This window comes from Maylandia zebra, linkage group LG4, assembly GCF_041146795.1.
Source record: "Maylandia zebra isolate NMK-2024a linkage group LG4, Mzebra_GT3a, whole genome shotgun sequence".
NCBI classification, from domain to species: domain Eukaryota; kingdom Metazoa; phylum Chordata; class Actinopteri; order Cichliformes; family Cichlidae; genus Maylandia; species Maylandia zebra.
This window is the reverse complement of record NC_135170.1, coordinates 34,786,074-34,929,641: the sequence shown is the minus strand read 5'-3', so window position 1 is coordinate 34,929,641 and position 143,568 is coordinate 34,786,074. Positions and strand designations below refer to the sequence as shown.

The 143,568-nt window shown below is 43.0% G+C and overlaps 4 protein-coding genes and 2 long non-coding RNA genes across 11 annotated transcripts; 3 read left to right on the top strand and 3 right to left on the bottom strand.

Moving 5' to 3' along the window:
• Positions 1-2,246: 2,246 nt before the first annotated feature.
• LOC143418531 (uncharacterized) lies at positions 2,247-5,415 on the bottom strand. Its single transcript, XR_013098517.1, has 3 exons — positions 5,260-5,415; positions 4,791-4,926; positions 2,247-2,481 (listed from the first exon to the last, which is right to left on the bottom strand). It is a non-coding gene; the product is annotated as an uncharacterized LOC143418531 (long non-coding RNA).
• Positions 5,416-37,876: 32,461 nt separating this feature from the next.
• gsg1l (gsg1-like) lies at positions 37,877-76,628 on the top strand. Of its 2 annotated transcripts, XM_024802097.2 has the most exons (5): positions 37,879-38,471; positions 56,035-56,082; positions 69,029-69,181; positions 72,156-72,267; positions 75,097-76,628. In XM_024802097.2, exons 1-5 carry the CDS (start codon positions 38,135-38,137, stop codon positions 75,455-75,457), a joined length of 1,011 nt encoding a protein of 336 aa, XP_024657865.1. In that variant the 5' UTR covers positions 37,879-38,134; the 3' UTR covers positions 75,458-76,628. The 2 variants fall into 2 exon arrangements, with proteins under 2 accessions (XP_004556463.3, XP_024657865.1); XM_004556406.5 differs by lacking the exon at positions 56,035-56,082 and having other exon boundaries at positions 37,877-38,471.
• Positions 76,629-92,177: 15,549 nt separating this feature from the next.
• On the top strand, positions 92,178-95,525 carry LOC106674775 (uncharacterized). Its single transcript, XR_001341631.3, has 4 exons — positions 92,178-93,236; positions 93,940-94,057; positions 94,168-94,336; positions 94,848-95,525. It is a non-coding gene; the product is annotated as an uncharacterized LOC106674775 (long non-coding RNA).
• A 302-nt stretch (positions 95,526-95,827) lies between these two features.
• On the bottom strand, positions 95,828-97,265 carry hoatz (HOATZ cilia and flagella associated protein). Its single transcript, XM_004556405.5, has 2 exons — positions 96,698-97,265; positions 95,828-96,266 (listed from the first exon to the last, which is right to left on the bottom strand). The coding sequence occupies exon 1, from the start codon at positions 97,189-97,191 to the stop codon at positions 96,727-96,729; it is 465 nt and encodes a 154-aa protein (XP_004556462.2). The 5' UTR covers positions 97,192-97,265; the 3' UTR covers positions 95,828-96,266; positions 96,698-96,726.
• Positions 97,266-99,022: 1,757 nt separating this feature from the next.
• Positions 99,023-129,590, top strand: LOC101483695 (uncharacterized). Of its 4 annotated transcripts, XM_076883455.1 has the most exons (43): positions 99,023-99,228; positions 101,507-101,807; positions 102,448-102,618; positions 104,100-104,256; positions 106,727-106,754; positions 107,878-107,977; positions 108,504-108,530; positions 108,668-108,760; positions 108,849-108,912; positions 108,992-109,090; positions 110,100-110,243; positions 110,567-110,662; positions 110,749-110,867; positions 110,954-111,106; positions 112,191-112,364; positions 113,200-113,373; positions 114,011-114,125; positions 114,212-114,405; positions 115,521-115,642; positions 116,530-116,599; positions 116,707-116,867; positions 117,335-117,443; positions 117,564-117,695; positions 117,779-117,985; positions 118,240-118,377; positions 118,470-118,593; positions 118,985-119,156; positions 119,586-119,798; positions 120,253-120,397; positions 120,556-120,762; positions 121,650-121,754; positions 121,839-121,991; positions 122,108-122,356; positions 122,552-122,764; positions 122,854-123,066; positions 123,507-123,668; positions 123,867-123,995; positions 124,338-124,426; positions 124,777-124,900; positions 125,010-125,218; positions 125,310-125,418; positions 125,503-125,675; positions 127,311-129,590. In XM_076883455.1, the coding sequence occupies exons 2-43, from the start codon at positions 101,652-101,654 to the stop codon at positions 127,543-127,545; spliced, it is 6,027 nt and encodes a 2,008-aa protein (XP_076739570.1). In that variant the 5' UTR covers positions 99,023-99,228; positions 101,507-101,651; the 3' UTR covers positions 127,546-129,590. The 4 variants fall into 4 exon arrangements, with proteins under 4 accessions (XP_076739570.1, XP_076739572.1, XP_076739571.1 ...); XM_076883457.1 differs by lacking the exons at positions 99,023-99,228; positions 101,507-101,807; positions 102,448-102,618 and adding an exon at positions 103,805-103,961; XM_076883456.1 differs by lacking the exons at positions 99,023-99,228; positions 101,507-101,807; positions 102,448-102,618 and adding an exon at positions 103,805-103,965.
• Positions 129,591-129,599: 9 nt separating this feature from the next.
• LOC101467800 (nuclear distribution protein nudE homolog 1-B) lies at positions 129,600-143,035 on the bottom strand. 2 transcript variants are annotated; one of them, XM_004556404.3, is made up of 9 exons: positions 142,938-143,035; positions 142,026-142,149; positions 140,188-140,341; positions 137,405-137,553; positions 135,343-135,479; positions 134,994-135,260; positions 133,866-133,951; positions 133,363-133,508; positions 129,600-133,013 (listed from the first exon to the last, which is right to left on the bottom strand). In XM_004556404.3, the coding sequence occupies exons 2-9, from the start codon at positions 142,109-142,111 to the stop codon at positions 132,965-132,967; spliced, it is 1,074 nt and encodes a 357-aa protein (XP_004556461.1). In that variant the 5' UTR covers positions 142,112-142,149; positions 142,938-143,035; the 3' UTR covers positions 129,600-132,964. The 2 variants fall into 2 exon arrangements, with proteins under 2 accessions (XP_004556461.1, XP_004556460.1); XM_004556403.3 differs by having other exon boundaries at positions 142,796-143,010.
• Positions 143,036-143,568: the final 533 nt, after the last annotated feature.

The window sequence follows — 143,568 nt, the reverse complement described above, 5'->3', positions numbered from 1 at the left end:
ATTTCGATGAGTCCCCTATAAAAGGTTAATATGGTTATATGGTATGTGCTGGTGTGTCATGTGCAATTTAGAAAATCGACATCAAATCTTATGACGTAACCGGAAACTCCTCCGTGGACCTCCTGAGAGACACAACTACACGTCGGGTCGGTGCAGCCCGCAGTGGAAGGTTGTGGTGTGGGATTAAGAGGGATTTCCGGTTACATCGTAAATCAGGACGTAGATTTCCCTCACAGGTCTTACATCAAGCTTTATTCTCTCTCCAGAGGCTCTTTTCCCTCTGAGTGGCAGATTTACTGCCATCATGTCCTCCTACCACTTCCTGCTGGATCACCTGTGTTGAAGTGCCAGCTCAGTCATCACACTGATGCAGACCCAGTGGCAGTGACCAGTCAGGCGTCTCATCCTTCATCTCAGCTCCTCTGCATCTTCTTTAAATGCAAAAATCTTTGCAAATCATTTCTGGAAAAAAGGAGGAGGACTCGCCAGCGTGCACACTCACTGTCACCCCTCTCACCACCAAAACTCGCCTCTGGGAAGCACTCACCTGCTTCTCTTCACCTCATCGTGAATTCTCCCCCAGCTGTGGGTCCGGTCACTCTCCGGCTTCTTTCCAGTCTTTATAAAAAATACCTGAAAGCATGTTTCCAGTGTCTGTGTGGGTCCACAGGCTCAGACGCCACAACTCCAGCAGCTACAGGATGATTTGTTAATAAGAAAATGCTGTAGTTGATATAGAGAGGCCGCCATGAGGATGATTGACTGTGACTCGTGTGCCATTGTGACTGATTCTGCAGCCCTCCACTCAGAGCCGTCTGACTCTGCCAGTGAAGTCTGAGTGTGGGAGAGTTTAAAGAGCGCGGCATCTCCAGGGACATGTGTCTGCCTGTGATCCTGTTAGCTTTGTTTGGAGCTTTTCTGCAGAGTCGGGTTTATCCCAGTCCAATCAGTCCAAACGGAAGCAGCTGAGCCCTTCCAGCGTCAAATTGGGTGGACTGGGAACAGTCGAAATCCCAGTCTGAGGTCCATAAAGCTCCTTTCAGTAAATCAAGGACACAAATTTGAATAAAGTCTCAGTGGGTGATGGCTGTTTCATTTTAAAAGATTCTTACAAACTGTGTTTTCTTTGAGCTGGAAGGAGGAGGCACTAATTTCCAGTAAAAAGTGATTTTGGTGCAAAAATGGATCCAATTGAAAATATTTCACGCTAACCTGAGTGATGGAAACATGCTAACACCGCGGTAAGGACTTACGCCCGTCACGGTCTTTGTTCTAAATACCGACTCTTGCATTTTCTTAATCTTTGGTGACCCCATGTGACGTTCCATTTGTCCATTTTCACCCTTCGTCCCGTTGGCTCAGTTTTGTCTCTTTGTCATCGTCTTAAGGTGTCATGTTGTTTTCGGGTTCTTTGCTTTATAGGATTTTCTGCTGGTCTGATTTCTTTGCTAATCTAGTAGATTTTATTTTATTTGTGGTCATAATTCCTGTTTTTATTTTATCAATTTTTCTTCAACTCTTGATTTTATTATTTTATTATAAAAAGCTATAGATAAGTTCCCTCAGTGTTTCTCTCTCATCTTTCTATAGTATCCCTCTTCTATTTTATTATTTGTCTTTCAGGCACTTCCTGTTTTACTTTGAAGGTTCAGTTTCCGTCTATAGCCTGTGCTAGCTAAATGATTACCTGATTGCTCTCACCTCTGGTAATTTCTTCCACCTGTGCCTCCTTTGCTTCCTGCAGTCCTTAGATAGTCTGGCCTTCCTCTTTATCACGTTGCGATGCTCCTGTGGACGTTCCCTTGTGTCCTGCCCTGAGTTACTCTTGGTTGTTTTCTCCTGATTTGGGACTTTATCAGCTAATAAAGATGGCTCCCCCCCCAATTATCTTGGTAATATCCCGACACTGTAAAATTTAAACAATGATTCAAGGCCACTCGCGTCAGGTTTAGTTCAGTGCATGCTGATTTGTCTTTTTGTTCTATTTGAATTGTTCAAGTAACTCCTCTCAGTTAAAAAGAGGTTTCTTCTGGTACAAAGGTTTAATAAGGAAAAAAGCCGGGTTCATTAAATAATTATCACCTCAGTGCTGACCAAAGTATTTGTAGCTGAGCATCCTCACCACTGTGCAGGAACGGCTTCAGAAAATCAGAAACTAAATCGATTCATTTCAAACGAATGTGTCCAAAGATTTTGTTAAAGTTAGATTTTCCTCAGACATCAATGTGTTTGGTTTTATTTGAGACTTCAGAGATGAACTCTTCCCTCCCCACGAGACACAGAGGAGCCTCCACTGTCAATGATGCCAACCACACACACACACACACACACACACATTCATAAGCTGGTCACGGACACGTAGCAGACGGTGGAGGTTGGCAGTGTTGTTGAGTTTTGTGTTTGGCCCTGGCCTGAAGGCCATGTGGGACCCACAGACGGTGGGACTGCAGCCCATCCACAGGCCTGTCTTCATGTCTGGATCTGTAAGATTTTGTAAATGTGTTTCACCAACATCACACAATGAACCGAAATCAGTGAAACAACACACACACACACACACACACACACACACACACACACACACACACACACACACACACACACCTCAGCCTAAATGACTGTACTGGTTTACAGCAGCTCAGGATCCTCTGTTTCATGGTCCTGAACACTTTTTTCCATCAGACCGGTCTCACATGTGCCGATTGGTGTCTTTGTGCACAAAATGAACATTTGGATGTTGGAGGGTTAGCATTAGTTACATTTTTATATTAATTATCATTAAGAAATGCTCAAGTTTAGAAAAGTTTTGTGGTTTGGGTAAAAGACAAATTTTCCATCGTTCCCATGGAGACACATCCTTACTAAAGACTCTTGACTCCTATTGAAACATATTTTATCAATAAAAGTAACCATTTGTATGGCCAGCCTGTGTTCAATGAAAAAAAAAAACGACCTCATAACACATTTTGCTTCCTATGTGTGCAACTTCCTGCTAAACTGATAAATATTTACCTTTTAACTGGGAGTTCATTAAATCTGATTGGCCGTGTTGGGCTGTTTACTCGTGCAGGTGTTCGTCTTTGGTCCACAGCCCTCATCATCATCACAACCAAAACTTTGTGGCTTCTCTCCACATTTCTGAGCTCCATCTGGACCCTCCAGCTCTCCAAAAAAACAACCCATTTATCCTGTTGACGAGCAGCACCCCTGGGTGCCCCGTGAGCCACAGCACGCTGACACAGAGCCCCACCAGAGCCGAGACATATGGTTTAAAAATGCACACGATGCATGAGTGACAGTCGTGGCAGCAGTCCAGCAGTTTGCAACTGTCTCCATCAGTGCTTCAGCAGACACTCACAGAGGGAAGTGTTAGCAGTAATAGCTCCTGTTCAGCTTCGACTCTTCTCCTCACACTGATTTCTACTCTTAGCTCTGTGTGATGTCACAGATAAATGTTATCGCTAAAACGGTCGGCCATGCTGATCCTGCTATTCAAATCTGTGTGAAGCAGCCAATCTGAGCATCTGTGAGAGGTGTTCAGCATCTTGGTGCTGATACCACAGTGCAGCTTTGGGTGGAGTCCACACCGCGACGGGTCAGGGCTGTTTTATCATCAACGTGGGACCAACACAACATCACACAGCTGGTCATACTTTTAAAAATGGACAGGCCAGCAAAGCCAAGGCTTAGCTAACTGACTTTCATTTGAACATTAGCTTATGGAAATAATAAAAAATATGTTGGTTTAACTGGGAATAAACACCAGCAGCAGCTTTGTTTGTCTTTTTCTTGGCCGGTACAGCCAAAGAGGACGCTCCAGCATTCATTATGTATCAGCTTCTTATTGTTCATATACTCTATGCAGTATATTTTCAGTTCCTGTTGCTATATTGCTGTCATGTTGCTAGCTCACATATTTATTTGACCTTTTCCTTTCTTGGTCGTGTGTAAAACAGCGACCCACAATGACCAGGGTGAAAAATGCCTCAGTGAACACAGCATGATGTTTATTTGGGAATGTATTAAAGTTTAAATCAGGTATGCTTCAGGCCAGGGCTTCCTGATGACTAATGCTAAATCACAAAGTTTAGAATAATGCACTGTCCCTCAGTGTCTTCATCTGATCCAATTTGCAAAATCTGGACATGCTCTCTGCCTCCGGGCCGATTTCCAGTTTTTAAATAAAACAACATCATAGTGTAACTAGAGTAACTAGAGTAACTAGAGTAACTTTTGATGTTTTTCAATTGTGTTCTGTTGTTTTTGTCCATTTTATGCATAAATTTCAAACCACAAAGAGATTTACTGAACAAACTGAGGAAATGATGGGTTCCATAAGGTGGTGATCACTAAATGCACATATACTGCTTATCGCTCAATACATAGTGCTCATAAAAAGTAACATAAATGCAGTTTTAGTACACACGCGCACGCACACCAGATCCATGAGGAATCCACAGTTGCAGCCGGGCAGCTTTGATCAGTGTCTTCACTGATGGACAAGCGTGATCCTCCTTACAAAACCACACAGGTGTTTTAATAAAGAAGCTCCACAGGATGAGACTTTGATGAAATCACACCAACACACCAACACATACACACGGAGACATATTGTCATTCATTTCACCTGTAAAAGGATACTTAAAGAGAGACAGGTGGCCAGTGACACACTCCACCACCTGTATCATCACTGAGACCAGATGCTTCCCTGCTGCAAGTGCGTGTGTGTGTGTGTGTGTGTGTGTGTGTGTGTGTGTGTGTGTGTGTGGGACAGCCTGAGCTCTACTCACCTAGAAATCATCTCCTTTTATTACCCGCCCCGTGAGGTCTGGAAGTATGTGTGTGCCCGTCATCTCCAGACAGTAGGAGGTGTTTCATTACAGAGGATCAGCTGAAACGCCGCGCCGAGCCACAGAAACCCGACAACTGTAACGAGAATGTCGCCGGTCTCCTTTCAGTGTCTGAATTTCTTACCGAACAGCTCAAGGACGTGCAGGTCAGCAGAAATTCAAACAAGAAGTAAAATTAATGGTGTGTTCAGGAAGTCCCTGTTGTGTCATAAAACATTTAAAACGGCGCTGCATTATCGGTGATGGCAGATCACAGCAATCCTCCTGCTGGTAAAATAAAGCATGCAGCACAAATAAGTCCTTAAAAACAGAAGTTAGTTTTACGCCTTTTCTCTCATCTCAAAGTCACCCCCCAAAAAAGTTGTTAGACGAATGATTCTGTGAGGAGTGACGGTGGGGAATCACCAACACTTTGTGGCAGAGGTCAACAAGGTCCTGGGTGAGAGGTCAGATGAAGAGCCATGACTGTAAAACCAAAGGACCAGTTTATCCTGTGTAGGAGATCGATGCCGTGTTCTGGAGTGTAACAGGTAGGACACAAATGCAGGCGAGCTTCACTGAGCAGTTTATTTTGCTGTAGGTCCCAAAAAAAAAGTACCAAAATTTCAAAAAGGCGTTGCATAGCAACATAACACAACAATGAAAACATGGCTGTTTATACACGGACACACTGAGGGCTGATGAGGGGAGTGGAAACAGCTGGGTAACAAATAACAGGTGAAATAATCCAGGATAATGGGAGTAAAACTAAAATCAAACACAGCAGATAAGGACCACCAAATTAAAGTAGGAAATGCAGGAAACACAGAGCCAAAGGTCAAGATACAAAATAAGAAAATGAAAATGAAACTAAACAAACCATAAATCAAAGAAAACATGTAATAAGAAACGAGAAGTGCAAAAAAGTTAAGACTCTGGATCCCAGATCAGCACTGAAAGCAGATCACATGCTGGGCACTTCTGATAAAACGGGCTACTGCAGCCACTTTTATGCCATCTGATTATAATTCTGTGGTTGTTGATTTTTATTTCTATTTATTTATTTTGTTATTTCTTTGGTACGACAAAGTGTCTGTCTGCTCTGTTGGAGCTGTGCCTCCAGTCAAAGGTCACTCATGTCAAACACCAAATCCAACATGCGGAGCCACCCACTGATTTCTTTAAATGAACCAACGTCTTCTGTTTTTTGAACCATTGTTTTTTCTACTTTATTTATAACTTGTTGGATGGATGTTGTGTAGTTGTGGTGAATTGTGCAGACGATCTAGCAGAAGAAAGCAAATAAACTTTTATTTGTCCAGTTGGGTTTTTGTTGAGGTAAACAGGGTGATGCCACACACACACACACACACACACACACACACACACACACACACACACACACACACACACACACACACACACACACACAAATCAAATCATCCATGCGGCACTCTTTAGGTGAGCTGTTCCAGGGTCTTTGGGCTGTGCACACTGGCTTGCTGTGGCACAACATGGAGCTGAGCCATGGTGAACGTGGTGCAGCTGGGATGTGAAGAATACATTTTCTGGTTGCCTCTAAAAAGCAGAACAAGAGCATAAACTGTACACAGAACACTTCCAATGCAAAAGCCAGGTTCTTTGAATCTTTATAGGCAGACCCGCTTAATCTGCCCTTCTCTTTACTTTGCGGTGAAGAATTCACCTTAAAGCTTCCACTATCACATGTATTCAGAGGACAACAATGAAAAAATGTTGATTTCATGCTATAGCTCTCAGGTTCTTGAAGTGAAGGCCAAGTAGAAACCTCCATGGGTAAAAAATGAAGCCAAGGTGAATGAACCTGCAGTTCCTCTAAAATCCACTTGAGGCTCCAGCTGTGTCTTGTTATTTGTCATCAATCATCTGATGTGATATTATATATCTGTGTAGGCGTGGCCTCTTTGACTGACAGGTGGATGGTGACCAGAGATGGGCAGTAACGCGTTACTGTAATCCGATTACTTTTTTCAAGTAACGAGTAAAGTAAGGGATTACTATTGCAAAAACGGTAATTGGATTACCGTTACTTTCCCGTAGGAACGCTGCGTTACTGCGTTACTAAATCCGTGATTTTTTGCGAGAATGTCTCATGACAGTGACGTAAGCGAGTGCGCCGTTCGTGACAACAGCTGTGTGCAGATCAACAATGGATCACATATCGAGTGCAGGAGAAAGTATGAGCATGCAGCGTTTAAAGCGTGGAAGTACTGACCTTACTTTGAGTTTGATTCCATAAAAAGTGACAAAAACATTAGTGTCCGCTGTGCGTGGGAAGAAAACTTCTTTTTACAGCGAAAAAAACCCCTAAACTTCCAACAAGCACCGAGTAGCTACGACGTAATGGGAAACTCACAGAGAAACTCATGGATTCTTCCACTGACCGCGGCACACCTGCACCAGGGTAAACCTCCGCCTACCCCACTCCTGCTTTACAGGTGAAAATAGAGCAAAAGGACCGCTGAGTCTTTGACTTTATTTATTTTCTGCTGTGTTTTACTTGCATCTATTTGAAAGAGTGAGTGTAAACACAAAAAATATTTTATTTTATGAGCTGGAATGTGCAGAAAATAGGTTTAAATGTTAAACTAATTTCTTCCAGTCAGAGAATGTTGCATATAATTACATTTTTGCTTGATGCATAAAGTTAAAAGATTAAAACTAATAAAACAAGTTTTTTAAAAAAAGAGACTTTTCCATTTGATTACATTTTGTATGATGGATTATGCAGAAAAAGTAGAATTGGGCTGAAAGATCTATCGCTTTATCACCTCTTCAGGTTGTAAATCGTGTTTTTAAAAAGTAAGTAAGTAACTAAGTAATTAATTACTTTTGAAAATAAGTAATCAGTAAAGTAACGGGATTACTTTTTTGGGGAAGTAATCAGTAATTAGTTACTGATTACTTTTTTCAAGTAACTTGACCAACACTGATGGTGACACAGGCGGCTAAAGCTGCTAGCTGTCTGCTCGGCTTCACCTCAGCTAGTTGGAGTCCCTGACTCTGTACAGGTCCATTTCAAAAGCAAAATCCTTTTTTCAAGGATTCACATATGCAGGCACGTAAGCAGGCCTTCAAGGATTCACTACAGAAGTCTAAATCACTCATGAGTCTGAGCTGTCACAACAATATATTATCTCTCGTTAGAGGTTGATACTATTTTAGCTACTTAATTAATGACAGCAGCTTGTAAAGTCGGATATTATGAGGGTTGCAGCATGAAAACACAGATACCGAAGATCGTTCCTCCTCGTCATGGTGCATAAAGAAGTCAACTGTAAAACGTGACTGCTGCAGCATCACATATTTCACATCCTTGTTACACACTGTAAGATAAACTTCTTAAAAATGAGAATATTTGTCATGGTTACACACACTTCTTTAATCTCCTCAGGTGTCACAGGAGCAGCGTGTGGACTGTCACCTTATGGAAATCAGACACCCAGCAGGTGGTTACGGTGTCTGTTTGAGTCACACCGTGGTGAGGGGTTCCCACGTGGACGTCAGAGATGCTGGGATTCGTGTCAGTCATGAAGGCTTTGATGGAGGTTGTCGACCTTTCCCTGCTGTGACCCCTCGCTGGGTCACGACACCCTCCTGTTCTGCTCCAGTGAAATCTCATCTCCTGCTGCTTCATTCCCCACAGATCACTTTTACTGTTCTGTGAATCTGAATCAGGTCAGGAAAGTACATTTATGTACATGAACATATGTTCAGCATTTCTGATTCCCTAAAATATGCCGATGATACACAAATTTATATTAGTACGTCTCATACAAGCTCCAGGATAATGCATTTATCAAATCAACACTTAGATGTGCCAGAAAAATAAAACAGGAGTAACTGTTCATCTTCAATCTGTGAAGTTAACCAAAAAATAAGCTGGAAATGTTGGTAGAGAGTTAGATTATAACAGTCAAATGCCGTTCGGGGCGATCGTGGCTCAAGAGTTGGAAGTTCGCCTTGTAATCGGAAGGTTGCTGGTTCGAGCCCTGGCTTGGACAGTCTCGGTCGTTGTGTCCTTGGGCAAAGACACTTCACCCGTTGCCTGGTGGTGGTCAGAGGGCCCGGTGGCGCCAGTGTCCGGCAGCCTCGCCTCTGTCAGTGCGCCCCAGGGTGGCTGTGGCTACAATGTAGCTGCCATCACCAGTGTGTGAATGACTGGATGTGTAAAGCGCTTTGGGGTCCTTAGGGACTAGAAAAGCGTTATATAAATACAGGCCATTTACCATTTTTGAGGGTTGATGGGCTTATTTTTTAGCTGGATTTGAAAAAACATGAACATTATCTATATTAAACTAGACTAAAGTGATCGTACAGTAATGGGAGACACCTCACCTAGGAGCCATTCACGAGGCATTTTGGTCAGATGCTGAACCAGCTCATTTGAATCCGTTTGATGTGGACGGTCAGCTGCTTTCCTCTGAGATCCCCCCAGATGACTGAGTCCCCCCCCCCCCATCTCTAAAACTCTAAATTCACACAGGGTCATGTAGGTTTGGATTTTTCCCTCTTAATAATAAACACCTTCATTTAGAAATGGTATTTACTTGTCTTATTTTTTGTCTAATATTTAAATTTGTTTGATGATTTGAAATGTTTAAGTGTGACAAACATAGAAAATTACATAAAATAAGGAAGAGGGAAGCACTTTTTCACACCACTGTACACTGACACCTGAGGTTGAGGACTCTAAACAACAGGTGTCATAGCTAACTAGAAAAAATGACTTCATCAGTTTTGGAATGTGAAGTCTGTTGTAGGGAGTGCTGGTGTTCATGTGTGTTTGGGGGTGTTATGTGGAAAACAGGCTCCTGTACATGTTGTGGTTAACTGTTGACGTCTCATGAAGTAGTCATTAAACGTCCTGATTAAGGCTCTTAGTTTCTGAGCATCGTTATCCTGAGGTTATAACAAAGTCAAATCAGGAAGCAAAGAAACAGAAAGTTTTCTTTTTATTTGTTCAAAGTTTTCTACTCTTGTATGTCTGTATCTTTGTATGATATATCATTGAAATGACAGCAAAGCCCTGAGTCAGGTTATGAAAACAGAAAAGTGCATGATGAGCTGAAAAACTCTGAAGTGCAGAGAAAGGTGAGCGTAAATAATGCTGAGCCCGGAAACCCTGCAGAGGAAGATCATTTCCACAACCTGCATTAATGGTTTTATTCCTTTGGTCTCTGTCCACAGCTTGTGGCCTTAGTGCAGGGCAGGAACATAGATTGATCACCTTCATCTTTTTTTGCTGTAGGCATTTGTCAATCTTCCCTTGGTAGGGTCTCCAAAGGCATGTTAGTGAGGACCAATCAAAAGACCTATACCCAGGTTAATGTGGCCCCACCCGGGGACAGTCCTGGGAGTGGGCACCTGATGGCCAGATCATAAGGGTTTCTGTGGGGATACTAACAGGAGGCGGGGCTGTAGATGTTCAGTGAGAGGTTGACTGGATGGCAGTCGGACTGTCTGATCTCACATTACCATTTTAATATTTTCTGTTATAAACGGTCTGGTAGATATTTAATGTAGTTACAGACTTTAATGATATATAATGACATGATTGTTTTAATTTCCTTTGTAAAATAGTGTGCATGTGTTAGAAATTCAGTTTAATTCTCTCGTTTCTTCTTCTACCAGCTTTTAAGGGACAGGTGAATCTCCTGATCACCTTCCTGCTCCTGAGAGGATGAACCTGTGATGATGCTCTCACATTTACAGCCTTCGCCCGTCTTCTTCTGTTTCTTTTAAAGCGCTAAGAAGTGTTAAACTGTCAGCATTTATGCTCTTTTGTGTGTTTATTTAATTGTAGTGACTGGTGTAAAAGCAGCATCTCTGGGACACTTTCACTGCTGTCAGCTGTAATCTTTTGTTTTTCAGATACTCCAGTAATGTGTGTTGGAGGTTGTAAAGCTTACAGCTCAACAGCTTACGGTGCACAAATGTTTGGATGTAAGAAAAGGCACAAACACACAATCACTACCTCAGATCCTTTTGAATGACTTTCCTTCTTTACTCTCTGAATCCTGTCGGCCTCTCCTTGGTTCCTCTATGTGCAAATCTGTCTTTGTTCATCACTTGTTGACTTGCTGAAATCAGCTTGGTTCTCCTGTTAGCAGCCCTGCTCGTAATTCAGTCGTGATTTCCAGGAAAGTTTCTGATTCTGATCGTTTCCAGCTCCATAATTTTATTCTTGGACTCCATTAAAGTAGCTTTACATGCTTTACAGCTCAACATAATCCATCTTTGTCTTGTACAGGGCATTGGTAGAACCCCTCAGTTCATATTGTCTGCCTTTTAGCTCCTCCCACTTTAGCCAACTAAGCATAAGGTGGGAGGGGCTTCTGTGCCTAAAATAACCATTATAGGGAAATTCTATTCTAATCATAAGCAACCCATAGTAGAAATAACTTAGTGAAACTGAGTCTTCAGAGCAGTCTGAAGTGTGAGCTTTACACTGACCTCAATATTTGAATCGATGGTCATGTTTATTACGACCATCCACCGCAGAAACAGGAGAAACATGACAGGAAGTAAGGAAGCATTAGAATAATGTGTGAGCTTTAAATCACTAGATATGATTCCTTAACGTGCTAACTTACACTAAATGTTCCTCTGTTGTTACATCAGTTACTTTACACCAAAAGTCTTTTATCCATATAGAGCCCAAGGTTATCAAATTCAGCCCAACAGCCACGGAGGTGTTTCTGACCAGAGTTAAGGATGTTTTTCAGGTGGAAACTCAAAAGAAAAGAAAAGAAAAGAAAAGAAAAGGCCTTATGGGGTTAATTTAAAAGTCTCACTCTGGCAGCAGGCAGCTGTTTTCAAAGAAAAGCTTCTAAAGGGCTGCTGTTCACTCCCTGCTTAGCAGCAAACTGAAGACAGAGAAATGAGCAGGTGAACATGGGAGATCATTTAACAGCTAAAGAGCTGAATATTTCCCTCAGGAGTTTGGGCAGAATCCAAAAACAGAGAAAGGGTGAAAATGACACTAATTCTTTACGTGGAACCAAACAAGCCTGCAAATTAATGATGTTTCTGCAGGACGAGGAAATGAGCTGCGTTTATTGCATTGGACCCAAATCAACACAGAAGTTATTGCAGAGTTATTTACAGAGTTTGGATGGTGATATATATATTTTTCTAACTTTGTCTCTGTACACCACCACAGGAGACTTTAGATCAAAGACTCAAGATGTGACTGAAGTGCAGATTTTCAGCTTCAATTTAAGAGATTTAACAAAAGCATTAGACTGTCTGTTTAGGATGTACAGCCATTTTCATGCACGGTGGTTCTGTTCACAGACAGCAGACTGTCTAATGGTCGGGTGAGGCCTGTTCCCTCATTATTCTCTGACAGATTAAGCACATTAAAGATGAGGAGTTGAGGCTTATTTGCATCTTTCCTGGAGCTCTGAGTCCAAGGTCCAAATAGATTTCGATGTAAGTGAAGCAGGACGTCATTAGACTGAAACACCAAAATATCGACACAAATTGTTATTGTATCTTTATTTTTATGTGCTTTTACAAATGTTTAACTTTTCTGTTATGCTTCTTGAGCCGTTTAGAGGCCTAAACTTTAAATTCATCACGCACTCCTCTCGATGTAGGACGCCGGTTATTGCAGCATCCTTTTTCATGTTCCACGACTTTTGATCAAAAGTCACGGCGTGATGGAAAGATTGTTCCCCCCCCGTCTCATTTTCCTGCCAGCAGCAGCAGACCTCACACAGCTCAGAGTAAATACAGCTGATGGCTAACAAGCAGCTAGCGAGTTCGACAGTTCGTGAAAGACAGCCTGTTGCTATTCCCTTCACTCCGGTTTCAGCTGGTTAGGCTAATGATCAGAGTGGAGCTTGATTTAATTTCCAGAGAGGGTGTGTATGTTTGTAATGAATGTGAGGAGTGTATATATATTTATGTGTGCACAAAGACAAAGTGGAGGTCGCTGATCCATCAGGACATCTCAGGCTTAATTGAATTAATTTTGCCTTTGTGGTGTTGCAGGATCAAATGGAAACAAGGTGAAGTGGCACGTGGAGGACGCCTGAAGTGTGAATGCGCTTCCACCCTGAAAGCAATCACTTGTCTCTGGTTCTAATTTCTGGGTCATGTGATGCAAGTCAAATGATGACAGCCTCCATTGATTTGTCTTTGTTCACCCACCCACTGAGGTTGATGAAGCCTCAGGAGCTCAGAGATGACATGCAAACAAGCTTCCAGGTGATCCTGCATGTTTAAAAGACACTGCAGGACGGAGGCAGGACTGTGTTCAGATCATTTCTGTGCTTCATTAGCTTCACACCGCAGTGTCGCTCTGCCTCCTCTGTGTCTGCCTGTTGTTGAAGAAGTCCATCTCTCTGTGGCCGGCTGTGTAATCGATAGGCAGCCCGATATTACCGTGGGCCGGCGGGCAGTCAGTTATTCCTCGGAGCTGAAGCTGGAGGCTGATGGAGGAGGGAGAGGATGAGTCTGAGCACTGAAGCGTTGGCTCGGAATCGAATCTGAGGCGAGATAGCCTCGTAGATATTATAAAAGCAAGAGCGAGGGATACATGTGTGGGAGAATTTATGAGTGCCTCTGCGTGGACTCGTGTGCAGAACTGCGCCGAAGTTTTAGGCACTTGTTTGGATTGTTATTCACCGTACGAAGCCAATAATAATCACGGCTTCTGTCTGAGAACGCAAATGTCAGGCGCAGTCAGATCGAAGCTTAGAGACTCTTTCACCTGCCAGCTGTCCAGTACAAGTCAGTTTGATGTTGGATCTCACCAGTGTGGGGAAAAGAGCAGCTAATTTTACTAATCAGCATTCTCAGAACATCATCTTACAAACTCCTGCACACAAATGTTTGAGCCTTTTTTCCTTCAGTAGCATCCAATGTGCCGCTGTGCCTCGCTGAAGTTAAATAGTTGGTATTAAATGGAAAACTTTCACAAATATAAATCCACTGCGATTGGCATGCATGCCATCTTGCAGAACATTTTAGTGGAGAACAAATTTTTTCCCCTTAATTTTATTCGACAACAACTGTCAGCTGAAGATTTCATAATAGTGAAGGGTCCGGGTTGCTTCCCGTACCTTCTTCTCATTTTCTGCTTCATCTTGGAAATTACTGCAGCTTCAAACCCGGCTGGTGGTGATACTCACCTCAGCTGTGGTGAGGTGTGGGTGTAATTTTACTATATTCTTGCATCGTCCAAACACAACACGCCTCCACTCCTCCCAGCTGGTGTAGCTCTTGAATGTTGCTCTGTCAGCTCCTGCATTGACTTCACATGCACATCAGACGATCGGTGAAAAATAACAGGGGAGACGGGACTAAGTTCATCTGGGAGGGAATTCAAGACAATCAGACAGACAGAAACCGCCAGAGAAAAGATGCATCAAAGTAAAGCAACAAACTCAGAAGACACAAACAGTAAAATGAAACAGAAATCTAAAGTTAATAATAAACATGAAGCTGAGGGTCTAAAACAGGGACTGACACCTGTCAGTCAAAGAGGCCATTTTTATCTAAATGTCAGTGGATTGCAGACAACTGACTGTAATCCTATTTTTCTTACCCCTCCCAATCCAAGTGCATAATCCAAGCTACAGTACGGCTTCTCTTCTCCTGCAAACCTGCTTCTATGCATTTTCAATAGTCTGTGGAATGCAGTCTGTTGGAAGATGTAATTACATATTATTATTCTATGTATATTAATGACTACAGTATCCTTTTTTTTATTAAATAAACTCAAAAAATGACAGGCTGCAACTTTAAGCAGGTGACTAATAACAAAATACTTAAAAGTTGTTATGAAAGGAGAAATTATCCATAGAGACCAAATCAGCATCAGGCTGTAAACATCTTTATTTCTGCTGGACACATGTGAGTCTATGGGGACTCACTGCTGGAGCCTCTGGTGGACATCAGGGGAACTGCAGCGTTTGGCACCAGGTTGTGAGCAGGCTGACGGGGAAGCTTTCTTACAGAGTGACTGTATGTGGGAAACTTTTAAAACCTGTGTCTGTATCTCTCTCTCCCTCTGTTGTTCATTTTTTAAGGCTGAGATAAGCCGTCCCTCTGTCTTCCTCTCGGTGTGCAGACACTGCTCCGGTGGAGGCATTAGCTCCTAAATCACTGCAGCTTTTTGTCAGACACAAACGATCTTGTTTTCCTCATAAGGAAGCAGCTGGCAGCAGAGAGGCAGGACAGATACCCCGTAAACCAAAGGCACCAGATTAAGCTGAGGATTAGCTATTGATCCTTCATGCAAACACTCTTCTCTTCTCTTCTCTTCTCTTCTCAAACTCATATTATTCATTGATGCCAGCCTGGTTTTACATCGGCATGATGCAACGACACAAACAATTAAAAGTGAACACTGATTGTTGCCCATCAGGTAATGAAGCTGTCCAATCTGCAGGAGAAAGATAGGGGCAGAGGGGCCTGTAATTAAAATTGACCAATCGCCTGCCTGCCTGGTTGAAACACTCCTGACAGCTCAGGTGTCATTTAGAGTTTGTTTGTTAAAAGTTCACAGTCGACCGGTATAGAGCCATACACAATGGAAGGACACAGTTGTACATATAGCACAATCATTTACAGCAGGGTTGTGAAACATAAGGCCCTGGGCCAAAATCGGCCCGGTAAAGACTCCAATCGGGCCCACTGGACAACTTGCGAGACAAAATGTGAGAGGGGGCTTTTAATGCATTTTAATAAGTTTTACAGATGATAAAGACTTCACCAAAGTAATTCATTTTTATTTACTAAAAAAATCAGTTTTTTACAATGAGCCCACAGTATTATTATTATTGTTATTATTAATGATAACAATAATAATCTTTCTATTTCTATTTCACCTTTTTCTGTAATGTTGCACATTTATTTATTACAATTTTAAACTTCTTGAACTTCTTGTAGAAAAACGTAGCTATAGTTTTAAAATTGCACTTTATTTACACAAGGATCCAATGTGTAAATAAACGGTGTAAGTAAATACATGTTTGCTATACAGTTAGCTATAAACTAGTGTTTCATTGCTTCGTTAAAAACTGTAAAGATGTTTTTTGTTTTGTTTTTTCTGCCCAGTAATCAACAAACTAAATATGCTGAGTGCACAGCTGGAGAAGCTGCTATCAAATTAATTGAAAAATAACTCATCAGCTGCCGTTTCATGTTCTGTCAGTTGATGAATTAATGAATTAGCAGCCGGCTTCTTCAGCTCTGGTCTGTAGGTTGTTACTGGGGTGAGAGAGGAGCCCAGGGACGAATCGGTGCCCCAGGGCCTCTCTGGGCCTCTCTCGGGGTTTCTCTGGTTTCACTTTTTTGTCCATTACATGTTCTTGAGTTGTTTTTGTTTTTTTAAATGAGATATGGGGATAAAGTTTGTTTGTGTGCACATATATAAACACAAACTCCACAGATCAGGTTCTGCAATCACGAATTTCATGAAGAACCCACTTTTTTTATTCTTAATGCCCAATAAAACTGCTCCTCGACTCTCTTCTTTCTGAAAGCAATGGATGTAATAAAGTACAGTTTGAAGGAGTAAAAAACTCCCACATACAGTCTGAACGTCCTTCTTTACCTGCCAGCTGAAGGCCCGTCCTCATCGACGTCAAAACCCAGAGAAGTGAACATGAACTGTGAATAAAACATGGACTCACCGAGCAGCCGGACCAGCACAGACATGGTTACACTCCACCCTGTTCTCCAAAGGTGGGGATTTATGGTGAATCTCCTCCTTCTCACATCCCCTCTGACACTTTCATTACAAAGTAAAATATCACAGAAATTGGACATTTCCTTCTCCTGGAGATCAGGTAGTCGGGCGGAGGCAGAGCAAGCGAGACAGGCGTGCTTTTCAATAACAAGGTCCACCTCTCCGGCTGACTAATCCTGACACATGACAGACGGGCCCTCAGAAAAGAAGGATGGCGCTGACTCAGGGCGGGGTCTCCGGTGGTGGTGGTGGGGGGAGCTCTCATTCTGAATTGGAAGAGACCCTCAGGCGGTAATGGTCCCTGTGAATTTCAATCAAGGCTCAAAGGATTTAAGGAATGAGACTTTCTCGAGTGAGTTTTCTCACAGGAACTGGCAGTTTAGCTGACGCACAGCTTTCAGCACCAATGTCCAAATCTGCATTTATACAAATACAGCTTTCTGTGGTGGAGCAAGAAAAGAGACTGAAGGAAGGAACGTTTAAATAGTTAAACTGAGAATAAAGCTACATGATTAAAAGGAAAGCATTACTCACACAGTCATGCATCACATGTGACTTTGTACTTGGACGGAGGTTTTGTTGAACTTTGGGGGCAGTCTGAGGTCTTCCACATTTAGAGCATCAGAAGCTTCATTTCCTGCATTTTGTCTGTTTTTCATGCAGGAAGTTGTACCTTTTTCTGCAGTTTAAGGTGGAAATGTGTTCCTGTATGTAACAGAAAGAATTGCAACAATTCAGCAGTGACTGAATCTCTCAGGCGTTCTGTCAAATAATATTAAAACACATACAGGCACGAGATGACAGCACAGTTTATCCAACTCATTTCACAGAAAAGCTTCACTGCATTCGCTCAGAGCCCGAGAGGCCAGGTCAATATGTTGTGTTTAGGATGGATGTTATAACACGGAGAAACGCCAGTTTCATCAGTTACCTGGAATATTATGATGTGCTGGTTTCATCACTTTATGGAAATCTCCACATCTGCACTCCAGAGGAACACAGAGGATGAGCTGCGTTTCACTGAGTCACCGCACGTTCACCAGCATACAAAACTAAACATACCCCCATTTAACCCTTTCACTCAGTGGTCACTGCGGTGCAGCTATTCAAAGGCTGTTTTCTTGTGTTTGTGTCAGTGTTGATGGGATCCTTGCACATAAACCACTACATTGGGCACTGATGTCACTCCATACCTGCCACCCACTGGTTGTTTAATGACACGTTTCATTGTAATTATTGTTATTTAACCCTGACATGCATGAATTGTGACAACTTCAATCAGGATTTTCTTCTTAAGTACTTTATTCATCTTTTCGTGCCTAAAAATCCTGATTGAGGTTGTCACAATTCATGCATGAAAAGCTTAATATTCTCTTAGAGAACATTTAAATTCACTTTGCAGCACAGAAAGGTCAAATCCAAGGTCGGAGTAGAGGTCAAAAGGTCAGATAATATTGTAGGATTTGAAACTTTTAACCGACCTGTATTTTAGTCGTTTCTGTTTTTAGTTAAGAACTCTTCTTCTTCTTCGACCTGACCTCTGAGCGTGTCGCAAAAACTGCTGTAAGCTTCAGTTGGAGGTTCAGTTTCAGCTTTGATTGCTGGTGTCAGTGTCACTGGGTCTTAAACCCAGGGGCTTTTCATTTCTCTGTGTCTGTTGTGAGGATAATTTGATAATTTAATATTTCTATTTTCTTTGATCTGTTCTGCTTTCTTGTGGTCTCAGCTGTTTTTCACCTGTTTCCTCTCCCGTCGTTACCTGATGTGTATTTATTGTCTGAGTACAGCGACTAGTTCGTTTCCTCTCACAGACAGTACAACAGACGGCGTTTTACAGCTCTGATCAGCCTTCTTACCATCGCTGTCATGGTTACAAAAAGCTGGACGTGCAGAAGACTGTTAGCAGTGACTGACAGCTTGTGATTGACATGTTGGTAGACGATGAGAGGCTTTCATACACGGATCATCCTCCACTTTGAAACATGGTTTCAAACTGACCTAAATTTTTACTCATTGTGACCCAAAGTGACGGAGCTTCTACGAAGGCAACAGTAAAGTCGTTGAGAACCAGCCTGGTGTCGAGAACCGAAATGCAGGACATGAATGAACAAGAAGCTCAAAGTTTTATTAAGAGGGCTGAAGACGAGCCAGGGAGTACGTTAGGAATCCACTCATGATTAACAAAGAGTGAAGTGCACACACAGGAGGGTAACGAGACTCAGCTGAACTTAATCTAGACAAAAGGAAGTAAAACCCTAAATGAAAGAAGGAAACACAAAAACATGAGTGGGCTCAACTAAAGAGCTCACACAGACAGAAACAGTAGCAATTTATAACAGTATTATTCCTGAATGACGATGTAATCATAGTGACTTACCAGTGGATACAGCAGGATACGAGGATAACGATCCAAGTTTTCCCAGTGAAGAAGAAATATTCATACTGGAAGTAATTTTAAGCAGTGAACAACCAGAATAAGAGTAATTACTCAACTTACACCACACAGCAATTTAGGGCCAATGGCCATATTATACAGTAGCCCTACATTTTAAAAAGGTGTTTTGGTGATAAGCTGTATTCTGATAATAAAAAAGTTAAATCAAAATGTGGTAAAGACTGTTGTTGGTTTCCTGGTCAACATATTGATCGAGTCTATATAAGAGTATGAGAGAAGCGGTAAAGTACCTCAGATGGGGTTTTTATAGTCCATGAACTGGACAGAGGATCAAAATTCGAGCCTTTAATAGCTGCTAAATAAATAAATAAAACCCAGAGAAACCCAGTCCACAAAAACAAAACAGGAATCCAAAAGTGAAGAGGACAAGCACGAAGGACAGCAGGCAGACACGTGCAACATCAAACGGACGAGCTCACAATCCACAGTCTGATCTGTGTGACTGGCTGTAATGTTAGTGACTGAAAATATGCACTCATGTTTTTCAGTCCAGTAACAAATGATAAAACGTTAGCCTGCAGAGAAGAAACATAATCCCGTTTAAGGCTAGAGAAACACTGCAGTGCGCCAATAAGAAGAAAACCTCCAACCAGGAGGCATAAATAAGTGAAGAGTCTCAGGTTTCAAAGAGCTCAAGGATGTGTTTATTTGTAAGAAGTACTGTCTTTAGATTTAACTTCTGTTTTCAGGCTGCCAGCTGCTCCTGTTTGACTTCAGCAGCATTCAGACACTCAAAGAAAAGCGCTTTTGATGCTGAAGGTGAAGACGTCTTTTGTCTTATCCGCCCGCAGAGCTCTGCAGAGACTGAAAGTGAGAACAGAAGGACGATCTATCTGCCTCCTCGCTCCTGCCGTCTGTCCCTCGTCTGTCACTTTCCCTCGCTCGCTCTCCTCCAGACCTGCGACCATCAATTACGTCTGCCTCCACTATAATGGCCGACTTTCCGTGCGCACCAAGAGGCGTCTGCAGATTTACGGCTTTAGCCTTCATGCTCGGGTGTCACACTCTGTCTCCTTTTATCTCGCACGCTCATGTAAGTTTTGCCAATCGATGATACAAAACAAAAGCTGCGTGAAGAAAAGCTTCTTAAAATCTCCATTGATTGCGTGGAAGGCCGCCGCGCCGTGGGGACATTATGACCTCGCTCTGATGATGGATGAAAAGCTCACTGCCGTCTGTTCAAAGTTCTGCTGGTTTAAAATCTTTTGGACGGCTGTCGAGCTGAGAGATGCTCTGAGCTTATCAGTCACACATCTGGACAACTCTGGGCAAAGATGGGCTCGATGGAATCGAAGTTATTGGATAATGCAGCTTTGAGATTACACCCAGGGTCATTTTACTAGGTACACCGCTTCATCTTCTCATCAATCTAATCAGCCAATCGCATGGCAGCAATGCATAGTCAGGATGCGCTGATGAACTTCAAAGTGCATCAGAGTGGGGAAGTAAGGTCACTCAGCGTCTGGGTGTCTCAGCCATCTCCAGGGCTTGTGGAAGACCACACTTAGTGGCAAGAACAGGAAACTGAGGCTATAGTTCACACGGACTCAGCAAAAGTGGACAACAGAAGATGGACAAATGCTTCCTGGTCTGATGAGTCTCAGGTGGTGGGGTCAGAGTGTAGTGTAAAAATCACCACAGCATCCACCCTGCCTGTATCAGCAGCTCAGGCTGCTGCTGGAGGTGCTGGTATCAGATGAGCTTTGTTTAAGCACCACAGCCCACCTGAGTACTGTTGCTGACAACGTCCATCTGTCACAGTGCCTCTGTCCCTCTGTCCTCGCCGGCTGAATCACCACTTTCTATCTGTCCTGTGTGTGTGTGTGGGTGTGGTTTGGTTATGGCACAGAAACAGGACTCTGCCTGAGTTCCCACCTGCTGCCTCCACACACCTGAAGCAATCACGTCGCTCGTGATGTGTCTCACAATCTCAGAGTATCGTTTTCAGCAGCTTGTCGGGCCAACTAGCAAGGTGTACCTAATAAAGTGACCATGAGCATTCATACTGTAGTGTTACATGCAAGTTAATGACTGCAGTGTATCTGAAACAAAGAGCCCCATCACAGCAACATTACAACATAAACATAAAATCATATTTCCTGACTTTAATATATCATTAAACTTCTGTTAGTCTTACAAAATATAGATAGACAGTTATAAACGAGTTATCCTCGTCCTTTATGCTGCAGAAGCTTCACCCTCCTTCAGATTAAAAGAACACAGTAAGCTGTACAGTGTGAAAGAGCAGCCGAGCTCTACTTCAGGTCCTTTTACAGGAAAAATAAGAAGGTTTCAAACAGATGATGGTCAGGTCATCGTGCTCCAAACGGCTCCACTGAGCGTGACCCTTTTAAGCACCCCCCAAAAATACAGAGAAATCCTCAAAGAGACAGTGAACGGATTAATTCCCTTGTGTCCCTTGCAGTGTTTGATACTAAGACAGGGACTGATCTGTCAGTAAAAAAGAAGTTTAATTACACATTGAATCCCTCAGATATCTTAATATAAGGAAAAGAAGTGCAATTTCAACAGCAGATCTCATGCTGATTTATTTAATTAAAGAAATCTGTAAGCACGACTCTCTGGGTTTAAATTGTAAGAAAGCAATGTGTAAAAATACAGAAAAAGTTCTGGTAGCTCATTGGCCAGACTGCTTTACTTTATTGTAGAAAACAGAATTTCTATAGTAGATAAAAATGAAAAATAGAAACTTTTTTGTCTTTTAATTATTGTGATATAGGATGAAAGAACCCTCGTAGGTGAAACTATGCATTTCATAGGTCCTCCTTCACATTATTCAAAGCTGTCCAAGGGGCTTGGTTGGAGGATTTCTCTGGCCGATTCTGGCCCCCGAGCCTTTCACACCTGTGCATTAAGGTTAATGTTGTTTGTCTTTTGACTCACATCATATCAGGAGATTGCAGAAACAGCAGGCAGTTTAAGATAGATTTCTCTTCTCTATGTATTTTAAACTCAAAGCCATGAAATTTGACTCCAACTCAGCGTCTCCTCTATGCAGATATGAATTTATGGCCATCTTTAGATATGCGTTATAATATAAATAGAAAGACTTTCCAAACAAATATGTTGTTGCAGGTTCTAGAGCATAAATGAAAAACACCCAGAGGCCAAAACAAAAGAGAAAGAAGAAGATATCTGATAGTTCTGATTAAGTGCTTTAAGGCTCTCAATATCTCTCCTCCACAGGCTGCACTCACTGAGTTCTCAGCCCTGCTCCGGTCTTTCAGGGATGCTCGCCACTCCAGCACCATTTTTCAGATGATTCGGTCGGAGCGAGCTGAGCCGAGACGTCGTGGCAGGTGCTGACACCATTCGCGTCTCATTCCAGCTGAGAGACAGCTCGCCAGGGTCCCACGAAGGCAGGAGCAGGTGTGAAATTAAATTATGACTTGAGTGGTTTGAAATACAAGCGCAGGCCTGCTGAGCTCTCTGAAGTCGGGCTACGTGGACGGACTGATTGCCGGAGTTACACTGACACCACGGTGTTTGCGTCACTATACGAGCACGTTAACCTTTCTTTTGTCTACATGGACCCTGAAGCAGGAACAATTGAGGGACACCGTCTGTTTTCTAACCCACTCCTCCTGCTGAGCCGCCCACAGAGCCAGCAGAGACATTTAAAAAATGTCTTTAGTTTTTCGTATTTCTCCACATACCTGACACAATATGAACCATAATATTACAAGTATTTTCCTCACACGAAAGAGGTAAGCTTCTCCATCCTCCCTGTGATTTCTGTGGGATGTGAGCGATTGCTTTCCAGCAGCTCCCATAGCAATCCCAGGATGTGAGGAGTTTTGATGGTAAGGCAGGATTTAGTAGAATAATCAGTATTAAAATAATCTAAATGCCATGTTCTTTGTAGTCTGTATGTAGTTTTTGTCATGAACCCTGGGCTGCCTGAGGTTTATATATTAGTACATATTTTAGTCTATTTTAACTTTTTGTGTTTCTTGTGTCCTGTAGTCAAATGTTAGACTCTTTCTTCTCTCTTTCTTCATCTCTGGTGCTTTGCATTTAGCTTTACTTCAGCTGTGTCTCCTCTGCCCAGTCATCCCTTAGTGTATTTATAGCAGCCTCAGTAGTCTTCCTCTTCGTTTCATGTTTTCCCGGCCATGGACAGCATCAACAGCTCCTTTTGTTGAGTCCTTCCTGCCTAAATGATGCCTTTCTAGGTCCTCACACATCACTGTAAACACAGTCGGTATAATCCACGTACGGTTTTAAGTTATTGCAAGTGCTGTTTTATTTTGAAGTGTTACTTACTTTGTGTGTTCTCACGTTACTTCCTGTCTTTGTCTCCTTCATCCTAATCACACCAGCCATTAGGCTGGTGCTCTGTGTTGATGCGAGGAGCAGAAGACAACAGAAATGTAGCAGAGATCCTCTGTTGGAGCTCCTCACACATAAATCAGACAGACGTTGCCAATGGCGATTTTAAGCTCACATGATATTCATTCTGGTTTGAGTCTTCCTCCTGCTCGTATAGCTGACACGGACGTGTCTGGGCGTGCCCACATGGGGGCGCACAACTTCATCAGACGTTGTAACAAATTAACAACTGTAATAAACTCCCTGTGTGAGTCCTTCTCTCTCTCACACAGTCGAGTGAGTTGTTGCCTTTGGGCCGCACGTTGTTCTGCCATCACAGGTGCACGTTAACCTCCTCTGCTGCCCAATCCAATCAGTTACTGGCGATCCCACGGGGGGACAAGAGGGCGATTAGACTACACAGCAGGTCACACAGGCCTATCCTGCTCAGACATTGGCTGATTTAACACATGACAAAAAGGTTACATAAGACACATTTAGTCAATAAAACTGACGTGGAACCAACTCAAAGCATCCACGTCATCTGTTGTTCAGGCAGTTTTAAATCGACCACAGCAGCTCACATTTAGCTTGTCCTTGCGCAGCCCCTTAGTTATACTGATACGTGCATTAATATATTATGTTTTCTTTTCAGATTTAGAGGCTTTTTCCCCTCTGGCAAGAATAAAAACTTCTGCTAGAAACAGATTTGTAATTTTTAGAAAACTTTTGGCTTAGAATCTGTCCGAGATAATGTCTTAAGATAATGAAAATGCTGGCAGTGGACTTCAGGAAGTCATTTAGGTGGAACCCTGATGCGGACGGCTGCCAGAGACTGATAGACAGAGAGTCCCATTAGATTAGGAAGGAGAGAAGCATGGAGAGCAGGTTCAGCTGAGGATATAATGAGCTGCAGGTCAGCCACAACTCTTTACCAAGGGGAAATCAGGAAAAACTGGGAATGAGCAGTCGACTGCAAACTCACACAGAGTGAATATAGCTGCATTCACACAACTGCTCTGCAGTTTAAGAAGTTAGCATCTGGTCACACTGATTTCCTAACCTCAAAATGTGAAACCAGTCTTCAACAGGTCAGACTAAGCCTCACATCATGTGTCTGCCAGGTTTCTGCTCCAAATGAAAAGAGCACAAACGTGACCGTGTACTCATCGAGCATAGCATTAGTTCGGGAAGGACATGGAGTCAAACTTGCAAAAGCAATGAGGTGACCTGAAGCTTTACACGGGTACAAGATTTATGCTATACGTTAGTTTACTGCAGCTGCTCAGGGTCCAGTCCATCAAGGCTGCAGATGTCCAGACCGTCCTCTCCACGGTCCCCTCCTTCAGACAGGCAGCAGAGAGACGAAATCTCTCAAGCATATCCTCGGTCTGAAGCTCTACTTTGACCCCCACCCAGATGACTGAGTTTCTCACCCTCTCTCAAAGGCTGAGCTTGAACATCCTCCCAGACGCTCATTTCCACCACTTAGTGAAGGTAGTTCTGTTCTGCTGATGCCGGGCCCCGCGTCGGCCTTTGACACTGTTCACCATCACATTCTGCTTGGAAGGCAGAAAATACCAGGTCGGTGATAAAATACATATCAATCACCTGGATCACCTGTTGAGAAAAAAGAAAAAACAAGCAAAAAAAGAGAGCAATATAATAAACAACATAATCACAATAATCTATGTGTATATGACAGTAAATACTAAATATTGAATATTATGAAGCAGATATGGAGGAGATCCAGGCTCCAGACATCCAGAGGCCCCCAGAGCGCAAGAGTCCAAGGAAAACCAATCACATCCGGTTTTTAAATATCAAGATGATAAAGGTGGAAATGCTCATCGTGAGGCTTCATAATGAGACTTTAGGCATCACAGTGGTTACCTCCACCTTTTATTCTGTCTTTGTACACTTTGAAAGAATATCGTACTACTACTACTCTTTGGAGACACTCATAAAATTGACATGTGATTCTTCACTCTGTATTACACGGAGGAAAGCTCCGGCCTGCAGCTGATTAGTGGTAGGAAAGCGGCTCCAGTGTCATGCAGAATTCAGACTCTGCTGCTCTGTCACTTAATCCCACCACAACACCGAGAGGCAGCATGATTGGTAATGCACCTGTATTCACACACACACACACACACACACACACCTGCGTCAGCAATCCGTCCTGAGGCCATTTGCATAAATGTCATTTACTGGTCAGAATAAACATCTCCTCACACTCTCCCATCCAGACACATAATTGGAAAAACAGAACCAGGTGAAATCTGCTGAGCGTGGAATTGATTCGCAGGTTATTTTCACTGCAAACTGCTGCTCTGTCTCCTTCCCTCCTTTCTTTTTTTTTTCCTTGGACAAGCGTGTCCCACAAGATGATTGACTGAGGTAAATACAGGTGTGAGGAGGAGCTGCAGCGGGGAGTAAACCCACCGCCAGCCCCGTATCGCTTTATGGCCAGTCTGTTCACATTAACTCGCTGCAATGCAGTCTCACAGCAGTCTGTGAAATATTCATGACTTTCAGTCTATAGATTCGTGTTCAGGTACATGAAAAACAACATGGCAGTCCACCTTAAGAGACTATAGTGGGGGAGAAAGTGTCCCAGTTTTAACCCAAGAAACCAGAGCTGTGTTCATACATTACGCTCAGATAATTTTGGGGTAATTAGGCAAAGATACTCTGCTCAGCCCACTCCAGATGTGTTCACACTGTCTTTTAAAAAATCAATAAATTTCATTTTCACTACCTTCAGTGGGTTTTATTGATTTTTATTTATTACAGTTACTCGGGGCTGAAACATGGGAACAACCAACTTAAACGATTATGGAAGGAGGATCGCCGTAAGTGGCAGCAGCCACATAAGTTTATTACGGTTCAGTAGTTGTGAAAAGTGAAACCTGTTCAGATTGACTATGTTTCTGGTCAGAACATCGTCCCAGCTGTCCAAATTGGCCTCTAGAGATCGTGCACGAGCCAGACCATAGCAGCACAAAGCGTGAAACTCGATCTTTGGCCTCCAGTTTAAGCCTCGAATGAAGAATTCGGGCCTCTACCAACTCAACATTCCCACATATCTACATGGATAGGACACCGGTCAGAGAAAAAGTCAAGAAAAAGATCAATTTGGAGCTCAAAAAGGCCAATGGCATCAGGTTTAGCAAACGCTTTGGTTCAGAACTCTAAACACGGTTCATTTCTGCTCCGACGCAAACTGAATATAAAACAAACGTCTAATGAGAAGTAAATCCGTACTCGAGTCCCAAAGATCTCAGCTCTAAATCTCGGCTCTCCGCTGATCTCAGCGCTGCACCTGCATTTAGATGATCTTACCAGCTTGTCAGTCACTTGTAAAGTTGACACAAAAATAAAGTTTTATTGATCCGAGTCTCTGACCTGAACCACCAACTGTGATTAACTACAACATCCACTTTACTTCACAGAGCCGAGTTTCATCCAAGGTCACTTTGAGCTGGCGACGGCACTCAGCCACGAGCCGAACGTCCGACCGGGTGTTTACCGCATCGCATCTCTGAGCGGCAGATAGATATGAGCAGAGGTGCTGAGTGCATTTTTCCACCTCTGACATCTCCTACAGGGATCCAGATGTTGACCAGAATATTTCCCATGAGGTCTATTTACCTGCAGTCAGACCTCAGATGAGTTCTGTGGATAAGAATACATCACTTTTGTCTGTTAACTTGTGGCGTATATTTTAATCAGTCATTACTTTTCTCTTCACTTCCTCTTTTTTTTTGTTTGTTTTTTAAGTTCCTCTGGTGCCTTTGTGGGTTTTCACCTCCCCAAATGTTAGACAACGTGCTCATGCGTATAAAAAAGCTCTTGTACGAATGTGTGTGTGATTGTGTGAACGAGATTAAAGACATGCTCTATGTTGATGCCTTTACGTTCATGTTTTGGTGATGTTCTAAACGTCTTCTAGAGATTCCAAAATAGGAATTCGGGATGCAGTCTGTGATGTCTTGGTACCTTTATTACCATTTTATCACTGCTGCTCGCATCTCATTATCCACAAGGTGTCTTTGGACACTGGTGCTTTGACGTAAGAGCATCCTTGGCCCTGCTTAATAGACCCAAGAAGAAAAGTTGGAGATGTACGGAGGCACAAGGTGAAAGTTTCAAGCAGAGAGACTCTCTCATTGGTGCTGATGTCAGCCCTAACCCTAACCTGAACACTCACCCTCGGCAATAAGAATATGTCATGTTTTATTAAGTTGTCCTCCAGAGTCTTTTCAGCCAAGGCGTAAAGACGTATCATTTTAAATGTCTACTTTCTTTTCAGTCTTTTCTGCAAACATCTGTTTGGACTCCAGTTAATAAACTCAGAGCGAGGGCAGGGTTCGTGTTAGCACCTGTGATGACTTGGCCCTCACAGGGTTGAGTGCCCTTCATCCCCGAGACCACAGAAAGTCAATAACATTCAGCAACATTCAGAAAACATGTCTGATGACTCGGATTTGTCCGGTCCTGAATCAAACTTCTACTCAGCTGTGAGGGAAGTGATTGATCCGACAAACCAATGAGAGCAAAGAGGAGCTGATTGACACGCGGGAGAATTACCTGCACAGCTGGAGCCTGTAATGCCCACAAGTGACGCACAACGAGTGGATTGCTTTACACGTGCTTTAGTTTTTTGTTTTCCATCTCGTTCTTCTTCTCTGCGCAGTTTCTGCCGGATCAGGGTTGAGATTAAAATCAGGACTCCTTGTGTGTAACTAAGACACTGAGCACTGACGTTTCAGAAATGACCAGTCCAATTGTTTAAGCAGAAACTTGCACTTGTTTGCCCTTCATGTTGCTAAATTACAAATGATTTGTTGTGTTAGGGTTAGCTACTTCAGAGTTTCCACTATACCTGCTTTCCAAAAATCAGTAGCCTTGCTGACTGCATCAGGCCTCGTTATCAGCAGTCAGGTAAACGGCAAAAGTTGATCCAAGAAAACTGGAACGAGGCATAAAAGATTCCTGAATTTGAATTTCCTCACATTTAAGATTCTGGGTGCACACTTGAAGATAACTTTGGGTGGTGTGTGGATATCAGGGGTGTATCGTTGTTGTTGTTGTTGTTGTTGTTGTTGTTGTTGCCACCTGGGGTATATCGTGTTACACGCCGCCGCTGGAGGGAGTTGTGTTAACTCGGCCATCGTGATCAACTCGCTGGTGCCAGGATTCATTTCAGACGGCAAACAAAGCCTGGGCGAACCCACAGATGGTCCCATACATCCAATGGGAAATCTAGTCAGAGACATCAATCCAGCAGCACTGCATTTATATGTGACTGTGTGTGTGTGTGTGTGTGTGTGTGTGTGTGTGTGTGTGTGTGTGTGTGTGTGTGTGTGTGTGTGTGTGTGTGTGTGTGTGTGTAAGAGAGTGCAGGTGTGTGTTTTCAGGCCAGGGAGGGGATTTGGTCCTTGCACAGATGAAATGATTCAAAGATTGATTCAAACCGAATCATGTGCTGACGTAAAAGCAGAAACTAAAATATATTTCATCCTCTCAGTGTGTGTTTAAAGCACTGAGGTCACAGTCACCATGTTTTCTACTCTTACTGTGATGTAAACATTTAACAGGACTTGCAGGCATGATGTTAGATTACCCGGTTTGTGTCCAGTGGTCTCCTGTGGGGCTTTCCTGCTTTCTACCAACTCTTCAGTCTCATTCTCGGCTCTTCGGCTCGCACTGCTCATGTGAAGCTCATCTTTGAGTAAAGTAACTGCTGCCCAAGGGTTCACAGTGTCCCAGACACTAAATATTTAAACACTTTAGAAAAGCATTCAAATATTTGGTGCCAGGCTGACTGATTGTTCGGTGTGGACATGAAGCTGAGGATCAGCAGAGTGATGCAAACCATTAATGACTAACCTCATGTTGTGACCTCAGACTCTCTGCTGGCTGAAGTTTGAACGTTTCTCAGGATCTTATTTCTGCCACGTGATGGCGTTTGTGCGTTTAAACCAGAAACATGAACTTAATTATAATAATAACTCTGCAGCTTGGCTAAGGCGGCTCTCTCTCTGGGGAGTGTTTGCTTTAACTTTCAGTATATTCATTTTGTTTTCTTTTGTCCTTTTGTACTTTAAAAAGTTGACAGTGCAGTAAAAACCAGATAACGGCAGCATGACTGACTTTGATTACATAAACATGACGCAGGAGCAGAGAACAGTTATTAACTGTACCTGAACAACTTGAGCTTATTATATGACTTTTTATAACTTTTTAAATGTCGAGTTTACAGACATAATGACACACAGACACCAAACACCATTATGAGTGTTTAGTTGTGTAATTAGCCCAACTTCACTAACCCTCCAAACATTGCTGATGTTTAGTGTTTGTCTTTTTGTCTTAGTTTTAGCAGGTGTATCATCAGATACAGATAAAGCTGAATTCCTGCTTCTAACCTCTAACTCAACCCCCAAATGCAAAATGACTCGAGACTGGAAGCATCTGAAAAATAAAACAGGGGATTATGGGAGACTAAAGACAAATAAAAACACAAACAAACACAAACAAAAGGCACAATGACACCATGAAAGCCCGTTTCTTGGTTTCCTCTGCTCTGATATCAGGACTTCTCCAGTTTGGACTTTTTCCAGTTTGTACTGGAGTTAAAAGTGAGCTGGTTGGTCTCGATGAACCAAGCGTTAATATTTTAAGTGTTCAGATCTGACTGCGGATAAATCCAACAGCATTATAACACATTTATCAGTGCACCCTGTTCTGCTCTGTTTATTGACTCTCCTGAGGTTCTCTGTCAGTCTGAATCGGCCTCAGCTTCCACACATCACATATATAACACACACACATACTCACACACTTGCCGGCTGTATTGATCCGGAGGTGGGAGCCATAAAATGAGCGGTGATGGATCGGAGCGGTGGGCGGCTCGGCCTTGTCGCTGGTGATTTTCGCAGCCGGAGACGTGAGCGCTCTGCTCGGCTGATCGATAAGGAGGGACGCTCGGTTTCTACATATTCATCGAGCAGGTCACACCTGCACAAACAAACAGCAGAGAGGCAATTTCCCTTCTTTCACGTACAGTGGGGCAAAAAAGTATTTAGTCAGCCACCGATTGTGCAAGTTCCCCCACTTAAAATGATGACAGAGGTCAGTAATTTGCACCAGAGGTACACTTCAACTGTGAGAGACAGAATGTGAAAAATAAATCCATGAATTCACATGGTAGGATTTGTAAAGAATTTATTCGTAAATTAGGGTGGAAAATAAGTATTTGGTCACCTCAAACAAGGAAAATCTCTGGCTCTCACAGACCTGTAACGTCTCCTGTAAGAAGCTTTTCTGTCCCCCACTCGTTACCTGTATGAATGGCACCTGTTTGAACTCATCATCTGTATAAAAGACACCTGTCCACAGCCTCAAACAGTCAGACTCCAAACTCCGCCATGGCCAAGACCAAAGAGCTTTCGAAGGACACCAGGAAAAGTATTGTAGACCTGCACCAGACTGGGAAGAGTGAATCTACAATAGGCAAGCAGCTTGGTGTGAAAAAATCAACTGTGGGAGCAATCATCAGAAAATGGAAGACATACAAGACCACTGATAATCTCCCTCGATCTGGGGCTCCACGCAAGATCTCATCCCGTGGGGTCAAAATGATCATGAGAACGGTGAGCAAAGATCCCAGAACCACACGGGGGGACCTGGTGAATGACCTGCAGAGAGCTGGGACCAAAGTAACAAAGGTCACCATCAGTAACACACTACAACGGCAGGGAATCAAATCCCGCAGTGCCAGACGTGTTCCGCTGCTGAAGCCAGTGCATGTCCAGGCCCGTCTGAAGTTTGCCAGAGAGCACATGGATGATACAGCAGAGGATTGGGAGAATGTCATGTGGTCAGATGAAACCAAAGTAGAACTTTTTGGTATAAACTCAACTCGTCGTGTTTGGAGGAAGAAGAATACTGAGTCGCATCCCAAGAACACCATACCTACTGTGAAGCATGGGGGTGGAAACATCATGCTATGGGGCTGTTTTTCTGCCAAGGGGACAGGACGACTGATCCGTGTTAAGGACAGAATGAATGGGGCCATGTATCGTGAGATTTTGAGCCAAAACCTCCTTCCATCAGTGAGAACTTTGAAGATGAAACGAGGCTGGGTCTTCCAACATGACAATGATCCAAAACACACCGCCCGGGCAACAAAGGAGTGGCTCCGTAAGAAGCATTTGAAAGTCCTGGAGTGGCCTAGCCAGTCTCCAGACCTCAACCCCATAGAAAATCTGTGGCGGGAGTTGAAAGTCCGTGTTGCTCGGCGACAGCCCCAAAACATCACTGCTCTCGAGAAGATCTGCATGGAGGAATGGGCCAAAATACCAGCTACTGTGTGTGCAAACCTGGTAAAGACCTATAGTAAACGTTTGACCTCTGTTATTGCCAACAAAGGTTATGTTACAAAGTATTGAGTTGTATTTTTGTTATTGACCAAATACTTATTTTCCACCCTGATTTACCAATAAATTCTTTACAAATCCTACCATGTGGATTCATGGATTTTTTTTTCACATTCTGTCTCTCACAGTTGACGTGTACCTCTGGTGCAAATTACTGACCTCTGTCATCATTTTAGGTGGGGGAACTTGCACAATCGGTGGCTGACTAAATACTTTTTTGCCCCACTGTATACAGCCTGAAATACTCATCGTCTCCTTGGCACCATAACCTCAGCGTTGCCATAACCTGACAGGTTGATTTTGAGTTCAAAGCTTGCACTGTCTTCTCTGTAGGGTGAGACTGATAAATCTTCTTAGACTTGCATAAAGTAAAAACCACGAAGCCCTGGTAGGCTGCAGGACACTTCAATCTTTATCAAGCCTTATAGAAAAGTCACGAATGCTGTGCAGATGAAAAACAATATCTAATGCCACAAGCCTTCACATAACTGCCCTCCCGTAAAAAACGACCCTGCAGGCTGTTTGTGCACGCGGCGTTTTACGAGCCCCAGTGATGTTTTTATCGTGACAGCGTGATTAACGACGCATGTTATATAGAAGACGTCAGGTGACGTAGAGACGAGGTTCAGCTCCACCCCCTTCTGTTTTTAAACATGACCAGCGCCGTTTTCCATAAAATGATGCATTTAAAGAAGCAGTCACCAGGTAAAACCACGATAAAATATAAAATCTGAAATGGGTGGAGCTTCAGTTTAGTTAACACATCTGTATCTACTGTTTTCACCAGTAGCAGGCAGCTAGTAACCACCAGGATGCCACCCTGGACTCTGCAAGTCTCACACTGTGTTGGCTTATGGACTCATTAAGGAAGTGACTGAAGTAGCTTCTGGGTTTGCTTGGAAGTGGCTTAAACCCGCCTCCTTTTTAATGGCCACATGGGGGTGATATCTACAGAAGTGTACGGGAAAACAGGCTTCAGCCCAGAATCCTGCTGAGGTTATGGGCTCAGTCACTTATCTGACACTTACTGGTCATACTGAAGACCCAGAGAACTGCCAGTTAATCCAGTTAGAACCAAAACTTTGGCTCAGATCTGTTTGGATGGCCTGTTACTATGGTAACTGCACAGCAACCATATTATTGGTCAGATAATTGGTCGGCACACAGCAAATGAGTTGAATGTGTTCTTCAACAGTCTGCACTGCAGTGAATGCTCCCCCCCCCACTGAGTTACTCACCACCTCACCAAGTCCTGACACCCCTCCCCCACCTGTCACTTTCACTCATGACCAGGTTCAGAGCTAAATGAGAAGAATCCACTCAGACAAGTCTGCTGGACCGGACGGGGTGAGTCCCAGTGTCCTCAAGGTCTGTGCCTCCAGCTTTGTGGAGTCTGCAGAGGGTCCCATTGCTGAGGATGACATCATGGCTTGTTCTTGTAACAAAGACGTCACGTCCCAGTGGCCCCCAGGATTACAGACCTGTGGCACTGACCTACCACGTCATGAAGACCCCCTTTAGTTTGCTTACCAGCACGCCTTGAAGCTCGGACACCATCATCTACCTGCTCAATCGTGTCTACACCCATCTGGACCAGCTGGCAAGCACTGGGAGAGTCATGTTTTTTCACTTCAACATTGTGTATCTGAGAAGGTGATCAGCAACACAAGGGCACCACAAGTTACCGTCCTCCCCCCCTGGACTGGGTTAAACTTCTTTAGGGTGGTGTCAGAGAGGCAGATGTTGTCCAAGATAAGAACAATGCTGAACAATACACTGAAAATCATCCCTGCCTGTGGCTATGTCTGTACAACTCCTCCATCTGATGCACAGCACACACTGCAGTTGTAACACCCCTTTGCACATCCTCTACAGTAAAATAACAAATCACAACGCTTTACAGTTTAGAGTAAAATGTCAATCCTTGCAGGCAGCTTGCAGCTACAGCCACCATCCACCCGTCAGTAAAAGATGCCACACCCCTAATAACGCAAGCTTTAAGCAGGTGAATTATAAGAAAAGCCCTCCCCCTGTACAACTGTTATAATGGGGGAAATTATCTATAGAGACCAAAACATTTCTGTCTATAGCAGGGGTCTGCAGCCTTTAACACCCAAAGAGCCATTTGGAGCAGGTTTCCACGCAAAAGAAAACACTGGGAGACGCAAATACTTTTTGACATCTAAAATGAAGATAACACTGTATATATTGTTTCTTACCTTTATGCTTTTTGTGAACAACTAAGGTGTGTTGCTTATGAAATCCATGAAGTGCTACAGAGAAAATTACATTTTATTTATGTAATGAGCACATTTTGAACTCTTAAAGAAATATAACAAAAGGAAAGCTGAACTTAAAATGATCCAGCAAACAAAAACTGCTGTGAGCCGCCATCCTTATATTGCCTTTGGGCTTTTGGAGCCTTCACCTGACTTTTAAAAAATAATTGAAGAAAAAAACATTCAGCCTAAATATGTATTTTACCTGGTTAACGTGTGTGTCGGGGCGTGGTCTGCAGCGGCGCTGCAGGGGAGGCGGACGCACCTGAGCGGCACCCGCAATCACGCCTCGCCGCCTTAACGTCTGTGCCATCTCGGGTACACCGGCGAGTGTGACGCTTATTTTGAGCGATGAAAAAATAATAGAATATAATTTTATTTTTATATTTCAATATTACAATAATCTTCCAATTTAGAACTATTAAAAAAAGAACTAACATAAATAAAATACACTTCAGCTAAATACTTAATTTATTTTCCCAAACCACGCGGAGCCGCAGTATAAGGACTAAAGAGCCGCAGGTTGCCGACCCCTGGTCTATAGGGACTGACTTACTGCTGGAACCCCTAGTGGACATGCAAGGAACTGCAGGGTTTTTTGGCACTTCTGTGTTGGTTTAAGTTTTTTGCTGCTTGGATAAAAGTAAAATTTCCAGTCCTTGTTGCAGTTTCAAATCCCTCTGTGGTCTGGTGATGAAGTGAAGGGACGGCCCATTTTCATTCCCAAAGTGTTAAACTCTGCTGTACCATCGAAACTGTTGGTGTCTCAAAGTGTCCTTCTGTGTCCATGTGTCATGGCACCAACACTGAAAGCTTCTCATGCTCAGCTTGTCATGAGCATACTTAAAAGGGTATCACAGTACCCCAGGATCACATTTAGAAGCAATTGGTAAGCTTATTTTCTTGTTTAGTGCCTTTGAAGCCAAGCCAACATCTTTTTCTGAACATAACCAAGTAGTCTTTGGTGCCCAAACCTTACCAAGTTCATAAAGAACACACAGACTTACTCGACTGTCAGAACCAGAAAACCAAACACCTCCAAATTTATAATTAATCAATCCTTAAGAGGATTGTTCATTCTAATATTGCTTTAACCCAGTTCACTAACATCACAAAGCATCTTATACATGTCTCTCTGATGTCAGCAGCATCTTTCTCATTTCTGGCAGCCTGTGACTGATAAGGTGTGACGAGCAGTCCCAGCCAAAATACCCAAGTGTGCGCTATCTGCAGAGGGCATGGATGTGCATGTGGCCTCACGGCTTCACAGCTGTTACTGACTGGATTTAGGGATGTTTTTCTCAGATGGACAATTAAAGAAAAAGCACAAAAACCTGAGGTTTTTATTGCTGTTACCATGACGATGATGGTCCTGTAACCTTAGAAGGTAGTTATTTTAACCCTGGCTGTGATCGTTCTCTCAGTCTAATCAAGTTGTTTTTGTGTTTAAACCAAGTCTTCACCACTGCTCGGTCACATGGTGGCTGTTTATCTCCTGTAGCTGGTGTTTTTCCCCTCCAGCCTCTCTCTTCACGCCCTGCAGAATCAGAGCATCACTTTGAACTTTTTACTGCAAACATGGTCATTGTCCTCTCTTTCTCCTGTCTCAACTCAGAGAATCAAAGGGTTTTGTTTTACTTGAGCTGCTGCCAACAGTTTTTGTTTAACTGTGGAGATCAATCTGCATATAATGAGACACTGTGAGGAATTTCTAAAGCAACTAGTAGATGGATATGTAGATGTGGACACAAACTATCGTGCAAAAGGAGTAACTTTAAAGAACTTAGAAATAAAGAAAAACAGCAAAAACAAAATGAGAAACTAACAAATGGAAACAAAACCTTCTTAATTCAAGCAATTAACACACAATTAACACACAATGACTAAAGTAGGAGTGTCGTCACATGGACTTACCGGAGGTGCACACAATCATCAGCAGTAGGACTGAAACCAAGACAAATAATTTTACAAGTGAAACTGTCAAAAGAAATCATGAAGAATAATCAAAACTGAAGAAAGACTGAACTAAATGCTGGAATCACAAGAAGATCAATATCAGTTTTCTTTATCACATTTAAAAGCAACAAAGTTGACCAAAGTGCTCACAATTAGTTAAGAACAAGAGGATCAATAGAAGTTAGATGAATCGAACTCTGTGATGTGTTTTTACTGTTTCTGGGTTTTTGATGTCTGACTGCGGCTCCTTGTGTTCTTGAACTGTTTGTCATCCTGTCTCTTTGGTGGATACATTTTTATTTGCAACAAACTCAAATGAAACTTTGCTGGTATTTGGTCATAAACTGGAACAATACAACCCGATGATGGTCCCAGTTATTAGAATTCATCCTGAGTGAAACGAGTCAGGCTCGTCACTCTGGAGAAAAAGTCTGATCACCAAAGTCGCTGAGATTCTTCTTCCAGGGAAGGTTGTGACTGACGCTGTAAGGACTCAGTTAAACAGAAAGTAAGGTTAGAAGTTGAGTCTGGTATCCAAATGTAGGCAAAAAGCAGAGCTTAATTGTGCTCTAGAGCACATTAAAGCTCTGCTTTTTGCCGGGTGTCTGCTCAGAACATGTTAGACTAACATGTTCTGAGCAGACATCCGCCCCACGAGGGAATCTTTAAGGTTTACCCAGAATACTCTTCTTGTTTTCTACAGTAAATGATCAGAAAACAGAGCAAATATCCAGGGTACCAATGCTTCCGCTTAGTGAAATTATAATATTTAATCTGATGCTGAAACTGATGTTCAGAGAAATGAGATTTTGCCTTTGCATTGTGACACGTGGAGAAAAACTGATTTGATGACATTCACAGTTTGTAACAGAGCCTAAAAGTGTTTTTCAGTCCTGGAAATTTCACGTGGGCATCTACTGTACTTAAAAAGCATCAAATTTTAACCTTGCAGATGTTTTTATGGGGGCTCTTACACTCATCATTTATATGCAGGTAAAACTTAACTTGGCTTCATTTGATATGCAAAAGTTTTTATAATAAAAAATCAGCTCATCTTTGGGTTTTTTCCATTTATGATGGATTTTGTTTTGGATTGACCCAGTAGCACTGTGTTTACATACACTCACTGCCTGACTGGGTCATTGTGTTAGTGGCTGTCACAGTTGGGTTCTCACTTCTATAACGTTACAGTAATACTAACTGTGAGTTGGTTGTCGAGCTGTTCCTGCGGCTGAGGTGGGAATCGGTGCCCTTTTGCCAAAACTTTTTTTAACCTCAAACCAAAGGCGCTTGTTAGAGCTTAAACCAAATGTTTACGCAGTTTTTACCTTCTAGTCTCAACCAGGAAGGTCAAGTCAAAGCAAAATGAATGAATAAATAAAATAATTTAAATAAATAAACAAAACAGATTAGATTAAACTAGGAGAGTAAATTAACAAAATAAGCCAAAGGAAAAAATTCACAAAAGTGCGAAACACAGTGGTCCCAAACTGGAGCCTCACCTCTCCAAGCTCCTAATGCACGTTGTCATTAAAAGTTTATCAGTTTATTGAGTCTGTTGGGATCTGTGACCCTTTGTCTCTGAAATGAGACTAAAATTAGATTTTTGACTTTCGCAGGACACTTTGAAGGTGGAGAGGAGATGCAGGTAGCATCAAACAAAATGATATCGTATTACCTGCTGTCATATTTGAGCTGGGTTTCTTTGTGATGGATTCAACACCCCCATAAAGAGTCACAGATTTAATACCAAAAGATCCAAAATGACTGATTTCTAAAAGGGAAAACGGGAGTAGGTGTGGCTGAGGTGTGAGCTGTCTGGGTGACCGGTTACTGTGATGACGCACACGCAGGGAGGGAGAGCAGGAGAGAGAGAGGTGCTCCGCTCTCAGCATCACGTCTCCTCAGTGAGCCTCCTGCTCTGTGACGGAGGAGCAGCTCCCCGTCTCCTCTCCGACGCCGGAAGCTCTGATGGAAGATTTAAATTCTGGGTCCGGAGCTCCTCACTGAGGACACGCGCGTAATTCTCTGTGCGTCCTCGCAGCGCCATGCCGCTCTTCCTCGTCTGACCTCCTCGCTCTCCTTCTTGGATGAACTTTCTCGCTGCCTGCGGGGACGCGGCCGCTCGCTCCGAGATCATGAAGACGACGCGGAAATGCCGCGCGCTGCTGTCGGTGGGTCTGAACCTGGTGGCCCTGTTCTTCTCCACCACCGCCTTCATCACCACGTACTGGTGCGAGGGCACCCAGCGCGTCCCCAAGCCCAACTGCAGCAAGCAGCGGCACCACAACTGCATCGACTACGGCGTGAACGAGACGGACCAGAACAAAGTGCACTACAGCTGGGAGACCGGGGACGACCGCTTCCTCTTCCGCCGCTTCCATACGGGCATCTGGTACTCCTGCGAGGAGAACATCCACGAGTCAGGTGGGTCCATCAGTCCGAGAGGCTGGGGAGATTCTGGGGTCGCTTAAAGTTGTTAAGAGAAAATAAAACTAGAGCAGTGTCGGCTTTAAGATGAGTGTGAAGTATGTGGAATACTTTTCCCTCTTCACTTCAGTTTTTATTTATTTTATTTTTTAGCTCACCTGCAGTAACAGGTCAGACAATGTCCCCCTGAAATTAAAGCTAACACGCCAGCCACGTCATTTTTACGCACAACCAAAGGAAAATGTTTGTGCGTAAAACCTGTTTTCACTTCGAGTTTGAGCCGCACTGATGTTTGTTTAGTCTTTGGACAGAATTTTAAAATGATAGGATGTGGTGCGTTCAGAGGACACTGCTCTCACTCATTGCACGCTGATCGATGTGGACAATTTAAGTCAATGCGCTCTCATTTTTCAAGCAGAAATTGAGCTTCTAAATCTCCGTTTCCCTCAATAACAGGACAACAAATGAAACATTTTTAGATTTACATTGAAAATAAATATTTTTATGCTTTTTCTTCGGTCTGTGCTTCTTGTCATAAAGATAAAAGTTGACAGAATTCAGGGAATTTGTTAGTGCCAGAAAGGAGCACAAAATCTTCACTCCAAACCACGTCTGAAGTCAAGCAATCCTAGATGGAAATTCATCAGTTAGGACCAGAGAGTGTGGCTGCACTGAGACTTTAACCTTTCATGTGATGGTGGATGATGCTGGTGTGGGTCTGCTCTGTGCAAACATGATGTATTCACACTGTTTTGGATAAATGTGAAGAGCTGGGTGATGAATATGACTGAAGCTGGAACTCTGAAAAGAACGGCCCCGTTTACCTCCATACTCTTCTCTGCTCTGGTTAGTTCCTCAGAAAAGCAGAAAGATCTCAGCTTAAACACATTCAGCATACCTGCTGCTGAATTGAAAAGCATCATAAGGAGTGCAGTGAAGGAGATGTGAATGTTTTTCTTGTGAGGTCTGTGGTGGGTTTTGTTGTGGGTGTTTGTATTTTGTATAAATTGTTGTAAATCTTGAATTTTCTGTTGTAATTGGTGCATTTTTAGCATGTTTGCATCATGGCTGCTGTCTTGGCTGGGTTTCTTTGTGAACCTCCTGGTTAAATAAAGGTAAAAATAAATAAATAAATAACACATGAGGCTCTCTGCTCACATTTTCTCTTCCTGCTGATGAGACGTTTAATGGAAAACTCAAAAATTAAAAGTTCAGGTCTTCAAATCACTTATTTTCCCTCAGTCCACAGTGAGGAGGCGCTCAGGTGATGTGCTGGACGCCCTCACATAGAAGCTCATACCAGTGGGACTTTTTGCTGTAACCGTGTTATCCAAACGGTGTGTTGAGGAGGTGCTGCCCTCTCCAATCTCCTGGATTTCCTCTCCTGTGTTTTTGGATTTATAGTTCCAGCAGTTTGTTTCCTGAACTTTGTTATCAGCTGCTGAAGCTGGCTTCCTGTTGAATGGTAAATGGCCTGTATTTGTATAGCGCTTTACTTGGTCCAGTTCTGGTTAGTTCTAAAGCTGCCAAACAAAGTGCTTCACAGGGGAAACAAACTTCATAACAAGCAGGTTTTAATAACTCAAAGTTAACTTCTGGTCTTTTGAATGAAAGATGGCAGAGGATGAAAAACAGAGATCACTGATCAGATTGTTTTTGTGAATGCTCTGATGGTGGACGGCTTTGAACTGTGGGGTGGTGTCACCTCCTTACCTTTCAATAAAGGATGGTCTAATGTATCCTCTGCCAAAAGAGGCAATAACTCTGAAGCATTGTTCTTAGTATTTATATAATCCGGTGAGACTTATTGTGGCTCCCTCACAGACATTTCCACATCTGTCAGGACTCTTATTAAGAAAACTGTTTCTACCTCAGCCAGTGTCCCTTTACTTTCTGACTTTCCTTCTCTGTTTCCATCTTTGTGATGAACTTCCTAAAACTGCTCCACGGTGCAGTTTTTGACCAAACAGGAGAAACCTCTGCTTGTCAGGGACTACTTTCAGCTGCGGATTGATCCCCATTACTTGGAGCTTTAGCTGTGAAGTCTACAGTGAGCTTTGCCTCTGTGGGTCCTGTAAGTGTTTCTGATATTTTGTCCCATGTGAGAAGCTGTAGACAAACAAACAAACAGGATCTGTTCTGTGCAGAGACGAGTGGGAGTGAAGAGGACAAAACAGTCTGTGTGTGGATCTGTGCGCTGTAACTCTGTGAGAGTAAATAAACATCCCAGGGACACAGAGGTAGGTGTGTGTGTGTGTGTGTGTGTGTGTGTGTGTGTGTGTGTGTGTGTGTGTGTGTGTGTGTGTGTGTGTGTGTGTGTGTGTGTGTGTGTGTGTGTGTGTGTGTGTGTGTGCGTGCGTGTGTGTGTGTGTGTGTCCGTGCGTGCGTGTGTGTGTGTGTGTGTCCGTGCGTGTGTGTGTGTGTGTGTGTGTGTCTAACTGATATTATGAGCTTTCCTTCTTCTCCACATTTAAAGTCCACACCATGCAGGAGCAGCAGCATCTGTGAAGTTAAAGTGTAAAAAAAACAGCAGATTTTCTAAAATCCTGTAAAGAATCATTATTTGCATCAGTGGCACGCACCATTGTTCAGAATGTGAATGCATTTTTAACCTTATTTCTCTGTGAGAATTTTCACATCAGCGGCAAATAGGAAATAAAATGCTCAGCCTGAGGCCTTAAGTCCTGACTGATGACCACCAGTAACCCACATGGGAGGGATCCTTTAATTCTGCAGAAGCAAAAACGAGAAACTCGTATTTAAGCTCTTGCTGTAGCGCCCACTTGTGTTTTTATTGTGGTCTTTTAGCTTTTATAGCGATAGGAAGGTGGAGGACAGGAAAGCTGAGACCAGGGGAGTATTTCTAAACATCACAGCACCTAAAAACTATTATTCATGTTTAATACATTAAACCATATTCATATATATTATGTAACTGAGACTTAAACGCTCATATCTCCTCAAGCATGACTTAAAATAAGTTATTTATGAGTTTATTTAGACACAAGCTTTTTTTTTAGTTAGTTTTAATTTTGAGCTCTTTCTTTGCATTATTTGATGTCAGAGGTCTCTCCTCTGTGACAGACTGGATATCTGGGGGCTGTGCTACAAACTTCAACATACCCAGGATAACTTTCTTATCTGGCTTCACTTATCCTAACATCTGCAGTCAGTTTGAGCTCCATCTAGTGGCTGTTTAGCGGCCTTCCACGGTGTGACCAGGAGTGTTGCAGATTCGGCCTCAGGAAGGTTGAATCTGTTGATCTGCTCTAAAGTTTCTGTTAATACATCGACTCAAACTGAGCTCTGACAGCTCAGATCTCAGTAAGTACAAAACTAAGAAAGTCTCCCGTCCAGCACATCAAGTATTGAACAAACACACATCCCGTCACGCCCCGAAGCTTAAGCTTGTTAAATTCCCCCCTCACATTCTGAAAGGATCGGTTTGTTCCAGCTCTTCATTAAATCTACAGGATGTTTACACTGAGACCAACACTGGAACAGAAGCTGCTGATGGAGCAGCACCTTTTTTGTTTAACAGGGTGTTTATATTTTTGCTCTCGGCCCTGCTCTCACCAACAGGAATGCACATTTTATTAGACTTAAACCCAAAGCTGCATTTTCATCAAAGATTTTATGCATTCATCTGTTTGTATTTTAGATCAATCCCAACATCCAGTCTAAATTATTTGTTGTCTTTGAAAACTTTGGGATTTGCACTAAGATTTCTCTTTGCTCTGCTTTGTTTTTCACTTTCTTTTTGCCTGATTAAATTTTGTTGCTATCGATACATGTGTATTTGCCAACTGCTCTGTTGCTGCTGGGTGAAACTGGTTGCAAAGAGTGTGGTGCACCAACCTCAGCAGGAGCTTGCAAGGAAACACTCCCCAGCGGACTCTCAATGAATAAGTTTCGAAAAACGCAGCTTTTATTTTGAAGGCGACAGTTTCCATTTCCAGCTTGCATCAGGTTTTTTTAGTCTCATTAACATTGTGCATGTAGTTGGTGTCACTGGAATCAGTTTGTAGTGTTTGGGTCTTGGGGTAAAGTCTGATTCCCACTTTGGTCTTGAAACTTACCTGAACTTGCTCACCTGTCTTCTCCGAGTCAATACTTCCCTGTTAAGGATTCTTTCAAGGAGTCTTACCTTCTTGCCTCACCTGCCTGCAGACCCTCCTTACAAACCTCAAACAGTTCCTGGAGAACAAACCAGCACCATTCTCTGAGATTACATTCACGATTCTTTTAAACTGTCTTCGAAGCAACTCTCTGTGAACCATCCAAACACCATCTGAACTGGGTCCTGCTTAAGTGTCCAGCTGCCTGGCCTGGCCTCCACGGCTTTCCAGGAAAGCTGGTGTCTTCCATGAAAACTGTGGGTAACCATGGCAACCTACAAGCAACCGAAACAATCGTGAGGAAGTTTTTTTTGTCCAACACCGTGCACCGACCGGTCTGTAGGCCGGTGTGACTGAGGCGCTGGGCGCTAAAACTTCTTGGTTAGGTTGAGGAATGCCAGTTGAGGTGATTGGATTCAAACTGAGTTGAAGACCACTGATAATTTGTATTTGCACTTTTTAAAAATGTTTACAGTGCCTGTCACTCTTACTAGTCCTGATGGCTGAACTGAGCGTGTGCCGACTTTAATCAAACCATGTAAACAATCCACATTAATATGCAGATATTATACATGTGCTGCAGAGGCTGAATAATGATGAAAGCAACTCCAAACACCAGCTGTTTAATTATCAGCTGATAAAGATTCAACATCATACCCGCCTCCTCATTTAACCTGATGCGTAACAGACCAAAGAGAGTGTTACCTGAGATCAGGTACGCAAACACCTGTGACAGCGCGGAGCTTTGGGAAGAGCCGGAGAGTGAGTGTGTGTGTGTGTGTGTGTGTGTGTGTGTGTGTGTGTGTGTGTGTGTGTGTTCTTCTGTCCCAGTGATGATGAACTCTACAGAAAAGCCCAGCAGCAAAAATATGGTGGATTTCCTGCCAAGCCCAATGTTTTATTCAGCTGTTTCCTCAGTTCTGGAACAAATTCAGAATACTGGAGATGCTGGCTGTCTCGACTGTGATAAAACAAGTATACGTATAGTTTATTTGTCTGGATGACTTCTTTGGCGTGACGCAGCACTTGCTGATTTGCAGCTTGGCCTGGATGATAAAGTTGATGTTTGGACCAAAGGGTTGTGGATTTTTGCCTTTTTTCCTCACAGATTCGAGCTGCTGATTGGTGATGCATATAAAACTAATCTTGGCTCATTCTTTGGCTCTCCCTGTGTTGTTAATGATAAAGAGGACTTAAACCTGTTAATGTGTGGTAGTACTGGGGGGCTGTGGATCATAATTCCTAAACCTAACATGTTTTCCCACCATGAAGGCTGCTGCAGTGATTCCAGACAGTTTAATGGAAAGGCTGGGATGAAGCTTTGCTGTGTGGCTGAGATGTGCTGCAGAACCTTTAGACTAAGTGCAATAACATCAGTGTCACTGGGTCATTATAACAAGCCTGCTCCGGTCCCTGAGAGGGAAAAGATTGCTGTACTTTATCCAAGTGTTTCCTGTTGTCTGCACGTGTAGCGCATTAGCTGTTGCTAACATCAGGTTAATGCTAACCAAAGCAGGAGTAAAAATCATTTCTTCTGTGTGGGTTCAAGGTGCATTGTTTTGGTATGAGGTGTTTGCACTTCTACAATTTCAATTGCACTTTGTGTATGTTAACATGAGTCCAGTGGGAACCTCCAGGCGGATGAATGGGGTTAAATGTAGAACTGTCACACGAGACTGAGGTTAGAGTCTAGTATGAAGTCAAACATCAGTAATGGCTCATTGTTTTTAGTACATCACAGCCGTACGGGGGAAATGTTTTTATAATGCATCTATTTGGATTTTGTTAAGGCATAAATTTAGGAGCATGGCAGCTCTGGTTAGTGGGTGGCGACACAGGCGGCTGTAGCTGCTAGCTGTCTGCTCGGCTTCACCTCAGCTAACTGGAGTCCCTGAACTGGACCTCTGGACTGTGTTTGTGCTGTCGGAGCACCGTCCAAGAAAATTAAAAGAGGACAAAAACTGTCTTTAAAAACACAAATCATCTGTAAAGTAGGGGTGGGCGATATACGATAGAAACGATATAAATTTGGCCAACGACAGAGATTTTGACTATACCGCTCTATCGCGATAGCGCATGTTGATGATGTCATCAAGCTGCACCTGTTTTGGTCAAAAGCATCGCAGCGGCTACAACCATTATCATCTGCAAATTATGGCGGGCGACAGTCATAACAAAGAGATGAAGCACTTTTGAAATATGGGGAAAGCCAAAAACTGCGCTTCCTCCACTTCGGTAACATTGATTCATTAATGTGGAATTCTCTCGCAGCTGCTCTGTTCCCATGTTGTTGCAGTATATTAATAACTAACCTCGTATTGTGGATGAATAATCTCAGTTGTTCTCCTGACTGAAGTTTGGCCCGTGTACAGCATCCTGCTATGCGATTGCATTTGTCCCTGACCACCAGAATCCCTCACGTTAACTTTTATCGAGTGGAAAAAAGTTGGCGTTCATCCTCCAGCTTCACTGTGCTAATGTTATGCTAACATAGCTGTGTCGCTAGCAAACACGTAGCACAACATTATATACCAGGTAGTCCAACTTCAGTAACCCTACAAACGCCACTGCTGTTTAGTTTTCTGTCTTCATTTATGTTGGAAGTGGCAGCAGAGCTGTACGTTTGAATTAGTTTCAAAAATCTCAGTCAGAACATGATATGAAATGTTTAGGTGGAAGCTAGCGAGCTAACTTCCTGCTAACTTCTAACTCCGTTAAATTTAATAAATTCTGTTTTCATGGATGCCTGGATGTTAAACTTAATTGTTACACCTGGTAAAGCGTTGCTGCTTTACCAGGTGGAATTTAGACCGTTTTTAACTCTTAGTGTTCGTTTGACTTTGGGACCTGAAGCAGACGGAGTTTTGGACCCAGATTGCTCCGCGAAGCTCCTCACTACGGCAGCCGTAATGCTCTGACAATCCATCAAGCAGTGCAGCTTACCAAAGTTGTACTAAAACATTTTTTAACAGATTTCTGCAGCCAAAATCGGTTCGAGGTCAGTAAGCACAACCAGAATTCATACATAAGGCACACTCGATTTTTGAGAAAATTAAAGGATTTTAAGTCCTTATAGTGTGGAAAACACGCTATACAGAAGAAAAGAATATATCGCGATATATATCGTTACCGCACATGCTTCAAATTATATCGCAATATGAATTTTAGGCCATATCGCCCAGCCCTATCGATTATTTCCCGGTCTGCACACAGACTGTGTTCACTGTGCTGTTGATGGGATTTTTTCTGAGTTTTTGTTTTAAAAAAATCAAACATCTGTTTGAATATAACTCACTATGAATTGCCTGTTAGTAACTGGTAATTTCTCCTTTCAGTGTGATTGGTCTGCGAGCTAAAGGCCTGTATCTTTATTACAGTGTGGTTCGCCCAACAGTGCTGGATAAAAAGGCATTCTGGCATCGCTGAGCGGAGAGTTATGATAATAAAATTTTACAGTGTGACTCCCTCTCTCAGCCATCGATTCCTTTTTCTTCTCTGACTTCGCTCTGCTTGTTTGTTTTTACAGAAATAATTATTAGCATCACCTTTGAGGATTACGAATGAGATCATCCTGGGGAGGTGATGGAGACACCGAGAGCATCACTAATTAACATTGATTAACCTCCAAAGATGTTAGGACTTAAAATTACATGTACGTTATACATAATTACTGTATGAATATGACACTGTCTGTCACAGATTTAAGCAGACTCTCAGTTACCTTTGTTTGCAGTAATATTCTCTATAATATTTTGACACCACTTTTATCAGTTTTGGGCTCTGTGTTGCTGCTCGTGTTGTTCACTGAAAGCTCAAGAAGTCAACAGAGAAGCGCCAAAAGCTGCAGTACCTCTAGTGTCCAGCAGAGGTCAGTCCCCATAGACTCCCATGTTCAAATGTCCAACTTCACAGCAGAAATAAACACGTTTACAGCCTGATACAGAAACAGTTTTGGTCTCTACAGATAATTTCTCCATTTATAACAGCTGTACGAGGGTGAATTCCTCTGTATAAAGTTTGCATTATTATGGGCGTGGGCTTTTGGACTGACAGGTTAATGGTGACACAGGCAGCTGGAGCTGCTAGCTGTCTGATAGGCTTCACCTCAGCCAACTCAAGTGTTTGTTTTTGTTCTGTTGGAGCTTCCTGTTTGGGATTGAAGTTCTGCTTGCCTGTCTACAGCTTATGGATCCTGCTTTTAAGCTACTAGAGTCCACGATATAATATAATTCTACAAATGTATGTGAGTTATGCAACTTCCTGATGAAGCTGCACACAAAACACAAAAACAGCAGTATTTTATTTATTCATCGCAATGTCATGAATTTCTTAGAAGAAGTGTTTCAACATCTTTATCTGTTTTTTGCATTCAGCACACCTTGGACTTGAAAATAGGATCCACTTTTAAAATGATCACGCCGATCCTTATCTCTGATGATACTTTAACAGACATATGGGCCTTAAGTTCACCAGTACTGAATATGCTGTTGTGTGTTATTAGTATTACTTAGTAAAATAAAATTTTCTTTTAATATTTTCTTTTGTTCGAAAAAATATTTGTAATTGTTGTAAAGCGGACCCGCTGAGCTCAGTGTAGCTCTATTAGAAAGTGGGCCAATTCATCCTCTACCTGAAACAAGCCATTTCGGTGTGTTTGATGGCTGCACATACGCTGAGCCCATTATTGGAATACGTGGCCATCAGCCATTGAAGCTGGAGCTATATGTGACCTGTTGCACAGCTGGTCCGTATATTACAGCAGCTTATTATTAAAAATAGATTAATAATTGAATTAATGATTCAAGCTTTTTTGCTTGTGTGAAACTTATCCAAGCACTACACAGTAATTATTTATCAGTCTGCTTTCCTATGAAAGGTCCGTACTTTGGAGCCACTGTGAAAAATGACACATGGAGGGAAATAAATGATTCAGTGGGATTTTTTCCTTTAAAAACAGCCATCGTCTCAGAGCTTTGGACTGCTTCAGAAGGGGCCAATCTCAGAGTTACTGAAGCCCGCTCGGGCTGATCGATGCGTACGACTTTACTGCTTCTCTTCATCAGTCTCACTGTGCTGCTCCTCACTGTCCCTGTTCTCTCCTCAAACACCCTGCTGGGAGACTCATGTTGGAGTCTCGCCGTCAATCCAGACTTCACTGAACTTTTAAACCTTCTTTGACTATGATTTGATATCGCATCTGAATCCAGACATGCTGTATTCCACCCAGGCAATAAGAGGTTAAGTGAAAGCATGCAGCCATGGCGTCATGAAAGCTTCAGCGAGGCTTATTCACTTCATTACATCACTTCAATCTGGCACGACTGGCAAACAGACTCCTAAGGAGCTCATCTCGCAGTGACAGCAGTAATGAGAACAGAGTCGGTCGCTCCAAAAAGAGGCTTTAATTTGCAAAAAAGTTCAATTTACATCGACGTGACCTTTCTGTGAAATCCTCACTGTCACTGTTTGAGCCTTTTAACAGCCTGTTTCATGTCTTTTCTCTTTTTATTATATTGTAGAAGGAAGAACCTGTTTCACTCCAAGACCAGAGTGCGTAATACTCAGAGAAACTGCAAACAAACCCAAGAGCTCCATCAAAGACTCTTCAGGCTAGGTTAATGGTTCAGGACAGCACAGTTAGAAAAAGACTGAACCCACATAGCAAAATTGGTATGGCCCGGATCTGGCCCACATAATGTGCTTACACATGGTCCACATACCGCAAAGAATGACGGCCCATGTGTGGCCCAGATCAGGTTTGCCAGATCTGGGCCACACGTGGGTCAGCACAAGGCCAGTTGAAGACACACTGGTGGTCCTGTGCTGGCCCATGTGTGGACTACCTCTGGCAAACCTGATCTGGGCCACCAAAGGGCCGTCATTCTTTGCAGTATGTGGACCATGTGTAAGTTGTGTGCTGGCCCAGAACAGTTTCAGCTCTGGCCCCAGATGTCAGCCTAATGTGTATCTTAATCAAGCCATGTAATAACAACATGTGCCAGAACATGCAAAACAGTGCTAAAGTAACATGATGAGACTCTGTTCAGACTGACTTTTATATAGCGCTTTTCTAGTCTCCCGGATTACTCAAAGTACTCTATACAACATACCACATTCACACACTTTCCCTACACGGAGTGCTTCCTAACTACATTCATACACATTCACACTCTTAACATGCAGACTGGAGGAGCCAGTGATCGAACCACTAACCTTCCGATCAGTAGGTGACCTGCTTTACCTCCTGAGCTACCGCCACCCACTGGCAAAGATGAGTAAACCGTCACTAGGTTTTGGATAAAGTGTACACAAACCTGTCAAACCTGCATTTGAAACGTTGGCTACCATAGCAGTATAGTATTGCAACATGGCATTTGGGTCTTTTAACAAAAATAGGAACATAAACAATGGCATCATTGCGGTTAGAAGTGCCAGCTTGATGCCGGATCTGGGGAAGACCTGTTTTCTATGGGCCTGGGCCACATACACTAAACCACAATCGGGCCAGATATGGCATGCCATCACATAAGCAGTGGCATCATTGCCAGACCTGGCCCATATCTGGTCGACATACACTCTGCCATGACAGTGGTCAATCAGAAGTGCCAGCTTGATGCCAGGCCTGGCCCATATCTGGATGACATATGTCTTTACATGCCAGAATTCAGCCAGCAGTGCCGGCTTGATTCCAGATCCGGGCTAGACCTGCTTGCTATGTGGGAACAAGTATGGCTGTGTGGAAGGGATGCAGGAGAAAACCTCTTCTCTCTATAAACAGCATGGCAGCATCTGAACTACCAACAAGACATCAGGACCAATGAAGTTCAAACCCAGCCTTCACCACAGCGGTGGACCGATCATGATTTGGGCACCTTGCAGTCACTGAGTGTACTGTGACCTCACCAAAGTGTTCTAGAGCCAAATGTGAGGCTGTGTCCCACAGCTAAAGCAAACTGGGTCATCAACAGGACGACGATCCCGAGCACAGCAGCACATTTCCAACTTAAAAAAAGGAGGAGCTGCAGTGATCCAGACCTCAGCCTGACTGAGATCTTTTCAGTCTTTTCTGTGCATAAATGAATGTTGCAAACCTCAATGATCTGATCGACGCTATAAAGAAGAGTGGGCCAAAACTCCTCCACAGTGATGTGACAGACTGATGAAGTCACACAGGAAACCATCACTGCTGAAGGAGGTTGCATTTGAAAATGATTAGGCACATTATCAAAGATGCACAGCAGAGGTTTGTGCAGACATATTTACTCATTATTGTAGTGACGATGAAGGTAAAAGTACCGTTCTTCCTTCCCGGACCCATAACGTGAATCAGACTATTAGTTGTGCTCTGGTGGGCGGAGCTGGAGATGCTGATTGTGTTGTTGCCGTGGATGGAGCCTTCAGTGAAGCTGTGTGACTGTGACGTAGAAGTATAACCTGTAGAACAAAAAAGTCTTTAAAATGTTGCTTTGAGGCAAATCCACCAAACCTTTGGAGCTGATGTGACTGATGATGTTTTCATATCTGTGAGCACAAAAGTTATTCAGTTACAAGCGAGACGGCTCAGGATGGCTGCTGAGGACTCTGGCATGGAGCAATGTGTGAAATACTGATGTTCTGTCAGATGCTGCAGGCGTCTCACCATTGCAGACAAAGTGTCCTGACTCTTGGGTTTATTTGTGTAACCTTGTGTTTTCCTTTTGCTCCTGATTTCGGTGCTCACAGTTAGTTAATTAGGTTTAGGTAGAAGTTGTAGTTTCAGTTCAAAGCACCGTCCTTCACAACATTAAGCTTGCACACTGCCACTCACCAGTCAACACAGACAGCCAGTCAGTCACACCCTATGGGTACTTTAGAGTCACCAGTTAACCTAAACCCACTAAATGTATGTCTTTGGACTGGGAGGACGTCGGAGTACCTGCAGAGCAAACACTGGAAAAAGTGAACACAGCCACATGGTTGATGTTCTTGCTGTGAGGCAACGGAGTTAACCACCATGCTGCAACTCCTCGGGCTTCCACTGGTCCGTTGCCTCGCTCTGTGGGCCCAGTAAACACTTTCCTGATGGGTTTATGGTCTCAGTCGCTGGTTTGAAGTCTTGTTGAATAAAACGTGGTGTTAATTTAGAAATTTATGATCCAATTATAGATAGAGGAGGACGTGCTTTAACGCAAGTCATAATTGTGTGACTGTGCAGCGTTCCTCAGTTTCTCAATCACGTCCATCGATCACTCTGCACGTCCAGTTTTGAACTGCGGTGTTGGATCAGCACAAATGAGACTGGAGCCTTTATGTTCTTCAAGTTCATTCTCAATCTGACGTTTTATACGGTCTGTTTTAAATGTAGAAGTAATGGCACATTAGGTGTTGTTTCACAAAAGCATTCATACTCATTACAGCTGCAATTAACCCCCAAATGACATCGGATCATTGATTAAACAGTCTGCAGAGCTGCAGGAAGGGAGAATAATGAAAGAGTGGTGCAAAAGTGAGAGCCGGGACTGTGAACCAAAATTACAGGAGAAGACACCTGAAGCTTCTTTAAATGGATCTGTTTCATTACAGCCTGATAGACTGCGAGCGTGATTTTCTCTCTTTTTTTTTTTTGATAATTGACATTTTAGAGCAGCGCGGGCTTCTGTGTGCAGCAGGAAGGCGTAGGAATACTGATTGTGCTGTTAGTCCTGTCATCAGGTCACAGACGAGCCCGCTCACTCTTTAATTACATTTTAGATTCATGTCCTAATCAGACGCTGAGACGCTCACCTTTTGGCTGCATCACAGCTTCACTTCAGTTCACCAAGGTGTGAGCAAATTCACATTTAACCTTGAAAAGATGAAATATGACCATCCTCTTCAGATTCTGTCAAACAGGCGCTTAGAGGAAACAATCAAAGAGCTGATTTTAGCTACAGTCATACATTTATTCTTATTTCAGTTTAGTTCCCAACAGGAAGCCAGGGGAGAACAGAGGAAGGAAGGATACAAGCACCAGGTGGAGAACAGGTAACAGGAAGGAGTGGGTTAAGGGTCATTCGGCTCATTTCCAGCAGCGTTTTCACTCTGTTATAGGAGAAGCGGAAATGGCCCATCAGTCATGAGATGGGCTTGACAGGGGTAAGTGTTTCGTGGTTAAGAGGTGACCCAGTTGCCAAAGAACACCTGAAATTTGGTCCATGTGAGCTGAAGCTATGGCTAAATTTAGTCAGCCAGACCGACCCTGAATCATAGCTGTCAGCCAAGTCTGAATGCAGCCCACATTTAGGCCAAACACCGATTGCTCTCTAGGTTAGAATAACTGCCCATAGGTGATGCAACAGTAGATTAACAGGAATCATGTGAGCTGAAACTGTAGAATAAAAGTACCAATTAGACATAAAAGCTATTCTTCTGAATGCACTGTTGAGCTAACGGGACTTCCAGAATCTCAGAGAGTTTCTGCAGGACTGACGTTGAGTTTCTGTTCTTTTTCTTTCACCACAGGAAACCTAAATCGTCCTCAGCATCAGTGTGATCAGAGTGTGTCTTCATCTGCTGTTCAGCGAGTATGGCTCTGTGCGTGTGTGGGCGTCGGTGTTTGGGCTGGTTATAGATGGGCCCGCCTGCTGCCCGTGACACTGCACGGGCTGAATTATAGCTCGTGTTGTGGCTGCTGATCTGTGACCTGCAGGGTCCCGTGAGCTCTGATGAACTCACCGAGGCCCGAGTGTGCCAGGAAGAAATATAATGAAGCCAAGAGGACACTCGAAACTGAAACTAGAACCATCTGAGAAAGAGTCACACTTTTTCTTTTTTTACACATTCAGTATCGCTCCACATCACAAAGTTATGAAGGTTAGCAACCACGAGCAAGAGAAGTTTAATCACATGACAAACTTGTAATTGACAATTAGTCAGCCAATGACCGTTCCCACTTCTTTCTGACTCTCAATAATCCCAGAACATCCCATGGAGCCCAACCTGTCCAAAATCCTCACTCTGATCTAAATACAGTGGGGCAAAAAAGTATTTAGTCAGCCACCGATTGTGCAAGTTCCCCCACTTAAAATGATGACAGAGGTCAGTAATTTGCACCAGAGGTACACTTCAACTGTGAGAGACAGAATGTGAAAAAAAAAATCCATGAATCCACATGGTAGGATTTGTAAAGAATTTATTCGTAAATTAGGGTGGAAAATAAGTATTTGGTCACCTCAAACAAGGAAAATCTCTGGCTCTCACAGACCTGTAACGTCTTCTGTAAGAAGCTTTTCTGTCCCCCACTCGTTACCTGTATGAATGGCACCTGTTTGAACTCATCATCTGTATAAAAGACACCTGTCCACAGCCTCAAACAGTCAGACTCCAAACTCCGCCATGGCCAAGACCAAAGAGCTTTCGAAGGACACCAGGAAAAGTATTGTAGACCTGCACCAGACTGGGAAGAGTGAATCTACAATAGGCAAGCAGCTTGGTGTGAAAAAATCAACTGTGGGAGCAATCATCAGAAAATGGAAGACATACAAGACCACTGATAATCTCCCTCGATCTGGGGCTCCACGCAAGATCTCATCCCGTGGGGTCAAAATGATGATGAGAACGGTGAGCAAAGATCCCAGAACCACACGGGGGGACCTGGTGAATGACCTGCAGAGAGCTGGGACCAAAGTAACAAAGGTCACCATCAGTAACACACTACAACGGCAGGGAATCAAATCCCGCAGTGCCAGACGTGTTCCGCTGCTGAAGCCAGTGCATGTCCAGGCCCGTCTGAAGTTTGCCAGAGAGCACATGGATGATACAGCAGAGGATTGGGAGAATGTCATGTGGTCAGATGAAACCAAAGTAGAACTTTTTGGTATAAACTCAACTCGTCGTGTTTGGAGGAAGAAGAATACTGAGTTGCATCCCAAGAACACCATACCTACTGTGAAGCATGGGGGTGGAAACATCATGCTATGGGGCTGTTTTTCTGCCAAGGGGACAGGACGACTGATCCGTGTTAAGGACAGAATGAATGGGGCCATGTATCGTGAGATTTTGAGCCAAAACCTCCTTCCATCAGTGAGAACTTTGAAGATGAAACGAGGCTGGGTCTTCCAACATGACAATGATCCAAAACACACCGCCCGGGCAACAAAGGAGTGGCTCCGTAAGAAGCATTTGAAAGTCCTGGAGTGGCCTAGCCAGTCTCCAGACCTCAACCCCATAGAAAATCTGTGGCGGGAGTTGAAAGTCCGTGTTGCTCGGCGACAGCCCCAAAACATCACTGCTCTCGAGAAGATCTGCATGGAGGAATGGGCCAAAATACCAGCTACTGTGTGTGCAAACCTGGTAAAGACCTATAGTAAACGTTTGACCTCTGTTATTGCCAACAAAGGTTATGTTACAAAGTATTGAGTTGTATTTTTGTTATTGACCAAATACTTATTTTCCACCCTGATTTACGAATAAATTCTTTATAAATCCTACCATGTGGATTCATGGATTTTTTTTCACATTCTGTCTCTCACAGTTGAAGTGTACCTCTGGTGCAAATTACTGACCTCTGTCATCATTTTAGGTGGGGGAACTTGCACAATCGGTGGCTGACTAAATACTTTTTTGCCCCACTGTACAAGAGAAAGCGAAGCACTTCCTTAAAAACTGTACTCAAAAACACATAAACTAAAAATGCTGTTGGATATAAATTGCTAATGCTACCCAGTCATATGCAAAGTGTTAAGGCTAATATGTGACCCACCTGCCACTGAGACAAACCTTAATACAAGAGCAGTAAATCTAGGTCAGAGCAATGAGTAATATCACAAACTAACCACCTGCTGTTACCAGTTTTAAGTCATGATAAGAGGCAACGAGTCTTTTACAGCTGTGGAGGAATTTTGGCCCATTCAGCTTTGCAGAATTGTTATAGTTCAGCCACACATGAGCCGCCTTCAAAGGTCATGTCACAGCATCTCAATCGGATTCGGGTCAGGACTTTGAGTGGCTTAAGAAAAGCAAAATGAAGACTCTGGATCGGCCTAGTCAGAGGTGGACTTGCTGGTGTATTATGGTTTGGTGTAATGGGACACACACCTTCCAAAAACTTCAGCTTTTGTCTCGTCAGTCTACAGAATATTTTCCCAAAAGTTTTGGGGATCATCCAGATATTTTTCTTTATGTTCCTTTTGCTCAGCATTGGTTTTCTGCCATGCAGGCCATTTTTGCCAGGTCTCTTTCTTACGGTGGAGTCATGAACTCTGGCCTGCAGTTCTTTTGTCACCTCTTGGATGAGTCGTCGCTGCGCTCTTAGGGTAATTCTCTTCAGCTGGCCAATCCTGGGAAGGTTCACCACTGTTCCATGTTCTTGCCATTTGTGGAAATTGGCTCTCACTGCGGTTTGCTGGAGTCCCTCTGCTTTAGAAATGGCTTTATAACCTTTTCCAGTCTGAGAAATCTCAGTTACTTTGTTTCTCATTTGTACCTGAATTTCCTTGGATCCCGGCGTGATGTCTGGCTTTTGAGGATCTTTTGGTCTGCTCCACCTCGTCAGGCAGGTCCTATTTAAGTGATTTCTTGATTGTGAACAGGTATGACAGTGATCAGGCCTGGGTGTGGCTAGAAACTGAATTCAGCTTTCCAAAGATGTGATACATCACAGCTAATTTATGTAATGATGGGTCGGTGACAATCGGTTTTTCACACAGGGACACGTAGGTTTGGATTATTTTCCTTTTAATAACAAACACCATAATTTAGAAACTGCATTTTGTGTTTACATTTGTTATCTTTGTCTAATATTTGAATTTGTTTGATGATCTGAAACTGTGACAAACATACATTCGAAAAACCCCATGACATAACACAACAATGGAGGACATCTAGGCGATGTTTTGTCAGACTGCCGGAGAGATCGGGTGTCTTGGCGACACCTTGGTGTCCCCTTAGAAATGGTGGAGGAGGTGACTGTGGAGATGGGTGGATGTCTCTGCCCTCGTGACCATGACTCAGATTTTTGTCAGAGAATGGATCAACAGATCGTTCTAATCATTTAACTGAGTTCTCTGCTTTGGGATTTTCATCCTGACTCCAGCTCTGTGCTGTAAACATCTTTTGTTTAATGCGATGGAACAAAAGCAAATGAATGTGACTAATACAGCTTTTAAAACAACTTAATAATGCCTGGCAGTGTGCAGCAGTGTGCAGAGGATCATCTTGAGTCACTGTGTCTTTATTTGTGAGCCTGACGTGGTTTCAGTTCGTATCAGTCCGCCACACTAACGTTCATTTTATCCTTTTCTCTCCCCCCTATGCATTCATTTCCATCCTTGTCTCCTGCCCACTAATCGCCTCATCCTCTGCACCTGCTCCCCCCCCCCCCCCCTTTATTCCCAACTCGATTCACCTTGTTTCCTCCACCTCTTCTTCCCTCTTTACATCTACATCTCCCTCTCTCCTTCCTCTCCCTTTCTCTCTCCTCTCAGGTGAGAAGTGTCGGAGCTTCATTGATTTGGCCCCGGCATCGGAGAGAGGTGAGTGATGATGGTCATTAGGCAGCTTCGCCACTCCCTGCCGCTCCCCACCTGTTCACTGGGCCAAGGGAAAAAAACCAAACACACACACACACACACACACACACACACACACACACACACACACACACACACACACACACACACACACACTCTTTCGTTTTTGGACTCTTTCACTGTTTCAGAGGGTTTTCACCTGTGGTGCACTAAGAAAAATGTGAATTCTGGGCTCTCAGAGTTTTTTATTACCTCTCACCTCCTGGACGACTGTAGTGCTGTGCCCTTGTGTGTTATGAGTTCACATCTAAAATGACAATAACAAGCATGTTTGTGTGGGACACGTCACCAACGCTGCATGGTCATTTTGACATATCAAACTTGAAATAAACTCACAGTGGAGGTTACAGGTTTGGTGTTTACCTTGTGATTTTAATCTGAAGGAGACTTTTCCAACTCTCTCTGGAGATAAAAGCTGAAGTTTCTTTCTTCTTCCTGCATATACTCTTTATTCCCTTTTTATATCACTGAAACTGTTAAACTTCTTTTAACTACTAAGTAGTAAGTAAGTAAAATTTATTTAGTAGTTAGTTAGTAGTTAGTATTTATTTATTGTCATTGTCAAGAACAATGAAATTGCGTTTGGGGCTTCAATACAACCCCCAAAAAAAAAAGAAGAAGAAGAAGAAAATAATAAATACCCCTTAAAACCCAAGTGTACATATTTAACCCAGTGTGACTCCAATGCAATAAGACAATCCTTAACAATAACATGAGAACATGACAAGTAGTGTTCGTAGAAATTCAGACAAAGACCTGAGAAACATGACAAAGTACAACAATGCAACCCATTCAATATTATTGTACTGTGAGATATGATATCAGATATGATAGTTATCTATTTAAGAAAGGGGGGGGCAGGAGGGGGAAGAGAATAAAGATATGATGCACCAATGCAGACCAGTTCATTGCTATTAAGAAGTTGGATATGGTTATTGTCCGTGAGAGGGGGGCAGAGAGTTCAGGAGCCTCACAGCCTGTGGATACAGGCTGTTGGCCAGTCTGGATGTTCTGGCCTGTATAGACCTGTACCTTCTCCCTGAGGGCAGCAGATGGAAAAGGTGGCGCGCAGGGTGATGTTGGTCCCGCAGGATACTGTGCACCCTCCTCAGACAGCGAGTGGGGAAGATATTACTGATCTCTGGCAGACTTGTTCCAATAATTCTGCCAGCTTCTTTCACCACCCGCTGGAGTGCTTGCTGATCGGCCTTGGTGCAGCTGGGGAACCACACTAGAAATCCATACGTCAGAACGCTGCTGATGGCACAGTTGTAGAAGTTCAACATCAGAGATCTGGGAATGTGTGCGCTCCGCAGTCTCCTCAGGTAGTAGAGGCGCTGTTGGGCCTTCCGTACAACTGAGGTGATATGGTTGCCCCAGGACAGGTCCTCGGTCACAGTTACCCCCAAGAATTTAAAACTGCTCACCCTCTCCACCGCCTCACTGCCAATGAAGAGAGGCAGATGGTTGTTATGACCCCTCTTCCGGAAATCTACAATGATCTCCTTGGTCTTTTTGGTGTTTAAGACCAAGTTATTGTCGTGGCACCATGACTCTAGTTGTTGCACCTCTGTCCTATAGTTTGTCTCATCGTTGTTGGATATAAGTCCGAGCACTGTAGTGTCATCTGCAAACTTAACAATGAGATTGGACGCGCAGGAGGAAATACAGTCATGGGTGAAGAGAGTGTATAGCAGAGGGCTCAGAACACACCCCTGAGGGGCACCGGTGTTGACCACAAGGGTGGAAGAGGTGTTCTTACCCACTCTGACACTCTGTCTACGGTTAGTGAGGAAGTCCACAATCCAGTTGCACAGAGAGGAGTTAAGTCCCAGTTGGTGGAGTTTGGGACGGAGTTTGTATGGCCGGATGGTATTAAAAGCCGAGCTGTAGTCTACAAAGAGGAGCCGTGCATAGGTGTTCCTGTGTTCCAAGTGCTTCAGTAATGTGTGCAGCACTGTGGCGATCGCATCCTCGGTTGACCGGTTCTCCCTGTATGCAAATTGGTGCGAGTCCAGGGATGGTGGAAAAGCAGCTCTGATGTGTTTAATGACCAGTCTCTCCAGGCATTTGGCGGGAATGGGGGTGAGTGCCACAGGTCTGAAATCGTTCAGACATGTGACATTTGACTGTTTTGGGATGGGAACGATGGTTGCTGCTTTGAAACAGGATGGTACCAGTGAACAGGACAACGAGGTGTTATATATAGAGGTGAAGACGTCCGCCAGGTCCGCAGCACAGTCTTTTAGCACCCGGCCCAGCACTCCATCCGGCCCGGCCGCCTTCCTGGTGTTAATGCTCCGGAACACACACCTCAGCTCATGAGTGCTCAGGACTGGAGCAGGGTCGGTTGAGGGGAGAGGGGACAGGACAGGGTCGGTGTTCTCCCTGTCAAAACGGGCATAAAAGAGATTTAGATCCTCAGCCAGAGTAGAACTGTCGGCTGAGGGTGATGGTGTTCTCCTTTTGTAGTCCGTGATAGCCCTGATGCCCTCCCAGACCTGCCTTGGGTTTGTGTTGTTCTCAAACCTGGCCTCGATACGCCTCCTGTGCTGCTGCTTGGCAGTCTTGATGCCTCTTCTCAGGTTGGCCCTGGCAGCACTGTATGCTTCCTGGTCCCCGGATTTGAAAGCGTTGTTCCTCGTTCGAATAAGTTGTTGAACTCCGTGTGTCATCCAGGGTGGATTATTAGGGAACACACGGAATCGTTTCCAAGTTGTTACATTGTCCACACAGAAACAGATGTAGTCCAAGACAGTGGAGGTGTAACTGTCCAATGCGACACGATTGTCAGTGTCCTGCACCTTGAATACATCCCAGTCTGTGCAGTGGAAACAGTCCTGAAGCATCGGAATAGCGTCCTGCGGCCATGTTCTCACGGTTTTGGTTGTAATCCCAGTGCTCTTGATCTTTTGTGTGTATATTGGGTGTAGCAGAAGGGAGAGATGGTCTGACAGACCCAGGTGGGGATAAGCCTGGGCTCTGTACGCATTCGCCATGTTGGTGTACACCTGGTCCAACGTTCTATCTCCTCTGGTAGCACACTTCACATTACGGTGGAAATTGTGAAGTACAGATTTCAGGTCCGCGTGGTTAAAATCCCCAGCCGCAATAAAGACACTGTCCGGGTGTGCTACCAGGCTGTTATTGATGCTGCTGCTCAATTGTGCTAACGCTAGCTTAGCATTAGCATCTGGTGGAATGTAAACAGCGCAGATGTAAACGGCAGAAAATTCCAGAGGGAGATAGAATGGACGGCACTTTAACACCAACAGTTCTACCTCTGTACTGCACAGTCTTTCAGTTACCGTGACGTTCGTGCACCAAAGGTTGTTAATATAGATGCACAGCCCCCCGCCAGTCTTCTTACCCGAGTCCGCAGACCTGTCGGCTCGATAGGCGGTGCGGCCTGCTAGATCAATAGCCGCATCGGGAATGGCGCTGTCCAGCCAGGTTTCAGTGAAAATCATGCACGAACAGTTATTAAAAGTCCGTCGAGTGGCGATCTGCAGTCGTATTTCATCCAGTTTGTAACGGATTGAACGGGCGTTGGAGAGGAATATGATCGGGAGTGGTGGTTTAAACGGACCAGTCTTTAGCCGTGCCCACAGGCCTCCCCGCCTGCCTCTCTTCTGCCTCCGCTCGCAACGTCTCCTCCTGCGGCTTGCTGTTGCGGGTAGCCCCGGGGGTTGCTTAACGATCTCCGGGGGGATGAGATACTCGGATGTTAGTTGAAGATCTCCACGGCTTAGTTGTAGTAGATCATCTCTGTTGTATTGAAGTAACCCCAGACTGTGTGAAATAATACACAGTACCACCAAAAGTACAAAAGTGTAGGAGCTCCGGGCCGCTGCGTCTGTGCGCGCCGCCATCTTGCCAATAGAATTATATAGCATATTTCACAGATAAAAATCACAAAGTGCTTCAGAATAAATTCAGAAATACAAATAAAATAATATAAAACAGTGAAAAAAAATGTTTGCATAAAAATGTCTTCAGCTGCTTTTTACATCCAGTCGATGGAGTCTAGACCGCGTAACGACAACAGCAGGGAGTCCCACAGCCTGAAAAGCCCGATCCCCACGTGTTTTAAACCTAGTACCAGTAGCCTCTGACCTGACGACCTAAGTGCTCGGGATGAAGCATGAGGTTTCAGCAGGTCAGAGATATACTGGGGAGCTTCACCGTGCAGAGCTCTAAAAGTTACAACTAAAATTTTAAAATGACCCCTAAAATTTACAGGCAACCAATGAAGAGAAGCCAAAACTGGAGCAATGTGTGACCTCTTGTTTGTGCCAGTTAAAAGTCTTGCCGCTGCATTCTGTACAGACTGAAGGCGATCCAGAGCGGATTTGTTGAGACAAGTAAAAAGACCGTTACAATAATCCAAACGAGAAGAGATAAAAGCATGAATCATCTCAAGTTCTGCCTTTGACACACGTCTGAGTTTAGAAATGTTTCTTAGATGATAAAAACAGTTCCGGACAAGTTGTTTAGTGTTTCTCAAGAGACATTGAACTGTCAAATATACGTTTCTGAGACGCGACTGAAATGAAGGGTCTAAAAAAACTGAAGTGCTGCTTATTTTCTGAGAGCATGTGATCAGGTGCAATAATCAAGGTTTCTGTTTTATCTGCATTTAACTGGAGGAAACTGTCATTTAACCACTGTTTGATCTCAGACAGACAATTATTTAAAGACGACAATTTATAAAACTCAGAAGCTTTGAAAGAACAGTATAACTGAATGTCATCAGCATAGAGATGATAAGAAATATGTAACGTCTGATAATTTGGCCTAGAGGGAGGATATACAGCAAAAAGAGAATCGGACCTAAAACGGATCCTTGAGGTGCCCCAGAAGGCAGAACTGATGTTTCAGACAACACATTATTCATACAGACAGTAAAGGATCTCTCAGATAGATACGACATAAACCATTTAAAACAACACCAGTGATCCCAAACGAGTCCTTCAGCCTATTTATCAGGATGCTGTGATCAACAGTATCAAAAGCAGAGCTGAGATCCAACAGAACCAGAACGGTGTACTCTCCTGACTCTGCTGCCATCAGAGACACTTTAAGCAAAGCGGTTTCAGTGGAGTGTAATTTGCAGAACCCGGACTGGAAAATACCTGTAACTGCTTGGAAGAGATGGGTCCAAATTAGGTTTCTTTAACATTAGTTCAACAATAGCTTGTTTAAAATAGCTGGAAACTGAGCCAGTATAAAGAGAAGTATTAATTATTTCCAGAATGCAGGAGCCAATAGAGTTAAACACACTAACGAAGAAGTACATCAAGGTGGCTTGAAGTCAGTTTCATCTGACCAAGCAGACACTGATGTCTTGTAAGGTAACAGGAGTAAAAGAGGAGCAGGTATCAGAGGTAAGCACGTGTGATACTGAGAGGATGATGGAGAAATATTCGACCTGACGGCAGCGACCTTATTAACAAAATAGTTTAAAAAGTCATTACAATCAGATTTAGTATAGACTGGTACATGAGGAATATCAGGAGAGACAATGTTCTTAATCGTATCAAACAATACTCTGGGATTTTTCTTTTTTTAAGCTATTAGATTAGCAAAATATTCATTTCTGCCATTTTTTTATCCTGTCGTTAAGTGAGAAAATTGATTCCTTGAGATGTACCCTATGGACCTCAAGCTTGGAAGCCTTCCATAAATGTTCTAACGGCCATCTCCTGCTTCCAATTATCTCTGTCAGGTCAGCGGACAAAACTCAGTGTCTCAGTATTCCTGCTCACTTGACTGTCTTTGTGGTATCTTCCATCGTATCCATCTGGAATCATGGTGATCTGCAACTTTCACTGTTAAGCTGCAAAACCCAGGTTAACTTCTACTTTACTGCTTCCTTCACATCCATCAGGAAATAAAACTCACTGCAGGAAAGTGAAATTCCTTTGAAGCCGATCAAAATGTGGGACATCGGCTGAATACATCAGACAAGGAGGCTGAATAAAAATGTCCCACATAAACTGTGACATCTGCTCGGCCAGACTGTAGAGCTGCAACTGCCTTTCCAAAGCTCGTTCTACAGGAAGTATGCGGAGAGTTGGGACATGCTACCTTAAATAAGGTCACATGGACTAACCTTTGACCCCTTTCTGTAATTACAACTGGTGCTGAAGTTTGTGGTACCATGCAGGTAAGATTGATGCAATCTTCCAAAAGTAACATAGCTGCATTTTTGTTTTGCTTTTTAAACTGCATTTACCACAAACCCCTCTGTCTAATTATAAAAACAACTCAAAGCACTTTAAAACTTGTGATTAGAAGATTCCAGTCATTACCGCCGTCATTGCAGAGGAAAGAGTGTGTATTTATTTATATGTTCAGTTTACCAAACGTAGCAGGAGATGACAGTTAAATATATAGACTGTATATAAAGGTTGGACTTTAGTCCTTGGATACTTTTAAACTTCATCTTTCACGTTTTCCCTGAACAATTTAATATTTTTCTGTTTTTAAAATACCGAAGTTCTGTATTTGGACCAGAGGGTGGCTAATGTTAGCTGTCGTGAGTAGCGTGTCAGATCCTTGGACGTATGGGTGCAGCAAATAGACACAGATACCTGCTACCTGGTGCTAATCAACATCCAGTCAAATTCATGAAATTTTACTCACTATAACTGGAGCTCAGACTCCTTGGACAGCCTGTTAGTCACCTCACAGCGGCCATATTATTGGACAGATGATGTCATTAAAAATGCTCCAAAAGGCTCCAACAGCACAAACACGGTCCAGAGGTCCAGTTCAGGGTCTCGCCAAGAGGCCGCACCCCTAAAAAAGGAAAGAAATTTAAGAAATGAACTAAAGTGACTAAAACAGTTTTTGCAGATTTACTGCTGGAGCCTCTAGTGGACATTAAAGGAACTGCAGTATTTGGTAGATCAAAATAAAAGTTATGTCTCTTTTCTCCAAATATTTAGACAAGAGCTTCTAAATAACTGTCAAACTGCAGCCATGATGCGATACCAAGAGGCTTCTAGAAGTACTTTAGTTAAACCAGCAATACCAGCACCATTACAGCACTGATTAGTTAGAAACTGGGACCAGTGTAAGACCAGTTCCCACCACCGAAAAATGCAATGAGAAGTTTGCTGTCACAGCTGGAATTGAAATATAATGGAGCACATCTGTAGATAGTGTATATATCTAAGGAAAGTCATAGTTGATCTATGAGTTGAAGAAAGAAATGGGAAAATGAGGAAAATAGTGGAATACATCTCTAAACTGGGTCTTCGGATTTTAAGATTCTGAGATTCATTCGAAGCATCCTGAGGCCGTCATCGTTATTATATTGACAAAGGAGGGGGAAGAGGCAAAGTGACACTTATTAATTGATATGAAACAGGCTGAGTCTTTTCCTGTGTGGTGTCACTGGTGATTTATGGAAGTTATTGGAGCCTGTCGCCTAACAAAGGTGAGGATGTGGCCGTATGTTCACATCAAAATTTTAGACAGATTTTAAGCAACGTTTCCAAAGTTTGCTTTTGCCGACTGTAACCTGACCAGAACATGAAAGGCTTACCTCATGAGAAGGTCCTCTTGTATAACGTTAAACTCTTTTTAAACCCAAATGAAGTGCAGAATATATTAAGAAGAGGATGCTGAATAATGAGGGAATATTGCAGCTCATCAAGATTCATCCTAACTGCAGATAAGAGCAGATTATTTCATGTTGTTTATATCCTGCAGCGAATGAAAGGAATATTTGAGCATCCAGAAGAAAGGGAATATTTTGGTGCATGTGGGGCGTTGCCTCTAATTCTCTGCTTCATGCAGAGCAGGTAGTTAATAATGAAAGTTCTGCGATGGTTTCATCTGTTAATGCCATCTGGAAGAGCAGGAGTGATGCATGGAGCAGAGGTGGATGATATGATGTATTGAGCGGGGTGACCTTGCTTCCCACACAAGGATACGATATGTTAATCTGCCTTCCTTTGGGCCCGACATGCCTGCTGCTGGGTTTTATAACACGCAGCTGCTCCTCAGTCAGATCCAAGTCTGCTCTTAATGAAAAGTGAAACAAAAAAAACAACTCTTAATTTGATTAGACGGAAAGAGTCAGCGAGAGCGAATCGAAGCCAGGATTCAAGTCCCGCCCACTCCAGCAGAACCAGACCCACTTGAGAGATGACATGACAAACGCCATTTATTTTTCTTTACATCTGTGTGTGTCATTAAGATCAAACATACAGATGATGCGCGAACATGTAGCTGGCTATCAGTGGTGACTGCATGGGTGCTGTAAACTAATATAAACTCTTTGGAACAGGGAATTATGAAAACTGGGACTGGGACTCAGACGTGCGTACCATAGGAAAAGATTACAGCAGGGGTGTCAAACATGAGGCTCGGGGTCCAGAATCAACCCAGCAAAGACTCCAGTTCAGCCTCACTGGACATCGAAAGGAATAAGCTTTGGACTCTAACTGTATTTTTATGCTACACAAAAGTTATTCGATTATAGATTAAAATGTTTTTTTTCTATCTGCTATAGAAATGTTTTATATTAAAATATCTGAAGGATCAAATGTGTAGCTAAACTTCTTTAAACTGACACTTAACATCAAAGTGTGCTGCATCTGATCCACGATGTAAGATGAGTCTGACATCCTGGAGTTTAAAGAGGTTCAGCTGTTGGGCCACTTCTGTTTATTTTCATATGCAAACAGACTTTTAACTTTTCATGAGACCCTTCGTTGTCTGCTCTCATCTTATTTGCCAAGTTACATTTGTCAGAAAGGTGTGGGTAGTTATCGTCTTTGGTCCCAAGACTTATTTTGTGTGAACGTTTGCACTAAATTCCAAAAAAAAATGTAAATTTGCAGCCTTAGCTGCTGCATCTTTTTGCGTCTCTCAGCTTTCAGTTTTGTAACTAATAACTGAAAAGCTGGTGGGTTGAGATCAGGAAGCTAACTGGGCCATCAAATCTCATTTCGTTTCCTTGGGAAAGTCTTGAGTTGCTTTTGCTTTGGGTAATTATCTGCACTGTGAGGCTCTGCCTGATCAGCTTTGGCTGAATCTGAACAGGAAGTTGAGCTCTGCTGCTTCTATCAGCAGTCGGTGATCAATAGGCACCAGTGACCCGGTGCCATTGGCAGCCACACAGTCCAGTGCCATAACACTACCTCCGCCATATGATGTGCTCTGCTTCAGATGATGTTCTCCGTTCTCTTCTTGTTCCATCATTCTGCTATAATTTCATCATAATTTCTTCATCTTTCCAAAGATTTCTTTCATTTTTCCAGAACTCTGCCGACTCTTTAGATGTTTTCTGACTTGCCTGATCTTGAGTCTAATCCATGGTTTGCATGTTGTTGTAAAAGTTTTTTCTTTTCAGTATGAGCTGACTAATGCATTTTATTTTTATTTTTAAGAATTAACCAGTTTGTTGAGTGTGTCACATCTAAAGGTTTTCCTGCATCTTTGAGAGACTTAGTTTTGTTCTTTCAGCTTACTAATGGCCTTGTTTTCTTCCACTGATATCTCTTTGGACGTTGGATTCAGAGTTCTGGTGAACACTTGAAACCAGCTCCAGATCTTTAATCTGCTTAATTTGTCATGGAATAATGAGGGACTTGGTCTCGCTTGGCAGTGAAACTGCTTGGCTATTGTCCAATTACTTTTGGTCCTCTAAAAATGGGGACTTGTTTATAAAAACGGCTACAATGCCCGAACAGGTAGTGGAGCACTTTGGGTAAATGTCTTGAATGAAAGCTGAAAGTCTGCACTGAGGCAAAATAGGGAAAAAATGTCATTTTCCAAAACCTGGATACATTTAATAAATGAACCTGATTTTTCAACTGTCTTAAATATTAGCCAAATTAGAGGTAATATGATTAGATAACTGGTCAGAAACTCAGTCACTGGTCAGTCTCCACCAATGGCAGAAACAGATATTTTTACACCCTTGTACAAAAGGTCATTAAATGTTTACATTAAATGTTTGGTCATTACTGATAATTTTACCGTTCGTGGAAACTCGATGCTTGAAATAAAGGGCATGGCCTTAATGGCTGACAGCTGGATGGTGAAGCGGGTGGTTATAGTTGTAGCTGGTCCTGGTACTGTGCTCACAGGCCATCCAAAAGTCTCCAGTTTCTAGGAATTTCAGGAATTAATTTGGAAGTTACTGAGCAGGCCTGTCTGTCTGTGTCCTGCTCCCATGCAATCTATGGATAACTAAGCTAGTTAGTGTTGGCCGAACACTTAGCACTCCACCCTCTCATCCAAATTTGGACACTTTCAACTCCTAAAATGTGATAAAACTGAAACCCAGTTTGATCCCAGGAGAAGACACAAATCCCTTTGGAACACTCAAACCTACCTGCTGGGGTGACAGCAGGTAAAACCAAGTATCGAGTATCAGGTTAAACTGTTACAGCAGCATTAATTCACCAGAATTTGCATTTGATGACATGAAAATGTTTTTTAAAACTCTAAAACCCAAAAAATGAAATGTATTAACCCAAGAAACTGTTGACTTCACACACCACTGACAAGCTCAGGAAAACACACACACTCGCGCGCACAGAGTAATTAAAGGTGTAATTATATCATTTACATGAGACTTGGTCTGATGAGCTGCTTCCTTCCTGTTATCAGGAAGTGTTGGTTTAGTCCTTCACAGCACATTTTATTTTCTGCCTTCAGTCTAATGAAGTCTGCTCAGTCTACTGGTGCATATTCAATAAGACAGAAACAGGGGAGAAAATTGTTTTTGGTCAATATTGTTGCACTCTGAATTCCCCCGCAGGCGGTTATACCTCTGGAATTTGTTTGTATCGACTGTGTGGAAATTACAGCGGCGGCTAATAAGAAATCAGAGAGCGTGGAGTCAAATTCGTGCGACCTGCGGGGTCACGCCGGTTACAGGGTTTCGAGTCAGAGCAGCGTCTCTTGTCATCTTTCATCTCTCGCTGGGAGTTTGATGTGATTAAATAAGCGGATTGATGCAGGACGAGCTCGGAAGCATCTGAATAAAATCTGCTCGTGTGGCTGATGAGAGAGAAAGTTCCCGAGCTGCTTCTTTGTGTCAGCGTTGGGCTGTCGCTGCACATGTGCTTCATTTTCCTCCTCTCAGCACTTACACTTCACATTGGGAGAAACTCACATGAGTAGAAGACACTTTGTGCGCTGAACTGATAACTGACACAGGGCACGCTGGCCTTGCTCGTACTGGGAGATATTCATCCTGTTCGCATTTCCGGGGTGTCAGATTCTGCTGAGCCATCAAACCTGCTTGTATCTCCACAAGCACAAGGCGTCCTTCGGCATCTGTGCCCAACGAGTCTCGCAGCACCAGCTCGTGACATATAAAGCACCGGTGCATTTAGGTTCAATTTATTCTTTATATATTTTATTATATTTTCAGGTAATAACATCTTTAGATGCTTAATAAAGCTGGCTAGATTCTGGTTTCCGCTTCAATAGCAGATGTCATATGAGTCAGTCAGGTGCTCTTTTAGTTTGACCATCAGGTATTTTTATTCATGCGTTCATGCATCCCTCCACCTTTTCCACCTGTCTACCCTAGCCATCCATCCATCCTTTACCAATTATCAGGTCCCCATTGCAGCAGAGACGTCCTGGGTCTGTCCCAGGACCTCCTCCCAGGAACACTTGACCTAGGAGGCATCCAGGAGGCACTTTAGTCAGATGCCCACGCCACCTCCTTCCTTTTGATGTGGATTGATTTAGTCTGAGATCATTCCACATGACTGAGCTCCACCTTATCTGTGTCACTGCTCGTGTGAACCGTGATGTCAGTGCACCCGATAACTGTTGTTTACTTCTAAACAACAAAACAAACAAACTAAATTTGTTGTGCTGGAATGCGAACAGGTTTCTCCTGCTTATCTGACAGCAGTCTAAGCAGAGACACACAGACTCTTCCTCTTTATCTCCATGGTGCCAATATTCAAATGATCTGTATTGGCTAAAGTGGATGGAAGTGTCGTTCCCTGACTTTAAAGCAGTGCTACCACATGAAATACACAGTCTGGCTTCTCCTTTGCAGTTGTTTGAAGTTAAAGATGCTCGTTAAGATTCATTAAGGAGTCGGAAATGATTTTTAGACCGTTTGGAAGAAATATGTCCACGTGGAGACGATGACATGGATGAAAGGTTAGCATCCTGATGCAGAGGAAACAGTAGTTGGTTGCCACCTTGCCTAGAGAAAAGAGCAAAGACAAAATTAGTGATCAATATTCCCAGTTTGGGGGTTTTGAAGCGCCGCACCAAAACTCACTGACATTCAAATTGAAAATTCAGCCTGGAGGTTGTAATTTTACCTCCTCTTCATCCTCAGCAGAGCAGAGCGGAGAGGAGCAGATAATCCTGTTTAATTCTGTGTCGTGAGGAGCTTTTTGCCTTTTTAGAAATAATACGTGTGGAGAAAAGAAGCGTGGTAGCGGACCCCAAGGGCAGCTTCTGCTACAGGATGACATCTCTTCTGTGCTTTAAAAATGTCATACGGTACAGCGGGGTTGTAACAGCTGTTCATCATCCTTTATAATGTCTCTCTGAGCTCTGCAGGGTTTTTTTCCCTGTCTATGACCAGAGGGCTCAAACACCTTCCTGTCCTCCTCTGGGATGATGAGAAACAAATAACCTCACCTTGTTTTGAGCTCTAAGTGCATTGTCCTCACTACAGAGGAGAGATGTGTCATTATCCGAGAATTCATCAAAGTTTCATCACAGGTTTGTGGCTTATTGGACAGCAGATGAATGAATGGCTGAAGTTGGAACAAATGGGAGACAAAGTTTCTCTCCAGCGTTTTGAGCCCTCGTAGCTTCAGAAGTCCGGGACGCATCTATGTGAGGTCTGTCTGACTGAGCGGTCTGTTGGTGTCTGTAGGCGTGCTGTGGTTGTCCGTGGTGTCCGAGGTGCTCTACATCCTGCTGCTGGTGGTCGGCTTCAGCCTCATGTGTCTCGAGCTTTTCCACTCCAGCAACGTCATCGACGGACTCAAACTCAACGCCTTCGCCGCCGTTTTCACCGTGCTGTCCGGTAAGATGCAAGTTTCCTTTCCTATTCTTCTTCTTGCGTTTCTTCTTCTTCTTCTGCTTCTTCTTCTTCTGCTTCTTCTTCTGCTTCTTCTTCTGCTTCTTCCTCCTCCGTTCTAATTCTTCTTCTGCTTCCTCTTCCTGCTTTTTCTCTTTTCCCTCATCTAACTCTTTAGTTTTTTGTCTCTTAGTCCCTCTCCTCATTTTTTCTCTTTTTTTATTCTTCACTTCTTCTTCTCTGTTGATTTTCCTGGCAAAAGATAATTCGTGTCCAGTGAAATTTGGCATCAGGAACATCCTTTAAACACCACTGGGCATCATTTACATATATTCTGAGTATTGCTGTGAGAATCAGCAGCAGAGCGGACAGAGCCTGAGGCAGATTTGTGAGGTCGTCCAGGGTCAGAGGTTATCCCATGGCAGCCTCGGATGTGGCGGTGCCAGGGATTTTTTCCCCAATTTACGTTAAACCTCTTACACAAGAAGCTGGCGATGCATCCGTCACTCTGCTCCTCTCAGAGGACAGCGGCACATTTTACAGCATTTATGCAGCAAACCTCTGAAGCACGCTCCCTTAATCACTTCATATCACAAGTGACACTTCTGCTCTGAATTATGTAAAAACCTCATGCTCATTCTCCACCAGGGAAAGGTAATTGACATTTTGAAAACTATTACACAGCAGAGATAAAAATCCAGGCCTTCCCTCTGCTCACGTACTCCAAAAACCAGGCGTAGCCAGCGAGGGCCGGATCTGTCTGTGGAGCTGTCAATCACACATCATTAGCTCTGATCATTTACAAAAGACACTTGATGATTTGTTCAGTTTGACCTAAAATAAGCAACAGAGGTCACAGAGAAAAGAAGCCAGGGTCATTTTGCCTCAGACTTTTTACAGCCACAGAGGTCGCCCCCTGGTGGGCACTAAATGGAATGCAGGTTTAAAGCACTTTTACATCGGCTTCACTTTTCAGACCTGCAGCTACATCTAAGGAGACCAACGTGTATACTCCACACCTGAGCCCTGCATTCTCAGGAGCCCAAAACAAACTTCTGCAAAGAGCCCCCACCCCACTGTGAGCCACATAAACTATTTATCACTGCCACAAATTAAGTTTCCCTAAAAAGTTTTCCATTTCTTCGTGCTAAATGCAATACATAATCTCACCAGCAAGTTGTGGCTCTACCCAAAGGCCTACTCGCTGTCTGAGAGCACCCAGGTGGCGTCCTGATTGGATGCCACCTATAGCGGTTGGCCTGAACCCAGCCACCTGATGAGGGCTCCCGCCTGTTTTACCAGGCTCCGCCTTTCCCCTCCCACCCAGCCAACCTTCTTCTTCAACCTTCTTCGTATACAAGGGCCAGCCAATCAGAGGAAGCTGAAAATTTAAACTGTGACTCATGCAAATCTGCTCCAGTGGAGTTCAGGAATACAAATATGGAGTATTAAAAGTGAAGACATCAACAAACAGCTTTGATTTACTAATAAATAAATAAAAAGTAATGGTGGGTGTCTTAAAGCTGATGAATATGGAGCATAAACCCCCCCCCCCCCCCCCCCCCCCACACACACACACACACGTGATTGTGATGTATAACGCCTTTGTTAATGTCACATCGACTCGTTTGCGCCGCGGCGTTTTGACTTTGTTGTAATTCTGCTGACTGATTGTGTCGCTCTCTGTAATTGATTGGATGTTTCCGAGCGCGCCCATTGATTCAATTGATTCTGTATAATGACTAATTATGATCATTACATGTGTTCTGAGTCATTACTGTTGGGCTGCAGTGATTTACTGTTGTTTTTGCTTTGTGGTAATTATGGTGGCAGACTGTCTCGTGCTGAGGGTTTCTGTTGTTATGTAAGAGCAAGAAAACACACTAATGTGTCTCCAAGCCGTCCTCACAGGGTTTGAACTGACCTGGGACTAAAGAGGACTCATTAAAACAGGAATATTTAATGTGTTAAAGACATTTTGTCTAATGGTGATGCTTAAATGTGTTTATGCGTCCAGAAAAGTTTTTAAAAACTCAATTAGCCCCCCCAGAAAAAGCCTTAGAATAAATCATGCTGTTACTTGATTTACTGATGGATAAATGTGAAGCGCCTGTCTGACCCTCATTTCGTCATTTATAAAGTTCCTGAACATTAAAGTCAAACACTGGACATTAGATTGTTATTTTCTGTCCTTAACAAGAGCACTTTTATGATCATTTAGTCCCCAGTATGGAAGGACGGAGACAGCACTTATGTCACAGGTTTATTATCAGCTTAGAATAAAGTCTGTAGTGTTCATTTGTCTGACTCTGTGGGCAGTGATGCAGCTGACACACAGTCGTTCTCCTGCTCCTGATCCTGTAAAGCTTTAGACACATAACACACTGATCAGTGATCAATCATTGGTCGTGTTGTAATCAATCACAGGGATGGAAAAATGTCTGTCACAGCTGAACTTCAGAGATGAGTATCTGAGTGAAGATGAGGCTGAAATGACTTTGAGACTCTAAAACTGAACTAAAATGTACCTACTGATTGTAATCAGATTACATTTAATGTTGAAATGTGTTTACAGACTGAGATTCAGTCATTAAAAATTAAGGTCTCCACATTTCACCGAAATCAGTCTCAGCGGCTTCACAGAACCAGATCCGCCTGAACGCATGCTTCCTGCTCAAAGGGAGTTTTTCCTCCCCACTGTCACCAAGAGCCTGCTCAGAGGGGGTTGTTACAGCACATGCAGATCGGTTTCATATTATATTTAAGCAACAGTATCAGGCTGCTACCATGGCTGCACAGGGGCACTGACTGTGCTGTACGGTGTGTAAATTTGGCTCCAATATTATGTTTTGATCGGTTTGTCTTAAAAGCCCTTTTTAATGGTTTCCATAATGAATTTGTTCACGTGTGTGTGTGTGTGTGTGTGTGTGTGTGTGTGTGTGTGTGTGTGTGTGTGTGTGTGTGTGTGTGCGTGCTGCAGGTCTTCTGGGTATGGTGGCCCACATGATGTACACCCAGGTGTTCCAGATCACAGTCAGTCTGGGTCCTGAAGACTGGAGGCCTCACAGCTGGGACTATGGATGGTCCTTCTGGTCAGTCCACAGCCCCCCACACACATTAACCCCTAACTAGCGTCACCCCAACATTAAACCTGTGTCCATAATAACGTTTAATGACTGTCTGTCAAAGATGTTAAAGTTCTTCATGTTATGGCTGCCAAATATTTGATATGAAGAATGGAATGTGTCTGACAGGCCACAGAGTCCATATTTATGTAAGAATTCAACAAAATGACACATAGATGTTCACAGACAGACGCATCACGTCTCCAAATACCTCGTTGTAATGACTGTTGGTGGAGGTGTGCAGCAGCCTGTCAGCAGGTGGTCTGCAGGTACGCAGGGAGCTGCTGTTAATAATTGTCTTTGCTCTCTGCTGAAAGCTGAGCTGCAGCTGCTGAGTTCCAACAAAGTCCTTTTTTGAACAGAGAGAAGAAGCGACTGTGCCTTTATAAAGAGGTGCATAAGTGATACAGATGAGCAGAAATAAAGAAGCACAAACATGGATTTCATCCAAACACGAGTAAAGCAGGACAGAAGGAGGGAAACACCTGGAACGAGAACACCTGCTCCTGTTAATAGAAAGATTTTCAGTGTTAGTCATTTAAGCGAAAGCCTCCATTTACCACCACGAGGGAGCCATTCAGGATCGTTAAAGTGGAAAGGAGGATTAACCTCTGCTGGAACAGAAGGCCAAAACGCTCCTTCAGGATGAATGAAACGATGATGGACGCTTGATGTGCACTCAAACTTTCTGCTTAAAGCTCCACTGAAAGCAATAACCTTAATTTGATTTTAGCACGAGCAGTGTTATAGAAATAAGAGAAAACGCTTAATATGAAGATGGGAAAAAAACACAAACAAAGCAGCTCTTCATCTGCTGGCAGGAGGTCGCTGGCAGGTTTTCTAGCTCTGTGCTTTTAGAACAGTTTGTGCTGAAGACACAGAAAAGGCCGAGTGTTTTTTCACGGGGAAACAACCTCTGTGTCACGTTCAGACAAACTCATCAGGACTGAGCGTAACCCCTGTTACGCCTCTACTGTGAGGATCTTCTTTATGCTTTGCAGTAAGAGGAGTCTGTTTCATTTATGTTGTTAAAGACATTATAGTCCAAATTATTTTGGATATTTTTTAATAACCCCACCACATCTACCTCTGGTTCTTTGGTTTTCATTTGAATCATATTTAAAGACAAAGAAAAATCCCCTGAGAAAAGGCAGCGGAGCTTGTGGAGGTACGGTGTGTGGCTGACGGAGCAGACATGCTCAGGAGGGATTTGGTGAGAAACAAAACTCAGGGAGGCAGTAAAAACTGCAGTTCCTCTAGTGCCCAGCAGGGGCTTTAGGAGCAAGTCCCCATAGACTCCCATGTTAAAATGTCCAACTACAGCGAAACAAACATGTTTACAGTCTGATTTAAAACAAAAAAACAAACACAGACACACACACAAAACAAAAACAAAATTGTTGAGGCTTAAAGTTGGGGGCGTGGCCTTTTTGACTGACAGGTGCTAGCTGGATGTAAAGCGATGTCTTTTTAAAACGCTTAAAAATAAACGTCTGGTGCTTGGTGTGAAAATTCAATTTAGTTTCAGTTAGTTTCTACAGAGGTTTCAAATTCATTTTTATTAGTTCAGTGTTAGTTTTAGTCTTTTTAATGATTACTGTGTTTGGAGGACATATGCCAAATATTCATTTTATACTTAATAAACATATCAAAGATTTGTCAGACTGTAATATTAAATGTTAACGAACTAAAACGTTGACTATAATAAGCTTGTAGCTCCAACAGTAATCGGGTGTAAAACTGAAATGTAATCAATAAACAAAAGAAATAAAGAAACGGTGTCATCGACTGAGGGTAATTTATATGTTTTACGTTGCGGTGACTTGTTATATGCTTCACTGCGGTGCTATACGTGAAGATTTATTGCTGTAATTTCATATTGTTTATTTGGTTTTGCCTTTAAACAGTTTCTCTGCTTCCTCTGAGGAACAGTAATGGTTCAGTTATAAACATAATCCTACAAAAGAGAAGGAAAAGTGATTGAGTTTATAGTGTATTATCCAAATTACATCACACTATGGATTCCTGTTGTCCCAAGATAAAAAGTGATGGATTTTATGCGTCATTTTGTTTTATCTCGTGGTTTTCTTGCTCAGCGTGTTTAAAGACCTCTGCCTGTTTTTTTTTTTTTGTGCTGTAGAGCATTTATTTCCCACACTGTTTGCTCAAAATTAGGCTCTCCAGAGTCACCACACACTCTGAGGTAGCTGAGCATCGATCATCGTCCTGCTAACATTTGAAGGAATGAAGATGAAAAACTCAGAATTACATTTCGCGGTCGATTTGGGAACACATCGGTGTTCCCCAGCAGACCTGGAGGCTGGGGGACTGAGCTTTGATGATCAAACGATGCCCTTATTTGTTTGTGCTGAATCGAAAGATTATTTTATTTTAAATAGGAGCAAAAAAATCTATAAGTGTGCAAGTTCTCAGTCATTCGGTTCATGGTAGTTTGTGTTGGTAGAAGGTGAAGATGTTTCACCTCTCATCCAAGACGGTTCTTTAGACACAAAAGGTCAAGGGTTCCTATCGACTCCTAGTGGGCGTTGTTTCTGTCTATGTGGTCCAGATGATGGTTGGCCCACTCCTGACTATGCGAGTCGTCACATAACCCACGGTTTGAAAAGGGGTGTGGGTAGTTACCGTCACTGGAGGTTAAGGGTAAAACCACAGGCCCAATCTATGTGACCTACATAAGTCCTGTTGCCTTCTTCTTTCAAGCTTTCAAAATTCTAATTACATTGTTCCAAAGATATATTTCATACTTATTGATTTCTTCTCTCTTATTCCACTCAGCATGGCGTGGGGATCCTTCACCTGCTGCATGGCCGCCTCCGTCACCACCCTCAACTCCTACACCAAGACTGTGATCGAGTTCAGACACAAGCGGAAGCTCTTCGAGCAGGGCCTGCGTGAGGAGCAGAACTACCTGGACCAGGAAGCTTTCCACTACTTCCGGGACCGTTCACTCCAGTCCATCTCCAGCACCGTGGAGGTCTACCCCGGCCACAGCGGCACCAGAGCCGGGCTTGTTGTCGGGGGGCCCGGTGCGGGCCCCGGTCCAGGTCCCGGACCGGGACGCGGGAAGATGAGAGCGGGGTCTGCCTCAATAGACTTGGGGGAGAACACGGACTCACTGGGGGAGGAGCAGTGCTGAGTCACACATTGGAATGAGGGGATTGACTGGGTTGTGGGCGTGGCTACACGATGAGGTGAACTGCACCTTCACATGTGGACCCGGCCGCTAGTTTGTCCACTGTAACTGAAAGCAGAGGCAGAACTTATTTTCTGTTTTAAGAGGACAACTAAAAGGCAGATTAAACATGGATTACAAAAAGAAAATACAAATGTTCTCGCTGTGTGTGAAGTGAAAGTCAGTGTAAAGTGTGAGAAATAGACTGTGGGTGAAAGTAGGCGTTCTCCTGCTTATTTTGAGGTGCTGTGTGTAGTATTTTAACATCAATACATCGTCACAGTTTTGAAAAATGGTGAAAGCCTTTGCTGAATAGCGACCCTTGTAGCAAGAAGCGGAAATTACTGTGGCCCTGAAGTCCAAAACACAGAAGTATTTCAGAAAATACAAGAATGTTTTCATTAAGGTTTCTTCTTTGTTACCAGCAAACACCCTTGAACATCCTTCTTGGACTTTCTGGCAAACACAATTATGTGTCCGCCAACTGTTTAATATTATCCATGTAAAATAAAATAAAATAAAAAATATATATTTATTTATTTATTTATTAAATAAAAGATTCTTGGGAGGAATTAAAGAATTACATTAAAATTATAATAATTAAAAAAACATCATGAATAATTTATTAATCATTTATATCAAATTAATTAAGAATCAAAAGTAATTGTGTTTAAAACTAGATTTCTGATTACGCCGCATCCCTCCTGAAGGAGATGGTCAAACATGACTGTTCGTGGAACTTTTTTTTTTTTAAAAAAAATCCAAGAAAAATGAATATTATCAAACTGTTGCTATGAAATGTATGAACAGCTGCATACCCTGTTATTGGACTATACACAGTATAAACGTTATTTGTGGTTTGTTCAGCAGTAACGATAATTTATTCACAGTTAATTTTTGTGTGTGTATGTGTGTGTTTTGCACCTCAGGGCCACCGTAGAGGAACATCAATATCTAATTTAGCTAACATTAGCCACATATGCTACTTGTCATATCAGACCGAGTTGTACTGCTGACGTGCTCGAGCATGTTTGTCCCCCGAGTTCACTTCGATGGAGTGCGATCGCTTTGCAGTTGGGATGGTCGTGATTTTTAAATATTCAAATAGTCATTAAAATATTTTAAAAAACGCAAATATGTTACACAACTTTCTTGTCTTAAAATTGTTTTCAACAGACACAACTGATGCAGTTTTAGAATAATTACTACTCATTATTTGTTACATTTTTTTAAAAATGTAACAAATATGTTACTTAATTACTGATTTCTTATCACTTTCTTTGTTGTGGGTGCTGGGCTGTGAACACACTTTACACCACAGGCAGTATAAAGATGAACGTAGTTACTGTGACACCACCTGTTGGTTTTTGAAGACAGAGAGGAGGTATTCCTAATACAGAAGCCCCGCCCACCTGTTGTTCAAATCTTCTTTTTTTGGTTTAAAAGTTTGTTTCAGATCTATGATGGGCGGGGCTAAGTCATGCAAAGCTGCTGTAGTAGGGTCCAATGAGCAGAAACAGCCACGCTAAATATGCAAAACATAATATTTTGAGTTCACTCCTTCCTGCGTTAACAGATGATAAATCATTAAACTGCATCATCCCAGCCACATTTATTTGGCCCAGTAGTGAACAAGCCTGCAGTAGACATGCTATTAGATTAACACACTGGCTTTGTAGCTCATGTGAACTCTCGATTTTCCAGGTCAAATCAGTCCCTGGAGAATCTCCCGGGCAAGCAAGACTGCCAACCGATCAAGCATGCTCCAAGACATGCTTCTTTGTGAGCCTCGGTATCTCTTATCTGATGTAGTCTGCAGAAAGATGAGGCGAAGTTTAGCGAGAGAGAAACACAGAAACTGTGGGAAATCAAGAAAAGCTGGCCTCAGGACAGGAAGCAACAGAGATTATGATTATTTTTGGCCTGAGTCAGATTAAAATGAAATACCACACGTTGCACTTTTACAGGTCGTGTTCAGGCCACATCCTGTTGCTGATGCTGAATGTGGGGCTGGTGTTTAAACTAAAATCTTGAGCGCTGAGGGTTCAGTCGAGTCTTCTCTTTCATTTCTTTGCCTCCATCAACCACCAGCTTCCAGGACTGACAAAAGAAGCCACTGAAGAAGACCTGCAGTTTCTTGAGTCAGTGTTTGCAGATACATATGTTAAAATCTCCAACTTTACTGCAGTAATGCACATGTAACCCAGGCTTTAGGCTGATAAATTAGTCCTCCACCATCTGATCCAAATGCGGCAACTTCTGGTCCCCAAAACAGTCCACGAGTTGCCGACATTCACCTTTTTTCGATACACATGATTTAAAAAAAAAAGGTGCTTTATTTTACTTGTGTGAATGAATGCACTCTAATTACATTTATTTTTCCAAAGAAATTCTCAGTTGAATGTTAACATGTTAAATTTCACTAGGAAACACTTTATGGATAAAGATCTACTGGGTAAAAGAAGCAAGGAAACACGATGAAAACACCTCGGTACACATAAAACTGTAATATTGGAAAATTGTGCATAAAATATCAAAGGTAACAATGTTTCTTCTGCAGAATAATGTCCATAAATTAAAGGTAGAGTGTTGATAAAACAGCTGGATAAACATTTTAGATTCAGTCATTTGCACGGATGCTAATCCGAGACTGCATCCGCTCAACTTGCCTGTTTTATAGACATGGTGAGCGCTACCGTCCTTCATCATCATCACAGCTTTCCTAACTAATGAATGTATCAAAGGAGTTATTAACAACTTTTAAAACTCCATCTTCCCTACATCACAAAAGTTAGCCAAGGTGGTTAGCAAGAAGCTCGTTTACCTGCTAATGCTAGCTGTGTGTCCATACAGCACGATCTGATATCGTCGTGTTGGTGTTGTTCCCAGATCAACATAGTAAATGTTGTTCCAGGATCAACATTGCAAGTGACCAATCAGAATGTTGTGATGTCATACTTTTGCGACTTCGGGAAAAACCGCCGTAAAACAAAAAACTGCAGTTAAGCTGCGAGAAAGCTCCTCTGTCCGCCGATCAATGGACCCTCACCCTAACCCTAACCGTAACCCTTTAATAAACGGTAAGCAGAACTGATATTGTCCTTGCAACATTGGAATTTCATAAATGCACACATGGCTTGGCGCGCCAAATAATAACGTCACAACAATGTGATTGGTCACTTGCAATGTTGAACCTGGAACAACATTTTCATGATGATCTGGGAACAACACCAACACGACGATATCAGATCATCCATACATACAAAGTGCAGGTGGTTACTGATCTCAGAGCAGTAACAGCTGAGCCAGAGGCAGTTTGCTCTCCCATCAGTTTACAGTAAAAACCAGCAATGTGCAAACCACAAAAAGCTGCTGGAGACCAGTCCAATCACCACTGAGACAGATCAGTTGGTGGAACTACTCAGTGCAATCACCAAGCAGCCGTGATTTTTCAGAGTTCAAAGTAAGTTAGCGTCCTATTTTTAATAAGTGTAACTGACCCATAATACACATACCATACATAAAAAGTGCTGATAAAGGCTGTGGAGACCTTACCTGTTTCCTTCAACGTGTGTCTGACTGGGAGGTTAATAATCTCTCTCTCTCTGGGACTCCATTTATCCTGATTTAACCCGCTCAGCTAATCCTCCCTCTCTGCATGTCTGCCGGCCATCACGCTCCACAGAGTCCATTCATCACATCAGATGTTATGGATCAAAGCGAGTCTAATCAACACGTCTGTAAGATGTGGGCAGGAGAGAAATCCATAAATGCAGGTCGGCGTGGCGGAACAAATCAAAACAGTTCAGGTAATAATGCTAATTAGTTTTTAAAATTGGAACTCGGGATTTCATGCACTCGGATTAGTAAATTTGCCCTCATATTATTTAATTTTCTCCCTTGAATGAATCATTAGAGTGCACATGAACAGTCTGTGTAAAGAGATATTAAAAGACTTATAACAGCTGAAGGTCTAAAAAACAGATTTTAATGTCAGTCAGTGAATTAAACAATGGAGATAAAATTCATTGATTTAAAACAAATTCAATATAAATGATACATTGTACTTAATATTTAATTAAAAGATGATATAAATATTTAAGTAAATACATTCAATGCTAATGTTTTTTTTTAACAGACACCGGTGTACAGAGGACTCACGACCTTCCACAAACCGACCGTTTTCAGTCAGGCAGCTTTAGACGTTCTGTTTGGATTACGTTGGCCCCAAAATCTCAGCCAAAACAATCCTCGCTGTTTCCAATCCATGCGCTTACATAAAACACACACTGGGCATCTTCATGCAGCGCTACACTGTTAGTGACTGTTCTCGTCTGTTCAGGTGACTAACAGATTATTTGTTTTTTTCTCAGTTTTCTTATCTTGGTTGAGTCATTTCATCAGATTTTTACATTACACATATACCAATAAAATCCAGAGACTGTATAAAGAAGATGGACAGAGCCACCGTGATGTCATGATGTCTGTGGGGAAATTCCTGAAGGCCAGAAAGAGATTTATGGTCCTACGGAAGTCTGCGGTTAGAGGGCAGCTCTGGTTCTCTGTCACATGACTTTATGGGCTGAATCCCAGGTCTCAGAACAAACTGAATAAAACATGAACTAATATCAGAAAATCATCACGGAATATGGAGCTGCCAGACAGGAGGAAAAGAGTGAAGATTCATAGATGTAGTCAAGGAGGACATGGAGAAGATTGGTGTGGCAGAGGAGGATGCTGGGATACTTCTTCACTTCTCAGTAGTACATGGGGGGTGTGATAGGCTCGGGAGCCGCCACCAGTACCCTCCTAGGCTTTCCTCAATTTATGTTCAAGCCATTCACCTTTATCTACTAAAAAAACACTGTCAACCCTAAACCCTGTTGGTAATTGACGTCATCATGCGACGATCAGTTGACCCAGCTGACATCGGTGTGCCCTGGCACGAAGAGCGGAATCTCACTGACTTGGACTTCGCAGATGACGTCGCCCTGCCGGGCTCGACTCAGGAAGATCTCCAAAGGTTGACCACGGCCCTGCAGAGGGAGGCGGCGAAAGTTGGATTAAGAATCAGCGCCAAAAAAACCAAGGTACTCCGAGTTGGCTCTGCACATGCCCGCATTCCTGTCATGATCAACCAACAACGTGCTGAAGAGGTGGAGAATTTTACATATCTTGGCAGCATCATCTCGAATGACCGGGTCTCTGATCGGGATGTCGACGCCAGAGTAGGGAAGGCAGTTGGTGTCCTGCGACGTCTCCAGCCTATTTGGAACTCGACCTCCCTGAATGTCAGGGTCAAGATCAGACTACTGAACTCTATCGTCTTCCCTACTGCACTTTACGCTAGTGAAACCTGGCGCTCAACAAGTGCAATTATTCAACACCTGAACGTGCTTCAACAACGTGGCCTGCGGCGAATCCTGAGAATTTCCTACCGGGACCGAATAACAAATGAGGAGGTCCTACGAAGAGCAGGCCCATTAGTTGCAGAAAGGCACTTCCGCTTTGCGGGCCATATTTTACGCCTACCCCCTCATCGCCCAGCTAAGATTGCCATGACATGGCGTCCACGCACTGGCAAGCGAAAGCAAGGCCAACCAAAGACCACATGGCGTCGAACATTCATGGACGATCTGAGAACTGTCGACATTGCCTGGGACGAAGCTGAAGCAGTCGCTGCTGACCGACATCGATGGAGATCACTAGCTGCCCGACGCGCCGCCCGGCGTAGGAGGAACTAAGTCTAAGACTAACCCTAAAATGAAGACGTGGGCACAGCTAGTGAATCACAAGTTGTGGGGAAAAATGTGGCTGGTGAGTGGTTTCTGGCTGTCATGGGTGAAAACATTGGGTGGTTATAAAGAGTGTGCTGCACCAATCCGGTCTTCAAGTCTGACGTCATTAGCCGTGCCTGGGCCCAAACACTGCTGCAGGTCCCTGAGTCAAATAATCACTGCAGCATTACCGAGAGTTGAAAAACTGTCTGAATTCTTTCATCTGTAATCATGGGTATCCTTCACTCTCATTGGTAGCTGCTTCAGTCCTCACCTAAAGTTTACAAAAGTTTATTTCACCCATAGTCGCTTATCAGGCTTTATGATTGGATGATGTATTTTGAGATATAGGCCATTTCAAACAGCAGCATCATCTAAAAAAAATTAGATTTAATAAACTGCTGACAACTCGGCTGCCCAGCGACCATTACTGAGAGGAAAACATCCAGTGATATATAATCTCACCGACACACTGATAGAATCATGGAGCTACCCACACAGTCCAAATATTTAAACATTTACTCACTTTTTTATTAAAAATGTCTAAAACCTTGGAAGCATTTTATTTGCTGGAGTCTTACGGATGCTTAGTATCTGCCTCCTGGATAAAAGGAAAGTTATTAAACTTCTGTTCTGCTGTGTGTCTCCTCTTCTTCCTCAGTGGGAATCTGCTGCTGCTGAGCTGTTTTCTTAAAATGGTTGTTTGGTTCAGCTAATTAACTAAATTGGCTAATTAAGATTTTTAAACTCTGCACAGCTTTACTCTCAGAAAAACATCCAGTCTCATTCACCCAAACATTGCATGAATGCAGCAAACATAGCTGTTAATAAAAGGTGTGCCTGCTGGAACAGGCGGTCTGTGAAACCAGCAGGTACTTCTATAATCAATAGTGTGGCGTAATCAATACTGCTCAGTGCAATCACCTGTTTCTGACATCTTCACCACTCAGAGACATGCAGAAAATAATAAGGAGGAGACAAGCGCTTCATTTCCAAACCGTCACTTCAACAATGGAGCTGTGATTAAAATGAATGGCTGGTGCTGTTTTTGTGTTTGTGTGCAGCAATCAGTCTCTTTGGTGTGTTCAGCAGATTAATCTAGCGCTGAAAGAAGGTGATTCATTCACTAATGTCACAGCAAGAATTCCTTTCTGCTTTGTCCACTCAGATATAATGGCGCATGGGAAATTCATCTAAATATTAAAGTGTTTCTGCACCGCGGACGCAGTCTAAATATACTCCAGGAAAGGTGAACTCAAGCAGATAATAATTACAGCAGACAGTAAAGAACAAGGGAAGGAAGTAAAAAAATGGAAAGCAGCATGAGGACACAACCTTCAAAATTAAACCTGAAATAACTGAAAGAGGCCAAATATGTCCACACAAGCATTTTAGCAGCAACTGGGGCAACACAGAAAGCAAACAAAAGAAGGAAACACACAAGTCCCAAAGTGCTGCAAGATGCAACAATAAATAAATCTAAATTGAAGTGAGCCTGTACAGGTGGGTCTTAATGTAACAGAGTGTAAAGGTTTCACTCGTAGATGCCAGTAGATTTCATGTAAACAGTTTTGTACAGACTATATTTTTAATAAAATTAGCATTTAGCAATGAATTAGATCAACTTAAAACGAGATACTCTCGCCATTCACCTGTAGTGAGTGTACGCAGATAGCAAAGTGACTCCGGACTATGTCGGCCCCAGAGGTTTGTCACTATCTGTGGAAGGCTGTCAGTCCACTGTTTACTGTGAAACGAGTCTGATATGTGTCGATGAGTCAGTGAAGCCTCTTACTTTTGTCCAATGACGGCAACACTGAGGTGAGTTGTTGAGCTCATGCTAAACTTTTATGTCGGTAAGTGCTACTGTTTTGCCTCTGTTAGCCGCTGTTAGCCAAAGTTAGTTGCTATGAGCCCTTTTAGCTGTTGTTAGCTGACACTGGTGGCTGTCAGCCAGTGTTAGTGAAACTATCTTTGAAGTGGATGTAACTTGTTGGACTCTGACACCTAGTGAATAAACTCTCACACAGAAACAGGACGGTTATGTGTCTAATCTGCTGCATCTTAGTAATTAATATCATATCTTGAGTCTGCAGGTCTGAATACTACAAAAGTGTTTTTTTCTATCAAATAACCTAAAAAATTAGACAGTTGTACCTTTAAGCTTTTTTTAAAGGTATCAAAGTCCACAGATCTTAAATCCAGTCAGAGTGAGTTCCTCAAAAGCCTCATTTGTCTTAGTCCTTAACCTGGACCGAGGTGCTGCTAACGAGCAGTGATCAGCTGACCACAGAGACCCCACTGTTTTGTATCACTGTAGAAATTTAGAAAAAAACCTGACCATGAAAGCAATCACCAAAATCTTAAACTGAACCCGAAACTTAAGGCGTTTAAGACAGCGTCAGTGTCACCTGGGACCTTACAACAGCACTGCAGACCGTTTGAAAGTGATCCAGGGAGGATTTATCAGTGAAAAATGAAAATAATCAAGGCATGACAAAAATAAGCATGTATGACAATTTCCATTTCAAATTGAGACTCAGCATATTTAAGACAGGTGATACTGAACAGGTGATAAAAACAGTTTTTTTCAAGATGGCTGACGTGCCTCATCAGAATTACCACCAGATGTCTCACAGCTGGGAGAACCGAAGGTGAAACGGTCCGAGATTCAGAGAAGAACTTTAGTGTTTTGTGCTTTTCAACACAGACAATTGGCTGCCACCCAGTTCTTTAAAACATCCTGAAAGATAATTTGACACATACAGCTGGATATACTGACCTAACAGATGTATGAGATATCTTCAAAATCATTCCTGTATGCAGCACGTCACATCTGCAAAATGATGCAAGGTGTAGTCATTTCAGAGGTGTATACAACAACAACAAACTTTATTTATAGAGCACATTTAAAAACCAGCGGTATACCAAAGTGCTTAACATAAGAGAAGTAACACGAGTATTATAAGGCTTTAGCAAAGTATCAAATATACTCACAGGTCAATGCCACTAATACACAGGGGTAATATAAAATGCATATCAAAATAAAAACATAATAAAAGCAGAAGCCATTTAAAAAAAAATGTGTAAGAAAAAATAGAGCAAGTCTAAAAGTCAGGTGCGAGCATTAACAAGCAGGAAAGGCGAGATTAAACAAATAGGTTTTTAACCGTGATTTAAAAGATTGGATGGAATCAGACGCCCGGATCACAATCGGAAGGTTATTCCACAACTCTGGTGCAGCCAGGGCAAACGCCCGGTCACCTCTAGACTTCAGCCGAGATCTAGGCTGCACCAGGAGTAACTGAGTAGATGATCTGAGTAGAGCTCTGGCAGGAACATACGATTTAAGGAGTTCCTCAAGGTAGCTCGGTGCTGTGTTGTTGGTAATTTTAAACGTGAGCAGCAGTATTTTAAATTGGATACGGTATTTTATGGGTAGCCAATGCAGGTCAGCTAGAACAGGAGTGATACAGGCAAACTTCCCAGTTCTGGTCAGAATGCGTGCTGCAGCATTTTGGACTGTCTGCAGTCTATGAAGGAGGGCAGAATGAAGACCAAAATAAAGTGAGTTGCAGTAATCCAGCCTTGAGGTCACAAAGGCGTGGATGAGCTTTTCCAGGTCCTTATGCAGAACATATGCCTAGCCTTAGAGATGAGACGGAGTTGGTAGAAACTAGATCTAACTACAGCAGACACTTGTTTATCGAGTTTGAACGAGCTGTCAAGCAACATGCCCAGATTGCTAACAGTATAAACCTATCCGCGATTATAAGATCAAACCAGATTACTTTGGTTTGATGTTATAACCTGCCATGTGTGCCTGGAAAACAATATTTACTGCCAAGAAAGGTCAATATTGGACTTACAGTGTTCTTCTGTATCTACTGGATGTTGTAATAAAATGTTTAAATGTCACCATCTGCTGGCTGTAAAAAGTGGCATTTCTGCCCCCTAATGGTCAAAAATTGCTACTTTTATCTTTAGGAATTAATTTTCTGTTGTTTTTATCTGCATAAAAATTAAAGTAAGTACACTTTGCCTATTGTTGTGAGGTTTTTGTAAGCCTGCACGCCTACCTTTTGTTACCTCTTGATTTGTAGAGTCCTGTTTTTAGTTTTGTTGTTGTTGCTGCTGCTGCTGTGGTTTGATGAGCAGGTGTGGACAGAGGAGAATATTTTTCTAAATAATAAGTATAATTATTATAAGCTGATGTTCTGAATAGCCACAAAGCTTCTGTTGTGTGATCAGACCTGCATATGCTGACACTGAAGTGCTTCATTTGCTCTGTTAGAGAAGAGCATTGATGACGTTCATGTTTGTGTAATACAAGACCAGAGCACGCATAAAAAATACATAAATAAACCTCACGGTCAGTAAACTGTAGAGCCACACAAATCACAGCGACACAGCGCTGGCTTTCCAAAGCCACGTCCCTGAGTTTGAGCTGGAAATGAAGTGACACACAGCTGCCTCCTCTCCAATAAAGGTTACACAGCCGGTGGGATGTTTTACAGTTGATAAGTAGCAGGCTTGTAAACTAGTCCCACTTTTAAAGAACATAACATGCGGCTGTTCTCTGACTTTCAGATGTCTTTTGGGATTCACCTGATTCATCTCAGAGCTGCACTAAACTGCTTCGCTGCTCAGGGATGTTTGATCGGCTGTAGTTTCAGATGGATGAGACAAACTGTAAAACACTGCTGATGTGGCTCAAACGTTACTAAAGCTCTTCAGCTAAATGTGTTTTACATCAGCCCGGTCAACATTTAATCCAGTTAAATAACTTTAACCAACCACTTAAACATAAAGTGGCCACAACTGACAGTGAACGCAACAGCGTCAGATCTCAGGGCAGCTAATCACAGTGATGCTCCAAAGAATTATCGCCTGGGTTTTTCACTGTTCGTGTCTTTGTTTTCAGCTGCAGTGGGCAGCGGTTTACACAGAAAGCTGCTGTAAACGACCTGCTCAACATAGCTAAATGTAAGGTAATGAACAGCTGGAGGAGTTAGCAGCTAAATAGTCGCAGATAGAAGATGGTGGAGACCAAAACTGAGCTAAAAAAAAGGCTGAATATTGGACTTTAGTTCATTACACACTTAAATGTGCCACCTTGCTCTCTGGATTTCAAGTATTAAAGCACCTACATGCTTAGAAAATGTTAGCTTTTATGTAACAGTGTATTACAACAGCACTGAATGAAAACTTTGAAAGCCAGTTTCCTCCTTTGTCTCTGTTTGATCTGATCTCAAAAGGAGGAAGCTGTCTGAAGAAGGTAGTTGTTCACAGTGTTTATTGCCACAGTGAGAACACTTCAGTCTCCTGACTCATGCCACAGGAAGGGATGAGCAATTGGACTGAACTGAACTCTGAAATCCAAGAAGACATGCAGTCTAATCCGTTTTCTGTGAAAGCTCGAGGTCCAAACACAGATCCACTGGGTGACCTCACAGACAAGGTCACTGTCAATAGGAAGGATATTGATCACTCCCTGGAAATCCCAGAGTGAGACTGAGTCCAGGCCAAGATGAATTCATGAGAATACAGGGCATCGATCACCGGGGTAGACCTCGCTGAAAATAAATTGTCTCATTATGAGTCCTCCTTGTTTCTAATGGAAACAAATAACCTACTTCCAGCTCATCTGCAGCTAATTTATTTGTATTACTTATGCCCACAACACAACACCCACTGATGTATATCCAACCTCGCTGCAGTGTTTAAAAGCTCTTATGCAATGCTGCGCTGTCATTAACAGAGAAGGTCACGCAGTCAGCTTGTTTGTACGCACTTAAAATTGCAGGTCCTCCTTGAGATGAAGCATTACTATCATCAAGCCCCATTAGGCCCAGGGGCAGCACAGAAATATGCATCTAATGTACGATATCCTCCAAGGACTGACACTGTGCTGTACCTCACTTAGTGCCAAACAAGAGGTTTATGTCACCATTTGGAGGCTGCATGAGCACAGCATGCATCACCGACAGTGGAGGAGGTCTGAGGAGAACTCAAAGTTCTTTTTCTTCTTCCCAAATATGCAAATATGTCACATTTTAAGATGCATAGATCAATAATTTCATATTTGCAGTGGCTCAAATGACTAAATGTCAAGTGAGAGGGCTCAGTGAAGACATAAGCCAAAGAACTTGATGAAGATTTTTAGCATCTTTCAGCTTTGTTTTGGTTTAACAGCTTGTAATTTTGCTGTTTCTGAATCCCTGCCTCTCCTGCCGTGTCGATCAGGTAGACTTTGCTTAAAGCCGCACACAGTGACCGACTAAAGGAGGACAGGGTGATGGCTCACGAGCTAGATGAGCTACTACATCACCAGGATGAATGTATGTAAACTTTACATGCAATGGTTTTTTCATCACAAGAATTTATCTGCCAATAAAAACAGACCACAATATAACAGTAAGAATATATAATACTTTCTTTTAGCAGTTTTAACAACTGTAATCTTCAGTAGGAACACCAGACTCATATAAAAGGTGAGATAGTCAGAAAGTTGTTGAACTACCTCAGTGATGGGTGACATCACAGAGGGTGGGTTCGCCCTGAGTTCCTAAAGGTTCTGGTTGTTGTAGGGCCGTCCTGGTTGACGCGCCTCTACAACACGGAGATCTGGGGCGGTGCCTCTGGATTGGCAGACTGGGGTAGTGTTCCCATCCCACTACAGGAGGGGGTTACATTCCTCAGGCTCCTCTCTACGCCAGGGTACTGGAGAGGAGAGAGAGCTGAGCATAAAAGCTAAGCTGTCAAATTATCGGTCGATCTACGTCCCTGCCCTCACCCATGGTCACAAGCTCTGGGTAGACACCGAAAAAACAAGAGCATGAGCAGTGGAAATAGAGCTGCTATTCCTCCACCTCAAAAGGAGCCAGTTGAGGTGTTTCGGGCATCTGAAAATGATGCGTTTTGGGCATGTCCCACAGGGAGGAGGCCCCGAGGCACACCCAGGACATGCTAAAGAGATTACAACTCTCAGCTGGCCTGGGAACGCTTCGGTGTTCCCTTGGATAAGCTGGAGAAGGTGGCTGAGAAAAGGGAGGTCTGGGAATTCTTGCTCAGGTGACCAGGTCAGGATAAGAGAAAATAAGAGAAAGTGGATGGATGGATAAAGGACTGAGATGGAGTAACAAATGTTTATTTGCATCATTTAATGGGGTTTATTATAGTAGTATTAAGTATTTATGGGAAATATGTTTAAAGAAAGGAAATGACATCAGGGAATAAAACATCATTGATTCAGATCATCAGAAAATATTTACAAAGAAGGTTTAACATTTGATTCGCCCACAGATCCTGTTTACAGCATTTAAGAATTTATGAAAGCTTCATGTATTTTTAAAGAAGTTTCTCCTGACAGAGAAGAAGTTGGATTTTCAGCAACATGTTTCCCACACCGGGCTTCAGCAGATCAGCTCCCAGAGTCTCCTGGCTCTGTGTGAAATGTCAGGTAAATATCAGGAACATCAGTTTCCACTGACCGTAATACTCCCTCAGAGAGCTGCGTCTCATAAGAGCGGTGATGAAGCGCATGCAGCAAACAGAGCGGGCAACAGCTGGCGGGCAGATATTACAGCGATCTGTTTTCCAGCCCTGAGAGAGGAGAGACTGCTGAGCCGAGATATCACCCACCGGGCAGCCTCGGAGCTGCAGGGTGCCGTGATAAATTATTTGGGTGAAAGTAGTCTGAGCAAACAAATAACCATCGGAGGGATTGCAGTGCGGAAAATAAACAGCTTCATCTCAGGAGATTCCCCACAAATGAACTTTTACTGACATCTTATGGTGAATTGTCGTCACTGCAACCACCTCTAAAATCATCTTTAAATCGTCAGCTGCTGAAATCTTTTCAAGTTAAAGATCACATTTGAAACCATTGCCTAAATCAAGTTTCCAAGTATTAAACTTTAAAGAAGAATCTCTGAAAAAACAATTATTTGAGCTGTAGGAAAGAAAAACAAGAAAAGATAAGTGCAAGTCCCACACAGATGCACTTACTTTCACAGTTTATGATTCTCGTTCACAGATTTATTTAATTTTCATTCAATGTTTGGCACCAACACTGTTCAACTGCAACTATAGTGGCTATTGCTCACATTCAAACTGAAAAACCACCATTTAAAAGGACACTGATGCATGATGAGCAAATAATGTATGCAGGAAAAAGAACTCAAATAAAATCAGGGGAATTTATGGTTTATTTCATCCTTTGCACTGCTAAAAAAATGGATTCTTTAGTGCATGCTGGTCCTGTACCTTTCTACCTTCTCAAAAACAACTAAACAACCAAAAGAAAAATAAGACTAAATAACAAGCTAAATAAAAATAACCTAATCAAAACGCATAAACGTGTATAAATACTTAAACCTTTAACATATTCTAATCATTCAGCTACAAACTCCTACAGCAGCAGCTGCCTTGTTTTTTAAAGCTCTGAGGTGGTTTGAAAACAGACGTGCTGCAGACTCGTGGCGTACTGAAGGTTAAAAACCAAAGTAAAACATGTCAGTTTATGCACACATTACTTTTACGCGACTGTTTCATGCTTTGTCAGGAGACAGAGATCCACCGAGATAACCACTTCTAGCATGAGCTGATAACTCGACAGCTCTAAGCTTTTATTCAAATACCAAGATGACGATGACAAAGGCTTCAAAAAGGTAGTCTTATAGACCAGGGGTGGGGAACTGTCCTGGGCCGGTGTCCTGCTGGTTTTAGATCTCACCCTGGGTCAACACACCTGAATCAAATGATTAGTTCATTAGCAGGCCTCTGGAGAACCTCAGGACATGTTGACGAGGTCATTTAGCCATTTCAACTAGCTGTGTTGGATCAAGGACACATCTAAAACCTGCAGAACACCGGCCCTCAAGCCCAAGAGTTCCTCCACCCATGTTATAGACTGTACATAAAGGATGGACATAGCCACTATGACATCAAGCACGGGTTTGGAGAAGTTCTATTTTGAACCTCCAGGTGAGTATCACAGTGTTTTCAGACCACGATGATGACAGGAGACAGATCTGAGTGCAATTACCGACGTAACTGCGCTCTCAGACAGGCCGCGGCTGAACGGGACAAACTGGCAGGTGTTCCAAATTAAGGCTGTCCAAATCTCAAGGAGGAAGATGTCGGACCGTTCACAGAGTCGCAGCCCAAAGTAGGTCTGATTGGATGGTCACGGCATTATCACTCATAATCCAAATGGGATTGGTTCTCTCAATTTACAGCACACTATAAGGCTACGTTCACTCTGCAGGTCTTAATGCTCAATTCCGATTTTTTGATCAAATCCGATTTTTTTGTCTGCTCGTTCACACTACAGATAAAATGCAAACGCGCTCTAGTGTGAACGCTCAAAGCGGCCGCATGCGCAAAAGAAGACGTCACACACGACACGCTCTGTTTAGACCCAGAGCAAACAGTATTGTTTGACTGATGGCCCTTAATATAAAGACTTCGGACTTTACGTTTCCCAATTTTTGCTTTAAGTTATTTTGTTATCTACATAATAATGTAAATAACCTAATAATGATCCTTATTGCTGTTTTAGAGGAGCGCTGCTTCAAAGGATAGTTGTAGATTTCTGTCAGAATCTGCAGATTATACAGTACAAATAAAATGTTCACGTTGTCTTCCTAATAGTTTCACTGGATGGCCAGAAAGCGTTCACGATGTCTTCTCCGGTGCTGATAATTAGCGTCTGTCTTGTGTCAGTGACGTAAAAGACGGATTTAATGCGACTTGACCATCAAACAGCAGTCGCTTTCTGAAACATCGGATATGTATCGGATTCAGTGCCACATATGAAAGTGAACCAGATCGGATTTGAAAATATCGGATTTGTGCCGTTCACACTGTCATACCATGATCGGATATGGGTCGCATAGGGTCAAAAAAATCGGATTTGATGCGCTTTCACCTGCAGTGTGAACGTAGCCTAAGAGGAGAAGTGTTTTTGAAACCTCACATATCTAATATAAACTCTGTGTGAGCTATTATACAGAGCCTGTTGATGTTCATAATGGTCTCTTTGATAAATAATGAATCATACTTGTAAGCACCTTTCAAGCAGGTTGGTGAACTTCAAAGTACTTCACAGATGACTGACAATCCAATAATAGGACATAAGAAGAAGTAATAAAGCAATAAAGCCCTTACCGAACTTCTGTCAAAGGTTATGGTAAGATTGGGTCACATTAGGATCTCCACAGCATCCAATATTAAAGTTTCAACAATGCCATAAAAGAAATGATCATTAGGAGAGGTACTAGTGACGTTCTTATTATAGCCAGCGCTGAAGGGCATTATTGATACTCGGATACTTGGATTTTGAGTGGAGGATCACTTTAGAGTCACTTAAGAGTGACTTACTCTCACAATCTGGGTTTGAGAGGTTAAAGAGTGTTTGTAGGCGATGGGCTTCTGTGCGCTTTGAAAACTTTAACCAAATTAGCTCAAGTCAACAGTCAGCAGGACTCTTCTTATCCTATTATGGTCGGCCCTTCTCCACTGGACATTTGGAATTTGAATATCCACACAGGCTTCACATCACATTATGTAATGCTGTTTGAAGCAAACTGCTGTGTACGCTGTGTCTGACACCAGTATCAGTCTAACACTCCAAACACAATCAGATTATTCTTATTTACATAAAAAATCAGATTAAAACTACAAAACACGCCTCATCTGTTCTCTGTGTGAAGCTAATTAGCAGATATAGTTTCTTATGACCCAGCAGCTCATCAGCAGAATAAATGGGTTTTATTTTTGTCCGTGACATTTAGGAATATTTTTAGAAAGCAGAGGTTGTTACCTTTCCAATAAAGAGTGTGTTTTAAATTTTAAATAAAACCTGGTAAGACTTAGATCATACAAGCTTATAAAACTTGTAAAAGTGTGTGGTATGGCATGTCTCTTCAATGAAAGTGATGCTGTTGGGTGGAAATACACTGTAAAAAAGGGCAGTGAAATTGACATAAAAACCATGTAAAACCCCTACAGAAATGTATAGTAAACCCCAAAACACAACTTTCCTGTTTCGATCACAGTGAATTATTGTAAACCTTTAAACAGAATGTTCCTGTTATATTTACAACATGAATGTGTGATTATAATCAAATTTATTGGTTAAAACTACAAATACTGTGAATAAAAACAGTGAAACACCGTAATACTCATAACCAAACAATCATGTTAATTTGACATGCAAATACTGTAAAAATCACAGTTTTAGTCAGTTTTTCTTAAAAACACATGACGTATATGTAAGTCACTTTACAACTGCATGGATGTACTGGGCCTACTTTTAACATGATTCATGAAATGATGCAAAGTCATGGATTGGACTAATAAAAATGTTTTCACAGAAGATGTCATTGTGAACCTGAGAGGTTGCCTCTCCATTTATAGGCTATATAAAAATATACAATTAAAATTGTTTACATCATGTTTTTTTCTTAAATCATTTGCAGCCTATTGTAGGGTAACCAATAAGAAATTATTATTTAACGACTAAGTAATGCTTCTGTCATAATGCTTGTATTCTTTATGTTTCTTTTAATTGCAATGTGATACTTAGACTAGAATACTTTTTTGGGTTAGGTCAGCAATGTCTCATTATTAAAGGCTAAACAAACTTACAGTGCCTCCCATAGGATCTCTATGGTGCCTCATCTCCACAGAGCTGTAAGCTACTTCAGGCCACTCACAGTTGCACTGAGCGCGCCTAATTTTGAATGTGCATCTGAAGCTCGTCTCTGATTGGATAATGACGTGAGGGCGGGAGGAGAAGAGCGCCTAGTTCACGACTATAGCTAACGAGCCAGCACGAGAGAGAAGACGGGAGAAGAAAACATCGAACTTTCAGCAACTACGTTGTTAGGACAAATTACAAACATACGATTTCAAGTGTTTTTTGAGGATCTGTGTTTGTTCGTCAGAAAGTCTGCACGGTAAGTTCAATATCTTGGCGACGTTTTTTCGAGATAAAAGCACCAGTTGATATTTAGACCAATGCTCATAACCTAGCGCTAGCATGCTAGTTCAGCTGAAAAGCACAGGCAAACTTTAGAAATACTAAAAATGATCATCTGCGTCTTTTGTAAAAAGGTATTGGTCACATTAAGAGGCTATGTACTACATTGCAGAGTGCATAAGAATGAGCCTTGTTGTATTTTTAAATGTGTTGGTGCCAATTGCAGCCAAACATTCACCACGTACTCTGCTTTCAAGGGGCATTTTTATCGTGTGCACAATGCACCTGCACTTCAAGCTACTCCTAAAGCTCTTGTTGCAGATTTAAAATGTGCAGTTTCATTATGTGCCCGCCATTTTCAAACAGTGAAAGAGCTAGTGTCTCACTTAAATGATCATATTGCAGGGGGCAGGTCTGTGTCATGTCCAGTAAGTGGTTGTAAGCATATGTTTACAAAAAAGTCATCATTTACTTCTGACATGTGTAGGAAGCATAAAGCTTGTTCCCCAGATGGTATTGATGACATGTACAAGGAATCTCGTCCTCAGCCCCCAAATGACAGTACAGAATATTCAGAAAACACACATGAAACCATGGCATCTGCTAGTTCAGCCAGTGATATGCCAGAGAAGGATAGTCATTCTTATCTCAGAAACATGTGTCTCTTTTACCTTAAACAGCTACTCAGCTACTTTGAAGAGAAGGAGGAGTCCATGCTTCTCTGTGTTGAAGATACATGTCTGGCAGATGAGGTACAACTGGAGCAAGTGCCTCTGACACCCACTATTATCATGTGTGGTAAGTCTGTTTCATAGCTCTCTCTCTTTTTTTTTTTAAGTGCATTTTTTATAGAATGTCATGTGACTGCCGTGTTTATTGATATAACCTGTTAAATAATTTCTTCACAGGACAGTCCTGCTATTCCTCAAGAAGATACATGCTGAGTGTTGATCGGCACCTCGTCAGCACAAACATATCCTCCTTCATTTCTGCACTGTGCCTCATGTTCGGGAGCTACTACAATTTCAACATCCATTATCCATCTGAGCTGGCTTCCACTTTAGAGTTTCTTCAGAGGTGAACAAATATGGCTTTGTTATTTCTTATAACTGAGACTCTGGGATCTGGAGTCTGGCTTTGATGTGGTTCGAGTCCAGGTCTGGCTCTGAGTCTCGGTCGGCTTTGGAGCCGGTTTCAGTTGTTTTTTCTGTTTTTTGTTGTTGTTTTTTTTGTTTGTTTGGTTTTTTTAAATACATTAACAGTCTGAATCTGGGTCCAAGCCTGGCTGAGACTCAGGGCTAGACCAAGCGTCAACTGACGTCTGACTACCTATAACCTTTGCTTTGGATTTTAACAATGCTAAAGTGTGACATATCACTGCAGAAGACACTCGTGAAGGATGCCAATACTTTTGACCATGCATTGTTCACTTCCCCACAGCATTTTGGTTATACTTTGTCTTGAACGTGGTCATGGCCATGACTGTATATATATGTATATACTTAATTTTTACTTACTTTGTATGTGTATTTTAACTGATCAATTATAAAAATGCTTAATAAACTTTTATATGATTGTTATTCTACAGGTGTTTCTTCTCCATAAACCCAGAAAAAGGAACCAAAGTAGAGAACAAAAACTCAAAGCGTCGTCTCAGTGTGAACCCTCGAGTCCTCACCCTGATTTAGGATCTCGCCGACCACGAGTGGCGCTAAGCCTAAATCTTGACTCTCTGTGGACTGTTAGTTTTACTTTGTTAATTTTGTTCCACAATGTGTACTGGAACCTTTTACTGGTCGAATGCATGAAGCCAATTCATGAAGATGTTCTTTCTTTGTAGGAATGTTCTTTATTTACATAAGAAAAGAAAAAAAACAACATGCTGCTACTGCAGTGTTTCTAGACCACATGTGTAGGTTTGTTTCACCACGTGGTTTTGCTGATGTTTTCTGACCAGGGCCATGGTTGTGGTGACAGCAGGGTGCGTGTTGCGTTGCACGGTGATTATGATCATTTTTGACACAATATGTGTTTTTTGTTTTAAAGTCTTAACAGGTTATTTAACTTTTTCTGGTGGAGGGTCTAACAAATGCTTGTTTCATGAACATGGTTCTTGCTTTGCAGGAATGTTCCACAGCTTTTATAGCCTATATTTTGATTGAATTGTGTAGTTGCTGTGTGCCTTGCATATTGTGTTAGTTGGAAAAATGGATCCATTTGCTGTCATTTTGCTAATGTGGCTGCAAAATAAATTTCCCAAAAGTGATATTTTCCTCTCTTGTGTTTTCTCATGTGTATTTTTGCATGTTTGGGTGTAGGCGTAGCAGTAAGAAATTTGCTGGGTTATGGTTAAAATTTTACATTAAAACATATAATATTCAGCATAGATTTTATGTATAATTTACAGAGCAGCTCCATTTAATATGCACAGTTTCACCGTAGTTCTACCATTTTAAATTAGTTCTTTGTACGATATTTCCCTGTTAATTTTGCAGTTTATGGATCCACAAAAAGCATTTATTACTTGTAAAAGATACAGGAAATAGTGTATTTATATATCACATCTGTGTGAAATTAACTTCTTTTTCCTGTAGATTTAACAGTTTTAATCTGAGATTCATTCACTGTAAATCAATTTACAAGTTGCATCTGTAAAGCGTTTTTACAGGAAGTCCCTGGTAACCCCAGCTGCCAGGGTTTTCCTGTAAAAACAGCACGTTTTTTTTTTGTTTTTTTTTGTTTTTTTTTTTTACAGTGTATCTATATTCTTCAAAATTCTTCAAACAGCAGTGGATGTTAATCGAACACTCACCCCCTAAACTTAGATGGGCTGCTGGTGACTACTCAAAAATATTGTGGCCTATAAAGCATCGTCTTTGCATATAAATGTAATGTGGTTCATTTTTTTAGTTAAACAAAAAAGAAACATTTTAATGGCCAGATATACTTTAAAATGTTATCAGCCCAGTGAATTAACGAGGTCCCAGAATGGATCCCTGAGGAACACCTGTAATAGAACAGAAGACATGACCTGAACCATTTAATTAGGATAGCAGCTTTTATTGCATAATGTAATGTTATTTAATATTATATAACTATATTTACAGAAGTGCATTCTTTAGAAAAAGAAACAGGAAACTGGTCTCCCTCATTTAATTTTTAACCACTTTAGTCCCATTTTTTGTGACTTCCGGTTGTTCTACAGGATCATCAGCAGATCAGTATTTAAAATATTATTTAGTCGCCACCAGAGCTGTTTGGCTCCCCTTTATAATACTTTTTTTTTACACTGCTTTACATATCTGTTTTTCCCACAGTGTGCCCATACTGAAGCAGTCATATGGATAAACTGGTTTTGATATATTAAGGCAGTGTGTGTGAGAGACGTTTTGTTGTCTGAACACTTTAAACTAATCCTGCAGTTTATCTCAAACACACCTGCTCCTCTCTACACTCCCAGTTCCCTCCTACTGAAGCTGCCTGACCAGCTCCCTGTCCTCCTCAGAGTTCTCCTCAGGCTTTTCTTTTCCTATGTTTTCTCTGCCGACTTTCCCTTTGGGCTTGAAGGCCACAGAGAGCAGCTCCTTCTGGATCCTCCGCTCCCTCTGCCTCCTCAGCAGAGCCAGGATCTCCTTCCTCTGGTCCCCCATGGCCGCGTACCGCTGCCTCTCCTCCTGCCTCTGCCGGGGATCGGGGACTCTTTGCGGCTCCGGAGCGGGACCGGCGGCGGTGCTGCCGCTGCGCTGCGGCCGAGACACCGGCAGCCTCTGGCGGATATCCGCCGACACCAGCCGCGACTCCAGCGGCGGCAGCAGGGACAGGGAGCTCCACAGCTGCCTGGCGTGGGACACATCCTCCGGGGAGGATCCTTCAAACACGATGAAGAGCAGATCACTCTCCTCCTGCTCCGGAGGATCCGCCTGAACGGACATTTGAGCCTTCGGGCCAGAAACAGAGAAACAGAGAAACTTTTAATTTAAACAGATAACGGCGCTCTTGTTTACTGTTGTCACCATGGAAATAGACTACGGCAAGCCAGCAGGAGTCAAGATTTTCTTGACGCGCGTAAGCCTTCAAAATAAATTCAAAAGCAGGATTAATGTAATCATTTCAGTCGCTTTTGTCTGTCAGTGCCAATTTTTAGAAGAGGAAAAAACACAGTGACAGCCCATCACTTAATCTCATGGATTTAAGCTTTTATCGAGTAAAATTCACAAAACTGTTTCAGTTGCTGCAGACTAGAGTTGACTGTGCACATAAACCTTCCTGATCACATACAGTAGCCTAATTATTATTATGTTTTGGCGCTCTCTTTTGAGCCATTCTTAATGTTTCTGACCATCTGATAAACAAAAATGTCAATTTAGCTTAATTAAATGAAACCCCAGTTAATAAAACTGGTTAAAAATAGGGCTTGCCAAAGGATGGATATCCAGGAAAAATCCAGGAATTTGTCTTTTTCATAAAGTGGATTTCCTTAAACTATAATCATAATGAAAATAAATGATCTAAATAAATGAATAAGAACTGAAATAGTCTGGCAAGGATTGAATTTGGACTTTCATGAAGCAAAGAAAAAGCAAAGAAAAGTAAAATGATGGCATTATTGAGAAACAGATTCGGACACAATAATCATTTTATTTTAGTTGTTTTGTTTTAAGAACAAAGATGGAGACTTGTTTTTTATGTCTGCACGTCCGGGTCACACTACGATTGCTGTAACCCGTAGTTATTCTCTCCTCGTGACCTTTGACACTTGTCTGGACTACATGACATGTAACTGAGCCATCAGTGCTAAAACTAGCCCAGATGTGTCTGCTATTTAAATTTGAGACACTGTTTAAAACGTCAATAAAACTTAATGATTTGCATGATTTTAAACTGTGTGAATGACCTAAGTTTACACAGAGAAGGGTTTCAGGTGTGGAGCCAGTTTAAAATATTTTATGGACTTTTATTCAGTTTGATCTAATAAGGTGTTTTTAAATTTGTGATTCTCATAAAAGCTTAATCTCGGAGTTTCTAACAAAAAGAGTGGGATGAAAACATTGTTTTTTTAAGAAGACGAAACCTGCAGTTCCTCTAATGTCCACTGGAGACTCCTGAGTTCCTGCAGACTCATGTGTTGAAACTTTACAGCAGAAATAAAAATGTTTACTGCCTGAAATAAAACAATTTTGGTCTCTATCTTAACCGATATACAAGGAAGAATGTTTGTATAACTCACCTGCTTAAATTGCATGAAGGTTTAAAGTTTGCATTATTGGGGGCGTGGCCTATCTGTGACATGAAGGAGTTCAAAACCAATGGGTGAAGCAGAGGCGGAGGCAGACATTTGACACACCCGGGCTTCTGAAAAAACAACCCAGGCGTCATAGAGACCATGTCCATCTTTTATGTACAGTCAGTGTAAAAGAAGCCTGTCACGTACAAGAAAATGCAGGTAGAGGAGCAGAGTTTGAGGATCATTTAATAACACTGGTTATTGGTCATGTGTGCAACATACTAATGTGAAGCCAAGTTTCTATACTTTCTATATTGTTAGTTTTAACAGCTTAATTTATGGATTCCCAGTGTGTTGTCGGCACAAAACAAGGAAGTGCTGAAAAATCCTGAAATGTAGGCACTTTCCAGCACCTCTGTGTAATAACCAACTCAATTTTGTTATCACTTTAGCAGATACATGTCATCAAGCTGAGCCAGAACAACCGTGGGCTCTTAATTTGAAGGCAGACTGACTGAACCTCGTTTGATTGGCTGAATGAAGACCTGCTGCTAACTTTGGATAGGAGGTAGGCAGGAGCCCAAGGGCTCCACCCCCAGGTATCGCGGCTGATTTAAATGCCAGGGGAGGAGGAAGGACATCATCTTCATCCTCATCATCACCATCACTTCATTTACCTGACATGAGAGTCTCATTTCCCTGGAGCTCAGCCTGCATCCTGCACTGAGGACTGAAGCCCTGAACGGTGAGTACAGCGCTTTAATTTTAATTTTAATACTCCCACAGTTTTGATGCCAACCTACAGCTGCTGCCTTGCTCAGTGAGTTAGAGCCTGTGTGGATGCATCTAAACTTGCAGAAATGTGTAATGTTCAGTAGATGAATCTCCAACAGGTGGCTATTTTGTGTCAAGACAAAAGAAATGTTCTATTTTATGAGGTGTAATTAGGAACTAATGGCCTTCTGCATGACCCTGAATCCGTTATTCGTCATTAACAATAATTCCAGGCTGACCTGTTCTCAGTTTAAACTGTGAAAAGTGTCAGAAATGATGCAGGATGCTGATTTCACCTGCTCTGCATAGCCCGTGTGCCAGTAGCCACACATGGATGCTCCCCCCTGACATGTCACCATTTTGGTGTAAACGGTAAGCTTGGCTGGACACATGAGCTGCACCTTATAAGGTAGTATGCCTGCTAAGTCCCTAGCATCCCTCTTTGGGCTACCAAGCTACCAGGAGCAAATGGTTAGCCAAACATGGGCATTCCAGCATGGCAGCTCACTTGTTTGATACTCGGGGTTATCTGTGTGCTGCTTTTCATATTTTATTGCCTGCTGTTCAATGGGAGGTCAAAGCAGCCTTGTGACCTGCACGCAGAGGCACAGACGAGGATAAGTGAGTAAGTAGCTGTATGCAAACTTTAGGGAAATATGGCATTTATTTATCAGATGTAATCTGTGAGACAGTTCACTGAAAGTGGATGTAAATGAGCTGTGAGATGCAAAGGCAGCAGTTGGAGGCACAGATGGAGGAAGTGTGAGGCAGAAAAATGAGCTAATGAGTCAGTTTTATTGATGCTGGTGCGTCTTCATCACTTCTTAGCCTTTATGTGCCCCTGAAAGGTTTCAGAAGTCTGTGAGAAAGATGCTTTTATTTCTCCTCCTCTGCTTGATGCTGTGTGAGACTGTGCTACAAAATAGTTTGGTCTTTAAATCAAGTTGCGCTGAAGGCGTAGGCGTAGTTTTTTCCTTCAGAAAACTGAACAAGTTATGCATTTGTCCTGTTCAGTAAAGGCATGAAAAAAACAAAAACACATCAACAGTAGTCCGTATGGGAAAAAATGCCTCCAACAAGGTCTTTTTCTTTAAAAATTGGTCTTTTTTACTCCCAAAATATAAAATATGAATCTTGTGTTGGAAACATAATTATCTGCAACGCACACACTGCTGTGAGTCCTGGTGCTGGCAGGTGGAAAACTATGGAGAAACCAGGAGATGGATTTATAAAAAAAAATTTTAAGTTGTGAGCTGCTGTTTTTGAATTTGGGAGTTTGAAACTCATTTTTCTTTTATAGAGCACCAGTTCTTTATGCTATGACTCTGGGCTGTTAGTGGGATGCACTGGGCTCAACAAAACCACCAGATTAGCCTCTATATGCAAAATAATTCACTCTAATTACAGTTTTATAAGATTCCACACAAGCCTGTATATGACAGCTACTCATCATCTGATGTAATAAAACCAAGAGCATCCTGATATAAAAACAAAAATAATGAGCTCAGGGGGTGTGTAGGAAGTTTCAGGGAAACAAAATAAATGTTGTAATTTACATGTACTAAACTGTCCAACCTTCTGGGATGAAACTGGATGCCGATAAAAGCTTTCCTTTAGAGTGTCGTAACACTGACTTTGGGCTCGATTGAAGACAATCTCAGTTATGGGTGAGTGGATACACAGAACTCTACTGAAACTGTTTTCAGCATCAGCTTTTCCTTTTTTTCTGTAATGCATTAGATAGCTTGTTGGCATGCAGGTGAGCACAGGTACGATCCTGTAAGCAAAGTGCAGAATGGAATAAAATTTGCAAAAGGCCAATGATATGAAGCATGTGCTGTAAGGTAAGTACCATGTAATATTACAGAGAAAACTCCAGCAATTAGATCAACCCCTTATGAGCAGCACTTGGCAACTGCGGGAAGGAAGAACTTCTTTTTAACAGGAAGACACTTCCAGCAGAACCAGGCTCAGGGAGGGGTCTGAGAAGAGGAACAGAGAGACACAGAAACAATTATGGGAGCAAAGACATAAGCTAATAGATATAAAAATGTGAACACGTGGGGAGTGAAAAGAGGTCCTCAGTGCATCATGGGAAATCATCCTGCAGCCTGAACCTGTAGCAGCATAAAAATAGATAAATGGCAGGTTTATGAGTACAATAAGGCAAAATTAAAACTGCAGTGAATATAAAAAAGCAGAGAAAGAAAAAGTGTCTTTTTTAATTCACATTTTTGATTTGTCAGCAGGTCAGAGGTCAAATCAACTCACATATCAGAGGCTGAGCCGGTCCCAATCGACGATCCAAACGTCAGCGTCACTGCCTCCGAACCACCAGCGTTAGACTCCGATCCCGCCGCTGCTGACCCGCAGGTCGATCCGCAGGTCGCCAACATGGCCGACACCGACGACAAGTACCTCTTCCTGGAAAACGACTTCCGCAACAGCGGCGTGGCCCAGGCCGACTGGGCAGCTAAAAAGATGGTGTGGGTGCCATCAGAGAGGGAGGGCTTCGAGCCGGCGAGCATCAAGGAGGAGAAGGGTGACCAGGTATGCATGGAAACAAGAATGATTGACAGGAGCCATCAGGAAACACAAATATGATGTTGATTAAGTCAGAAACAGCGTGAAAAGAAGGAGCTGAAGCAGAGTGGGGTTGCAAAGCAGCTTGCAGACAAACATTTACACCAACTGTTTGTCTTTGTTACTTTGTTACTTTATGAAGAGAGTAACAGTGATTCTGGTCTTTTAACAGAGTTTTACCCTTAAACTCTTTAATTAAATTTAACCTGGCACTTCAGTACAGGACCGCTTTCTGCAAACTGAGTAAACACAAGAACAAATGGAAAAGCTTCCATATATTCCAGAATACTCTATGGGAATTGTTTTGTTATGGACGAACATGAGACGCAGCGGTTACAGACATTACTTCCTCGCGTGTAAAACTTCAGAAATTACTTTTCAAAGATTAAAAAATAAACTTGAGATAAATTAAATGTAGAATTTCAACATTTTTAATTTTCTTGTGAGATTTTCTTCTCTTCGTTGTCTTTTTTAGTTTTCTCTCACCTGTTCTCAAACCTGTTTCCTCTGAATGACACAGATGTGCAGGACACCAACACGGTTGTTTGGTTTGTCAGGCGATGTGATATTTGAATTTTTGTGCTGAATACCTGCCGCTGCTCTGCAGGTGCTGGTGGAGCTCTCCAACGGTCAGAAGGTGACGGTGAACAAAGACGACATCCAGAAGATGAACCCGCCCAAATTCAGCAAGGTGGAGGACATGGCCGCCCTCACCTTCCTCAACGAAGCCTCCGTCCTGCACAACCTGCGCGAGAGATACTTCTCCAGCCTGATCTATGTGAGGAAAACACTCAATGATCACCTGGCGCCTGATTTATCTGGTGCTCAAGTCAAACTTACACCCATGATTTTAAGTCTCTTTGTTAGAAACTGTGTTTAAATTACATTAAAAAGGAAGTTTGTTCTATAAAAACCACACAGGTCTGTGTTTATAGAACTAAAGTGAAAACTTTGCCCCCCTATGTTGAAGACAAATTGAAAGAATCAGGTGTTAACCTGAATGTGCTGTAAGGTTTTACGTAAAGAAAACTGCAGTAAAGACAAAGTCAGCAGGAGACAGGAGAGCTGAGGGCCCCTCATAAACTCAGAGGCTGAAGAGACTTAACGTTCAGGTGGAAAGTCCTCGTTTAAGGACTGATGTACTGGAAAGATCAGCAGCTTATGTTTGTATTATTTTAGTCAGTCTTTCAAAGACTAATAAGGTACTGCATGTAAAAATTTGAATCCGAGCTCATGCATCTCATACAGACCACTGTGCAGATCCCCGAGAGTTAGGAGGTCCAGTTCCTCCAGTCCTTATATGAGCAGAGGACTTCAGAGCAGCTAAAACCATCTCTGACGTTAACTCGAGCCACCGCTATTGTTCAACCTAAAGTTGGATTATTAAGAGAACGAGCTGCAGGGCCTGTGCAGTTTGAATTAATGCAGCAATGTGAAGTTTTCTCTATAATGTTGTGGTTAGAAAGGAAGCGTGTGATTAGGTTTAAATATATTCAGAAGCAAAATAATCTTGTTTTAATCATTAAAGCCATCAGATTAGACAAAACAGGGCATTGATTCACACAGATTACATTCATTCTTACCATGTATCAATATAATTAATCCCATCATTTGACTCTAAGGCTGCTTTATTATTTTGTCTCTATTTGCTGTAAAACAAACTGAATGAAACTTTATTGTTATAAAAGACGAAGCAGCAACAAGAAGCAGTCAGGAAACAGTTTATAACGAAAATTAATTTATAGTCTTGACTTTTAAACATGTCAACGAGGTGGAAGTTCTTATAGTCACAGGTTAATAAAGCACATGAACCTGCTCGTGCATGAAAAGAGTGAGGCGCCAGTTCAACAGTTCACACTGTTTTGATCTTGAATGCACCCAGTCGAGGTGTGGCCAGTCCCTTAAGAAGGTGGGAGGAGTCAAACAATCAGACAGGAGCTGGAAGAAGGAAGCAGAACACACCTGAAACTGAGCCACAGCTGAAACAACACTTTTACTTTGGAAGTGTGACCTGTCAAACACGATGACTCCCATTATTAGGAGCACACACCTGTTCATGAACTATTACAGGAGTACTAAAATCTGCATGTACAGCATAAGATAACCTTCCTTATTCCTGCTGTGCGTGAGTAATCAGATATCAAAGCACCAGTTTACTGGGCGATGTCTTAACATTTTAAAAACTCGAGTAGAAAACAGACGTCAGAATGAGCTGGCAGCTCCGGCGTGGTGATAAAGTGATGTTTCGTCCCTCCACAGACGTACTCGGGCCTCTTCTGCGTGGTGGTGAACCCCTACAAGATGCTGCCCATCTACTCTGAGAAGATCATCGAGATGTACAAGGGCAAGAAACGCCACGAGGTTCCACCGCACATCTACTCCATCACGGACAACGCCTACAGGAACATGATGCAGGGTAACTGTCTGCATGCACAGACAACAGATCACACGGTAAAACGCACACGACTGTTGTTCTTATCAAGAGTCCAAGAAAAGCAGCTACAAACTTTGTGTTTGATACAGAAAGTATTTAAATACTTTTTTTTTTATCTCAAACCAACAAACATGTCCATCAGCATCACTGGAAATATCAAAGATGTTCCCAGATGACTGAAAATCAAAGAATTTAGTCAAGTTTATATGTACAGACGGATTAAAGTTAGACCATCGAGAAGTAAACGACAGGTGGGAAATGCACTCAGGTAAATAAATGACAATATTTCACATCGTAGAAAACTTTTTTTTAACCAAAATTACCTTTAAAATTTGTAAATAAGATGCTGAATTATGAATATTTCAATATTTTAGCACATAAGTGACCCGTTTTATAGTAAATATAAAGATACAGATCTCCTTAGAGGCTCTGTGACGATAACAAAAACATTTTTATCCATCCAACTGTTCTTCACCTGTCCCAACAACCGTTAACCTGAGCCACTTCAAACCTGGAAGGTGTTTCACTGCTGTTGACCTGAACAGGTGCACCAGTGAGTCCAAAGCACATATTTTGAGCCAAGTCCAGGTGTGCCACGGGACTTTAGGAGGCATGGAAACTGTAAGCAAAGAGAGAGATGAGGGTGAAAGTAAAGCTGAGGATCCATCTTCTTGCCTTCACCTGTGAGCAGGACCTCTGTGTCGTGACTAAAAGAATGAGATCACAGATATAAGATGTAAGCAGCACTTGCAAAGGAATCAGATGAGGTGGTTTGGGCGTGTGACCAGAAGAGTGTGAGGAAGTTGGGGACCTGCAGACAATGTGTGGATGGCACTCCCCCTGTTTACCTGTGCATCGCACTGATAAACGGTGTGTTATAGAGCTCTGTCCATGCTCTCTCATATGATATATTACTTGATAAGATTTCTTGAAATTTTTTACAAGGTCAACTTTGACCTTGGGAGCTAACAGTGAAAGTCAAGGTCAAATGCTCAGCCACCCTAGGTACTCATGTCCCCCAAGCTCCAGTATGTTGTACAGTTGGAAGATGTTTGGTGTGACTTCGACCAGATTTTCACCTAAATTAAATCCACTCCAGCTGTTATTGGTCTCTACCATCACATGGAATATGACAGTTACATCTAGACTGCTAACAACCAGACAAATGGAGCGGTGACATACTCCCTCCCTTTGGGGAGAAACAACGTGTCTCTGTTTTCCCACCTTCATTGAACCTACCGTTCCCGTACAGTTTACAGCATCTATGAAGGCACAAAACCTTCATGTGCAAAGAACTTTTCACTTTCTTTGTGTTTTCATTCCTGTGTAGAAACGTTACCCTCAGAATAATGACTGTCGTAAAATTTCCACACTTTCAACCCTCCAGTGTGGGTTGGATTGGACTCTGTGGTTCTGCATGTTTGGCACCCCCAGTCTGAAGCACTGGGAGTCAGCAGCACTGAGAAAGCCCACCTGGCTTCACCTGGCTTCACCTGGACCGGGGAAGTCAGAGGAGCTGGATCATGCTAACATGCTTTCTTTGAAACACTTGTCAGATTCAGAAGCGTGCTGGTTTGAGCCTGTGGGCCTCTCTGTGTCCAGAGACGTGACTTTTGATTGGGTGTAAATGTGAGAGTGTGTGGTTGGTTTCACATCTGGGATGTACAACACCTTTTACCCTGTGGCACCTGGGATAGGCACCATCCCACCCCCATGACCCCAAGTTGGATAAGCGGATAAGTCCTGCTCATCCACTCTGCATCATCAGCCAACACACAAACTGACTTTTAAATCGCAGCACGCTGGTCAGACGTTTGACTCCCGGGCAGACCTCTCACAGGATTTTGCACGGCCACCCTTTTCTCTAATGACATACTCTCTCCACTAAATGCTGCATTTATCATGTGTTTTATGACTTTTGATGTAAGAGTGTTTATGTTTTCAAGACACATGAGGCTGGTGTGTATCAGATGAATACACAAACACTCATCCTGTCCCCTCAGATCGACCATCACTATCCCCAGATGCCCCCATCTCCCCCCACAAATATGAAAACACATTCAGTCCCATAAGTCCTGCTGCTTCTGACGCTGCTGTACAAAACATGAAGCAGCCACAAACAGTCACATCACAGCTCTTTCTCAGAGGTGAGCGATGGCGTTGAGCAACCTCGACTGAAGCCTCGGAGCGTGCCGTCTGGCCTCCGTTTGGTCCGCCGGTGACCTCAGAGCAGCTCCATACTTTCCACTGAGCTCCAGGATGGCCATACATGGAGCAGTGAGACGAGATTACAGTGACGGAGTCCTGCATCCACCTGCTATTTTTAGAGGATATGAGTGATGGAGGCTAATCTCCCAGTGAGCGAGATCTCTTTCGCTCTCGTGTCCAAGTGTTTGGAGTTTGACGAGTTCAGTGTCACATTATGTCTCTCTCTCTCTCTCTCTCTCCACAGACCGCGAGGATCAGTCTATTCTCTGCACGTGAGTCAAAACAGACAGCACTTGACCTTTTCACAGACACATACCACCAGTTTGTTACCCAAACCTTTAACTGGACCAGTTCACCTCATTTCCAGCTCCATCTATTTAGACCAGAGCAGCTTTGCATGACTCAGAGTTCAAAATAAGCTTAATTATTCTTACACTGGGCCTCAGTGATGCTGTCAGATCAGATATTCTGTCTGAAACAAGCTGTTTAAGCTTCTTATCTTTTCTCCTGATTGGCTGCCCCTCGCAAGCAAAGTTTAAACGGCAGGTGGGCGGGGCCTCTGTGCCAGAGATGGCCGTTTTAGGGATGTCATAAAGGTCCACTTTACACTAAGAAAAACAAATCAAACGACGATGCCCTGTTTAATATTCTCACTATTTTCTTGTTTACCGTTTTAATTTTGGGGGCCCATAAAACATTATCAGAATAGGAGTTTCAAAATGTCATTTATTTACACAAAGACAAAGAAAACAACAGGTATTTACATCTGAGAGGGTGGTTCTGGTCAAAAATGGGATCTTTTGCTGTAAAACAATGTAAAAACATAAAAATGGGGAGTCTAAGGAGCTTGGAAAGAAAAGCATCTGGATGTCTTTAGACATGCTCTGAGAGCACTCCCGTCGGGCTTAAAGTCTGTGACTCTCCACCAATCGCTCTTAGAACTGAAAAAGCTTCTTGGACGAAAGGTGAAACATCTTCAAGTAACCTAAAGACATCCAGATGCTTTTCTTTCCAAGCTCCTTAGACTACGATGACCTGGATATCTAAGAACCTTCACAGAACTTTTATTTTACGATCCCTGCTATTAATCGACTTAGTTTCATTTACTCCAAAACATGTGTCCACTTTGGTGCCTGCTTTTAAAAGAGAAGCACTTTTTTATTTTACATGTAAATAATAACACGACCGATGGGAATATTCATCATAAATCTTTTATAATCTTTAATTGATTATCGCTAGTGTTCAAATATTGTGTTACTTAATCCAAGTTTATCATTTTAAAAGAGCTGCAGCTGAAAACTCTCTTTAAAGAAGCGTTACAGCCGACTAGCAGGCTAATGCTAAAACTAGCAGCTGGGTGTTAGGAGGTTAATCAGTCTCTGCTGCGTCACCCAGAGGTGAGTCTGGAGCCGGGAAGACAGAAAACACCAAGAAGGTGATTCAGTACCTCGCCGTCATCGCCTCCTCGCACAAGGGCAAGAACCCCGTCAACCCTGTGAGTACCAGCGCCTCAAGCTTTCTGACTCTTAAAGAAAATAAAGCCCAAAGCAGCCAAATAATCAGACAAAAGCTAAAAGTTTTATAAGGTTTCAGGATCCAGACTGAAAGTTCAGACATTATGAAATCAGAATGAGCTTTAAGTTTGAAAAAACTGCTATAAAAAAGTGCAAACTCTGCTGTGTACGACAGGATTCAGTCGCTGGCGCCGTGGCCAAGGTGAGGACAGATTACTGCTGTTTGCTGCTGGGGGCGGGGCTTTTAATTCTTTATCTTTGATGATTTAAAAGAAAAATCAAAGAAAAGTCTCCATGATTCTCACGATCCTCCATAACTAACCTGAACGTTACATCTGCTCTTCGCTCCGCTGCATTTAATCCAGTCATGAACCATCTTTGGTTTGTTTAGTCAGGATTTATCAGTGCTTAACCTCTGACCCCTGCTGCTCCGCTGCTGCGTTTCAGGCCAATTTTGGGGAAAATGCAAATATTTTATGATTTCTAACCGGCGTGTTTCTCTTGCAGCAGCAGCAGGCGGGATCTTTGGCCTACGTGAGTATAAAATCTCATAAAGACTCGTTTTTACTTCAGTATCAATGTAACAGGAAAGCTTTGTGAGCCTTACATCATGACCTGTTCTGTTTAAAAGCAGAGATGTTTTTAGCTGTTTAACCTCATTTTTGCTGCAGGGGGAGCTGGAAAAGCAGCTGCTGCAGGCGAACCCGATCCTGGAGGCCTTTGGAAACGCCAAAACCATCAAGAACGACAACTCTTCGCGATTTGTAAGAACTTCATTCAGTCTGTCAACGCAGAGATGGAAAAAAAGCTGTGATATAAAGTTAAAGCTGCTGTCGTCCTCTCTGCTCGCAGGGAAAGTTCATCAAACTCAACTTTGATGTGACCGGCTACATCGTCGGGGCGAATATCGACACCTGTATCCTACTTTGAGTTAAATTTTTCCTTTTTTAATGTAAGCATTAAATAAGTGGGTCATTCTTCTTAATCCTGGTCAGACCTGCTGGAGAAGTCTCGCTGTATTCGACAGGCACACACCGAGAGAGCCTTTCACATCTTCTACTACATGGTGGCTGGAGCCAAAGACAAGATGAGAGGTGAGCAGCTCAAACCACAGGAAAAAATCCTTCATTTAAAGGGACAAGCTGACATTTTTAAACCATCCTGGGGTCAGATGGGAGCTGTCATAACATAGTAATAACTATAATTTATTGGTAAATATGAATTTTAAGCTCATGCTGCAAAACAGATGCTGCAGATCAGAGCCTGACTGAGAAAGTCATAACAGATGTTTTTGTTAAATTGCGAGTCATGTCTCAGTCAAATGAGACTGTGTATAAATGATGGCCACCGTGACATTATCCATCAGCTTTTGGTGTTTTGAAGGGTGAAGTTCGGTGCTGCTTTTGAGGAGCTACAAGCAGCAAGAGTGCAGAGTAGATCTACAGACTGTATGATTCAGATACTTGATCATCTCTGAAAGACTGTGAAAACATCCTATTACGTTTCAAGTTTACTATCCAACGACTGAGACAGAGTTTGCATGCAGATGAACATAAATGAATCTGTGTAGGTGGACAGTGTGTTCAAGTTAGCTGTTAGTCAAAAAGAAAGATGCCTTCATTCATTTCCTTCAGTCAATAATATCATCAGCAATCAAATGTTGTAGCTGGACCATCTTTGTCCACTCTGCAGTTTTTACCCATCGTAGCACGACGACAGGCAGATGTGATGTCACCGTTGTAACCATGTTTGGACTCTGTGTCTGCACAGTTGGCCATCAAAGCAGCCACACCCCAAACTTTAGGCCTCAGTAAAATCCAGATGGATCAGTTATTTAAAAATATATACTCCTGGAGATGTTATAAAAGAGGAAACTATCCATAGAGGCCAAAACTGTTTTTATATTAGGATGTAAACGTGTTTATTTCTGCTGTAAAGATGAACATTTTAACATGGAACAGCAGTTTTTGCTTCATTTTCAGCCCTATTGATGTCAGCGTAGATATGAAATTATGTGAATGATGCTGGAAACCAGCTGCTTCCTCTGTAGCGACTGCACGGATTACACTCAGTCAGCGTAACGTCTTCTCTCTCTGTTTGTAGAGGAGCTGCTGCTGGAGGACTTCAGCAGCTATCGTTTCCTGATAGAGGGTCACGTGGAGATCCCCGGGCAGGAGGACAACGAGATGTTTGATGAAACGCTGGAGGCCATGGACATCATGGGTTTCACTGAGGAGGAGCGATTAGGTACAGAGACCACGTAATGACAAGATTCCCAACGATTTATGCAAGACTTCCTATTCAAGCCTACAAAATAAAAGGACTGAAATTATACTTTAGGATATTTTTAAATGAGGAAAAGTTGGGGTTTGGGGGTATTTTTATAAGAAAGTAGACAGAAATCACCTCCAAATTTAATTCTGAGGTGTTGGGGCAACCCAGGTTCATGCTTCTGATGCCCCTTTTTAGTTAAAGAAGTACCCTACTTATCAAAGAATAAGTGGAACATAAGAAGTTATATTTGATCTGAATCAGTTTGATGCTCCTGCTCTTCCTTTTCCTGTCTGCAGGCATGTTGAAGGTGGTGTCCAGTGTGCTCCAGCTGGGTAACATCAAGTTTGAGAAGGAGAGGAACAACGAGCAGGCGACGATGCCCGACAACACCGGTAACTTTAAAACAAAAAAGCACCATCACCAGTTCTGTAAATGAGCATCTTCACCTGTCTGACCTCCTCTCTGCCTCGACTCACAGCTGCGCAGAAGGTGTGTCACCTGCAGGGCATCAATGTGACCGACTTCACCCGCGCCATCCTCACGCCCAGGATCAAAGTGGGCAGGGAGGTGGTGCAGAAGGCTCAGACCAAGCAGCAGGTACCCGAGAAGCAAACCAAACCTCGTTAATTAAACACAGAAGACGGCAGCCTTCAATCTCATGTCCTTTCGATCTCCCTTCCTAGGCTGATTTTGCCATCGAGGCTCTGGCTAAAGCCATGTACGAGCGTCTGTTTCGCTGGATCCTCGCCAGAGTCAACAAGACTCTGGACAAGAGTAAGAGGCAGTCGTCATCCTTCCTCGGCATCCTGGACATCGCCGGGTTTGAGATTTTTGAGGTAACTGATTCCTAAAAACTAACTTTTAGTGTGTGTCATAGGAATGACATGAAACATTTCACTGTTTCATGTCATTCCTATGAGTCAGTCGAACTAATCATTCAAGAAGAACAGCCAGGTTTGCAGTTGCGTAAAAGTGGACCGGCTCTTTATCCTGTTGAGGATATTTGAGGGTATGCATCCCTCGAGGTCCATTGCCGAGAGCACCTCAGGCCCTGTTGATACGTTTTTCGGAGTAATGTAAGCTGGAAGTCACTGTTTCATTTAGCTGGTTTTCAGTCAACTGAGAAGTGGTGGAAATGAGAATTAAGACCTCTGTCTGTGGGTCTTAGCCAGATAAGGGTGGAGAGCCCACTCCTGGTGGAGGACTAAGGAGAAACAATGAGATTTTCGTTCTGTGGAACGCCGGTCCAGCTCTCTATCTTCTCGAGGAAATTCAGTCGTGTTTTATAGACTTGGAGAAGTCCCGTGTCCCCTTCTATGGGTGTTTTAGTGTGTGCACAACCATAATGAGGCCCCACCCTGTCACGTGTCCTCTTCATAATGAAAGACGAAGAGAAGAGGGTTGGTTGGCCTCTGGTTCTTCTGGCTTCAAGCTCCAAGCAGCCTCCTTTGTAGTGGCCAAAATGAGATATAGCATTTCTATCGCTGGTTCTTAACTGGAAAATGGTGGATTGACCACACTGGTTGGGAATGAGCTTCAGAGTCTTGGGGTCTTTTTTTCCCCAGTTACCTGGATCGTTGTGCAGACTCACTGGTCTGTTCTACAAAATCGAGGGCTGAGGGTGACAAGTTTTTCTGATAGAACTTTCTGGAGTCAACAGGGCGTTTGCAAAAAAAAAAAAAAGAATCATTGTGTCATCATTATCGTTCTCGAAAATCATCCTCCGTATTGAAAGAAGACAGTTGAGATGGTTCAGGCATCTGACATTATGCCGGTTTACTTGGGACTGCCCCCAGAAGCACCTGAGGGAGTCTCTCCTTAGACTGAAGCCCTTGTGACCTGGATAAGTTGGGAAAATGGATGTATGAAAGTTTAATTGTGTTTTTTGTCAGTTTTTAATCATGAATTTCGATCCCACAGGACAACTCATTCGAGCAGCTCTGCATCAACTACACCAACGAACGTTTGCAGCAGCTCTTCAACCACACCATGTTCATCCTGGAGCAGGAGGAGTATAAGAGGGAGGGCATCGAGTGGAACTTCATCGACTTCGGCCTCGACCTGCAGCCCTGCATCGAGCTCATCGAGAGGCCGGTCAGACAGCTACACACACAAGCAACTTAACATGTATAACAATAAAGTCTACGCCGGTGTTGCACAACTGATAAATGCAAAAGAAGAAAATATGGCATCTAAGTTAACGAAGGATTAATTGAAAGATAACTCAAAGTTTGCCTTTATTTTATGAACAGGACAAAAGCAATTTGATGAATTAAGATAACATTCACGGTCTTTAACAAATGAAGAGTGAGCAAAGAGATCTTTCTGTAAGATTGTTAACAGATCAATTTCAAGAAGGTTTAAATTTAACAAGATTATCTAATTAAGATTATTCTGGACAGATAAAACAAAATGATAAGAGAAGATTTGGACCAAGAAAGTATGTGTTTTAAATGCCCTTAAAATATTTTTCCATCATGTTATTCCCAAACATCCAACAATAACCCATATGGAAAAGATATATATAAATCTTATAAAGTTTGTATCTGTCTTGTGTGAAACTTGTATGAAAAGCATATAAGTGTGAAAAAAGATATAAGATCCCTTGAAAAATTATATAATGAAACTTGTATGTTTTGGATACTTACTAAAACAATATATGAAAGTAATGAGAAAGTGGCCACTTTCACGAGTAATCACATATAAGTTTTTACTATTTCTTTTCCATATGGGGATAATTTTAGGTTAATTTTTCGAGGTCTTTGAGGAAGGGACTGCGTTCTCTTTGCTCCTATCAGGACTGCTATAAAGGATGTTTGCCTGTATAGGAATGACTTTTAAACATCCCTGTACTCGACACTGATCAAAAAGTAACTGTTTGTAAAAATGTTCTCCTAAACTGAGCCGTGGATCCGACACTCTCTTCCAGAACAACCCTCCGGGTATCCTGGCCCTGCTGGACGAGGAGTGCTGGTTCCCCAAAGCCACTGATATTTCTTTCGTGGACAAGCTGCTGAACACCCACACTGGTCACGTTAAATTCTCCAAACCCAAACAGCACAAAGACAAACTGATGTTCACTGTCCTGCACTACGCTGGAAAGGTGAGGACAGCTTCCCGAGACGGACAGTCATCTGTAAAACTTTGCATTTGTGAAAAATATTTAAACACTTAAGAAAAAATGACTCACAGTGAAACAGAGGGTCTGTTTGGTTCTGTTGCTCTTGATTGATGTGATTTTAATTTCTCTCATGCAATTTTTCTGAAAACAACAACCAATTCAATGGTCTAGATCAGCGGTCCCCAACCCCCGGGCCAGTACTGGTCCGTGAGTCGTTTGGTACCGGGCCGCGAGAGTTGAGGCTCAGGTGTGAAATGTCTGGTTTTCAGGGTTTTTATCGGTTTTCAGCGTTATTTTGTTATCGTTTTTATCGTTTACTCTGTTTTCCTTGGTCTTTTCACATGTGTTATGAATAAATTTTCTTTTTTTCAGTACCGGTACTAGTTTTATTTTGTTGTATTTATCCGCGACACCTTAAAGGCCGGTCCGTGAAAATATTGTCGGGCATAAACCGGTCCGTGGCGCAAAAAAGGTTGGGGACCGCTGGTCTAGATCCAGGGAAGTACTGTGTATATTTGTGAGGTGTATGATAAATGCTGAGTGGAAACCAATGGACTCTATGATTTTGGGCACGGTGATTTAAATATTTTGAGATTTCTTTTAAAAATTGTGACTCCAGGTTGACTATAATGCCGCCAACTGGTTGACAAAGAACATGGACCCTCTGAATGACAACGTAACAGCTCTGCTCAACAACTCCTCCAGTGCCTTCATTCAGGATCTGTGGAAAGACGGTGAGTCGTCATCACAGTAGAGCAATAACATAAAGCAGGGCATTAAAAGTCGTCATAAATCTTTCCTGTTTTATTCTCCATGTCAGTGGATCGAGTTGTAGGTCTGGAGACCATGACCAAGATGTCTGAGAGCTCAGCGCCCAGTTCCACCAAATCCAAGAAGGGCATGTTTCGCACTGTGGGTCAGCTGTACAAAGAGTCTTTGGGCAAACTGATGACCACGTTACACAACACCCAGCCCAACTTCGTCCGCTGCATCATTCCAAACCACGAGAAGCGGGTAGGTTATTATAGCTGACTCTAGGGCTGCCACGATTAGTCGACTAGTCACGATTACGTCGACTATCAAAATCGTCGAGGACGAATTTAATAATCGACGCGTCGTTTGAAGCTTTGTAAGATCCCAAAGACGCAGGAATAAGTAGCAGGATTTAAGAGTGTAAAAACGGACTGAAACAGAAGATGGCAGCACTGCATGTACAAGGATGCCAGCTGCCGTTAAACCCCGAAGAAGAAGAAGCTGTGTCCCAGAATTCATAGCGCAGCCCAGCTCAGTTTCCAACAATGGCGGCAGCTAGTTAGTTTTAATGTTACTCTTATTATTCTTTCTGCGTCACAAAATAAACGTTTAACATATTTTCAGGCGAGAATGTAGCTGTGTAAACCTCAAATATCTGCTCAGTTTATCAAGACACCGCATATTTTCAAAAGCGCTCCGACGTTTTCGGAGACGTCTGTTACCCACTAGCTCGATAGCTAGCCGGGGGCAAGGTCACTAGAGCCGTGAGAACACCGGACTCCCGGCAGATCGTTTTCAAACCCACCACCGTCTTTCGCTACTCAGGTTAAACATGATATATGAGTCACTTAGATAACTTAAAATGTTATTGTTTGGCTTTTTTTTCTTTTTTCAGTGTTTTATTTGTTCCTGAGTAAATCTGTTTGGCTGAGATTAAAGTTATAGTTTTTACACAGCTGAATAAACGTGAAGCAGACAGCTGATTATCAGAAGTGTGAGATGCTCGAGAATTTACTCCGGTGTCCTGTTATATTTTAGATAGCAAGGAGTTTATTAAACTTCACCAAAACAATCTGCAAACTTCATTAAAATTTAATAAACTATCATCTTGTCTTTATTTTTAGTTAGCACAGACCTTAAACACTTAAAGCTGTAAGCTAATGATAGTTATATAAGAGCAGATGCTGCTGGTGCAATAAGCTGTAGTTTTACGTCCAATGGATGATGATCAGATTAGTCGACTAATCGCAAAAATAATCGGTGACTAGTCAACTATCAAAATAATCGTTTGTGGCAGCCCTAGCTGACTCTAACCCCGAGATAAAAGACAGTCTGTTAATTCATTGAGGAGTTGTTGGCTTTTTGCTGTGGTGCAGGCTGGAAAGATGGATTCCAACCTGGTGCTGGAGCAGCTGAGGTGTAACGGAGTGTTGGAGGGGATTCGAATCTGCAGGCAGGGATTTCCAAACCGGATTGTGTTCCAGGAGTTCAGGCAGAGGTGAGGGAGATGTCTGAGATCATTTATACTGATAACAGTATCATAGTTCCTTTATAATAATACTAAGTTTGAATGCTAACGACTTTAAAGATTTTTGCTTCCACTGTATGCAGATGATGTTCAATTCTGTATCTCACTTGAGACTAAAACATTGTTTCTTCAGAATGTTTTTATTTCTGTAAAAGTTTGATGGGAGATGCTACCAACTGTGAGCCTTAAGTGTCATGTAAATGCTTTTGTTTAAAAATACTTGTCAGCTGTGGAATATTATTAGCTGCTGTGTAAAGTTGGCATGTCAAAAGAATTCCTGCATAAAAAAGTTACTCATGCAGCTGCAGTGAGAGCCCACAGCAGACACACATCTCACAAACCCACAGCTACCTGCATGTACCTATGGCTATTACTAAATATTCAAATAAGTCCATGGACACCTGCCCACAGTCTGAGGCCCTGTGATCAGGTTTCGTTGGTTGTTCCTCACTCTGGACTGAAGGCAGATGCTTCTTCCTCTTTTAGAAAAGTTCCTTCAGATCAAAAATTGGATGAGTTTAAAACACAAGAGTTTTTTCTATTTCTTTATCTTATTTTGTTTTTCTTCATTGCTAGCTTATTGCTATATTTTGCAGTTACGTGAAGGTGATCTGCATCTAAACTAAATTTTAATGGGCTTGCCCCTTACCCACGAGAAAGGAAATGAATAAGCTTGGTACGGGAATAAAGTGTCAAGCAGATTGTGTTTGAGATTAGAGTAAATTGGGACCTCATATCTTCCAATTTAGAATATTCTTTGACCGCTTTGCAATTATACTTCGATCGATAACCCATTTAAGGAACGAGTACTTCATGTAGTAGTAGGTTTGGTCTCACCGGTAATGTGCTGTTTGCAGGTACGAGATCCTGGCTGCCAATGCCATCCCTAAAGGCTTCATGGATGGAAAACAGGCCTGCAGTTTAATGGTGAGCTCGATGGAGTAAAACGTTTAATGCTTACAAATTTATGCTATTTGAATATTAATTTACTGTGAAAAGGAAGAAGCAGGGTTCATTCCTCTGCTCGTCTCCAGGTAAAGCACCTGGATCTGGACCCTAACTTGTATCGCATCGGTCAAAGCAAAATGTTCTTCAGGACAGGAGTTTTGGCTCAGCTGGAAGAGGAGCGAGACCTCAAACTGACTGTCGTCATCATCGCCTTCCAGGCGCAAGCAAGAGGCTTCCTGGGCCGCAAGTAGGTGGAGCATTAAGACCGAGAAGTCATTTCCTCTACTTTTCGGGGCCCATGATAGACGCAGTCATCAGGAAATAACAGAGAAGTCCTGTTGGAAGCTTCAAGTTTGATGTTTTGCCACAATCTTTGTTTGGTTTAAACAACAGAAGGCTCCGTGCCCTAAAGCATGACCAGTTTTATTATTTGACTCTAAATGGGACCAGAATTTTTTTAAGAAACCTTATGTCATATTAAAGAAGACTCTAAACTAGTGATTAAGATCATAAACTCATCAGGAAAATGTTTTTCAAAGTCATAAATCCAGTGAGCAGTAGGGTCATTATCCCATAGACTTTGAAAGGCAGTGCCCCCTGCTGGCCATTAGAAAGAATACGTGTGTAGGCTGCTTCCACGTTGTCTTCTGTTATGCATCATTTCTTTACAGTCTGTGATCTCTGCAGGTCTGATTCTTCTTCATGTGTTTTCAGGGCTTTCAGCAAACGTCAGCAGCAGCTCACCGCCATGAAGGTCATCCAGAGGAACTGCGCCTGCTACCTCAAGCTCAAGAACTGGCAGTGGTGGAGGCTTTTCACTAAGGTGATTCAAACAGTTCACACCAGCATCCAACCAGAGGACATATTTGTTCTTAAATGTCTCTCAAATACATTTTTATTTAGGTCAGATGAACAAACTTTGCTTCATCTGTCTGTGGTTCAGGTCAAGCCGCTGCTGCAGGTGACCAGACAAGAGGAGGAGATGGGTCAGAAAGAGGAGGAGCTTAAGGCCGCCAAAGAGGTGGCGGCCAAAACTGAGGCTGAACTGAAGGACATTACCCAGAAGCACACCCAGGTGACACAAACTCGGGTTTTTATCTGGGTTTTATCTGAGCGTTAAGTCATTTTGAGTAAATGTTCTCGCTGTGGTGTTTATAGCTGATGGAGGAGCGGGCGCAGCTGGAGTTGAAGCTTCAGGCGGAGACGGAGCTGTGCGCTGAGGCAGAGGAGATAAGGGTGCGACTGGAGGCCAAGAAGCAGGAGCTGGAGGAGGTGCTGCACGAGATGGAGGCCCGGCTGGAGGAAGAGGAGGACCACAGTAACGCCCTGCAGCAGGAGAAGAAGGAGATGGAGCAGCAGCTACAGGTTTGTCTCGTTATCATTACAAAAACAAGACATGCAACGCTTTTTGTATCACCAATGTAAGGCACAGACACGTATGGTTAGTTTATCTTGTTGTTAATTAAAATACTATCTTTCAAGTCCAGCAAATAAGAAGAGATTACAGGTATAAACTTACTCAATGATGGATAATAACTCTGGTCTTACACTGAAAGCTTGTCCTCCTACTGCATCCTTATATTTTCTGTCCGTTAACTTTGCGTCGTCTTTTCCTGCAGCTGATGGAGGCCCACATAGCACAGGAAGAAGACGCCAAGCAGACGCTGCAGCTGGAGAAAGCGGCTGTGGAGGGAAAGGTGAAGAAGCTGGAGGAGGACATTCTGCTGATGGAGGACCAGAACAACAAGCTGCAGAAGGTATGAAGAGGCAGCTTCACGCTCTGCTCTAAGAGAGCGCTTCATTCAGCGTGAACGCTGCACTGCACGCGCTCACATGCGTCTGTTTTTAGGAGCGAAAGCTGCTGGAGGAGAGGATGGCTGACATGAGCTCCAACCTGGCCGAGGAGGAGGAGAAGTCTAAGAATCTAACCAAACTCAAGGCCAAGCACGAGTCCATGATCTCTGACCTCGAAGGTCAGTCAGCACTTTGTCTTTGTTTGTTTGGCTCATGAGCTGAATACAAATCTGTGGTGCATGTTCAGTTTACAGCACGGTGCAGACGTTGCAGCAATCACATGTTGGACCGAGGAAATGTTTAAAGCTTTAAACCTGGGGGAAGATTTCAGCTGTTACAGTAAATTTCAACTCACAGTGTGAAGTTGGAGTTAAAGGAGTTATTTCAGGAGTGATAACTGACCTTGCAGTCAGTACAGAGAGCAAATGTCTCTTTATTGCATTATATCATATTTCATCTCAAGATTAAAATAATATGACAACCCAAATATCAACTATTTCATTCTGCTGCTTTAGTATGGAGTAACTCGTGTCTGTAACATCTAAAGAAATTTGGTTTTTTTGTGTCCAGTGCGTCTGAAGAAGGAAGAGAAGAGTCGCCAAGATGTGGAAAAGGCGAAGAGGAAGGTGGAGGCGGAGCTTGCTGAACTGCACGAGCAGCACGCCGACCTGCAGGCGCAGTTAGCTGAGCTGCGGGCCCAGCTTGCTGCCAAGGAGGAGGAGCTGCAGGCCACACAGGAGCGGTGAGGACTAACATGAACAGACGATGCATTATGAATGCTGAAGATGTCCTGACAGGTCGAAGCTTGAAGCGAGGCCATCAAACATGGCTTGATATGATCCAGGAGGGAACCAGTGCATCCAGTTTTGAACTTTATGAATGTAGCTGTTTAGAGAACTTAATCGTACCAGGTCAGATGATCTAAAGGGGAAGGGTTTGTGTTTTATTAGCATAAACTTGAAAAGAGACATCATGAATTATGTGGCTAAGCACATATAAAGGAAATCAAATGGGTCTCAAAAATGATCCCTGTGGGACACCATACCCAAGAGATGCAGATACAGAGTTGTTTAAATTCTCTCCTAATTGAACAGTGTGAATGAAACCATAGAAAAACTGTAACATTTCTCCAACCTTCATGATTTCCTTTCCAACAAATTTGTGTCCACAGCCTGGAGGAGGAGAGCAGTCAGCGTGGGGCGGCGGTGAAACGCATTCGGGAGTTGGAGGCTTTGCTCTCAGAGCTGCAGGAGGACTTAGAGGCTGAAAGGGCGGCGAGAGGGAAGGCTGAGGCAGCACGACGGGACCTCGGGGAGGAGCTTAATGCTCTACGTACCGAGCTGGAGGACAGTCTGGACACGACTGCTGCCCAGCAGGAATTACGGTCCGTGTCGTCCATATACATCCTCGAAATGAACCACATAATTTGATAAGCAAGCTCATTTTTCCGTTATTCATATTCTGTAGGACAAAATTAATGAATCACAAATTGAATGTTTTTCATTTAATTTTACTTTTAGCATGAGACTAGCCCTAATCTGTTTCTGGGAAAATATATATACAGCAATTCTTCATCCCTGGAATTAGATAATCCAAAGAAAGATACCCAAAAGATGAGAAAAGAAATTGGTCCGGCGTTTAAAAAAATGCTTAAATCTTTTCCAGTTACATAAGAATGAGCTTCAGGTATCGGTTAAACATCCATAACAGTTAATGCGACACAAATCTGAAACGTTGCAGTAAATAAGAGTATCATCTGCATAGAAGAGCAGCTTTTAAGTTGTTTTAATCAGGCCTCTGCACCATCTTACCGGATGTTTTGTGTTTATGGTTGGCAGGGCGAAACGTGAGCAGGAAGTGGCCATGTTGAAGAGAGCCATGGAGGAAGAGGGGCGGAGCCATGAGGCCCAAATCCAGGAACTGAGACAGAAACACAGTCAGGCTGTGGAGGAGCTGAATGAGCACCTGGAGCAGGCCAAGCGGGTCAGTTCACCAAAGTCAGACACTTTCATTCATACGAGGTGCAGATATACTTTTGTTTAATATTAGGTACATGGATATTGCTACTGGCACGTCCTTATAAGAACAGTGAGACAGAGGTGGATATTTTCACTCATTCAGCATCTGTTCCTTCTGTCCAGGTAAGAGCTGGTCTTGAGAAAGCCAAGCAAGGTCTGGAGAAGGAGTCAGCAGACCTGAGTGCTGACCTGCGTTCCCTCACCAGCGCCAAACAGGACGTTGAGCACAAAAAGAAGAAGTTGGAGGGTCAGCTGAATGATCTAAATTCTCGCTTCAATGAGAGCGAGCGGCAGAAGAACGAGCTGTCGGAGCGAGTCTCAAAGATGACGGTGAGCCATACAAACAATGACAGAAGTGAGTCAGATAGGAAGATATCAGTCGGCTATTTATAATTACAAGTTGGCTTTTTTCTACTCTTTTCCATCTTCATGTTTTAATTCTGAGATTTCTCCAAATTAGCTTTGAATGCCTGAGAGTACAAGTCCCCGAGTCTGTCCTCTGAAACAAGCTCGTCATCTTCCTTTAAAGGCCACTGTCCTCTGATTAGCTACCAGATTGCTTTACTTACACAAACGCAGTCAATAAATGGGAAGCTCCGCCTCCTATGAGGAGTGACTGTGGGTGTTTCTTATGACCATATAAGGAAATCAGTGACAAACTGAAATAAAAGTGCCTGAAACATAATTCAAATATTGACCTAAATCATAATAGTTCCTCTTTAAATGTGATTAAGTAACTAATTGGAAATGTTTTAGATCCTAATTACAGATAAATGAGAAACTAGTACATCTAAAATGCACAAAACAGATATTGATTTATAAACTGGTTATTAAAGCAAAGATAAAGCATTGTAAACAAACATATTTAGAAGTCAAAGAATATTTTGAGGTAAAAATAAATTATAATCTGAGTTACCACCATGTCTCTGGGTTTAAAGGATAAAGGCTCATCAGGAGCACAGTATGTGAACAGAGTCTTAAATATCCAGGCTGTGTTTGTGTTAGCTGGTTCAACAAGACCTAAACTCCAATCAGAGATAAAGAGGTTGGCAGCAGTAGCTGTAAGCTTTCTCAGTTAACTTTAAACTTTCTGCTTCTTCTACTTAAAGAGAACAAATGGATCTTCATGAAAAGTCACACTCAGATTTAAAGAGACACGTATCTGCGCTTGACTTTAGCCTTTGTGTTTACAGTTCTCGTCTCTTCTTCTCTGTTAGTTGGAGCTGGACAGCGTGACGGGTCTGCTGAACGAGGCCGAGGGAAAGAACATCAAGCTGGGTAAAGACGTCTCCAGCCTGTCCTCTCAGCTGCACGACACACAGGTGAAGAGCACCCTGACTGCTAAATGCTGTGATGCATGAAGCCAGGTTTCTAAACAGCGTCCTCCTCCCCCCCAACTCTTTCAGGAGCTGCTGTCAGAGGAGACGCGTCAGAAGCTGAATCTGTCTGGGCGTCTGCGTCAGATGGAGGACGACAGGAACAGCCTCATGGAGCAGCTGGAGGAGGAGACTGAGGTCAAACGGGCCGTGGAGAGGCAGGTGTCCAGCCTCAACATGCAGGTCAGCTCTGCTCCGGGTCTCCGAAGCAATCGTTTCAAAGGCCGACTGGGATTTTTCCTAATGCTTAAGCTCATCCTCTCTCACACTGAAGTTCTCATTCTTCTGACTTTTCTCAGCTGTCCGACTACAAGAAGAAGCTGGACGAGATGTCGGGGACGGTGGAGCTGCTGGAGGAAGGGAAGAAGCGTCTGCAGCGTGAGCTGGAGGCGACCAACACAGAGTACGAGGAGAAGGCCTCCGCTTACGACAAGCTGGAGAAGAGCCGGAGCCGGCTGCAGCAGGAGCTGGAGGACGTCCTCATGGACCTGGACAGCCAGCGGCAGCTCGTCTCCAACCTGGAGAAGAAGCAGAAGAAGTTCGATCAGGTCTGGCAGCTCCACAATGACTGCTTCAGTTACCTACCCACTGATCAGTTTTTCAGATTTTCCAGTTTTGTTTCCACACGTATTAAAGACGGGAGAGTTTGTCCTAGGAACCAGATGTTCCACAAAAGCTTCTCTCAGTGCTTTTTTTTGAGCCTGCAATGATCTGTGATCTCTAATGTCCTCCATGTCCATCAGATGCTGGCCGAGGAGCGCACTGTGTCCTGTAAGTATGCGGAGGAGCGGGATCGAGCGGAGGCAGAGGTGCGGGACAAGGAGACAAAGGTGCTGGCTCTTACCCGAGGGCTGGAAGAAAGCCACGAGGCTCTGGAGGAGGCGGAGAAGACGGTGAAGGCGCTCCGAGCCGAGATGGAAGATCTCATCAGCTCCAAGGACGACGTGGGAAAGAATGTAAAACACTGAACCTGGACACGAGCGACTCCTACTATCCGTGGTCAGTATTTCCGATGAAGGTGGATGTGTTTCTGGTTATATTTCAGGTGCATGACCTGGAGAAGGCGAAGCGCGGCCTGGAGGCCATCGTGGAGGAGATGAGGACGCAGATGGAGGAGCTGGAGGACGAGCTGCAGGTGGCCGAGGATGCCAAGCTGCGTCTGGAGGTCAACAGTCAGGCTCTGAAAGCTCAGCACGAGAGGGAGCTGCAGGCCCGCGACGAGCTGGGAGAGGAGAAGAGGAAGCAGCTCCTGAAACAGGTCGGGAAACCTCGCCACCGCTGGTTTTTACTTCATCTCATTTTGTAAACACTCGCACCTCGTCACAGTTTTAGAATTTATCATCATAATTTAGGTCCTTTAAGAGTTGAGAAGGAGAAGAAGTTTGAATTCTCTGAACTGGATTCCTCCTTAAACTTGATGATGTTTCTCCACTTTGAGGTCTTCCTGCTTTTTGCTTTAGTGGTGCAGACTTCTCTCTCCCGAATACTGTGAGGTTTATCTGTTTCCTTATCTGGAGAAATAGACCTGGTGGGATGGAGACTGCAGGTAGTGGTTTAGAAAGATTCTGATTTGCTATCATTGATGTAACAGTAAGAACAAAACTGGCCAGTGCACTTACTGAGAACATTTCTAAGCACATGTTAAGAAAAAAGCGCAAGTTTTCAGACAGCTAATGTTTTCCTCTTGGCGTCCGTCAGGTCCGAGAGCTGGAGTCAGAGCTGGAGGAGGAGAAGAAGCAGCGAAGTCAGGCTTCAGCCGGGAAGAAGAAGCTGGAGGGGGAGCTGAAGGACGCGGAGGATCAGCTGGAGGCCAGCAGCAGGGGGCGTGACGAGGCGCTCAAACAGCTCCGCAAAATCCAGGTCAGCAAACTCTTTTATTGACTTCTTATTTCTCTGAACTCGTCGTTTCTGAAGCTGAGTTGTCCTAACAAAGTCCTAAACATAACCACGTTTGATGTATTTTCACATTTTGCCTGAGCAGGTTTGGGTAACTATAAGAGCTGAAGTATTTAGAAACCAGTTCAAAACCCCACATGAGCCTCCTTGCTCTCCTCACAGGGCCAGATGAAAGATCTCCAGAGGGAGCTGGAGGACTCCCGTGCAGCCCAGAAGGAGGTCCTTGCCTCAGCCAGAGAGTCTGAGCGCAGGTCCAAGGCCATGGAGGCCGACATCATGCATCTGAATGAGGTAAGGCCGTAGGAGCTGCCTGCTCTAAACGTTGAATTTTTAGTCTTTAGTTTGTATGAAATCACAGAGAGGTGGATCGACCCAATATGGCCACCTGAGGAGGGGCGGTCAGAAGAAATGTGGTTTAAAGGGCGTGCCTGGAGAGCTAAAGCTGATTTTATACAGCGAGTTCAATCAGTCAGACGCAGATACTCATTATCGTTATGCGATTAATCCACAGAATCAGTTTCTTCCAAGTGTTTTTTAGCACTTTTTGGAACGATAAAGGTTTCAGGCTTCACCAGCATTGCACAGGTTGTCCTCTGGAAATCGTTTCTTACACTGCTGTCTCCATCTGTCCAGGCGTTGGCAGCTGCCGAGAGAGCTCGTAAGCAGGCGGAGACGGAGAGAGACGAGCTGTCCGAGGAACTGGCCAGTAACTCATCTGGAAAGTAGGTGTCTTACATTATTGATGCATTTAAAATGAGGAGCATGAGTCTCATCAAGCTTCAACTTCACTTCCTGGAATTTTAGTCTTTACTTTGGGAGGGGAAAACCGAAGAGATCAATAAATTCACTGGAATTTGTCATCTAGGGATCATTAACATCCACTAAAGGTCGTCCCAGCTGGCTGTCACTGAGATTTTAAGGTTAAATGAAAACATTTCTGAATGTAAATGAATTAATCAGGAATCGGCAAGAACACTGATCATGTTTTCAGATTTAGTTAAATATCTGAGTCATTTATATCTCTAGTCTTCTGATGGCGAAATCTAACTCTGACTTGAATGTCCTCGCTCAGGTCACTGCTGTCCGATGAAAAACGTCGTCTGGAGACTAAGATCAGCCAGTTGGAGGAGGAGCTGGAGGAGGAGCAGGCCAACATGGAGGGCCTCAACGACCGGCTGAGGAAGAGCCAGCAGCTGGTAGGTTCATGATCGTCTCTAATCTCATTTCATTACAGCAGGCCTGACCAGTGAAGCTGATGCTCAAGTTCAGTTCCTCTAACAGCCACTGAAACTGATTTTCCTACAGGTGGATCAGCTCGGAGCAGAGCTGGCCACGGAGAGGTCTTCTGCTCAGAGCAGGGAGGGATCCAGGCAGCAGCTGGAGAGGCAGAACCGAGAGCTGAAGGCCAAGCTGCAGGAGCTGGAGGACCAGGGCCGCTCCAAACTCAAGTCCTCCATCACTGCTCTGGAGGCCAAACTCCGAGAGGCCGAGGAGCAGCTGGAGGTGGAGAGCAGGTGAGGGCGCACGGTGGGACGAGGAGTGTTGATCCCAACTCAACGTGTGCCGAGCACTGAGGAGATGACTTTGTGCCACTTTGTTGTGCAGAGAGCGGCAGGCCAACGCTAAGAATCTGCGCCAGAAAGAGAAGAAACTGAAAGATTTAACGATCCAGATGGAGGACGAGAGGAAGCAGGCGCAGCAGTACAAAGATCAGGTGACGCAAGATCAAAGGATGAATGACAGTTCAGAGTTTTGGTCATTTACAAACTGTAAATAAAACCATGTCTGCCCCCTGCAGGTGGAGAAGAGCAACGTGCGGGTGAAGCAGCTGAAGCATCAGCTGGAGGAAGCGGAGGAGGAGGCGCAGCGCGTGGTGGCAGCCCGCAGGAAGCTGCAGAGGGAGCTGGAAGAGGCGACAGAGTCCAACGACGCCCTGAACAGAGAGGTTGCTTCGCTCAGGAGCAAACTCAGGTAACGAAGGTCTCGAGCACAGAGACGTTCGATAAATACGTCACACCCACCGCGAAGCAAAACTAGAACAATGTGAGCAAAGGTCACCTCAGCGCCTCTTCTGCTCTGGAGTTTGAAACAAGACAAATGACAATTGTTTCCTCTCGTATCTGCTGTTCCACAGTGGGCGGGCATAATAAGCATTGCTGCATTTTCTTATGGTGCGATGAGTACACACCAATCAGGCGTGACATCATAAACACCTGTTTGATATTGCGTTGGTCGCCTTTTCCTGCCAGAACAGCTCTGAGGCTGTGCTGTGGTAGCTGCACCATCAACACAGTCCTGTAAGCTCTGAGGCGGGGCCTTCATGGAGCAGACGTCTTTGTCCAGCACATCCCACAAACCCTCGATTGGATTGAGATCTGGGGAATTCGATGGCCAGGTCAACACCTCAAACCATTCCTGAACCATTTCTGCAGCTTTAGCCTGCTGAGAGAGACCACAGCCCTCAAGGAGTATCGCCTCCATGAAAGGCTGTACATGGTCTGCAACGATGCTTTAGTAGGTGTAACATCCACGCGGATGGTAGGGCTCCATGTTCTGGTCTGCAGCTCTGCAAAAAGGACAAAATGTTCACCTGCTCTCTGATATATCCCGCCCACTAACAGCTGGCGCCATGAAGAGAATCAGTGTTACTCCTCTCACCTGTGTGTGGTCATAACCTTGTGCCTGATCAGTGTATGAACAGCAATCCCTCAGTTACTGTTTTGTCCTCTCTTGAATCTGAATGTCGTCACAGAGAGAGGATCTCGCTAATATGGTCACACGGCACAGAAGCCCCGCCCACCTTCTGGTTAAACCTCGTCTTTAAGATAGACAGCCAATCAGAAGAAAGGTGGAGGAGAGTTCATAACAGACAAATTTGGACGCATTAGCTACTCTAGCAGAAAAACTACCTGTCGAGGTGTAGTCATTAAAATCTTCCTGCTTAGGTGGAGATGCCAAAAGTTACTTGACCAAATTAAATGCTGGAAACTAGTTGGTTATATTTGGTAAGTTAATAACTCTGCTTTAAAACACTGATGGAGTCACCACAGCAGGTACGCCAACTAGTTTTTTCACTGGATGCCCCAAACAGATGTGTGTCCTCCGGGTGTTAAGGTGGGGCTCTTTGGTTAATCCTGCGCTCTGACAGGCTGGAAGCATCGGCTCCCTCTCAGTAACCAATCAGAGCTCAGCTTTAACAGGACACTTCCCTCATAAATGAGCCTCAGTGACAGTCTCCACAAATCAAAGTGTTTTGTTGTTGAATGTATCGAACGCTCTCGTGTTTGTAGCGGCTGAGTGTCGAAGACGAGCTCACTTGTGATTTTAAATTTCCTTTTGCTCCTTTCATGTCTCGCTGCTCTTGTTTCACACTCGTCTTCAGGCGCCTCTGATCTGCAAACTCAAAGCCTTCTGGGAATGTTCTCCTCTTCCTCAGCGGGCTTTTTTCCCCCCCCTCACTGCTCTGCCTCCAGTTTACTCCTGCTTCAGGATTTCAGGCCCTACCTCTTAATTATTTTGCTTTGCAGAAAGCCATTTCCTCTTCCTCTGCCGCCTTTCCTCTCTTTCTGACCCTCCTCTTCCTCCCGATGTGTCGGGTGTTCCCAGGCGTGGCGGCAGCGGTGCTGGTGGGGAGATGTTGTACAGCAGCTCCACTCCTCGCAGCAGTGGTGGCGGCAGCATGAGGAGTTTGGGGCTCGGAGGGAGCATCAACCGGAGGAGCAACATCAAAGAGAATTCGGTGGAGCTGCACGAGGAAGAGCCTCCCTCACCTTCCTCACCCGCCCGCACCCCACCTCTGGAGCCCCGTGCCGAGGTCTACACCTGCTCCCCCAATGAGTAGACGACCAGGAGCAGATAAAGAAGTGTTTTAGGAAACAACCAAGCGTAGAGTCACAGGAGGAGCTGGATATTTAATCAATACTATGGATTTATGTTTGAAGCAAATAGTTTTGTTTTTAAGTTATTCCAAACACACTGAGGGACAAACTGTGGACGGACCAAATTTATCCCCAACAAAACAAGAAAAAAAGTCATTTAATAGCCTGAAGCTACAATTTAATGTCCCAAATATTAGAAATATTAGCGCAAGTATTTCATACTTCATCCATACAATGCTACCAACCTGTTAGTCTGATCATTTATTTATTTATTTTTAATTATTTCTGACACTAAAAGTCAGTAAAATGTTATTTTACGAGCAAAAACTCTCCAAATGTTCCACTTTCACTTCCTCAGTGTGAGAATTTGTTTTACCGTCACATCTGAGAGCATTTTAAAGCCTCTGTGCCTACGCTTTTACATTTTATACATAATCTGTTTCTATAGGAAATAATCTGTGAGATTTGAGACCAATTTAATTAATTTATGATTCTTTGTGGATGAATTTCCCTTCTTTTGTTGTTCCATAAATATGCACATATCTCCAATTATTTTAAAAAACATTTTATCCCTGCAAATACATGTAAAACACCACAGTAAGGTTCCTAAATTCACCCAAGAACTCTTAAAGCTGATTTTAATGAGTTTCAGATTTTGGGTCCCATTAGTCCCGCCAAAGTCTGCCGCTCTAGTTTATAGAAATATAGAAATTAATTTCATTGAATTGGTAAAATTTAATTGGCATCTCCTGTCCAAATATCTGCAGCTTTGCATCTGAGCCTGTTCATCCCTGTCCTGACAGCAGCTCCACAGGAAAAGAATTATTAATTATTAACTGGTGGAAAACATTTAAATCTTCTCACTGTTCCAGCAGTCTACGCTCATATAGGGTTTCTAATAATGAGATGATTATGTACAAGAGTCCCTGTGAGCCCAGAGCTCCGGCTGCTCTAAACGCTGTTTATCACAGTTTGCTCATCTCGGGCACACAAGCCACACACACCTGAAGATAGGTGGACAAATGGGACATGAATCATGCAAAGCTCCTCAGGTGGAGTCTAAGAATCATAACGTGGAGACAAACATGAGCAGGATGTGTCTACAGTGCAACACTGCAGCAGTTTTTAGACCAACAAAGAAGCTTTAAGATGAATAAATTAGCTCAATAGTTCTCCTTTAAAGTGCTGTTAGGAGCATTCCTAACCAACAGATGGCAGCATCACCCTTTATTAAAGGTCTACTCAGCCAATCAGATGCAGTGAAACTGCACAAACCCAAAAACCAAACCTAGCAGTTTTGGAATATCTTCATTTACAGTAAACTGTGTTCTAAACTGTACAACAGGTGGATAAAAGCAGTTTTTAAAACCATCCGTGTACCTGTGGGGAGGATCCTGGCTTCACAATGTCAAACTGAATAAAACGAGGTTCAGACAACAGCTGAAGAGCTGCCAGCTCCAGCCCTGCCGTCACACTTTAACAATCTGTGCTGCTTTAACACAGGAGGAATTTAGGCTGCACACTTTAGATGAACGTTTGCCGTTTCAGCTTTTGTTACGTGGAGTGTTAATAAGCTAAATAACTCTTATATAAGAAGTCGGCCTTGCTCGCCTCGGTTTGTGTCATCAGTGTGATTTTCCTGTCAAAATATTACCTGTAGATCTTTTGTTTTGTCTAAACAACCTTCTGGCTTTGCCAGGATTCGGGAGATCATATGCAACTCTTCAGTGCACAAACTGAGGCGATCCTTTCTGGACTTTCTTTGAGGGTTTCAGGAATATTTAGAGAAAATCTGTATGTTTCCAACCGGGTCCACATTAATTCCTGACACACTTGGTTTTAAATCTCACAGATACTCACAGAAGGCTCAAAGTCCCCCACACTTGGCGAAGGGTGAAGCAGGAGTCTGTGCTCTGTAAACCACAGAAATGATATCAGACTGAAACCAAACTCTTACAAATGTTTTCTGTTTCCACTTCCTGTGATAAATAAAAATGAAAAAGGACAATCCTTCTGTGCGTTTCAAGTTTTATTGCTTTTTCAGAAGCAGCGCTGAAGGTAAAAAACAACAAAGGCCAGAACAGGTCTTCAGCACTTCATGTGAGCATGCAAGCACTTCATTTTACAGAGTCACATAAGGCAAAAGAAAAACACCAGAGCCTGTTGCTTTACTCCCACCCTGAGCGGCTACTTATAACAGGTCCTGACTCAAGGCTTGAGCAACCCAACCTACACATCCTCATCCTACATTTTAGTGACCCTACAGTGAGTAGACAACACTACGACATACTTTTTTTAACATAAAACACGAGTAGCCTTCACTGAAGTAATCGAATCTCCTCAGAAACAGAAGATGTTTCAGATTTCACTCCTGGAAAGACAGAAGTAGCCCTGCAGAGGGATCTAACAAACGTCTCCACAGACTAAAAAGTGCCTAAACTACCCGTCTGCCACACAGATCTCACAAATCTCCATCATTAGAATCATCTAACATCTACACGTTAGCTATAACATCAAACTTTTGGACGGAACAAATATTTTTATAAGCATAAAAGCTCATCTGAAATATCCTGAGGGTCGCCAGAGGTACTTTTTGTAACTACCGTTTGCAATCTTTAACCAGCAGGGGGCAGTGTTTCACCAGATGTTGCGGCTGCTTTCCCAGACCTGCTGCACTGTATCCTGGTACAATTTGGGCACAAATTTATAGCAGTTATTTACATTCTGTTGGTAGCTTTGGTTCGTTTTGGAAGGTTAAAAAGTTTTGTTTCTTGTTTGTTTAAATGCAGGAATTTACAATAAGTTATAAAGTTTCACCCTGTTAGAGGCATTAATGTTACCTGTAAATTTCACGTCAAGCTGGTGATTTAAGTGAAACATTTTAAGTATAAAACTGAACTTTGGTCTGAAGGGAAGTCTCCAGAATCATTAGTAATCATCATCCAGGAACGATGAATATCCACGGCTAATCTTTCCTAATGTTTCCACCACACAGAGAAATAAAACCGGTTTTATCGGGTTCATCTTCTTCACCTGAGCGTTATGGTGCGTTCACAGAAAAAAGAATCAAAGTTTATGCAAAGAAGGAGACTAAATTTTGAGCTGGTGACATGAATGGAGGTAAAAATATTTCAGGCGATCAGCTGAGATTCTCCTGACACCCGTCGCTGTTTGAATCTCGAGGCATTACTCAAGTTAACTTGGAGAACGTGGAGAAAAGGAAGACTTCCTGCGAAACTCTGAAAATATGCTACTGAAACGTTATTCCAGCTGTGGGCTGGACTCTTCCTCGTCTCGTTGGCTGTCACGATTGAATAATTGTGGATTTTCATATGACGATTCTTCGATTCTTTAGTGTGAACGCACCAAACGAGGTGGACAATGCTTTCGCTCTGATTTTGAAAGAAATCATTCAGCTGCTTCTTCAGAAAGTTTCATCCTGCAGTCGGACTGCGAGTTAAAAACAGCAAAGTGGTGAAGAGCTGGTTTACGCTGCACTACACTGAGAACAAAGACTACCAGTTACAATCCAGGAGGGCGGAGTCAGACCAGCTCATTATGTCCATCGGTTAGTCTTCGTGAAATAATTGTAGATGGCAGAATTATGAACGCCACGTGTGGACGGACAGCCACAAACTTAAACTGTGAGAAAGCCTCCTTCCTCTACAATCAGGTTATTGATGACAAACTGAGCTGAACTCCATAATTAAGACAATAACACTAATAAACCCAAACAAAACCGTTTACTGTGTTCGGCCCACCTCAATCTAGGTTTTAGCCTGACTTTGACAAACTAAAATGAAATTCATGGAGAACTGCCCGAGAACCAGAAGGCAAAGAGTGAACCACAGAACGAGGCCAAAGGGCCACATGGAGCTGCAGAGGAGCCAACTTCTCACATTCAATTAATCATTATAAACACATTTAGACACCTTTGACAGATACATCCCAAAAAGGTCACCTGGTGTCGCAGGATCCTTCAAAAATAGTCACAGACAGCGCGTCACCTTTCCGTGACCGTGCTGTCTGTGACTTCCTTATAAAAGGTCAAAGGTAACAACACTATTTCTTCTGAGCTTTGCTGCCTCAGCAGTAAAATCTTCGGTCATGTTAGAGCTGGGCGATATAGACAAAAACATTAATACACATTACATCCTGAGCGGTCACGTGACCGCTCACCAACAGTCTGCGTCCACCTTTCGTTCTGCTGTTGAACATAAACGCTGCTTGTTTGAGGTTCAGTCACTGCGGGTTTAAGTGGAAGCTCTGTTAAAAAAGACTTTTCACAGTTGCTCTTTGTGGTAAAACAAGAAGCTGCAACGCTCCACCAGACTCCATTCACAAAAACAGGAAGTTTACCTGCCAGAGCAGAAGCTGCTCATCATTAGTTCGTGTTACTGCATGGCGGTGGTTACTGGCAGAGTTAGTCGTTCAATAGTTTCGGTTGGTTCTAATAAACGTGGTGGCGTGGAAGTTTGGGAAACACCTCTGGGGTATTTCCTGGCCTTTAGTAGTTGACTTGCCACGCCGCCCTTTTAGTTTAGCTTTAGTTACTATGATAAAGGTGGTTACAGAGGTTTTGCTAGGAAAAGCCATTAATCCCAGCAGCTTGGGGCAGGGTTGTAGCACAGCGGCAGAAACCCTGCAGTCAGTTTGGATCTGAAGTGACGGGTAAATCCGGCTTCCTGCGAGGTAAAAATGTGTTTTTGTTAACGAAGTCTGATTTCCCTCTCCTCAAGTTTTCTGCTACCACAGACATTAAGTTAACATGTACCGTTACATTTCAAGTCATTATTCACGCTACACGTAGAAGTAAACCATGTGGATTTTTTGAAAATATATCGACGTATTTACCAAATCGACACATTGCCCAGCCCTAAGTAACGTAGTCAAAGTCTCTGCTCAGTCTGTAAGAATGTGTAAACATATCGTCTTTCTAGGCCACCACGTGTGCTCATCATCTCCTCTCTGTGTGAACTCAGAGACACTCCTGACGGTGGAAGCTTCTTGACTGTCAGGAGGTTTAAAGGCAGTTTTACCCCCCAGTGTGTGCATAAAGGTGCCCGTCCAGTGCTCAGCCATCAGACGTCTCTCAAGCTCACTTTGTGTTTAATCTGAACAAAACTTTTAGAGGGAGAGGGGAAAACAAGAAGATCCAAACAAAAGGAGCTGAGAGGGTCCAGTAGATCAGTTCAAAGCCAAGTGCGAGTGCTGAAAAGAGTCCTGTTAACGAACAAACAAAAACATCCCGACGTGTCTGGAGTAACGTATCCTCAGAGCTTCGGTAGTCTGTGTCCTGAAGAGGCGACAAGGGCGATACCTGTGTCACGTTCGGGAGACCCGGGGTGGACGGAGACGACGGGCCCAGCAGCACTTTTACTTTCACAGCAGCAGCTTGGATCCAGCTCCTAAATCCAACCTCTTAACGAGCCTGGAAACAACAAGTAAACAGTCACAACCTCCGAACGTCTTTCAGTGCCATCTCTGATCAGACAACAGAGTGAGTATTTCCACTTCACAGGACGGACTTTAATAAAGATCAGTAAATCTGCAGAACAACCCGGGGCTGCAGCATCGTACGTTACAGCAAGAAAATCAGTCGTTCATCTCACTAATGCGCTCGATGCTGACCGGCGAGGAAAGCAACAGTGGAAAGTTTAGATGACCAAACACATGCATCCAAATTTTTAGGCCTCTCTCAGTAATATGAAGGTTCCCCTGATAAGCAGGAGACTTACAGTGAGTCTTACGCTGCCTTTCATGGCTGCACAGAAGCTCACCCCTTGTTGTAGAGGCCGTTGGTTGGATGGCTCTCTGAGGAGCTGCTCTGACCCGCTGCTGCCCCCTGTCCACCAGCGTGGGCTCTGCGATTCACCGCCTGCTCTTGGACATATTCCCGACACGATGCCAGCCTGGACTCCAGACTCTGAACGGAGAAGAAAAAACGAAAGGTTCAAATCTCTGATTTAATGAGTGTCACAAACCACCGGCCATAACGGACCACATGTTCCTGTCATGTGACACCAAGTACCTTTTGTATAATTTTTAAGGCTTTTCTTGCTTTGCTCCCATCTTACTATTGTTTATCTAAAAATATGCCAAGTTACTGTCTTCACTCTGTACCGGTGATTTAAAAACAGAAAGAAAGAAAAATCACTGGCTGTGTTATTCTTCCCAAAAGTCAAAGATAAGTCTGTGTAATGTTTAATGGACTCTGAGAAACTGCCTGCAGCATCACATGACGGTAAGTCAGATGATGAAAAACACGAGCAGAGCTTCTTACCCCGACTTTCCTCAGCAGCTCTCCGACAATGTTCAAAGCAGAGATCCTCGCCGACGTGGTGAGCGGGGTCCCAGACAGGCTTTCACCTGAGAAACAGACACGCAGCTCACAGTGATAACGAAAACAGACGAGCAGGATGACCGATTTACACTCGATAAAGCAGTTAGTTAAAGAAAACATTCACAAATAATCAGATTCATGAATATGATCATCATCTGTAGCCAATTCAAACTTATCAACAATCATCACACTCTTATTGTGAAAGTTCACTGTTGGCGAGTCCGCTCCGTCCTTTCCTGCCTCGTGTTTCTCTGGTGGAAGGGTCGCCCGTCGACAGAGTCGGACTCCACCGGTGATGTCAGGCTAACCAGAACCTGCAGCAGGATGAGACCCGACTCACGGACCCACACGGACCTAAACTGAAGCTGCAGAACTGAGACTACTGCTGCAAAACCCACTCCACAGGATCAGGGTAACCCATGCAGGACAGCTGACACATACAAATAAAGTAAAATAAAAGCTGAACACTGAGCTCGACCCGTTTCTCCTTCAGGATCCACAGAAAATAAACACCAAAGGGGATTTTCTATATTAAAAGTGCTGCTGCAGCCTTTCCACTGGCGGTTTTGTTCAGAAAAGACAAACAAAAAACATCATATTTTTTCTTTCTTCCTGGATACTGTTGCCAACTACAAAATGAGCCCCCAGTATTTTCGGTGTAGTTTCCACCACGGGGCAGCTCAGCAACCAATCAGGATCGGCGCTGATCCTTTCCCAGCAGCAGTAAACACGGGCAGTTTGGTTGGATTTCAGCCGAGCAGTTTGAGCGCTTATCGCGGGCAAATCCATAATTAGCAGCAAGAAAAGAACAGCACTGTTTTTTATGATGCCAGAAGCTTTTATAGTTGTTTTAGTGTCACTAAAGAGAGTTTATCTGTAGGGATCTGAAACTTTTTGGAGCTTTTTCTTGAATCAGGCATAAAGCATGTTCTTGGAATCGCTGTGGCTCAGATACGACTGATTATAGAAGAGCTCAGGTTGTGTTTCAAGCACATTTTGAGAAAGTCACACTTCATAAACAGAGCTGGATGGTAAAAAGGTTAACACCACCACAGAACATAGACTGACCTCTGCTGACGGGGGGCTGCGGGGTGCTGAAGGGCTCTGCGGAGGCGGGGGGTCTGGGCGGCGTGGCGGCGGAGGGAAGGGGCTGGTTAGAGGACGAAGACGCGGGTTTGTCTTCTGTTCTTTTGTCTAACGGGGTGAGAGGAGGGGTGGGCAGCCCAGCCGAGGACGACGACGCTGATGAAGAAGGCTCTTTGGCTGCACTGCTGAAGGACGGTTTCCTCTCCTGTACCTGCTGTTTTTGCTGCACGGCGAGCTCCTGCCTCAGGTCTGTGCAGACACACAAAGAAGTGATGAAGACGAGCAAAAGCAAACACGAACGAAACTGCAGAAGAAAAAGATCTCGCTGCACCTCTGGCTTCGTCCTTCAGTCTCTGGACGGACTCTAACAGGTTCTCCTTCTCGTCCAGCTCACTCTCGAGGAAGGCGTTCCTCTCTATGACCTGATTCATCCTCTGCTCGAAGTCCTCCAGTGACATGATCGTCGCCCTGAAAGGCACCGAACCAGAAACGTCACAAAACAGACCGTTTACAGGGTCACTGCATTAAAATCAGCGAGTCTGTCCTGTAACAAGAGAGACCAGGAAAGAGGACAGCAAAGCAGACATGGAGATGAGCAGACACCAGAGCCGCTGCAGTTTTGCTGTTGAAACTATGAAAGGTGTTTTTCATGTTTCTCCTGAACTTCTGGAGTTATGAAGGATCAAAACTGAAAAACTGAATAAAATCTGAATCCACCTGTTACTCAGAAAAGATTCATTTATGAAGGTAAAATTGTACTAAAAGTGTCTTTAAGTCAAAAAAATGTCCGGATGTCTGACCGGCCTGGATGTGACAACCAAGGCTTTTTGCCTCCCTATCTGGAACCAGTACCACCGTACTGGCGTTCCCTACCACTGTCACTGGATTTGCGGAAGCGACGCAGGAGACGGGGTCACCGTGGAGGTCGTCTTGTCAAGCTGAAATCCTGGATTTCTCATTTTCCCTATGAGCTCCGCTCCATCCGTGACTTTTGGTTGCATTGCGTGCCGTGGACTCCTGGTTGGTTCCCGTTGCATCTCTCGAAAATGGTCCTGCAACTCTCTGTCCTCTACGACATTTGTGCTGGCGTGGAGTTGGCAAAAAAACAAACAAAAAAAACAAAACAACCTTCGACCGGTGGATCTGCTTGCTAATGCCTCGGAAGTTTTGGGCCCAGTTCCTCTCAGGCTGGGTCTAATAAATACCAGGTCGGTGGCAAACAAGACCTTCATACTGAAGGAATTCTTTGGCTGCATCCCAATTCAGGGTGTGCAGCCTTAAAGGCCGCATTTCAAGGCCGATTACGTCACAGCGGCGCGCCGAAGGCTGTCCCAATTCAAAGGCTGCTCGAAATGCGGCCCTGAAATGCGTCCTTCATTTCCCTGAATTTTAAGGCTGTGGCAGTGTAGACTTCATGGCCCAACATATCCCAGAATGCATAGCGCGGCGGTGGGTGTGGATAAAATAACGCTGCAGACCCTGAATTGGGAGACAGCCCTTGTATCTCGTGTTCTGGATTTGCTCTTCCTGACTGAAACCTGGATTTCTCCCGCTGAGTTAAGCACCTTCATTGAGCTAGTGCCGGCTGAACCTTTTTTAATGTTCTGAGAGCTTCTGGTCGTGGAGGAGGGCTTGCTGCTGTTTTTAAGGCTCATTTCATTTTTACCAGCTGGTTAGTGCATGTTTAAAAAAAAAAAAAAAAAAAAAAAAAAAAAAAAAAAAAAAGGATTTATTTTACTAATTCATTTATGAATGTTTGGAGTTTTTCCTTATTACATTTACCGGTATGTATGTATGTGTGTGTGTGTGTGTGTGTGTGTGTGTGTGTGTGTGTGTGTGTGTGTGTGTGTGTGTGTGTGTGTGTGTGTGTGTGTATGTATGTATATATATATATATATATATGTATGTATATATATATATATATATATATATATTTTTTTTTTTTTTTTTATTCTCCCCCAATTATTTCAATTATTTTCACTGTTTCTTCTTCTAATTTATTTAATAGGTTATAAAAACATACATTGTTCATATTTTATCAATGTTTTATTTCTGTATATTTAATATTTTGTTTTTGAAAAATATCTTAAGGCTCATTTTTATATTTTAACTGGACAATATCAAAGAACTGATTGGGCGCTGTGATTTAAGGTGGTACCACAATCATCTGATTTAAGAGCATGCATGTTCAAAATGTCATTTATTTAATAAATCAGTAAACCTGGAGCCCTGCAGCTTTTTGTTGTCGTTTCTCTACATTTGTCTTCTGCTGGTTTCGAGCCCGTTTTGGTGGACAGATGTACAATTTTCCAGTTTCTTTTACCTCCACTTAACTTAAATTTCTTCATTTATTTCTGGAAATTCAATAAAACCATGCTCATGCTCCTCCTGACCTCTTGGCCCTCTCCAGGTCGTCGTTGGCCTGCTCCAGCTCTCTGATGTATTTGTGAAGCTGGTCTCGGACGGCAGTGGTTTCAGCCAGGTCTCCCTCCAGGCTGGAGATCTGCCGACAGGCCTCAGAGTGCTGCGTCTCATACTTATCCTGGCAGGAGGGACGAAAATACAAGAAAAATACAGTCAGAGAGAGAATGAGAAGCAAAATAAAGACAGACCTCGGCGGCTGGAGTGGAGCAGATCTTCAGGAACTCGGCTTAAACCTCAACAAATATTCAAGAGGATTGATTTCAGCTTTAAAGGCAGAAATAAATGAATAAACTTTTAGTAAAAACAAACCGTTTCAAGAATCAAATACACCAGAGAACCTTTCAAATGCCTCACAAATGAAGAAACCACGACTGAAGGCATAATATTCAACCTTTATAAACAAATGTCAGACTTGAAGAGCTTTTTTCGCTCGTTTTCAATCCAGCCTTTAGACCCGAGCTCTGTCAGAACCTTTTGTTTGTCAAGCTGCTTCACACCGACCTACGAATCATTCAAGCATAAAAGGCTCCAAAGCTAAAGCGACGAGTCAGTCAGACAATTTAGCAAAGAACCAAATTTCATTTGTATCTTCGGGCACTTGGTTGCACCCAGTCTGTCACAAAAACACTTCACATGTTCACATTTCTTTAGTCGAATCTTTTATGCCAGGTTGAAAGTTTGGGCTCAAATGTTTGATTCAGCAAAGTGTCGCCATGTTTCAGTTCTTCAAAGTCTGGTCCTTCGCTTACTTTACTGGAGTTATTTTGGCCTTGTCAGAAAATAAATAAATAAATTCTCATCCAGCACAGCAAAAATCCTTCCAAGATGAAGCCTTTTCTGTGCCGCGAGACCATCTGAACTCTGTCTCTTATTTCGTACACCTGGAAGGTTTTTTGTAGCAGGGTTCGCCTCCAGGACGTCAACATTTTCTCATATTTCTTGTGAACGACAGAGCAGCCAGTGTTCAGCATTTATTTCAAAACCTTAGTCATGAATCGTGCTGCATATTTAGATATTAATATAAAAAACAACATCTAAAAGTAAATTATTCTGCATTTCTCTCTCCAACGTTTTGGTGACACCACCGTCCCCATCGATGCTGCTCACACAGGCAGCAACGCCGGAGCCGTCTGCACAGACGCTCCACAGAAGTCTGGGTCCAGCGTCAGGCTGCTGCATTCTGTATGACGAGGAGAAAACGGCACCCTCATCATTACAAGCAAGCGTCAGGGTTGATGTTGGCTCTGAGCAGTGAGCGCAACAGCAGATACAGCTGTTAACCGTCTTATCACTGCAGCGTGTGGGGACAGTTCACCATCAAACACAATGGCATGACGTCATTTTCACTGTGCCTGGCACCGGGGGCGCGGCGCCCACCATGAACAAACTCTGCGCCATTGTCCCCTTTTTGCTTTTTAACCGAGCTCCTCAAAATGCCGGCGCACACCCGGCTCTGTGCACAGCAGCGGGACAAACGAATGAGATTTGTACCAAGGATCTTCTGGAGGTACTGCCATCCCCTCCAGACACAGATGGAGCGCAGGAGGCGTCAGCTGCCTCTCTCTGGCCTGAATCGATCCTCTGTGAGAGCGAAGAGCGTGCTGCTTACGCTGAGCAGCGGCTCCTCTTCACTGCAGGCAAACCAGAGCCAGAAAACCCGACTCGCAATCAGCTGAGCGATATGAAAATCCTCATCAAAGCCGCTTCAACGGTCAGTCGGCTGAATGCAAATTCAAAGACGGCTGAACACTTTAGTTCAAGTTTAGATACGGACTTGCGTCACAGAAGCTCCTTTCAGAGTTTCTGCAGGATCTTAAAAGACAACATTTATGCTTTTTAAACATCAAACGCTGAAAAATTAGCCATATATCCGAGCCTAATACAGGTTCGGTCACCAGTGCAATAACCCTTTCAACATTTACTTTGTGTGAATAAAGTAAACAGAAAACTGAGGAAAGACAGTGAATTGAACAGAACTGTCTCATTTGTGGTTTTCACTACTTTTTCTTTATAAATTATGAAACTGACTCCTATAGCATGGCAGCTCAGAGTAAAGCTACTGCTATTCCACATCAAGATGAGCCAGGTGAGGTGGTGCAGGTATTTGATTAGGTGGAGATTCTCTTCATTTTGCTTCGTCAAAGATTCTCATATTTGAAATCTGCCCATTATTTTCTGTGTTTGAAGCGCTGCATTTCCTCAGCACATTAACATATTCACTTTGACTAAAAAATGATGTGCATGTCTGGAAAATAAGCAAATGATCCTGCAGCAACTACGTCACTATTTGTGGAGGAATTTTGAATCGAAAGGACTCTGAAAGCTAGTTGTTAATGTGAATCTCGGTGTACACGGCTCCAGATTTGCACTTTTTGCTGATTTTCCATCTCGTTCAGCTGCACGCTGGTAGCAGACTGACTGTCTTGTTGCTACAGTTACGCACCAAAGTCACTTTGAAGATTGTAAATGTCTGCAGCTGGTCGCAGACCTGCTTCCTGTGCTGAAGTTCATTGCACACAGTTGCAATAATTTTGGTCATGCTGTGGTCTCCCACCACCGTTTCCCCCACTGTGACTGTAGCTTCAGAGAATCAAAGGGAGTATCTTGAAAATCAGGGCTCTGTTGGAGGTCTTCTCTGCTGCTGAATGCTGGAAAGTTTCATTTCTTCATTGGTGGAGTCTCAGTTTTCAGTCTTGAGTTAGCTTGGAGAGCTGAGATGCAGAATACTGAGAACTCCTTGCGTCTCCCGTACCTTATAGTTTTCCAGTTCCATGCGCAGCCGGTTGTTGGCAGTCAGAAGCTCGCGGTTTCGCGTCTCATACTGCTTCAGCTCCGTCTCCAGCTCCACCTCGTAGTCCCGACTCATCTGCTGGAACTCCTGCAATTCCTCCTGAGCTTCCTCTGCACTGAAAACACAGAACATGCCCCGCATGTTTGTTACCGTTGGATATTTTCACTGCAAATCAATCCCAACTCCTAAATGAATACAGCTCGGGTTGTGAGTTTGGTTCTTCCAGTGAAAACAATCAGACCAAGACGATGTTTAAGACAAAGATCTGGATCAATTTAAACCAGATGCAGCTGGACCCAACTTGACCAACATAACCACAGTCAGCATTATGGGAAGCTGTTTAACTGGGGGAGGGGGTACAAGCATGTTGGGATGCTGTGTAAAATAAAAATAAAAAGAAGGCGGCCTTCATTTGCAGACCTCCCTAATTACAAATAAATGTTTAGACTTTGACAAATCTATTTTCACTTTTCATTTGATTACAGCAACATGTGTCATGTATCAGTAAACTGCAAGAAGACCTGCATCAGCGATGGTCTGGCGGAGCATCAGTGCATGTTAGATTGGTAATATGAACATCTGTGAAGGCCCCACTAATGCTGAACGACATATGCCCCGAACCCTAACTCAGGCTGCAGAGAAACATACAACCTGTTATTATTTGCGTGTTGCTCAGACTCCAACACACAGCTCCAGATTAAACCATCCCGCCTGCAGTCTGAAAGCTCGTACTAGCAGGCAGCTTTAGGACCCAGGGACGCAGTATTACACATGCGGTTCACCACCATGGTAACTCACGCTCCAGACCTAACCTGCTCAGAAGCGAGAACACAAATCAACAGGTATTAAATCACTTTCTACTGGCCAATCAGCTCTCTGGAAATGTGCTTGAAGACAAACAAGGCCTCAGCACCCAGATAGTAAGAGCGTCTGAAGTTTATAAGAGCACCAGTAACAAACAAAGATCCACTGAAGCAACGTCACTGCTGCTTTTCGTTCCGTTATGTACGATTTAAAAACCATTTTATTGTTCTATGAGCCTAAACATGTAAACTTCAAACGGCGTTCTTACTTATTGATAACCCAAATTTGAATTTTGCTTTTGTGTTCTTTGCTTTCAGAGCGTTAAAAACTCCTAACGATGGAGCAGAAATGATACAAAATAAAAATACAGTGAGATTAACAGAAGACTTAACTTATACAGTCATGCTTTTAGTCAGCTTTCCTTCTGGGCTTCAAATAAACTTTATGAACATAGCAACAGTTTTCCAGCCCGACTGAATAAACCTCGTAAAGCCAACTCTCATTCACACGTGTCCACATGCCCTAAAAATCAGCTGCTGCCAGCAGACCTCTCAGTGTTTCTGCTTGGTCAGATGCTGCAAACCCTGCCTCGGCTACGCTGTTAGACCCCAGGTTGATTTATTTGTGGATGTTCGAGTGAAGCCAGATAAGGAAAAAATATCCGGGGTATGTTAAACGTGCTTTAGCGGCCCCTGACCGATCACCTGTCGAAAACATTTGGCACATTATGAAACAAAAACCTACGACAGCTGGGAGTGCTGAAATCCAATATCCACTGAGAACGGAGAAACATTTGGTTTTCTAAACACTCTGAGCGCTGATAAAAGAAGAACGTGATGCAACACAGTGATAAACATGTCTCACTCCCAACTATTTTTAAACACGCCACCAGCGGTGAATTTAACGTGAGATTAAGATACACATCCACTTCATTCTATATACAGCTTAGGGTTTATAAATTAATAAAATTATAAGAAGATCACCAGGGGCCATACCTCTGTTGGTGCTTGGCAGCCTGTTCCTTCCAGTACTCCAGCTCTTCCTCCAGGGACCCAAACACTGGAGGCTCCCGGTCCCCCATCTCTAGGGCAGGCTCTTCTCTCACACACCAACACTAGTCTGTGGGCAATTTCAATAAAGAGCTGAACTACTGTTTGAAAGCGGCCAGTTTATCTTCATTGTTACACAGGCTTGTGAAAAAACAGGACCTGAAGTAGGAAATAAATTGAGATGATTCTTGTGAGTTTTCGCAATAATCCGGCACGAAAAGAAGCAGAATTTATACAAAACAAATCTGAACTTTCAGAGTTCGCTCGTCGCAGCTATCCGTGGTGTAAGGGCGTGCTTGGAGAACATCGTTCAGTTTTAAGTGCAGTTTATCGAACACCTGAGTGTATGCCGAATTAAGGAGCATACCGTGTTGCGTCCAAGAACGTAATAATATTTCCAACTTCCACAAATAGTGTAAGCAATTGAACTAATGTAAACGATTTTAAATGAAAAACTTACATGGAGTCTGGTCACACTGTGAGCGAGACCAAAAAAGGGAACTTAATGAGCAGTAAGACTTGCATCAAAACCTAGAACTTAGTTTATCTTTTTTTTCATACTAGTAACACATTCCTTTAGAGTCGTATTGGTTTTTAACTCGTATACAACAAAGTTAGATGACTGCAAACAAGCCACCGCTAGCCACCTAGTTGGGCTAACGGAGTTTAACCATTTAAATCCCCGCTGAGACTAACATATGACTTCAGCTACTTACGCTCAACAGTTGTCTCCGTTCGACGACAAATTAACCAGATTGAACTAAATCTAAATCTTCTCCATGTCTTCTTTAACTTGTGGCGCTTTGACGATGAAATTTCAAGCAGAATCGTTCAAACAAACCAATTTAACGGACTCGCCTTAAGTTGGAGAACCGCAAAGTTGCTGCTCTTTGGGAAGACGTCGAACAATACACTTTGCCATTCATATTGTCCAGACCAATCCACCAATCAGAGGTTACAAGGGAGCCTCGTTGCCTCTCGCTATTGGTGAACTGTCTGTCAATCAAGGACTGGCAGGCGGGGTTTATAATTATTGTCCAATCACAGTAATGATATCAATGTAGAATGGGGGAATCTACCAAAAGGGATCTTAACAGTCCCAAGAGTCTAGACGTTTTTGATGGATTACCAGAGGATGCTGCCTTTAAGTGCTGTTGGAAATGTGTCGAAAAAACAAATATTAAAAAGTTCTAGAATATAGGCATGTAAAAGTTATTAACAAGACCATTATTATTTTTAATTGCAAAATAAAAACATATATAAATATATTTATGTTTATATTTATTTAACAATTTTTTTTGTTTCATAAATAGCTGCCAGCCATAAAGAAAAGTGATAAATTCAGATAGATTTTGTTTGTTTTTTGAAAGGGTGGTAAATTATTTTTGCAAAAAAGTTCAGGAAAGCTTTTATTTTATTTACTTGTTGTTTATTTTGTGTGTGCGTTCTACTTTAAAGAGCCCCTGCTCACGACAGTCCTGTGTTTGTA

Coding starts and splice junctions, on each gene's coding strand:
- gsg1l (XM_024802097.2), top strand. CDS start 38,135: ATGAACTTTCTCGCTGCCTGCGGGGACGCGGCCGCTCGCTCCGAGATC. Junction 38,472..56,034: donor GGAGAACATCCACGAGTCAG/GTGGGTCCATCA, acceptor CTCTCCTCTCAG/GTGAGAAGTGTCGGAGCTTC. Junction 69,182..72,155: donor CGTTTTCACCGTGCTGTCCG/GTAAGATGCAAG, acceptor TGCGTGCTGCAG/GTCTTCTGGGTATGGTGGCC.
- LOC101467800 (XM_004556404.3), bottom strand. CDS start 142,111: ATGGGGGACCGGGAGCCTCCAGTGTTTGGGTCCCTGGAGGAAGAGCTG. Junction 135,480..137,404: donor GACCTGGAGAGGGCCAAGAG/GTCAGGAGGAGC, acceptor GGTGCCTTTCAG/GGCGACGATCATGTCACTGG. Junction 133,952..134,993: donor GCAGCCCCCCGTCAGCAGAG/GTCAGTCTATGT, acceptor TCTGTTTCTCAG/GTGAAAGCCTGTCTGGGACC.
- hoatz (XM_004556405.5), bottom strand. CDS start 97,191: ATGTCCGTTCAGGCGGATCCTCCGGAGCAGGAGGAGAGTGATCTGCTC.
- LOC101483695 (XM_076883455.1), top strand. CDS start 101,652: ATGGCCGACACCGACGACAAGTACCTCTTCCTGGAAAACGACTTCCGC. Junction 102,619..104,099: donor ACTTCTCCAGCCTGATCTAT/GTGAGGAAAACA, acceptor GTCCCTCCACAG/ACGTACTCGGGCCTCTTCTG. Junction 111,107..112,190: donor CCGGGTTTGAGATTTTTGAG/GTAACTGATTCC, acceptor TCGATCCCACAG/GACAACTCATTCGAGCAGCT.